General features: G+C 41.9%; 4 protein-coding genes, 3 non-coding genes and 1 pseudogene across 9 annotated transcripts; 6 read left to right on the forward strand and 2 right to left on the reverse strand.

Annotated features, from left to right (window-relative positions):
• The first annotated feature begins 9772 nt into the window (after positions 1-9772).
• ADCY6 (adenylate cyclase 6) lies at positions 9773-29853 on the forward strand. 3 transcript variants are annotated; one of them, XM_063075012.1, is made up of 22 exons: positions 9773-9847; positions 14258-15116; positions 18684-18833; positions 19197-19318; positions 19412-19523; positions 19694-19821; positions 20329-20487; positions 20566-20707; positions 20827-20955; positions 21217-21242; positions 21471-21618; positions 21879-21976; positions 22155-22242; positions 22415-22531; positions 22812-22970; positions 23268-23446; positions 24329-24364; positions 24448-24577; positions 24895-25158; positions 25957-26161; positions 26986-27110; positions 27332-29853. In XM_063075012.1, exons 2-22 carry the CDS (start codon positions 14259-14261, stop codon positions 27455-27457), a joined length of 3501 nt encoding a protein of 1166 aa, XP_062931082.1. In that variant the 5' UTR covers positions 9773-9847; position 14258; the 3' UTR covers positions 27458-29853. The 3 variants fall into 3 exon arrangements, with proteins under 3 accessions (XP_062931082.1, XP_062931084.1, XP_062931083.1); XM_063075014.1 differs by having other exon boundaries at positions 20383-20487; XM_063075013.1 differs by having other exon boundaries at positions 19200-19318.
• A 525-nt stretch (positions 29854-30378) lies between these two features.
• SPMIP11 (sperm microtubule inner protein 11) lies at positions 30379-56294 on the reverse strand. The gene is made up of 4 exons (XM_063115595.1): positions 56216-56294; positions 32923-33045; positions 30987-31131; positions 30379-30427 (listed from the first exon to the last, which is right to left on the reverse strand). Exons 1-4 carry the CDS (start codon positions 56292-56294, stop codon positions 30379-30381), a joined length of 396 nt encoding a protein of 131 aa, XP_062971665.1.
• A 6623-nt stretch (positions 56295-62917) lies between these two features.
• CCNT1 (cyclin T1) lies at positions 62918-81645 on the forward strand. Its single transcript, XM_063075194.1, has 9 exons — positions 62918-63186; positions 64930-65011; positions 70541-70669; positions 72972-73032; positions 75250-75312; positions 76627-76672; positions 77788-77951; positions 78117-78187; positions 79746-81645. Exons 1-9 carry the CDS (start codon positions 63026-63028, stop codon positions 81147-81149), a joined length of 2181 nt encoding a protein of 726 aa, XP_062931264.1. The 5' UTR covers positions 62918-63025; the 3' UTR covers positions 81150-81645.
• Positions 81646-91621: 9976 nt separating this feature from the next.
• On the forward strand, positions 91622-115780 carry KANSL2 (KAT8 regulatory NSL complex subunit 2). Its single transcript, XM_063076021.1, has 9 exons — positions 91622-92032; positions 92825-93003; positions 93358-93472; positions 98921-99088; positions 99693-99855; positions 100628-100724; positions 104328-104581; positions 112745-112864; positions 113659-115780. The coding sequence occupies exons 1-9, from the start codon at positions 91782-91784 to the stop codon at positions 113788-113790; spliced, it is 1479 nt and encodes a 492-aa protein (XP_062932091.1). The 5' UTR covers positions 91622-91781; the 3' UTR covers positions 113791-115780.
• Positions 100818-100954, forward strand: LOC134361401 (small nucleolar RNA SNORA2/SNORA34 family). The gene has a single exon (XR_010021427.1). It is a non-coding gene; the product is annotated as a small nucleolar RNA SNORA2/SNORA34 family (small nucleolar RNA).
• On the forward strand, positions 111807-111921 carry LOC134361403 (small nucleolar RNA SNORA2/SNORA34 family). Its single transcript, XR_010021429.1, has one exon. It is a non-coding gene; the product is annotated as a small nucleolar RNA SNORA2/SNORA34 family (small nucleolar RNA).
• On the forward strand, positions 113299-113436 carry LOC134361402 (small nucleolar RNA SNORA2/SNORA34 family). The gene has a single exon (XR_010021428.1). It is a non-coding gene; the product is annotated as a small nucleolar RNA SNORA2/SNORA34 family (small nucleolar RNA).
• Positions 115781-135175: 19395 nt separating the features above from the next.
• LOC134391713 (large ribosomal subunit protein eL34-like) lies at positions 135176-137072 on the reverse strand (annotated as a pseudogene).
• Between the last annotated feature and the right edge of the window lie 5684 nt (positions 137073-142756).

The raw sequence follows: 142756 nt of genomic DNA on the forward strand, positions 1-142756 counted from the left end.
CAAATTGCACGCCAATCAGCTCCCCCCCAAGCCCCATGCGGTATGCTAAATAGGGATTGTATTTTAAACCAATCAGCTTTCCCTTAAAGCCCTATATATATGTGTGTGTGCCGCCTAATAAAACGAGCTCTCTCCGGTGGAGTGGATCGTCAACTGGTGTCGACTCGTCCTTTTCATTCAAAACAAACAAACAAACAAACAAACAAAAACCCTCGCCTTTCAACCACGGTATGATCCAGCAATCCCCCTACTGGGAATTATATCCAAATGACATGAAATCAGTATGTTGAAGAGATAGCTGCACTCCCATGTTCACTGCAGCATTGTTCACAACATCCAAGATATGGAATCAACCTGTGTCATTCAACAGATGAATAGATAAAGAAAATGTGGTACATATACACCATGGAATACTATTCAGCCTTAAAAAAGAATGATATCCTAGGGCCAGCCCATGGCTCACTCGGGAGAGTGTGGTGCTGATAACACCAAGGCTGCGGGTTCGAATCCTATATAGGGATGGCCAGTTCACTCACTGGCTAAGCATGGTGCTGACAACACCAAGCTAAGGGTTAAGATCCCCTTACCGGTCATCTTTTGGAAAAAAAAAAAAAAAAAAGAATGATATCCTGTCACTTGCAACAACATGGGTGAACCTGGAGGACATTATGTTAAATAAAATGAGCCAGGCAAAGAAAGACAAATATCTCATGATCTTACTTACAATACAAATCCAAAAAAGTTGAACTTGTAGAAACAGAGAGTAGAATGGTGGCTACCAGGAGTTGGGAAGTGAGAGGACTGGGGAGATGTTGGTCAAAGGATACAAAATTTCAGTTAGACAGGGGAAAAAGTTCAAGAGATCTGTTGTACAACATGGTTGCTATAGTTAATATTAATGCACAAGGGTACTTCATGGAGAGATTCGTATTATCTTTTAACTCTACTTTCTACAGATTTTTTGAAGTACCCTCATATTGTATTCTTGAAAATTGCTAAGAGAGTAGATTTTAAATGTTCCTATCACACAAAAAATAAGTGTGTTAATTAGTTCGATTTAGCCATTCCACAATGTATACATATTTCAAAACATGTTGTGCACAATAAATACATATACTTTTTGTCAGTTAATATAAATACATATGTTAAAATTAGAAAAAAAATTCTTTCTTTCTTTTTTTTTTTTTAAAAGATGACCAGTAAGGGGATCTTAACCCTTGATTTGGTGTTTTCATCACCACGCTCTCCCATGTGAGTGAACCGGTCATTCCTATATAGGATCCGAACCCATGGCCTTGGTGTTATCAGTACCACACTCTCCCGAGTGAGCCACGGGCTGGCCCTAGAAAAAAATTTCTCACAGCACCAGAATAATATTATCCCTCCTAACACAATTAAAATAATTCCATCTACTGTCCAGTACATCTTCTAGTTTCCCCATTTCTTTTTTTTTTTTTTTTGTCATTTTTGTGACCGGCCGCACCGCGCTCAGCCAGTGAGCGCACCAGCCATCCTTATATAGGATCCGAACCCGCAGTGGGAGCACTCGTGCGCTCCCAGCGCCGCACTCTCCTGAGTGCGCCACGGAGTCGGCCCTAGTTTCCCCATTTCTAAGAGGTTAATTTTGGTGGGTTTGGGTTAGGGAGGGACTTAGAAAGCACTAAAGAAGGAAGTGGGAATTTTTAAAAATTTTAATTTATTTTAATTGACATATTGTACATATTTATGGGATGCAATCTGATGTTTTGATACGTATATATGTTGCATAATGATTAGGTCAGGGTAGTTTGATGTATCCCTCACCTCATGCATTTATCATTTCTTTGTGGTGAGAACATTCAAAAGCCTCTCCTCTGGCTATTACGTAATATGCAAAAGTTAACTGTTAACCATAGTCACCCTACTGTGCAATAGAACACCAGGACTTATTCCTCCTATCTAATTATAATTTTGTACCCATTGGCCAACCTCTCCCTGTTTTCCCTTCCTCCCTGCTTCCCTCCCTGCTCTCTGGTAACCAGTGTTCTACTTTCTGCCTCTATAATGTCAACTTTTTTTTAGATGCCACTGAAAAATGAGTGAGATCATGTGGTATTTGTCTTTCTGTGCCTGGCTTACTTTATTTAACATAATGTCCTCCAGGTCCATCCATTGTTGCCACAAATGACAGGATTTCATTCTTCTTTAAAGCCGAATAGTATTCCATCGTGTATATATACAACACTTTTTTAACCCATTCATCTGTTGATGGACACTTAGGTTGGTTCCATATCTTGGCTACTGTAAATAGTGCTGCAATAAACACGGGAGTGCAGACATACTGATTTCCCTTCCTTTGGGTATATACCTAGTGGGAATTTGAACAGGGCCTTTGATGGTGACTAACAGCTACCTTGTTGCAACAGGCAGACCCCAAGATGGCCACAAATGATCCCCATCTCCTGGCATTCATGCCCTTGCATAATCCCTCCCTTGAGTGTGGCCTAGTGACTTGCTTCTAATCCATACAACACAGTGAAAGTGATGGGGTGGCACTTCTGCAATTAGGCTACAAGAGACTGTGATTTCTGTTTGCCAACAGACTCTCTCCTTGCTGGCTTTGATGAAGACAGACTGCCATGTTGGAGAGGCCCATGTGGCAAGAAGTTAAAGCTCTCAGACCAACATTCTGCAGAGAACTGAATCCTGTCAACAGCCACATGAACTTGGAATTGTATACTTCCTCATTCCAGCCAAGGATGAGGCTGAAGCCCCACCAAACACCTGGCTTGTAGCTTTGTGAGACCCTGAAGCAGAGCACCCTGCTAAGCCATGCCCAGACTCCTGATTGATAGAAACTATGAAATAATAAATCTGTGTTGTGTTAAGCTGCTAAATTTGTGGCAATTTGTTGCATAGCCATGGAGAACTAACACACTCATTTAACAAAACAGCCTTGAGTATGGAAATCATGGTTATCATCCTCTTTTTTTTTTTTTAAAGATGACTAGTAAGAGGATCTCAACCCTTGACTTGGTGTTGTCAGCACCACACTCTCCCAAGTGAGCCACGGGACGGCCTTTATCATCCCTTTTTACTAAGGAGGAAACTAAGGCTCAGAGCATATTGATCAGCTGTCCAAGGTACCACTCATCTTGGTTGCAGAAACAGAAACAGACTCCAACTAATGGGAGCAGCAAAGACATTACTGGAAAGGTAGTGACTAACTTGTTCATAGAATTGATGGAGAGGCCAAGAGTACCAGGCTTAAATAACAGTCAGGAACAAAGGGTAATTAGGCAGCAGGAATGACAGGAGAGTCTTTGGGGGCTCCTGCCAATGCTGCTGACAGCAGGATGAATTCTGCTCTGCCCCCCTAGCTTCTTCACACCACCAGCTCCAGACTCGGAGCTTTTGGTGGGAGTGACCAATCATCTGAGCCTGGGTCAGCTACGCATGTGTTGGAGACTGGAATCAGCTCACAGCAGGTGTTCAAAAATGGTTTATTCAACTCAAACAAAAGAGGAATCTGGCATGGTGTATAGAATAGATGAAGGGCTAGCTTATGACTTGAAGGCTCAGAAACTGGTTTGGCCCTTTGCCTCAGTGACATTCCCAACCCCTCCCAGGATTTCTGGAATTTCCTTTACTGCCCCAATGAGCTTGTGAGCTAGAGAAGTTGTACACGGAGTATTGAAAAGCAGGGAGACTGATTATGGGCCAGAGTACCAGGAATATGCCAGCAGAGGGCACATGAGACTCAGAAATTTACGAAGGCAGGCGTGGGAATTGGTGCTGCAGAATGGGGTGGTGGAGAAGTCTGGTTTGAGTAGGGGCCTGGCAGGCTGAGCTCTGGGCACCCAGAGAAGGAAAAGCAGTGGTGTGGGCCCCAAGAGGTTTCCCTTGTCCTAGTGGCCTTGGCTGCACCCTCTTCTTACTCTGGGAGCTTTGTCTCCCCTGGTCTTTGCTCTGAGATCTTGAGAGGACTTTGGACTCCTCTTTTTATGGCATCAATTCTCCAACTGTAAACACTCCCCCCACCCCATCAATCCCAGCTCAGCACTAGAGTAGAGTGCAGGGGTGGGGGTAGGGGTGGGGTGAGGGGGTGTGTCTGTGGCCCTGTAAATGGGGCAGGGTTGGGATGGGCAGTAGCTTCCCCAACCTGGAACTTCCAATGGCAGTAGGGCAAGATGAGGTGAAGTGTGTCTTCTCCTCTGGACAGTAACTTCCAGTGCCTAGCACTGTGCCTGGCACACAGGGCTTTATACATATTTGTCGACTGTTGATAATTATTTGATACGGATAAACCATGCAGTGGGAACCAAGGCAGGACATTAGGGTACTCCAACTCCAAAACATTTGCTGAATCCCTCCACTTCTCAACAGCCCACTATTACCATCCTTGTCTAAGCTACTGTTCTTTTCACCAGGACCACTAAACAGCTTCCTAAGTGGTTTCCCTTGCATCCCTTGATCCTGCTATTTATTCCCCACCTCACAGATAGCATGATCTTTTAAAACCATAAATCAGATCATGCCACTTCCGAGCTTAACACTTTTCAAAGCCTTCTTATTACACTTTGAATGAAATCCAAACTCTACCCCAGCCTAAGAGCTTCTATACTAGCTAAGGCATGCCTCCCTCTCTGACCTCATCTTATCTTTCTTTCTTCTTCTAACACACTGGCTTCAGCCTTTCTTTCTGTTTTTTTTTTTTTTTCTTTCTGTTTTTTGAGCACAGTGAGCTTGCAATTGCCTTAGGGCTTTTGCATTAGCTGTTCCTTTTGCCTGGAATGCTCCTTACACAGATTCTTTGCATGGCTGACTCCTTGTCATTCAGGTCTCCGTGTAAAAGTCACTTCCTGGGCTGGCCTGTTAGTGGATGCCCATACCAGCCACCTGCCAAAAAAAAAAAAAAAAAAAAAGCAAAAAACAAAAAAGTCACTTTCTCAGAGAGACCTCTCCTGACAAGCCAACCTAGGTTTCTCCCCCAGTCACCTCCAATCCATCCCTGGTTCTGATTGTCATCATAGCACTTATCATTATTATCAACTGTATTCCTATCTATTCATTTGTTTCTTATCTCCTCCCAGTAGAAGGCAAACTCCATGAGCTCCTATCTGCTAAGTTCAATTACTGTATCACTAGCACCTATTTTTTTCTGGGGGCGGGGGCTGGCTGATACAGGGATCTGAACCCATGACCTTGGTGTTATAAGGCTGCACTCTAACCAACTGAACTAACTGGCCAACCTGCCCTAGCACCTATTAATAGAACAGTGCCTAACACATAGTAGACACTCAATGAATATTTGTGGAATAAATGAATAATGGTGGGGATTAAGGGGATGAGGAAGGGATGTTTGTATCTCTCTGGAGTTAACAGTCAATCACGCCATTTCCATGGGTGGTGGTGGTTGTGGGGCTGGAGTTGGCCAAGGACTACTCCAATGCTGGGACCTAAAGGAAGTTGTGAGTCACTGGAGTGGTGGTGGTAGCAGCAATCATGTCAGGGTGGTGAAACAGACAGGGTATGTTTGGTGGATTGAATGAATGTGGGTTTTTACATATCTTTCTTACTTTTAGAAAATAAAATGTGCAGAAATCTGATCTTTAAGACAGAAAGGAGTCCTTGTTTTGTAAAAGGGAGTAGGCAGAAGCTAGGTTAGCTGTTACCCAAACAACCCAGGGAAGGCTCAGGGGACTCAAGCCTATCCGTTTGTTACATTACAGGGTGTTTTCAACACTGTATATTTATTGAGTGTTGTCTAGGTACACTTACGGCTGTATGGAACTTGCATTTACATATAATAGATTCTCCATGTAGGAATTTCCTCTTCCTGAAAATGAGAGGCTGCAAATACATCTCTCTTGTGACTGTGGTCTGTATTATAAAAACCAAAAAGATTACTGAGTCCAACCTAGACTTGGAGAAATACAGACAGTGTTTGCTGACTGCCTCTCTGTCTTTTTTTTCTTCTCTTTGTCAGGGTTAAAACCTAATTCATCCCTGATTTGCTCCCGGGATAAGGAGGTCCTTTCTGAATATTTTACTTAATGCAATGATTCTCGCACTAGGCTCAGCAAGGCTGGTGTTCCACAAGCTGGATCAATGTGCTCTGTCATAAAAATTGAAAAATAACCATCTTATCCCAGTTCAAAGAAAGAAAAATTGACAGAATTTTCTCCATTTTAAAGTTTTTCTGTATGTTTTTCTAAAACTTTTGATGTCTGCTAGTCTAGACCTTATTAGATCTGCTGTAGCACAAAATTATGTATTGAATTATTTTAATATAAATATTTCATCATGTTCTGCTGAGGGTACCATTTCTTCGAGGGGCTCAGAGTAAGTCCGAAAACTTCTTAGAGACTCCATGTTTCCTACCAAGCTAATCCCCTGCAAATTCTTTTAAACAGCCTTGGTACATTTCAGAGATAGATAATTTGACTGAAACATGTTTGGAACAGGCAATCTTCTATCATGGAAGGCGTTGGTGGAAGGCCCAGACCCTAACGTGCTGGTCTGAGGATTCCCTGGCCCTTTGCGGTTGGTCAATGGCAAGAATTCTCATACTTTTTGGGTCATGAAAGCTGGTCTGAGGATTCCCTGGCCCTTTGCGGTTGGTCAATGGCAAGAATTCTCATACTTTTTGGGTCATGAAAGCTAGAGGTCAAAGGTCCACTGCCCCTAGCTCTCAATGTGCTCCCCATAGCCAAATGGGATCAAAGCCCACCCTCCAGCAGAAGAATGTGCTTTTAAGGAAACATCTGGGAAGGACTGGCACAATTCATGTCTGTGAGACATCATCACAGAAAGGCAGGGTGGAAAGAGCAATGAATTGGAGTCAATGGCTATGAGCTCTGGTCCTACTTCTGGCACCAATCAGCTAGCTGTGTGACTGGTTAAGTCACCTCACATCACAGGGGCTTGGTTTCCCTTACTCTGTGTGGCACAGTGGTTACAAACACAGACTCTGAAGTCAGACTGCCAGTCTTCATCATCTGGATCTACCACTTACTTACTGACCTTGGAGAAATTATCGAGCCTCCTTGTGCCTTATTTTTTCCATCTCCAAGGTGGGAGTGATAATAATAGCATCATGAAGTTGTTACAAGGATTAAATGAGTCATTTCACGTCAAGGGATTAGAAGAATGCACATAGTAAATGCTATGTAAATGTTGGCTATTATAATTACTAAAACTATAGCAGCTAAATTTGATCACCTTTAAGACCCCTTCATGCTCTAATATCCTATAAATTTAGAAATTCAATACTTGAGCATTTCCTATGTGCCTAGCACTAGCTTGTGTTTCCTACTTATGAAATAAGGGACTAGAATAATTTTTAAGGCCCTAACGTTCCACAGTGCTAGAAACAGACTTGATGGTGGGAACCAAAGAAAGGTGCTGATGGTGGCCCTGCCCTCCAGGAACTGACTATGGAATTCAGGAGGCCTGAATAACACACCAGTCATCCACTAGAGTACAGGTGGCCAGTGTGACATGATGTGCCTAGAAAGGACTCCTGCCATATTTCTCCAGCTTACTTGGTTGGGGTCCAATTTTTTTTTTTCCCATTCTAAAACAAAACAGAGGACAAAGTGTTCCATTCCAAAATATAAACTTTCAGCGCTGGCCCGTGGCAAACTTGGGAGAGTGTGGTGCTGATAACACCAAGGCCACGGGTTCGGATCCCTATATAGGGATGGCCAGTTAGCTCACTTGGAGAGCATGGGGCTGACAACAGGCTGACAACACCAAGTCAAGGGTTAAGATACCCTTACCAGTCATCTTTAAAAAAAACAAAATATAAACTTTCATTATATAACGGCACACATTTCTTTATCTTAGTTGTCTTTTGCATTTCACCCACATGGCCCATACACACATTTTTCTGAGAGGTAAATGGTAGATACCTGATTGGAGTGGAAATTTTCTTTCTTTTTTTTTTTGTGGCTGGCTGGTGTGGGGATCCGAACCCTTGACCTTGGTGTTATAACACACTGTGCTCTAACCAGCTGAGCTAACCAGCCAGCCTTCAGTGGAAATTATGATAGTGGTAGAACACTGGCTACTTGAAGGCAAAGAGGTCGCAAAGGTCAAATTACTGGCCAGGCCTGCACAACTGAGAATCATACATGGCAGAATAAACTTTCCCTTTCCAATTTTCATTTCCCATTTTCAAACATTAAAACCAACATTTCTCTGATTCTGAAAATCCTGTAAGAAAGACAAAGTAGATGGTTTTATCCCGGTTTTATAGATGAGGCTCCAAGAGAATAAGTGATTTACCCAAGGTACGTAATCTGCAGTTATATATGGCTGATAAGTGATGGGAACTGGTTTTCCTAACTCTTCCCCTCTCTTTCTTGCTTCAAGCTCTGTTCTGGGTTTAGGAATCCCAGTGAGGATTTGGAGGGGTAAAGGCTGGGCCTTGAAGGACAAGAATGTGGGGAGGGCTGGGTCTGAGGAGGAAGCAGCTGCAGATATCTAGGTTGTGGGACCTTGGTGGGGAAGGGGCTGTCTGGGCTGAACTGGAAGGAGGAGCTACGGGTTTGGTTGAGGGAACGGAGAGGGGGTCCTCAAAGAGAAGCCAGGCAGGCTGCCTTCTTCCCAGCTCTGGAGGAAGGGCACTCCCTCTAAAGTCAGACTCACCTACCTCCTGGGAATTAGCCTTCTTCTTTCTGGTTCCACCAGTCATACTAACCCTCAAAGGGTTAAAGCAGCTTTCACATGATTTTTCCATCTCCCAGGTAACTTGGGCAGCCGCTTAGTGCGGGGAAATAAATAAAAGTCCCAAACAATTTCTAGTTCGTGCACCTAGCAATGCAACTACCCCCACCCCGCAGCAGAGAAGCACAACCCTTTGAGTAAAAGACGTCCGGGGAAGGAACTCTACAAGTTGGCAGGTGCGGGGGAGGGGCTCCCGGAGAGAGTGGGGCCGGAGGGCAGGTGGACCATGCCCCTTCCCTCGCTCCCCGTTCTGGGCTCTGGGTGCAGCAGGTTCGCGTCGGGGCCGATACCCCAGAGGGCTGGGGGAAGAGGAGCGAAGTGGTGTGCGAGCAAGCAGGCCACACACACCTGGCGCCTAGTGGAATGAAATCTTAATTAATTATTAAACTGAGTTCCCGCAGGAGGGAGCGAGGCCGCGGCAGGCAGGGCGGGAATGGCAGGGTGGGGGCTGGGGCAGGGAGCTAGGGAGGGGCGAGGAGTGGGCGCTGGGCGCCGGCTCAGCCCCCCGGGGCTCGGGCAGGAAAGAAGCCGACCCTCGGGGGGGCGGGGAGGGGCAGGGACGACTCGCAGAGGGAGGGGGGTTTTGCTGGCGTGCTTGGGGACCCCTGGGGTTAGGGCGGAAGGGGAGTGCTGGAGGCTGCTGCACTGGGGAGGAGGGAAGGGGGTGCGGGCCGCACGCCACCCCCCCCAGGGTCTTGATCCCAGAACAGTAGCCGCTTGTTTTCCCAAGACTGGGGGAGGAAGCGGCCGGAGGAGAGGAGGGGGCGCGCGGAGGGAGGGGTCCCGTTCTTTGCTCTCCTCCACCCCTATCCCGTACCCAGCTCCTCGTCGGGGGAGAGGGCCACACTGCCCCCGCTTCTGGGGAGGGGGATGGGGTGCCCAGACAAAAGGAGCTTGTGCCTTTAAGGCGGGGAGTCCGGGAGCTGGCGGGGAGGGGACTTCTGGATCCGGGGTAGAGGGCGGCTGCGCTGGACAACAAGGGAGGGGGCGAGGGCTGGACGGACGGCTGGACGGCGGGCGGGACGGCCGGGACGCGCGGGCACGGAGAAGGACCGCGGGACGGCCGGCCGGCCGGCCGGAACCCGCGGGGGCGGCGGGGCGGGGGCCCGAGGGAGGCGCCGACCCCGGCCGGCAGGTGAGACCGCAGGAGCAGTGCTGGGGGAGCGGCTGCTCCTGGCACCCGGGTCTCGGTGGGGCTGGGACGCTGCGGCGCGGCTCCCGACGAGAGTTTTTTGGTGGGGGCACCGAAACCTGGGATGGGTGGTCTCGACAGTGGGCGGGGGGAAGCCTAAGGCAGGCGGGGTTGGCAAAGGGAAGCCATGGAGGAGATGGGGGGATCCAGGAGTCCCAGGGCCGGGGCTCAAGGCTCGCCACCCTTACCCTGCCGCATGCTTCCCTGCCTCCACTCAGGCGAGTTCCCGGCTTTCCTCTGGGAGGGGGGAAGGCATGTACGGAGGAGGGGCTGTCCTGAAGCTTTTGCTGCGGGGCTGTGGGGTGAAGCTCCGAGTTTGGGGCAGAGTGGGATTGGATTGTAGTTAGGGGAGAGAGAGGCAGCCTGGGCAGAGGGGGGATGCCCTCTGTCTTACGGAGTCCCCTGCCTCCCCTCACCCCAGACCTTTAGAATGAAAGGGGTGGTGTCAGCCCCCACTGCAGGGTGGGCAGGGGAAGCAGACTTTGTTCAGAGCAGGCTCCGGGTGGTGACCACCCGAAAAGCTAGAGATAGAATCATGCGGTGGAAGACTCTTTCCCCCATGTCCTCCCCTTGCCAGAGTACCCCTGTGAGCTGGAGGAACCTGGTGGGGGGTTTATGGTTGGGGGTGGATTGGGAGCTCTCTTTAGGAAGACTGAGAGCTGGGGAATGGAGGAGAAGGTGGCAGGCGCTGAACCTACAGATACAGGCCCCAGGAAGGCCCTGAATTGAGGTTGACGTCCCAGCATGGTGGGTGGTGCTGGCACTGTCCGCCCCGCCTGGGCAGCGCCTTCTGCCATGAACTTTCTAAAGTCGTTTTAAAACCCCTGGAGCCTGCTTTTGCCAAGGAGGGCAGGGGCAGATGGGCCCTGGGGATGAGATGAATGGGAGGTGGCCAGGAAGAGGGTATGGCGAAGCAGTGGCCAGAGGGCTGTGCCTTGGCCTGCTCCAAATGCTGGTCTCAGGCTGAAGGATCGGGGTTTGGGAGGGACTTGAGGTCTGGGAGGCACTGGGCCTTGGACTGCTTGGCTGAAAGGGACATGGTTCCGGTTGTGGGAGTGGGTGGTGCCTGGAGCAGCAGATCTGTGAGAAAGCAAAGGGACCAGGACTCAGGGGAGGAGGAGGTTGGAGGCACATGGCTCAGGAGCCTTCCTCTGGGGAAGAGGGAGGTGGTTTGCACTCCCAGGGTTCATAGTGATGGGTTCCTGGACAAGGAGGGCTGGGAGACCATATAGAGAAATTTTGTGGCTTGGAACAGTTCTGTCCCCTATTCCCTGCCATACCAGCCTGGCATGGGGTGCCAGGAGTGCTGGAAGCCTGGGGAGTTCTCTAGGATGGGCAGTGCCTGGAGTGAAGCCCAGGGTGGGATGGTTGCAGTCGGTTGGACAATTACAGAGCTCTGAAGCTATCCCCTTGGAGAGTCAGAGTGTTCTTGGGAGGGTCATGCATTCCCCTGGACAGTGTCTGCCCCTTCCTCTGTGGGTGTGAGCCAGATGCTAGGATGTGCTTCCAGGAGGCTGGGAACATGGTCAGAAACAGGTCCTTTGGGAACAGAGTTCTTGGCCAGTGGTGGTACGGGGGTTGGGAGATGAGATAAGAACAGGGCAAGGGACTGGCGAATGGGAGAAGACTGTAACAAAATGTCATGGTGGCGGGGTAGGAAACCTGTTCGCTCTGGGCTCTGTCCCCATCAGCTCTGGGGACTGAAAGCCAAGGACACAGGGACTGATAGAACTGGGTGTCTGACTGGCTGGAGAGATGCGTGTTCTTGCTCATTACTTTCTGGTCTTTCCATCTCTTGGACGCTGGCAGAGGTTTGGGTTCAAAGTGTTGTAGGATGGGGAGAAGAAGTAATATTTATCAAGTGTGTACTACGTGACAGGTATTATTAGGTTCTCTTCTCAGGACCATTATTATTCCCATTTTAGAGATGAAGAAACTGAAACAGGAAGGTTAAATAATTTGTCCCAGGCCGTGCAGCTAGCAAATAATCACACTAAGGTTTGAAACCTGGTCTCATGCCAAAGATATGTTTCTAATAAAGTATTTGGAAGAGCCAGGCTTACTTTGGTGACCTTTTCCAAATGCCAGCCTGACCAAAAGCCTTGTATTCGTGATCTATCCTTCCAGAGGGTGCTGTTGGTGATGTCAACAGGTTGAAGGGCATGCTGCTCTGTGAGATGTATAAGGGTTGCCAACAACTTGGTTGAAGGTGGCCCAGGGATGGGGGTTTCAGGGTATGCAGAGAAGTTCCCAGCCTGCCTTCTGCTTTGTGGGCCCCAGACTGACTGCTTAGAGTGTTGCTCATCTAGCTTGAGCGACTGATTCTGTGGCCACCTGCGGCAAGTGCTGGGTACTGTCCTCTCCCCTCTCGTCCCCTAGTGAGTACATATGTCAGTGCTGCTAACTCTGCAGGTTCAAGTAAAAGGGTCCCCTCAGGGTGCCCTGTGGGCATGGGGGAGTGTGGCGCTGGTGGAGACACAGCTATCCGTGGATGACAGTGCTTCTGTCCTCATCTTCTGACCTGGGCTCAGCCAGGAGACACGTTAAAGGTATTGTTATGGAGCTCTCCCACCCCAGTTCAAGACACTTCCCTCCAGGAAACCTGGAATCTGAGACTGATTCGGTCACCCATGATCTCTGTAACTTGGGCCAGTCATATAAACCTGCTGTGGACCTCAGTTTTTGTTTTTCTTGTCAAATCTATCCTGTGCCTCAGGTGGCCACAGGACCAACTTCCCAGGGTTTTGGTGAAGATCAGATGGAATTAGGCATGTGAGTATACCTTGAAACATTTAAAGCACAGAGAAAATGTGTGGGAGTATAATTCATTCATCCATACAAACAGCCATTCATCTACTCAGTGAACGTTTATTTAGATCCTACTAAGTGTTGTGGATACAGCAGTGAGCAAAACAGGCCAGAATCCTTGCCTTCATGGAGTTGACATTCCAGTAGGAGAGAGAGACTGAACAAATACAAATATATAGAATGGAAGTTGTTGATAAGAATAGTGGAGAAAAATGAAGCATAAAGCTGGGAAGAGAGATAGGGAGCCTCAGGAAAGGGGGCTGCTATTTCAACAAAGTGGTTAAACAAAGCCTCACTGATAAGGGGACATTTGGGTTGTGACCTGGAGGAGCTTTTGTTTCAGACAGGGAATGGCAAGCAACAAGGTCCCGGGCTGACCTATGCTTGGTGTGTTGGGAAACAGGCCAAATGACTAGGGTACAGTGAGGAAGATGAAGAATCAGGATTATGATTTTTTTTTTAAGGAATATCATTGTTAGCTGTTATTGCACATTAGCTGCTCCATACCAATGTCCTTGAGCTTGCTTTCTATCATGAGTCCCTGCTATGAGCCGGGCCCAGTACTTGGCTCTGGGGATGAAGTGCTGAGCAAAATAGGTATAATCCCTACCCTCGCAAAGCTTATAGTCAGAGGGGCAGAGACACACGCTAAACAAGAAATGACTTTACAATTGCAGTAAGTGCTGTGGAGAAAATGTACAGAGGGTAAAATCAGACCAGACAGTCTGGGTGGGGGAGCTGCGAAATCTTCCCTGAGGAAGTTACATTTTAAGCTGTGACCTGAGAGAGAAGTTGAATTTAGCGTGGTGAGGTGTGTATTTTGTGTGTGTGTGTGTGTGTGTTTGTAAGTGTGATGAGGAAGGATGTGGGAAGAGATTCCCTTTTGTGCAGAGGTCACCCATTGGCAGCTCATAGACAGAACTCATTTCACAGATGTGATTTATGTGGCTTGCGTTGTTGAAAAGTGTGAATTAGTTGCCAACATTTAAAAATCAGGAGATATTGATCGCATTCAAATCCAGATTTTTGGGATTAGCTTTAGCTTCTGTTGAAAACTCAGAAGATCAGTACCCACTGGGACACCAGTGGCAACGGCCCATTGGTGTGGGTGATGCTTGTCTCCATGCTCAGGATGTAGACTCTGTTTCTCCTCTTTCTCCTGAACTGTGAGCTGCTTCACCCATTGACATGGGTACTTGAGTTTATGACCACCAAGAAATCAGGGCCTTTTAGGGAAGGGGTAAAATTTTAAATGTACTGGCATTGGGTTTAGACAGATCTGGCTTAGAATCTTGGTTCTTGTGCTTACGTGGCTGCTCCATTTTGCACAAGTTTCTTCACTTCCCTATGTCTTGGTTTCCTCACCTGTTCAATGTGGATACCATTGCCTACCTCAGTAATTTTATGAGGCTGATGTATATGAAGTGCTTCGCTTGGCAGTAGGAAGTGCCCAGGTAATGAGCTACTAGTGGTGGCAGTGACCGTGACGGTGGCAGTGACCGTGACGGTGGTAGTAATACCATCTCATTCCTTTCCTCCTAGCAGCATGTCGTGGTTTAGTGGCCTCCTGGTTCCCAAAGTGGATGAACGGAAAACAGCTTGGGGTGAACGCAATGGGCAGAAACGTCCGCGCCGGGGGACTCGGGCCGGTGGCTTCTGCACGCCCCGTTATATGAGCTGCCTCCAGGATGCGGAGCCACCCAGCCCTACCCCTGCAGCTCGCCCTCGGTGCCCCTGGCAGGATGAGGCCTTCATCCGGAGGGGTGGCCCAGGCAAGGGTCCGGAGCTGGGGCTGCGGGCAGTAGCCCTGGGCTTTGAGGACACTGAAGTGACAGCAGCAGTTGGGACAGCTGAGGTTGCACCTGCGGTGGCACCCAGGGGCCGGCGATCCTGCTGGCGCCGTGTGGCGCAGGTGTTCCAGTCGAAGCAGTTCCGCTCGGCCAAGCTGGAGCGCCTGTACCAGCGGTACTTCTTCCAGATGAACCAGAGCAGCCTCACGTTGCTGATGGCGGTGCTCGTGCTGCTGACAGCTGTGCTGCTGGCCTTCCATGCCGCGCCCACACGCCCTCATCCAGCCTACGTGGCTCTGCTGGCCTGTGCCGCCGCCCTCTTTGTGGCGCTCATGGTGGTGTGTAACCGACACAGCTTCCGCCAGGACTCCATGTGGGTGGTGAGCTATGTGGTGCTGGGCATCCTAGCAGCTGTGCAGGTTGGGGGCGCCCTGGCGGCCAACCCGCACAGCCCTTCTGCAGGCCTGTGGTGCCCCGTGTTCTTTGTCTACATCACCTACACGCTCCTCCCTATCCGCATGCGGGCTGCCGTCCTCAGTGGCCTGGGCCTTTCCACCCTGCATTTGATCTTGGCCTGGCAGCTCAACCGTGGTGACACCTTCCTGTGGAAGCAGGTGAGTGGTCAGGGAGGTAGGTGTGGAGGGCACCAGGCGGGAATGAGATGCGGGGGGGCTTGGTAAGGAAGGCCAGTGAGCTGTGAGTGGAGATGGGGTACGGGGATGTCTGGCTATATCTGAGAGAAGGGGCAAGAGATGGAAGGCAGGTTTTGGGGGTTGGCTTCCATTTGGAATCCTGGGCAGAGGGCACTGCTCAGGGGAGGGAGGGCCCCAGGACCCAAGCCTGTACTCTGTCACCAGGAGCCGCAGTCTTAGCTCTTTGGACCTGCTGAAATAGTACAGCCTATGGAGATGTAACGCAGGGCTGGAGGTAGGCGGGATGGTGTTTAGCCCCCGTTCTGGGGCAGGGCTGAGAAGGCAGAGCAGGTGGGATCCAGGCCTTGGCACCCCTGTTCTCAAGTTGACACCTGAAACTTAGGCCTTGGTGCCACCCCTGAAGAACAGCTCTAGGTGGTGATCTAGAGGGACTGAGCAGGTTTTGGGTGGAGTTGGCATTGGAGGAATCACCTCCCCTGGACCAAGGGCACATCTGAGAGGACAGAGAAGGTGAAGAGCTGGATCAGTTCTCTCCTGGGCTGGGAGTGGTTTGAATGGGGTTGGAATACTGAAGAGAGGAGTGTTAGTGTCTGATCTCGTCCCTCCTTCCCCACGCTGGGCACCGGGGGCCTGGCAGCACTGCCTTGAATTCTCTGCCTGCCCATGAATTGCTGCCTCTGGATTCTGCATGTGTGTGAGGCTCGACAGTGTGGTGCTGAGTGAGAAACAGGGTTGGGCTGTAGGCAGACCTGGCTGTCCAGGAGGCTGCCTTCTTCTCTGTGCATTGCAGACAACTCACTTCACCTGCCCCAGCCTTAGTTTCCCAGTCTATAAAACTGGGATAAAAATGGTATCTACCTCATGATGTTGCAGTTAGGGCCCCACCCTTTCCCAGAGGGGAGCAGAACTGACAAGGCAGTGTTCTCACGTGGGGGCAGCGAGGTGTGAGAGTGCTGTAGAGGATGGTACCCAGTAAAGGGGCTTTTAGGGAGTCCCTTTCAGAGAGACCTGCCATTTCATGTCATCCCCCTGCCCAGGGTGTCTTCCCTGGCTGGTCTTTCAGGGGCCCGCTGTTGGCATCCTGATCTAGAGTGCTCTCCTCTGTCTTGCTCAGGGTTTCAGGGACCAGTTTCTGCCTTGCCATGGGCTTGTAGCCTATAGCCCACCCTTACCCCACCCACAGAGAGGAAGTTGCCTGGGGCTCCCAGGGTGTGAAGCTGGGTGCTCTGGCGTGATGCCTTTCCCTGTCCAACTTGTGCTCTGGAACAGAGTGTACCTTTTTAAAAGTAACTTTATAGCCCGTTTGTTTGTGGAGCATGTGCCCCCAGGGCACTGTCAGACCTTTTAAAGGGCCAGGTCCTTCTGCCCTTGCTGGCCCCCAGCTTCTCTTCTAGGTTGGCTATCAAGCTGGGCTTTGGGGCTGGACTGCATTCCCTGGGAAGGAGCTTAGAGGTGGTGCTTCCCTTCCCCCTTCCTCTCTGGCCTGCCAGGGGGTGGGTGGGCATCTCTTCCCTGCCCTTAGTTGGCATCGTGCCCAGAGCCAGGCCTGATGCCTGACTGGGGATGCATAGCCCCAGGGAGGCCAGAACTGTGCTGGCCTGCTGCCTCCCCAAGGGTGCCTGGCAACAGCTCACCTGGTGGGTCTCAGCAGGCACATTCTTGGGGCCATGGAGAAAGTTGCTGCTACCCCTGTGCCAGTCCATAGGGCCAGAGCTGCCCATACAACCTCCTGTGAGTTGAGAAAAATTCCCTGTACCCATTTGGGCCCATGGGTTTCTGGATGGGATGGGGGCTTGTGGCCTCCTTTCAACCCCTTCCCAGATCCAGCCCTACTCATACTCACAGGAAGGAGCCTTCATCTTCCTCTGACCCACTCATCAGACACATGGAGCAGTTTCACCCAGTGACCCAGACCTAGCCTGGAGTCTCCTACACCCTGGTATCCATTTTTTCTCACAGTGGGATAGGGGTGTTTGTACAGAGTTATTTCAGTCTCTGATCCCCCTTCCCCTTCCCTCCACCATGACTCATATTTTCCTCTTGGGCTCCTGGGGCCAGGAAGGGAAGTTGCCTGGTTTGCCCCTCCCTTTCTTTCTCCCCCACTGGGGGCTATTCTTAGAAACCCCCAAGGGAGATAGTGTGCCCCTTCTTCACCCCTGCTGCTTGGAGGGGGAGCTCGGCCTAGTCGGTCCTGGGCCAGTGAGCTGGACTGGAAAGGGAAGTTGGAGGCCAGTCCTAGAGGGTCAGAGCTAGAAATGGCTGGGGGTCAGCCAGACCTGCCATTCAGTTTTACCTAAGAGAAAACGGAGGTCCCAAAGATTAAGTGAACTGCCCAACTTTGCAGGACTAGTTCTGGTTCAGGGCAGAGCCCAGAACTCTTGGCTTTCAGTTGGTGCTCTTTCCCTCCCTTCTCCCCCAGATCAGAGCCTTGCCATCCAACTTGGGTGGAGCCAAAAGTGCCAGGTTAACCCCTGACTTTCCAGAAACACTGAGGCTGGCTTCCTTTAGACTTGCTCTCCAGCCACTACTACTGATGATGATTGGGGGCTGTACATCCCTAGGGTCGGGGTCCTAGGCATAGGGCCTGGCAGGGTCAAGTGTCAGGGGGGTTATAGCTTGGAGGTGGCCAGGCATGGTGGCACCGCATCCCCAGTTAGGGAAGGTTCTTTGTATCAGTAGAATTGTTGACTCCCAAACCTAGGCTCCAAGACTGGGCCTCAGGAGCTTGAGTCAGTGGTTTACGTGGGAATCTTGTAAACCTGGCATGCTCTAGACGGTAAGATTAGGACACAGGCTTTGGAGTCTGACTGTCCTGTACTCAAGGCCCACTCCAGTCACTAACACCTGTGTGATCTTGGCCAAGTTTCTTAGCTTCTCTGTGCATAGTCCCTCATCTTTAAAATGGGATGTTGTTACCTATTTCATGGAGTTGTAAGAAATACATTAGCTAATGTATAGAAGACACCTATAGAATCCTGGCACATTGTGGGCGTCCAGCAAACTAGCTACAGAAATAATAGTGGTAATTACTAAGTATGTAAGGGCAGGGAGGGACTTTAGAGATCTTCTCATTCCTCCTCTTTGGGTCATAGATATGCAGACAGGCCCAGAGAGATGAGGTGACTCGTCCTGGGTCACTCAGGAGGGTGTAGTCAGGTCTCCTGGGTCCTGTCCTGTAAGGAGAACCACATACAGAAAGAGCAGCATTTGTCTTTTGTTTGGGGCGTTTGTGGGGCAGGAGATCATAGGGTGCTGGGGCTGGGCCCCATGACCTACCTGGTCCTAGTTGGTGCTTCTCCTCCCAGAAACTGTGAAAGGATCTCATTTCTAGTCATGGAGCGATTTGGGCATAATGCTGGGATCTGGGGTCCTGTGGGGAATGGGAGAGATTTATTGTAGGGGTGGGGACAGACAGGTGCAGGACCCTTCCCAAAGGTGCATGTCCACAGGGAGTCTAGCAGGTTGCGCACATGTTTGTGGGAGTGGGGTGGGTGTAGTCACCTGTCTGCCTCTGCCACCCTCCTGCAGCTTGGTGCCAACATGCTGCTGTTCCTCTGCACCAATGTCATTGGCATCTGCACACACTATCCTGCTGAGGTGTCTCAGCGACAGGCCTTTCAGGAGACCCGCGGTTACATCCAGGCCCGGTTGCACCTGCAGCATGAGAATCGGCAGCAGGTGGGGGCTGCTTTTCTGACCAGGGCCTTCCCCTACCTCACCTCAAAATAACTTGCAGATTGGATTCACTGCTTTATCCAACTCTGTGGAACACAGTGTGAATGGTTTCCCTGCATTGCGCACCACAGAGGCCCTGTAACGCTAGGGTTCTGTCCTGTCTGGGTGTAGGAGGGAGTAGACAGGAGTACATCTGGGAGATTGAATGGGGGGTGGTCAGAGAGGGCTTCGATGGGGCTATAGTCCCAAACGGAAGCTCAGGTCTCCAGAGAGGTCTGGGAGGGCTCTGGGCATATGGAGGGACCAGGAGGGATTGAAATGTGAGGCTAAGAGGATAGTGGTGCCCTGTTGGAACCATTGGTCTAGGAGCGGTTGCTGCTGTCCGTGTTGCCCCAGCATGTTGCCATGGAGATGAAGGAAGACATCAACACAAAAAAAGAAGACATGATGTTCCACAAGATCTACATCCAGAAGCATGACAATGTCAGGTGGGGTGGGAGTGGGAGGATGCCAAGATGGGTGGGGAGTCTGAGAGTCTTTGGGGGTTACATGGTTCCTCCGTCCTCTGCTGTTGTCCACAGCATCCTGTTTGCAGACATTGAGGGCTTCACCAGCCTGGCATCCCAATGTACCGCACAGGAGCTGGTCATGACCCTGAATGAGCTCTTTGCCCGGTTTGACAAGCTGGCTGCGGTGAGGGTGCTGGGACTCGGGGGCGGTACCAATCATGGTGAGAGTACAGCTTTGCTGGTGGCAGTTGGGGGCACAGGGGCAGGTGGAGTCTGCAGTGAGGGTCGTGGGTCAGCAGGCTGAGTGGGCAAGAGAGTAAAGGTGACCCTTTGCTCCAACTCTTCTTCCTTCAGGAAAATCACTGCCTGAGGATCAAGATCTTAGGAGACTGTTACTACTGTGTGTCAGGGCTGCCGGAGGCCCGGGCAGACCATGCCCACTGCTGTGTGGAGATGGGGGTGGACATGATTGAGGCCATCTCGTAAGCAGTGCCCCATCCCCAGGCTTCCTGGAACTGTGGGTGCCCCAGACTGCTCCTCCTCTTTGATGTATCCTCAGGAATTTTCCTCAGTCTTTGAGATCTTTTCTCGTCTTTGAGATCTGTCTATCACTGGGGAGGGGAATGGTTCTTTCTCCAACCTGCAAAAAGACCCATGTGTACCTTAGACTCCAGCCAGCCTGGATGGGGTGGGGGTAGCCGGGGTGGTGGGGGATTTGGGCTGGAGAGAATGCCAGTTGAGCAGGCCAGAGTTGAGCACAGTGATTCCTTCTCCTCCTAGCTGGTTCCACAAGATACTGCTGGGTCCCTGCTGGTGGACACAGTTCTCAAACTGTTGTTCTTGAGCCTCATGCAGCCCTCTGCCCATTGTGTTCCTGTCCCCTGCATCCGGGTTTGTCCTTGCCCACTGGGCTCCAAGGGGAGCCAAGGCCTGGGCTCTGGGCTGGGGGAGCTGATGCTAGGAGCTGATCTGGAGCTGCATCCTCCCAGGCTGGTGCGTGAGGTGACAGGTGTGAATGTGAACATGCGCGTGGGCATCCACAGCGGGCGTGTGCACTGTGGTGTTCTGGGCCTGCGGAAGTGGCAATTCGATGTGTGGTCCAACGACGTGACCCTGGCCAACCACATGGAGGCAGGGGGCCGGGCCGGGTGAGTGGAGGAGTCCAGGCGGTGGGGCATGGGAGCAAGATGGGAGAGCCAGGGTCTCATCTTCATGGCCCCTCACAGCCGTATCCACATCACTCGGGCCACGCTGCAGTACCTGAATGGGGACTATGAGGTGGAGCCAGGCCGTGGTGGCGAGCGCAATGCATATCTCAAGGAACAGCACATCGAGACCTTCCTCATCCTGGGCGCCAGCCAGAAACGGGTCAGGGCCAGGGCAGGGCTGTGGGGAGGGGCAGGCAGGAAGAGGGACAAATAAAGAGGGAGCAGACAAAGGCTTTTTCGGGCCCCTCTTCTGAGCCTGTCCCCATGCTGCCTGCACAGAAAGAGGAGAAGGCCATGCTGGCCAAGCTGCAGCGGACACGGGCTAACTCCATGGAAGGGCTGGTGCCACGCTGGGTGCCTGACCGTGCCTTCTCCCGTACCAAGGACTCCAAGGCTTTCCGTCAGATGGTGAGGGACCCTCAGCACTAGGACCTGGGGCTTCACTTTCTTGTCTCCCTCAATGCTCTGTGTCCCTCTCCTCTGCTCTGGCTGCCACTTCTACATATGCTTTCTGGTATTGGGGGCAGGAGAGACAATTTCAACCCGGGGCCCCAGATCCCGCAAAGTATATGGTGGGGATACCCTCAGCACAGTGTTGGGATGGGGGAAGAGACTGCAGAGGTGAAGGTGGTCCGCCCTTTAGCTTACTCCCACACTTTCTTTCTTCAGGGTATTGATGATTCCAGCAAAGACAAGTAAGTCAGGTTATTGAAGAGAGGGAAGGGAGGGAGGAGGCACTTGCACCCTGGGATAGGACTGTGGGGAGCTGAGATCCCCCTCTCTCCAGGACCTGAGATGTGTTGTGTGGGAGCAGGAGCCATACACAGGCTCATACCCCCTCCCTTGGGTGCTGCCCTTCCCCTCTCATTGCCTCTCACTGGCAATGCTCATGCACCTGGTGAAGCCATATTCCCTGCCCTCAGCCGGGGCGCCCAAGATGCCCTGAACCCTGAGGATGAGGTAGATGAGTTCCTGGGCCGTGCCATTGATGCCCGCAGCATCGATCAGCTGCGCAAGGACCATGTGCGCCGGTTCCTGCTCACCTTCCAGAGAGAGGATCTTGAGAAGAAGGTTTGAGGGATACAAGGGCAGAAGGACAAGAGCTGGGTAGAGGGGTAGGTCCAGGCAGTGAAGGCTGAGCACAGGTGAGGGAGCAAGAGAAGAGTTTGGGGGATGGGGAGGGGACCACAGAGTAGGGTGGAGATTGATATCAATTGGGCCAGCTGCTTCTCCTCCCCCTTGGGGCCCCTGGTAGTTCTGTGCCCTGCCCTTGCTGTCCCTGCCTCCGCCAGGGTAGGGCCCAGCGCCCAGCTCAGCCTCCTCTTCCTCAGTACTCGCGGAAGGTGGATCGCCGCTTTGGAGCCTATGTCGCCTGTGCCCTGTTGGTCTTCTGCTTCATCTGCTTCATCCAGCTCCTCGTCTTCCCACAGTGAGAGCCCTGCCCCTCCTCACTTGGCTTCTCTCTCCTCCACCACTTGACAGAAACTTCCTAAACACCCACACAAGCTCACAGTCCGTGGAGCATGCACCCCTGCCTGTTCTGGGGGGTGAGACATGGATGCCCAGATCTTCTAGAGCAACATTTCCTTGTCCCTGTTCTGCCCTAGCTCAACCCTGATGCTTGGGATCTATGCCAGTATCTTCCTGCTGTTGCTGATCACTGTGCTGATCTGTGCCCTGTACTCCTGTGGTTCTGTATGTAGGGGTCTTCCTGGGCTGTTGGGGGGGCAGGCTGGGCTAAGGGCAGGGAGGGGTTACACAAGAGAAAGGGAGGAGAAGGCCATGTCGCTCCTGCTGGGCCCATCCCTGGTTGGCCTTCCTCCTTGGCTGACATGGCCTCCAATGCTCATTCTCTTGCTGCCTTCAGCTGTTTCCTAAGGCCCTGCAGCGTCTGTCCCGCAGCATTGTCCGCTCACGGGCACACAGCACTGCGGTTGGCATCTTTTCGGTCCTGCTTGTGTTTACCTCTGCCATTGCCAACATGGTAAGGGGCCAGTTGGAATTCTCCCACTTCTGCTCTGTGCCAAGCACTGCTCTGGGCACTGGGGGTGCAGAGAGGAATAGCCACATTTTCTGTGCCCAGGGAGCCTACTGTCCCAGAGGAGGGGGAGGCTAACTCCAGTTCTCCCTCATGGTTCTCCCTACATCTTGTCATCCCTGAGTGAGAATGTTGGCCCCTGGGGTGTAATACACCTGGACATGGCCCTTGTAACCCTTCCCCTCCTTGGTTACCTTGATATAACCCCCACCCCCACCCTTTGCAGTTTACCTGTAACCACACCCCCATACGGACCTGTGCAGCCCGGATGCTCAATTTAACACCCTCCGACATCACCGCCTGCCACCTGCAGCAGCTCAATTACTCTCTGGGCCTGGATTCTCCCCTGTGTGAGGGCACCGCACCCATCTGCAGCTTCCCTGAGGTGTCCGAGCAGTGTTCAGGTGGGGGGTGGGGGGGCATGTCCTGGCACAGTTATTAGCCCCTCTGTGCCAGGCCTGGTGATGGGCCCTGGGGATCGAGGAACTCACCAGTGTCCCCAACTCTAGGAGCAGTCGGGCCCTGGTGTGGTGTAGGGGCTGGGCACGGACAGTGAAGGATGTTGGGGTTTGAGGGATGTAGATGGGAGGTTAGGTCAGGCAGGAGAGCACAGGCCTCTTCCTGCCCTGGGGTGCCATGGCCTCTGCCTTCACCCAACACTACTTCTGCCATTGCCCCTCAGTATTTCGTCGGAAACATGTTGCTGAGTCTCTTGGCCAGCTCTGTCTTCCTACATATCAGCAGCATCGGGAAGTTGGCCATGATCTTTGTCTTGGGGCTCATCTATTTGGTGCTGCTTCTGCTGGGTCCCCCAGCCACCATCTTTGACAACTATGATCTACTGCTTGGCGTTCATGGCTTGTGAGTTTATCGTCAGCCCCTTTAATACCCCAGGAACCTCCTTGACCCTGTTGGGTCACTGGGAGACTCTTCTGGTGCCCAAGCCCCTTGTGCCCTTGGAATGCCATGACTCATCTGTGTGGGAAAAGGAAGAGATGGAGGAGCTCCCATCATGGGACCCCAAATAGTTACCCCAGTGAAATCCCAGTCCTGAGAAATCCCTGTGACTTTAGGCTAGACATTAAAAAAAATCCCTCTCGCATTTGCACAGTGCTTTCATACCCACTGTCTTAACCACCTATGGGTCATATGCTTGACCTCAGAATCTTGGCTAGGAACCAAAACTTTGACTCCTATTTGAGGGCTCTGCCTGAGACACTATACAGGCTTTGCCTCTGCAAAATCCCACGTATTGTGATATATGGCCATAGCTTGTTGTGGTAGAAAAAGCCTCTGGAGTCTGGTGGGTTTGAATTCCTGCTCTGACGCTCCTTAACTATGTGACTTTGGACAGGTGAGTTAACTTTTCTGCTCTTCAATTTCCTCATCTGTAAAATGACAGTACCACCTAAATCACAGGGTAGTTGTAAAGATAATAGTAACTAACCCTTACTGAAGGCTTACTGCTTCCAGGCACTGTATCAATAAGCCTTTTACCAGCATTATTTAGATCTGACCCCTGTTTTACTGATGAGGAAACAGAGTTAAGCAACTTGTCCCAGGTCACATAGCTGGTAAGTAAAGGAGCCACTAAGAGTAGAGGTAATTAATATAAGTAAAAGTCCTGGTCCAATGCCTGTCTTAGGGTTTGTGCTCAGTAAATGCAGTCTGTCTCCCTTTCCATGCTCCTGCTCAGCAACTCAGGAAGCACTGATGACTTTGTCTCTTGTATCTTCTTGCCAGGGCTTCCTCCAATGAAACGTTTGATGGGCTGGACTGGTAAGTGAGGGCTCTGGGGCAGCAAATGGTAGGGCTGCCAAATGCCTCCTTCAGACACCCAGCATGTCTCCACTTACCCTCAGCCCAGCTGCAGGGAGGGTGGCACTTAAATATATGACTCCTGTGATTCTGCTGGTATTTGCGCTGGCGCTGTATCTGCATGCCCAGCAGGTGGAGTCGACTGCCCGCCTGGACTTCCTCTGGAAACTGCAGGTGACTGGTGGGCCTTTGGGGGAGGGGGAGGAACCTAGGGGCAGAGCGTGGGCCAAGCCAAAATGCATCTCCTGCTAGCTGGCTGAGGCTCAGGCCACCCTAGGCCACCCTGGCTCCACGTCTTCTCTATGCCCATCCCCTATCCCCTGCCCCATCCTGTACCTGCCCTGTTCACCCCTTTGCCTGTTCTTTAGGCCTCATCTGTCCGTGCCTTTCTTCCTCCACGTGATTCCCTCAGATGCCCATCTCCAGGCCTTGGCCACTACACCCAGCCCTTGTGAATGCTGGGCAATAGGTGATGGGTATGGTGTCCACAGGCAACAGGAGAGAAGGAAGAGATGGAGGAGCTCCAGGCATACAACCGGCGGCTGCTGCATAACATTCTGCCCAAGGATGTGGCTGCCCACTTCCTGGCCCGGGAACGCCGCAATGATGAGCTCTACTATCAGTCATGTGAGTGTGTGGCTGTTATGTTTGCCTCCATTGCCAACTTCTCTGAGTTCTATGTGGAGCTAGAGGCAAACAATGAGGGCGTCGAGTGCCTGCGGCTGCTCAACGAGATCATCGCTGACTTTGATGAGGTACTTGTCCAGTCAGCTGGTGCTGGCAGACACTGGGAGGACTTGGGGGGCTCGGGGCATGGAGAGAACTGTGGATGAGAAGGCCAGGATTGGGGTGGGGTGGTATTGGGAGGAGGAAAGGAGATTTGATGGGATCCAGAGATGTCAGAGGTGGTAGGGGTAAGGGTAGGTACAGTGGAGGCAGGGAAAGTAACCCATGCAGGTGTCAGAGGCAGCAAGGATGTCAGCCCCGGTGGGGCAGGGTCATCATTGTTGGGGATGAGGACATGAATATCTGTGTGGGGACAGGATAGATACCAGGTGGATGTCACTGAAGAAGGCAGCAGTCTGTGGATAGGGACCAAGCAAGCAACGTGGTCAACTGAATAGAGAAAATGGAAGCAAAATGTGAGGAAGTATTCAGAGTATCCAGGTCAGGAATGGGCCATCCACTGTTCTGGAGGGAAGTCACTTCCTCACTCTGGGACTCATTTTCCCAAAAGGCGAGGGCTGGAATGATTAAGTACTTAATAGCCCTCTGTGGTTCTGTGAATGAGTTATTGAAGTTGACCTTCTGAAGCTGTATGCCCAAGTCCTGGCCTGGGGTCCTGGACTGCCTATTTTCCAGATGGCTGTCTGTTTTCCAGATCCTCAGTCCTGCACCTGGCAGCAGCTGGAAGGCATTCATTTACTAAAAGAAGGGGAGCTCCTGAGACAGGGAAGTGGGGGAGGGAGCCAAGGCATAGTAAGCAATGAGTGTTGGGGCAGGGCTGGGTCTGGCCTCTTTGTCTTGACAACCAGGTCCCCTGTGTTGTCCAGATCATCAGCGAGGAGCGGTTCCGGCAGCTGGAGAAGATCAAGACAATTGGTAGCACCTACATGGCTGCCTCTGGGCTGAATGCCAGCACCTATGATCAGGTGGGCCGCTCCCACATCACTGCCCTGGCTGACTACGCCATGCGGCTCATGGAGCAGATGAAGCACATCAATGAGCACTCCTTCAACAATTTCCAGATGAAGATTGGTGAGAGGGCCTGGTTGCTTGGCAGGTGTTCCAGGACCATTTCTGGGTGAAGCTGAGGGTACAGGCTGGGGTGGGATCACACAGTCCCCATCATGGATCTTGCTGGTTTTCCTTCCCTCCCACCTTCCGTATCAAGTCTGACACAAAGAACAGAGAGCATTTACTGTGGACCTTCTATGTGCTAGACACTGTCCTAGCCATTTTTGAGCACATTTTAATCCTGTTATTCCCTTTTATAGATAAAGAGACTGACTCAGAGAGATTAAATAACTCGCCCAAGGTCAAACAACTAGTAAGTGGCTAAGCTGGGATTCTAAACCAGGTTTATATAAACTCCAATACCTAAGTCCTTATCTATGGCCAGTCTGACCAGAGGCACTTCCTCTCAGATGAACTGGTGGATGGGAGTGGTTAATAGCATGGGTTTTGGAGTCAGACTGTCTGGTTTGAATTCTGGCTGCTCCATCTACTGGCTTACTTAGTAAGTCACCTAACTTCTTTAAGCTTCAGTTACCTTATCTGTAAAATGGGAATAATAGTACTTTCCTTTCAGAAGTGTTGAGAGGATGAAACAATGTGAAATGCTTACAGAGTGGTTGGCATAGAACAAGCGCTTGTTAGATTAGCTTCTGTTATAGCATAGCTGTCTTGGCTCAGGGAAGCTCCTCAGCTGATGTGCCCAGATCTTCCATCTTTTACAACCAGGAGACCTGTCCCTTTTCCACTTTTTTCTCTGGGTCCTTCTAAAGGTGCCAGGAGGTGAGATGACTCCCTAGGCTGACACTGGAGCATCCACTAGTCTTTTTCTCTTCTCCCCATCTCAGGGCTGAACATGGGCCCAGTCGTGGCAGGCGTCATTGGGGCTCGGAAGCCACAGTATGACATCTGGGGGAACACAGTGAATGTCTCTAGCCGTATGGACAGCACAGGGGTCCCTGACCGAATCCAGGTGAGGGGGATGTGAGCAGAGGCTGGGAGGTGTGTGGGTCCTATGGGCTTCCACAGGTTTCTCTCTGCAGTCTGCTAGGACAGGGGTAGGGTGGCAGTGTTCTGTGGTTGGTGGGACGGGGATTGGGGAAGGGGAGCTAGCTTGACTAAAGAATCCCTGGGCCCCTGCAAATGCAACAGGAAGGATTCCAGGCTAAGCAGACTCCCCTCCCACTCCCCCAGGTGACCACGGACCTGTACCAGGTTCTAGCTGCCAAGGGCTACCAGCTGGAGTGTCGAGGGGTGGTCAAGGTGAAGGGCAAGGGGGAGATGACCACCTACTTCCTCAATGGGGGCCCCAGCAGTTAGCAGGGCCCAGCTACAAATTCAGCTAAAGGGATCAAGGTGGGCATTGAGTGGACTATGTGCCCGCTGGGTGGAGCTGTGGCAGGGGGCGCTGAGCCTCCAGACCCTGCTGACCACAAAAGGGAACACTCCAGCAGGCTGTGCTTGGACCATGCTTGTCTGCCTTCAGGCTGGTGAATGACGGGATACCAAGAGGATTATGCAAGTGACTTTCTTTTTTAATTGGGGTAGGGCTGTTCCATCTCCTTTCTTCCAGCTTTTGGGAGCAGCAGGGGGGCAGCAGCAGAGGCAGGGGGAGCCCTTCTGCCTGAGAGATTAAAATGGCAGCTTGCCATGCCTACTCTTTCCCTGTCTGTCTAGGCAACATGCTCAGGGCTGGGCCCTTCCTTTCCCTCTTTTTCCTGGGAATATTTTGTATAAAGACTGGGGGCAGGCATGAAGAGTGCCTATTCCATGCTTGCCTTTGCTATGCCTGCATCCGCAGCACTGGTCGTGGGCACCCCCTGCCCTGGTCAGGTCTCCCTCTTAGGCACAGGGCAGAGGAGAGAGACACTCTGGAACCCAGCTCTGTCTACATTTCAGGGGAATATTTCCATTTGCCAAATCTTAGTCCCATTATCTGTCCCCAAAGGGGAACAAAGGGACCTCTGACAGCTCAGATCTAGCCCCAGTTCCTGAACGCTCCAGGGAAAGGGGTGTCTGGCCTCATTGGTACTGTGAAAATGCCCAGCCAGAGAGCAAGCACGTGTGTGGGGATGTCAGAAGTTCAGGAGCTGGAAGTTCACCTGCAGGAGCCAAAGAGAGCAGGCCCACCTGGGAGGGGGGTGGTGCCAGATTCCAATCTGAGGGCCCCAATGTGGTCAGGATCAGGTCACTCTGCCCCAGCACTCTCTTGCTGTTTGCTGGCAAGGGGCATGCAACATCTCTACCCCTTCTGTTGCCAAATAGAAAAGGATCAGGGCATAGAGGAAGATGACCCTGATCTCAAACCTGTCCTCCCAAGCCTCTGGCACTTGGGAGGGCCTGTGTGTTTGTGTAACCGTGTGCATGTTGGTCTTTGTGTGCATATCTGTTTTCCAGGTCTGTGTATGTCCTTGTGCTGCTGATCCTCAGCTCTCCACCCCGGGTTGCTTCTCTCCTGTGGGCCTCTGTCTCCTGGGAATAAGGCAGGGTTTCCTATTTCAAGGGATGTAGAGAGATACCCAGGTTGCACAGGAGTGGGATGGGGTGTGGTAGCAAAGGAAGGGTGGCCATGGGGAGAGGAGTCCTTTTTGTGCCAAATCCGTAAGTGCCATTTGGGGGCCAAGTGTGCAGCATGACTGTCTCCCTGCCTAGGGCAGGGACCCAAGCGCCTGCTTGAGGCCCAGTGCCCCATACACTTGAACCCACTGAGGTTTGGTAGGCAGAGGTTCAAGAATTTCCTGGGTTCCCCAGCTTGTGTACTGGGATGTGGTATGCTTTGGGACTTGGGGTAGCATTGGGTCTCTCTGAGGACCCAGGTACTAGTACTAGGGGATGGGGCAGGGGGACCTTAAATCTGGCTTTCCCCCGCCCTCAGTCTGAGTTTAGCGTGTTCCTAGCTCCCCCAATCCCTGTCGAGCCTGCAAGTGCTGGCAGAAGGATTAGGAGGTTGGATTCTAGAGTCTGTTCCTATCTTTGCCTTCCTTCTATCCCTTCCCCTGCAACCTTCTTGAATCTGGCCTGAATTAGTTGGTGCCTTGGTTTCTCTGTCTGTACCTATTTAAGCCAGAGGCATTAATCTGAATTTTGCTTGAAGATCACTTTGTCTTGGAAGTGACTAGAGAGGCAAAGGAGAAAGTATCCCTAGAGTTGCTGGGTTTGGGGAATGAAAGGGGCAGGTAGTACTCTTGCCCTTCCTCATGCCCCTTCTGATGCCAACTCCCTGCAGAGGCCTAGTTTCTGGCTCAGTACTGCCTGCCTTGGGGGATCTTCAAGCATCAAACAAATGGGTCATCAGGCACTTCATTAGCCAAGGTAGAAGGAGGGGAAAAGACTAGTTGGTCCAGAGAGGAAATCAACTCCCTTTGCCCCAGCCATATTTCTGGTTAGGAAGGGACTGCTTGGTGGCCATGGGGTGGGGTGAGGATGAAAGTAGATCACAGTAGGAAGACCTCAGCCTTGGGTGACTTATCTCTGCTTCTTGCCAGGTGGGAGGGGCCTGTCCACATGCTGGCTCCCTGTACCACAGTGCCAGCCACGCTCTTCCCCTGGGCTACCACTGCCCTTTCCTCACCAGTTGGTGGGGGAGCCAGGGGATAGGCCATGGGCTTTGGTTTTATAATGTAACCACTGTGGGAGGGGGGGAGTGTGGTGTACCATGTATTTCAGTGAAATATTTAATATATTTAAATATCAATAAAATCAAACTCTTTGTAAAATCCCTGTTCTCTGCAGTTGTTCTGGGCCCTGGGTTGGGTCAGAAGTGGCAGAACCTGGTGCAGGGCACTATGGGCCTCTCTCTCTGGTCAGAGGGCTTCCTGTGGCTTTCTCCCTCCAAAAGTGAAGCTGCAGCGTCTTCAGAGAACATGACTACTCTGGGCACTTCAGCATCATGTGGAACGGTGTATGTCTTCCCAGATTTGTTACTCTTACCCCTGCCATGCATGAGGTCATGACCTCTGCAGTTGTCTTTCCAGGACCTTGGCCCCTCTCAAACCTCTCCCATCAAGGTCTGTCTTCTTCAGGAATCTGTCACATACCTGCTCTCCCAGGAATCTGGGCATTGGAATAACCCTCCTCCCCAACTTCAGTACACACAAGTGACTTTTAGTCCAATCTGTTTACTCTGCTTTCTTGATCCCCTCCGCCCATCAGTCAGACATCTGGGCTGCAACACTTCCCTCTTTCCCCTTCTTTGCATTCCCTTTCACAGTCCATCTTGCCCTTCTGTAACCACATCCTCCTCAATATAGACTGAAGTTTCTGTCATTGAGAATAGAATGATCCATAAACCTGAAAATGAGAGAGAGGGTCTCAAATTCAGCCAGGCCAGGCCAGAGCGGGGGTATTCTTAAAAATAGCCTCCAAGACTACCTCAGGGCAGAAGGGGCAGGGGAAGTGATGAAGAAGCAGGGCTGTCAATGGGGTGGTGGTTGGAGGCGGGGGGAAGGCAGCAGTGAAGAGAGTGGAAATATCCCTGGGCTCCCACTAGAATGCTATACACACTCATCTTGTGCCTGCTCAGAAGTCATAATTGTGGGCCGGCCTGTGGCTCACTCGGGAGAGTGTGGTGCTGATAACACCAAGGCCATGGGTTCAGATCCCCTTACCGGTCATCTTTTTAAAAAAAAAGTCATAATTGCAAGGTGAAACACAAAGACATAGACAACAAATCTCTAACTCTTTTGAATGCCACCACTGCCCAGATTCTGGGGCTAGCTTTCCCTGGTGGAACCCAAACCTCTCCTTCTATTCCCTAACTCTGAGCAGAGATGAAATAGTCTCTAAGGATTTAAGTGAGGAGAGAGAGTACTTCCCTTGGTCTTCACACCCTAACCCCGCCTAGCCTAACCTGGTCATTGGGCTTTTGATGAGACAGTGGCGTGGGCTCTGGATCCATGGTGTGGTTTCCTCTGGATGCACTCGGGGATCAGGGGATCGCCAGAAGCTGAAATTCTGAGCATCAGTCAAGGGGACTCTGAAGACCTGATTGGGGACTGAATGGGTTGGGAGAATGACAGGTAATCAGATTTCTTCAAGTTCTCTGCTTACTTTTCTGCCTCAGGGCAGCAAAAGCCCAGCCCAGCAACTGGACCTGACCAGGTACTGAGAGGTCCTGAGAATGTGGTCACCACACCCTGTTTCACTTCCGGATTCCAGCTTCTCACACCCTTCATGGTCAGATGAATCCGTCTTGGTTCTTCCTGCTGCTAGTAAAACCATCCCCAAGAAAGCTTTCCCCAAGTGCTAAGATGGTGGAAAACAAGTGGTCAACCCACTTGGGAAATATACAAGATGGGGTTCAATGATTCATAATTTTTCTTTTTTTCTGGGCTTAATCATCCTCATTCCCTTCCCTCCTCTGTGAAAAAATACCTTTCTTTGCTCACTCTGGGTAATTCTCAGAAACTTAAAATGATACCACCTCATGTTTAGATACTGCTAATAGATGTCATTCATCAAGTACCTGTCATGTTCTAGACGTTGTATTAGGTGTTTTTAAAAATTTTGAAATAATATCAGACTTACCTAGATGCTTTTAAAAATAACCATATTTTCACTATTTATTTGGTAAAACCTAATTCTGTATAAAATTTGTAAATTCTTAAAACTTAGAATTATAGCCTAATATTCTTGTTTGCTATATAGTCTTTATAATTATTTTTAAAAAATTCCTAATGATTGAGTAGATGCTACATTTTTGACGTGGTTTTTTTCCCTACTAATTAATAATAAGCTTTAAAAAAGTTTTGCTATTTGAAATAACTTAGCTACCCCTCTTTGTGAATATACCTATTTTGATTTCTGGAAGTATTTTAGTTTTTTAAATTAAACTTTAATTTTGAGATAATTATAGATTCACATAGTTAGAAATAATACAGGGAGATCCTGTGTGCCCTTTACCTATTCCTCCCCAATGGTAACATCTTGCAAAACTACAACACTCTACCACACCAAGATATTAACATGTCGATAAAGACTTCATCACCACCTGGATCCTGGAATTTCTGCTTTATGGCCATACACATCCCCTTTGGTAATCAATTATCTGTCATCCATTTCTAAAATTTTGTTATTTTAAGAATGTTATATAAATGGTATCATACACTATGTGATCTTTTTGGGATTGGCTTCCTTTACATACCATAATTCCCTGGAGATACCTACAAGTTATTTTATGTTATTGCATGTATCAGGAGTTTGTCCTAGATGATTTTTAAATGTACATTTTTTTCTAACTTTCACAACAGTGCTAAAGAGTATTATTCCCATTTTCAGATGGTTCAGAGAGGTTAAATGGTTATAGGAACTTGCCCAAGGTCACACAACTTGTTTGGAATTTAAACTCAGTTTAATCAAATTCCAAAGCTGGTGCTCGGTCTACCACTTCTCACAGGGATAGTGCATGTTAACACACAAAGTACTTCCCTAAATTGTGTCATTTTTGCTGTGATCCTCACAACAGTTCTGTAAGATTGGTAGAGCAATAGAGCAGGCATTCTCTCTCTCGCTCTCTAAACAAATGAGTCAGCAGGTTAATAAAGGATAAGTGATTTACCCCAAAAGAGGCAGAACTAAGACTCAAACCTGGATCTTCTTCATCCAAGTCTGATTCAATTTTTATTTTAGCATGCTCAACCCACCATTCAAGTTTACTCTCTTCCTCCTCTTCTCAGTCTCTCTTCCTGTCTCCCCCCCCCCAGCCTTATAACCATGCCCCATCACACCCCAGCCATTCTTTAGGAACTCTTCATCCCCTAACATGGTGCCTACTCCAAGATACTTACATGTCTTCAACAACACCTTCCTTACAGCTTCGTGGTACTTTGTGTGGCTATTCTGGTGCACAGAATAATTCCCATCTTCTGAGGTAATGGGGGGAAGCCTAGTGGGCACTGGTTCCTTCTGGTCTGAAATGAAAGCAGACTTATTCTGAGTACTTGGCAAATGGGGCTATTTGATTCTCTGATTCCCTGGTCTCCATGCCAACCAGGCACATGGCAGGGATCTCTCCTAGCTATGCACATCCGATTCTCAGGAGTCAAATCGCCATGCCTGTGAGAGAAGAGAGGGAGGGAGAAGCCAGTGATCCCAAGACCTCCCTTGCCACTTTTTTGCTTATCCCTGACTCCTGGGTTTTGAGTGGACTCCTGCCGGAATCAGGATATTGGACATATACTTAGGATTAGCACAGGGGGAAAAGGCCCCTTATCTAGGAGGACACTCCTTTCCTGGGATTGGCATATCTGTAGAACTTCAAATGGCCTAACAGGGGAAGTTATGTTTGAGCTAAGTCTTAGAAGATAAGAAGTTCATGGGCTATGGTAGAATAAGGAAAAGCATTCCAGGCAGCAGAATGGCAAGTATATCAGAAGCATTAGAGAGGCATTAGAGAGCTTTCTATTGATTTGGAGCCCACAGTGCTGTGTGAAGCGGAGAGGGGCAAGGGATGGGGCTGGAAAGGTAGTGTAGTATAGTGTGGCCACCAAGCACTCATTATGATTGGGAATCACCTCTTATGAAGCAAAACCTGTATCTCCCTATAGAGTCTGATATACCAGATCTTCCTTACCCAGCCTCTCTTGCAGCAAGGGCATGGAGAAAAAGTTTTGGCTAGACCAATCAAATGCATCTGCTCCAGATTTTAAATCAAAGTTGAGGTTGCAAGGAAGCAGTGGCCATATAATGTCTTTTGCTAGTGATGCGAAGTGGCAGCAATGAAGCTGCATGTTGTTTCCAGCAGCAGCATCCAGGACCCAGCATCCTTGGCACCAGCAGTGCCCACCATAGCATTGAATACAGTAGTGTCTGTACCAGAGCAGGTCTAAGGCATGATTCTGAGAACTGTTTCTGGTTACTGTCTACCACTTGGTTCTCCATTCCTCCTGCAGCTTTTATGTGCTTCCCAATATTCTTTTAATACATTCATGTTTTGCTTAAATAGGCTAGATTTGGCTTGCATCTCAGAATCCTGAACAAGAGTGGATGGGTTTGGGAAAAATTTAAGAAGCAGAAGAGCATGAATTGGTGAGGGGGTGAGAAAAAGAGAGCTGTCTAGGGTGGCTGAAAAATTTCTATCTCTTGGCTGTTCCATCCATTCTGTCACCCAACCCAAAAAGGGATTAGGCTCCTTGCCCTATCGACTTCAGCAAGTCTCAGATGCAGAGTGAAATCCAGCTCCGCATCTGCTGTTTTCAGTGCCTCTGTTCTGTTTTCATGGAGCAGCAGCTCTGTCACACTCCCTCTTTCTTGGTTACTGATGCTTGTCAGGAACTGGATCAGAGTTTGCCACTCTCTTTGGAAACTGTTAAGGATCGCTGACTCATTTCTGGTGGAGAGTGGAGATGCCACTTCTGGAGTTCTTTCTCAGTTCCTGCTTTTCCCCCTTCTTCCTGGCTTGGCCCTACTCATTCGTCATTTCTGTCCCTCCTCTCTTTCTTTTGCCCTCCAATTGAAATCTTTAACATTCTCTATCTGAAATAATGATACCACCAGAGTGGGGCACAGTTTGAATCCTTTCCTTGTACAGTTGAGAACTTGGAGAGGTGCCAGTACTGAAGCCGTGGTTAAAGTATAGAGATCTGGGGCTAGCCAGTTAGCTCACTTGATTAGAGTGTGGTGCTGATAACATGGAGGTCATGGGTTCAGATCCCCTTATTGGCCAGCCTCCAAAAATAAAAATACAGAGATCTGGAAGCCTGTACTGATCCAGGGGGCTATTCTGTACCTAATCACAGATTGTAGCAATTAAGGGCCATGTCCTGGAAGCGGTGTCATTTGAGCTTTGTTGTTTGACTTTGGGAAAGGTGGGAGTGGCAGAACGTTTATGGATAAATAGACGTAGACTAAGGAAAAAGAACAAGAGCATATTCCTAATGAGCAGTGGGACCTGGACTGAGAGTAATTATTGGTCTGAGCTCAGGTGACAGTGGGAGCTCTTTATCTGGTCCTGAGACTTCAGACTGATTGTCCTTAAGGGTACAACCAGATGATATTCTCTGTTATCTCAAAGTGTCCAAGTAGCAGGCTCCCAGCTTCCAATATGGATAGTGACTGTGTGCTTGGAGGTGTGTTGGACAGTATCACCCACTTGGATGCCTTCCTCCCGAATCAAGAACCAATTGGTATACACCTTGCCTCCTTTTTTGGGCACACTGGGAGATATTCTTGGTAACCCATAGCTTCCCCAAGCCGCCAAGATTTGGAAGGCACCTGGGGTGAAGGGTGGAATGGGGTTGGTAAGAATCATGCCACAGCTACTGTGAAAGGGCATGTTCTGGTACAGGGATGCAATGAGCTCTTTATAAGTAAATTCCGCTGTGCAAGATAGATGAGCCAATCATTTTGTTGGTAGGTGGTACAACAAAGGTTCTTCACCCACCCAGTTAATTCCATGTTCTGAATGGTCTTTGTTGGTAAATAGATATGAAGTACCCTGAATAGCTTCTTCTAGAACTGGGCCATAAATTGGGGGTTGCCATAAAACCACATTTAATGCTTTGAATAGACTATGAAGGACATCGTGGGTGGTATAAAAGGACTTGGATGGATCTTTCACCAATCCAAATTAATGGCACAGATTTCTCACTGCTACTGGCTTCCCTGTGACCCAGGGGTGGTCATGGAATCTTAGTTATTCATTACTTTGCCATTGCCTCTGTTTGTTGGAACTGGGGCTGATTTGCCACAATGTTTTCAGGTTAAAGAATTTTTAGAATGGGTCTACCCCAGTGGCTCTCAGAAGTGTGACTTCTAGGTTAGGGTATTTGGTTCCAGATGCTTGGAACATAGTGATGATAATATCAAGCACACATTACTTGCAGTTGTCTTGGAGTTGGTTTTGCTGCAAGCAGAGTAACTACAATCAGAGTAATACTACCCTCACTAGAAATTCATACATGAGAAAAATTCATTGAGAAAAAATTCATTGCGAAATTCATTGTGAGAAAATGTTATGGTATTGTACATAAAAAATGACTCCTGTCTAAGAGGTCATATCAAATATTGGGCATTAATCCCTTGAAGTCAGCTGGAGCATTAAGATATATTGAAACTGGCCTGATTGGATGGTAGTGGGATATCAGAACTTATCAATACTAGTGTCACTAAAGTTGGTATACAACCCCTCACTGCTAAATTTGACTGGCTTAAAAAAAAAAAAAAGAAAAAAAGAAATTGGCTAAAATGTGTTTGAAAATTTTCTTCCCTGATACAAGGAAATTGTCAGCGCTTTGGGAGGAAGTGGACAGAAGCATGAGCCCAGGGAACCAGACCAATTTCCAGGGCACATTTTCCATATGAAGGCAGTTCCTTTGCCTCCATGTCTAAAAATATCTTCCTCTAAGTGGTGTACTTGTTCAGGTTTCTGAATACAGGGGAAGTAGATGGGCACAAGACAACACTGAGATTTAGTGCTGGTTGCAGACTGTAGATGCAAAGTGGAGTATGTGGATTTTCTAGCGACAATAAAAATAGTTAATACTTAGTAAATATGCTTGGCACAACTCTATGAGGTAGGTACTATTATTATTTTACAAAGAGGAAACAGAAGCACAGAGAAGTTTAGTAATTTGCCCAAGGTCAGGTAACTAGCATGTGGCAGAGACATGAGTTTAACCCAGGTAGTTTGTCTCCAGAACCCATGCTCTCAACCACCACATGTTCTTAACCTAATCAGGGCTTCCAGGAAAGACCAAGGACTAAGGGTAAACATGGACTGATAAAACCAGCCCTATGATGGGGTCCCCTGTGTAAGGTCAGTGGTGGTTAAGGGTGTCTGCTCATCTAGAGAAGCCTTGAGTTGGGTGGCGAACATGACATCATTGCCTGTTTCCCTGAGCTCTACTGAAATGTGGAATATCATTTCCTATGGTCAGCACTGGAGGAGCAGAGAGCACTGGAATTCGGTGGGTCACTTTGCCAGTGGACCAGTCATAGTGGGGTAGACCAGTGGGGAAAGGCTGAAACCCTGTGGAGAAAGTGGCTTGTCTGCTGCAGTACAAATACAATCACCTAGCTTGGAGGTGGGCCCACTCCCTAGGCTTTGACAGAGTAAAGGTATGAGTAGCATGAGTATCTTCCCCCTCCAGTTTTCATATGGATAAATGATAGTGGTCTGTAGCAGTTACAAGATAGTCTGGGTTGTTTCCAAGATACACTTCTATAACGTCAGTAGGTATATCCATTTGGACAGGCAGAGGGGGTCTGAGGCTCTGGCCAGTTCATTCTTGACTGAATTGTGCTGTTTACGCTCGTTTGAAAATCCAGAACTACAGTGCCCTCTGCTGGAGTCTAAAAATGGCGTCTCTCTTGTCTCCTAACAGATGGGTCATCAAACAGGCAGCTCAGAGAGGCCAGCAAATCTAGGAAACTGAGAGGAGGACATTCCAGACAGGGTTGGGAAGATCATCTATGTGTCTTCTGACAGGATCCAGAAAATGAGAACATAAGTGAGATGTGTTCAGCTTTTACTGAAGACTTGAGGTCTAGCCTATCTTTGAGGAAATTCATTTGGAACTGGAAGTGACAGCAACTCTGAGGACTCATTAGTGAGTTCCTCTGGGAAGGGGAATGACAAGGGCAACACTGAAGGAAGCTGGAGTGAAGCCTTTTGGATGTGCAGAGCTTGGGGGTCAGTGTGTGTCTATGGCTAGATGGCTGCCACTGAAGAGTATGGCAGGGAGAGGTCATTTGTCTCAATTGTCTCAAGAAAAGAACAAGCATAATCTCTCCCTACCACCCACCCCCACTGATTTGCCTCTGAGATTCCTGTCAGCAGGCAATGACCTGAGTGCCTGGACCTGTGTTATGGCTATATCCAGCCTGACCTAGGGTTTTCATATAACAAGGCAAGAGAGCTATCTCAGCAAAGGGCCAGATTAGAGAAATCAAGACCAAGACACTCCTGGACTAAGAGGAGTGTCTAGGTATGAAGCTAAGAGTAGACAGGTGAGCAGGGTCCAAAACAGGTGGTGAGACAGATTCAGCAAAGGAAAGGACAGAAATAGAGCCATGCTCACCTGGGCAGGACAGAAGGGAAAGCTTAGGCAATCAAAAGACTAGGGCATAAGGTGAACAAACTCTGGAAGCTGGGCTGAACCTGTAGGAGCAACCAGTATTAGGATTGCAAAGGGAAGTCTGGGAGACAGGAATTTACCAACTGGCAGACATGAGAGTTCTGGTCACTGGTTAGGGGTGCTCTTCTGTGGGCAACTATAGTTGACTAGGCTCTTTCAAGGCCTAGATGAAATATTCTTTGAAGCCAGCCAGCATTTTTTACTCCTCAAGGAATCTTATGGTTAAAAATATTGCTTTCCAGGTATCCTATCTTGGCAAGTATGTCTTGAGTAGTGGACAAAGATATTCCACTCATAGGGACTATATTCCATATGTAAATAGTTAACTTTCATGTGGTTTATAATTTTTCCTCCAATCATCTGTTGTACAATTTTATGTCCAACATAGGTTGTAGGTGCATTACATACATTATTTCATTTAATCTTCACAACAAATCAAAGGCAGATATAATCATCTCCATTTATAGGTGAGGAAACAGGCACTGTGAATAGTGTGAGTTAGGCTTCTGAATCTGAACAACTTTAGGTACCTGATAAAACTGAGTTTCAGAAGTCGAGAATAGACCAAAGTATGCTCCCCACACCCCACTTTCCTCTTTGGTTTTTCTACCTTGGTTCTTTATCAGGAGGGAAGGAAGGAGACAGGGACTGGCAGAATGTTTGATTACATGTGCTGACTCACCTCTGTGAGTTTTCACTGTGACTACAATAAGGAAAGCTTGAGTGGGCCCTTTTTGAGTTGAGTGTTAATACACTTACACCTACTAGGAGGAAAAAAACCTATGCTTCTTCAAAGAAAAAGTGAATGACTTAAAAATATGATAGTAAAAGTGTTAAGAATGAAAAGTGTGGCTATTAATAGGTTCATTTTTATAGTTGCTGTTAAAGGCCTAGCTGAGGAGCCAGGTGGGAATGAGCATGGAGAACAGGCTGAAGTGCTAGAGCAGGTGGACTGCAGAGTCGAGCCACTTGAGTGAATGTATTAACAAGGTGAAATCGCCAGAAAATTGGGCCCAGGGAATCATTCTCGAAACAAGGATGGGTTACAAAGAAGAGTCCTTCAAGATCGTTTAGCTTGTGGAACTAAGGGTGTGTAAAGAGTCAAGAACTGTGGGTTCCTTGAATTAATGGACATAGAAATTGGGGTGAGAAAGACTGGAGTAAGGAAGATGGATGTGGGCTTGCTAGAAGCCATTGAGAATGCTGTATTTTATCCATACGTTCCCTGTCTCCCTTGTGAATTTCCCAAACCAGTTTTTTAAAAAAAAATTTTTCTGCACTGGCTAGTATGAGGATCTGAACCCTTGACCTTTGCGTTACAAGGTGGAGCTCTGTCCAACTTAGCCAAACCAGTTCTCAAGTAATAGAAAGGTATGAGGCATGTTCCCCATTATGGTGGTCCACAGGCTCAAACTCTTCCCAGCTGACCACAGCAACCTCAGCAGCACCAGGATTCAGAACCATCTGAGCCCTGTTCCACTTTTCTGCCGTTATGTTAAGATGAGAAATAAGAGCTTAATATGTAATTTAGAAATATATATGTTTCTGGTACTGGATAAGCAGTTTTAGTGGAGTGGTGGAGCAAGAGGCTGGTTAGTGTGGGCTCAAGAGAATGGCAGGAGAAGAATCAGAGACAGCAAGAGCAGACAACTCTTTTGAGGAATTTTGCTCTATAGAGGATAGGGAAATAGGGAATGTGGGGTTTTAAAATGGAAGAAAGAAATTATAGCATGTACGTACGCAGAAAGGAACGATCAGAAGTGGAAAAATTAATGCAAGAGAGCGAGAATTATAGTGGTGTCCTTGAGTAGGCAAAAAGATATAGGATCTGAAGCACAAGTGGAAGGGTTCATTTCAATAGTTGCATGGACCATTCATTCATATTAAGAGGAGATACATAGGCAGAGTTGCAGGTAGATGGATAGAAGTAGTTTGTGAGAACTTACAGAAATTATCTTCCGATTGCTTCTGTTTTCCCTGTGAAATAGAAGACAAGTCATTATATGAGAATGAAGGTGTGGGAGGAGGTGTTGGAGGTTTGAAGAAAGAGAAGGTATGAAAAGACCTCCAGGAGAGTGGGAAGGGCAGGGAACAAGGAAGTATAGTCTCAATTCTAGGCAGCCACAAAGGCCCACTTAAGTTTGGTGATGATGAATTTAAGTGAGGCCAATCAGTACAATTGTTTTTCTCTGGAATGTGAGTATAAACTTCTCTTTCCAGGAGTTTCAGTATAATCAGGAGTGGTAGTGGGGAGAAGAGGGTGGAGAAAGAAATGAGGGCAATAGCTTGAGGGGACAGTGTGGTCAAGGAAGTTTTTCTTTTTGTTGGCCCAGATGGAAGAGATAATAATAACACATTTAGACACTGATCAAAGTGATTTGGGAAGAGGAAAAAACTGAGGGAGAGGTGATCATTTTAGTAGCAAAACCCTGGAGTAGGTAAAAAGGAATGGAATCCAGTACACCAGTGGAGTCAGTTCATTGTACCAGAGGGAAGGTACAGAATGTTAGATGTGATGATGAAAAGTCTCTTCTGATTGTTTCTAGTTTCTCAAATAAGGAGCAAGAAAGTTATCAGCTCAGAGTGAGGATAGGAGAGAAGTTTTAGAGATTCAAGGAGGGATGTGAAATAGTTGCCTTGAGGAGTGGGAGAGTGACCAGGGAAATATAATAGGATTGTCAGGCAGCCCTGGGTGCCCACTTGAGGTCTGTGGTTATGGCACTAATCACTCTAGAAAGCCTAAACATCCTAGAGGAAAGCCAAGTACACTTACCTTTGTCTCAACAGGTTTCCCTGGAGCTCAACACTTTTCGTGGCCTTATAACGAGCTCCCAGAGGTCAGCCAGAGCTTGGCCAGAACCAAGAGCTCTGAGCTCCAGAGCTTGGCCTTGTGGCCAAGCTTCAGCTCTGGGGCAGTGCAAATGGCTTCAAGGAAATACGAGGACTAGACCATAATTATTATTGAACAGAATGTTCAGGTGGAAGATTAAATGATATGGCTGAAGCCAAACTTAGCAGAGGGTAGCCAAGTGGCCTGAATTGCGTTAAGGGCAGTGTCATCAGAAATACTGTTCTATGGTTTCTTTTGTTATAAGGTCATGGATGATGGGCAGAGTACATAGATATGTTAGGGTTTTCACAGTTAAAAAGGAGTGTCAGAAGTGGGAGATGAGTTTCAGGCTTATGACTGGGATGCTTTGAAAGCAGTCTGTCAAAATGGGAGGTGGAGGTGCCCTGCTACAGTTTTGACATTGAACTGTTCATAGATTTTGAAATCTGCTCTTATAAAGATGAAGCTCTAGCCTGAGCTCTACACACAGCTAGCCATTCTCATTCTTCAGGGTGTTGCTCAAACAATACCTTCTTGATTACTCTATCTAAAGTGGTCCTCTCCAAGTTGTGCTTCATCATGGGATCTACAAACTCAATTGTCTATAATGGCCAGGTAGATGTTTATGAGTAAAGCACGCTGAGTAAGAAACCTATCTCATCTGAAGGGGTACTGCTACTTTATTCTGTCTGTTGTCATTTAGGGGCACAATTTAGGGCCAGCGTAGCCAGATCTAAATTTTTAAGAGAAGTCAGAAATGTAGGTTTTACATAAACGCTCTTGATTTTTAAACGTTGGTCCAAATTTTAAAAAAACACTGTGTAGACTGAACATGTCATCAGGCTACATCTGGCAGTTTATGACATCTTTTCTATTTCATTGCCACTTTTCTTCGCAACATTCATTACTTTTTTATTTATTTACTTATTTATTGTCACTGTTGTATTTCCAGTGCCTAACACCATGCCTGGCACAATCAGTTCCCAATAAAATATATGATGTAGGATGAGAGGGAGAGCCTGGATTGGTGTCTTACTTAGGAGCTTTTTATATATTCTGAATATTATTGTATACATGAACTATACATATATGTGTGTGTATATGTGTGTATATATGTGCATGTGTATATATACACACACATCTACACATACATCTATATATGGCAAATAAAATTTTCTGAGTCTCCTGACTTTTAGATTTATGATGTCTTTTGATACACAATTAAAATTTTTTTTTCTTTTTTTAAAGATGACCAGTAAGGGGATCTTAATCCTTGACTTGGTGTTGTCAGCACCACGCTCTCCCAAGTGAGCTAACCAGCCATCCTTACATAGGGATCCGAACTGTGGCCTTGGTGTTATCAGCACCACACTCTCCCAAGTGAGCCACGGGCTGGCCCTAAAATTTTTTTATTTAGTAAAAATTGCCAACGTCTTTTAGGCTTCTGGGCTTAATGTCCTATGAGGAAAGTTTTCCAAAAACCACCGTAAGATTGTACAAATATTCTATGTTTTCTTCTAATATATCTATAGTTTTGTTTTATATGTTCAGCTCTCTAACTCATCTGGAATTTTTTGTGTGTATGATGTGAGGTGGGAAGTCTTTATTATGCTAGGAAACATCCTTTTATTCATAATTTACAAAGGATTTTGTTTGTTTGTTTGTTTGTTTGTGACTGGTAAGGGGATCGCAACCCTTGGCTTGGTGTCGCCCGCACCGAGCTCAGCCAGTGAGTGCACCGGCCATTCCTATATAGGATCCAAATCCGCGGCGGGAGCGCCGGTGCGCTCCCAAGCGCTGCACTCTCCCGAGTGCGCACGGGGCCGGCCCTACAAAGGATTTTAAAAAAATATCGAATGTCTTTTTAGTTTATAGTGAGAGGTTGTATCTATGTATGAGTATATATATATATATATATATCTTTTTCATTTGACATATAGGTATGATGTATTATATTAATCTACTCCCTAATATTAAATCACCACTGTATTCCTGGGACAAAACTATACTTTGTGGTAGATAACTACCTTTAATATATTCTTGAATTTGATCTGCTAGTGGGATTTGTCCATTTATATACATTAGTCTATGGCATCCTCTTTTGTACTATAGTCTTATTATTTTTATGTTATCAATTTTGTTTTTTGAAAATCAATCATATTCACTGTTTTCTGTGCTTTTAAGAATGGATTCTGTGTCTTAAAAGTTTGAAAAACTGTCCCATCAAAACTGTCTGGGCTCAGGGGTGGCTTGTTAGCTCAGTTGTTTAGAGTTCAGCCTTATTAACACCAAGGTTGTAGGTATGGATCCCCATACTGGCCAGCTGCCAAAAAAAAAAAAATTGTCTAGGCTCAGAGACTTTCTCATGCAACTGTTCAACAGTTAAAATTAATAAATAATTAATTATTTCATGATTATTGATTTAATAAATATTTATTCTTTATTTTATTTATTTTTGCAGCTGGTGGGTGCAGGGATCCAAAATCTTGACCTTGGTGTTTTAACACCATGCTCTAACCAACTGAGCTAGCCAGCCAGCCTCTATACTTCTTTATTTTAAATCTGTTTTGTAATCCAAACATTTACAAAAGTTTTTAATTTTGATGAAGTCCAATTTATCCCTTTTTCCTTCTGTCACTTGTGCTTTTGGTGTCATACATAACCCAAGTTCACAAAAATTTATTCCTATGTTTTCTTCTAAGAGTTTTAAAATTTTAGTTTTATGTTTATGATCCATCTTGAGTTAATTTTTGTAAATAGTGTAAGGCAGAGGTCCAATTTCCTTCTTTTGCATGTGAATATTCAGCTTTTCCAGCACTATCTGTTGAAAAGACTATTCTTTCCTTGTTGAATTGTCTTGGCACTCTCATCGAAAATCAATTGGTCATAAATGTAAATGTTTATTTCTGGACTCTCAATTCTATTCTATTGGTATATATGTCATTACTTATACCAGTACCACATTGTCTTGATTACTGTAGCTTTGTAGGAGATTCATAATTGGGAAGTGTGAGTACTCCAGCTTTGTTCAAGATGGCTTTGGCTATTGTGGGTCCCTTTCCATCTGAATTTTAAGATAACCTGTCAATTTTTGCCAGATACCATTATCTTTGGGTGATAATTCACCACAAGGAATTCTAAAAGTCTAAATTATGTCTGGAAAGGGAATTGACATTTATCCTTCTCCTGCACCCTAGCTCATATATTGAATTTGGCAAACATTCAGCAGCCTCCAACTTGGGCCAGGACAAGGTCATTTAAATTTTTATTAGTAATTATGATGCCCTCGTTTCTTGACACATTTTAGAACAAAATATGAACAGCTCAGAATTAAATACAGTAGAAGCTCTTCTAAAGAAGCTCCATTAATAGGCTTGCTAAATTAACTTATGTTCTACATTTCTTCTGAAAACATTAAAAGATGCCTCAACAACACTCCTGTTGCAGCTGAGAGCTATTTCTAGCATACCTGCATAATTCTCCCACAAGGTGAACTGCATGCTTACCAAGAGTCAGCTGTGATTCCCCAATTTATGCTGGTTTTGCTTCATGACTGCGATTTTGTAATTTAATGAAATATTATTTAAACTAATGTGTGGGAAAAAAAGAGCAGTGGTTTCTATAAAAATTAAGTTGAATGTTTTGGAAAAACTCAGTAAAGATGGGTCACTTAAAAAATTGCTGTAAACTATGACTTAAAATAGATTGGGGTTAGAAAATTACCATTTTGCAAGTATCACAAAAATAACTGATTCACACAGAACCGTCAATGGATGCTAAGTCTAGTGGCTGAAAGTTTGATGAAGAATAGTTACATTTTTTCGAAGTATCTTTCTAGAAATTATTAATTACAAAAAGAAAATGGTAACTTGACAGGAGAGAAAACTGGCAAACACCACCTTAAGTAGTCAAAGTTAACATCACCAGTAACAGGACAAAATGACATCATGAGCCTCCTGATATGATATACTGAGGACATAATGTTGCTTATTCCTGTCAAAAATATTTAAACTGTACCTAATCATGAGAAACATCAGACAAACCCAAATTAAGAAATATTCTACAAAATGTCTTGCCTGTACAATTACAAAAATGTCAATGTTATAAAACAAAGAAAGACAGAGAAACTGCACCAGATTAAAGGAGACTAAAGAGACATGCTCACTGAATGCACTGCTTGATCCTTAATTAGATTCTGGATGGAAAAATTTTGCTATAAAGACATTAATGGGACAATTGGCAAAACTGTAATATGGATTAGAGATAATTATGTAATACTGTTATATCAATGTTACAATTTTCTGTGTTTGATACCTGTACTGTGGGTTGATGTTCTCAGGAAATACAAACTGAAATATATGGAGGTAAAGGGACATAATATGAGCAACTTATTCTCAAGTAGCTGAGAAAAAAATAGACATTAGATAGATAGATGGCTACAAAGCAAAAAGGAGAGAGTAGCAAAATATTCACAATTGGTTAATTTGGGTTAAGAGTGTAGAGAGTTTGTTTGGATTAGTCTTACAAGTTTTCTGTAATTTTGAAATTGCATCATCAAAAAAAGTTTTAGAAAATGGTTGACTGACTATATGAATTTATTTCCTTTCCCTCCCAAATTTGCTAAAATGACATCATCATTGTCACTGTCATCATCATCCCAATGGCATCAAGAGCAAAGAGAGGGAGCAAGGATACTATAGCAGATGAAATATTTTAGTTGAAATATCTTTTAGAAAATGGAAAGTGGATAGGCGGGTGGCAACTAACCTAAGAGAGTAGAGAAGGTTTTACCTAAGTTTCTATAGTGAGGATACATCTAGAATTGAACTAATTCATCTGAAAGGCTCAAAACTTAGAATGTAATAGGTATCACAGGAGGTAGGAGTAAGGAACATGCCAAGAATAGGAAAGTGGTCACTGAACAATTGCAGATAGATCTACCATACGACCCAGCTATCCCACTGTTGGGAATATACCCAGAGGAATGGAAATCATCAAGTCGAAGGTATACCTGTTCCCCAATGTTCATCGCAGCACTCTTTACAATAGCCAAGAGTTGGAACCAGCCCAAATGTCCATCATCAGATGAGTGGATACGGAAAATGTGGTACATCTACACAATGGAATACTACTCAGCTATAAAACGAATGAAATACAAGCTAAAAAACAAACGAAATACTGCCATTTGCAACAACATGGATGGACCTTGAGAGAATTATATTAAGTGAAACAAGTCAGGCACAGAAAGAGAAATACCACATGTTCTCACTTATTGGTGGGAGCTAAAAATTAATATATAATTCACACACACACACACACACACAAAAAAAAAACCTGGGGGGCGGGGAGAAGATATAACAACCACAATTACTTGAAGTTGATACGACAAGCAAACAGAAAGGACATTGTTGGGGGGGAGGGGGGAGGGGGAAGGGAGGGAGGTTTTGGTGATGGGGAGCAATAATCAGCCACAATGTACATCGACAAAATAAAATTAAAAAAAAAAAAAAAAAAAGGAAAGTGGTCACTGAAACTTTGTCTACAGAGCGTCTGGCACAACCAGGCAAACCACCCTGTCCTAACAAGGAAAGGAAAGATTTCTCTAGAGGAACTAAACCTAGGAGGCACTGCACCCCCGGATAGGATTCACTGTGAGGGCAGGATTGAAGGTCTGGTGAATAAGTGGAAAATCAAGATCCTCAAAAGAGAGACTTTCAATATGCCCTTCTCCTGTCATGGTCCCAGTTTGTTCACAGACAGGCATATAACCAATCCCCAGAGAAATAATTACAGGATTCTTCCCTGGAGAAATTGTAGATATCCAAAGGAAAGCTTCTAGTGAAGCCCACAATGGACAATTCCCCCATATGCTTCCAGTCAACTTTTTTATTCCTCACTCTTAAATCAGAACAGAGGTCCAAGGATCACCAGTTACTTGAGGACAGTAATCAATAAGAAAAACAGAGACCAAAATAAATTCATAGAAAAAAGGGCTCAGAGGAAACACAGCTAATGCAGGGAACAGAAAAGAACTTCAAATAAAGTATAATATCCATAGGGAAAATACGAAAAAGGAAAACCAGAGGATCAAAAATGACCCTTGGAAATTAAAATAACCAAAATAAAATATTCTGATATAAAAGTATGGTAGTTTTCACATATGTCCACAAATTCTTTGATATTCCTCCCTTCAAGAAGTGGAGCTTAATTCCCCTTCTCTTGGGTATGGGCTGGATTTAGTGACTCTCCTCTAACAAACAGAAAAGGTGGAAGTGATGGTCACTTTTGAGACTAGGTGATAAAAAGGCATTTTGGCTTCCTTTCTTCTCTCTCTCTTTCTCTCATCACCTGCTCTGAGGAGTTAGCTGCTGTATAAAAATACTCAAGCAGCTTATGAAAAGGCCCATGTGGTGAAAAACTGAGGTGTCTTGTCAATAGCCAGAGAGGAACTGAGGCCTCTGGTCATCTTGGAAATGGATCCCCAGCCCTACTCCATCTCCAGCCACTATATGACTGCAGCACTTGATGACATCCTGTCTGTAACCACGTGAGAAACCCTGAGCCAGAACCATCTAGCTAAGCTGCTCCTGGACTCCTGACTCACAGAAACTGTGAGGTAATAAACGTTTGTTGTTTTAAGCCTCTATGTGTTAGGGTAATTAGTTACACAGCAATAGATGATTAACACAGAAGGCTGGAAGATAAAATTGAGGAAGGCTCCCAAAGAGTAAATAATAATAAAAAAGGAAAAATATAGAGAAAGATTAATAAGTCAGAAGATCAATTCAGGAGGTTTTATAGCTGCCAAATAGGAGTTCAAAAAAGAGAAGAGAGGAAATAGGGAATAAACAATAAAAAAAATTTCTCAGAAATGAAGAGCACAAATGTCTAGAATGAAAGAGCTCATGTAATGTCCATCACAATGAATGAAAAAAGACTACTGCAAGTTCCGGTATTATGAAATTTCAGAATACTAGGGAACAAAAAGAAAATTAAAAACTTCCAGAAAGATATAAAGAAACTAGCTACATACAAAGGAATCTAATTTGAAGCTAGAGGACAATAAAGACATACATTCAGAATTCTGAGAAAATGATTTTCAATCTAGAATTTCGTATCTGGAAAAACTGTCAATCAAGTGTAAGGATGGAAAAAACCCATTCTGAACTCATAAATATACCTTCTTAGAATACTTAGAAAGTGACTCAAAGATATATTCCAGGAAAGGGAGGGAGAAAACCAAGAAAGAACATGGGATCTAGGAAACAAGGAATACAGTCTTGGAGAGAGGCTGAAGCAAGTCCCAGGACAGCAGGGATATGCAACAGGCTTAGACAGTAAACAGTCCAGACTAGAGTAGGAGAGAGGCAGTTTGGGAAAAAATGGAACGGACAGATTATTTTGAGTGATTGGAAAAAAATATCAATGGGTATTTCACAGACCTGTTGAAGTACTGGGGAAAAAAGTAACAATAGGTACACACAGAACCCAGCAAATGAAAAGATGGTGTCAAGTCGTAATTCTAGGGACAAACAAAAAATTTATCATAAATTAAGTGGCTAAAAAAATCCATTTATAATCTCACAGTTCTGAAGGTCAGAAGTCTGGACAGGCTTGACTGGATTTACTGCTTAGAGTATCACAAGGCTGAAATCAAGGTGTTGGCTGGGCTGAGGTCTCATCTGGAAGCTGTAGGGAAGACTCCACTTCCAGGTTCCTTCAGGTTGTCAGCAGAATTCAGTTCCTTGTGGTTATAAAACTGAGGCCTTGCTGACTTTCAGCCATGAACCATGCTCAGCTCCTAAAGGCCACCTGTATTCCTTGGCATGAGGCTTCCACATCTTCAAAGCCAGCAGTGATGTGTCAAGTACCACTTATGCCTCCAATCTCTGAATCCCTCTTTTGCTGGAGAAACCTTTTGGTTGGAGAAAACTCTTTGCTTTTAAAGAGCTTGAGTGATTAGATTAGGCCCACCCAGATAATCTCCCTTGTTCCATATAACTTAACAATCGCCAGAGTGTTATCTCACCTTATTTGGAGTTTCTCTTTTTTTTTTTTAAAGATCCGGTAAGGGGATCTCAACCCTTGACTTGGTGTTGTCAGCACTAGGCTCTCCGAAGTGAGCTAACCGGCCATTCCTATATAGGGATCTGAACCCGTGGCCTTGGTGTTATCAGCAGCACACTCTCCCAAGTGAGCCACGGGCTGGCCCTCTTATTTGGAGATTCTACCCACACTCAAAGGGGAAGGGATTATACATGGGTGAGGTTTATTGAGGGTTATTCTTAGACTTCTGCCTACCTAAACCTAAAAATGTGATATAGCTATACTGGAAAATTAGGGTGGGGGATGGGAAGTGTGTGGTGTAAGAAGGCTAAATTCTCAGCTGTCATAACAGGAAGGCAATATATAAAACCAAAAATGAGATTTTTCACATCCTTGGTTAACTTTATTCCTAAGTATTTTATTTTTTTGGTGGCTATTGTAAATGGGCTAGCTTTCTTGATTTCTCTTTCTGCATGTTCGCTGGTGGAGTATAGGAATGCTACTGATTTTTGTGTGTTGATTTTGTATCCTGCAACTTTGCTGAAATCATTTATCAACTCCAAGAGTTTTTTTGTAGAGGCTTTAGGCTGTTTGATATATAGGATCATGTCATCTGCAAACAGGGACAGTTTGACTTCATCTTTTCCAATCTGTATGCCCTTTATTTCCTTCTCTTCTCTGATTGCTCTGGCTAGTACTTCCAACACTATGTTGAATAGGAGTGGTGAGAGTGGGCATCTTTGTCTAGTTCATGTTCTTAATGGAAAAGCTTTCAGTTTTTCCCCATTCAGGATGATATTGGCAGTGGGTTTATCATATATGGCTTTAATTATGTTGGGATACTTTCTGTCTATACCTAACTTGTAGAGAATATTTATCATGAACGAATGTTGAATTTTGTCAAATGCTTTTTCAGCATCTATAGAGATGATCATATGGACTATGTCTTTGTTTTATTGATGTGGTGTATCATATTTCTTGATTTGCATATGTTGAACCAACCTTGCATTCCTGGGATGAATCCTATTTGATCATGGTGTATAATTTTGTGTATGTGTTGTTGTGTTCTGTTAGCTAATATTTTATTGAGGATTTTTGCATCTATATTCATCAAGGATATTGGCCTGTAGTTTTTGTTGTTGTTGTTCTTGTATCTTTGTCTGGTTTTGGTATCAGGGTGATGTTTGCTTAATAGAATCTCTACATAGAATCTCTACAATGAGATGTTTGCTTTATAGAATCTCTACAATGAGAACTACAAACCACTGTTGAGAGAAATTAAAGTGGACACAAGAAGATGGAAAGATATCCCATGCTCTCAGATGTGAGGAATTAAAATTGTGAAAATGTCCATACTACCCAAAGTGATCTACAAATTCAATGCAATCCCCATCAAAATTCCAATGACATTTTTCTCTGAAATGGAAAAAACTATCCTTTCATTTATATGGAATAACAAAAGATCATGAATAGCCAAAGCAATTCTGAGCAAAAAAAAAAAAAAAAAAAAAGCTAGAAGCATAGCACCACCTGACTTTAAACTATACTACAAAGCGATAATAACCAAAACAGAATGGTAGTAGCACACAAACAGACACATGGATCAATGGAATAGAATAGAGAATCCAGAAATCAACCCATATGTCTACAGCCATCTGATATTTGACAAAGGCACCAAGTCTACACACTGGGGAAGAGACTGCCTATTCAGCAAATGGTGCTGGGAAAACTGGATATCCACATGCAGGAGAATGAAACTAGACTCATACCTCTCACCGTATACCAGAATCAACTCAAAATGGATTAAAGAACTAAATATACACCCTGAAACAATAAAATTCCTTAAAGAAAACATAGGGGAAACACTCCAGGAAGCAGTATTGGGCACAGACTTCATGAATACGACCCCAAAGCACAGGCAACCAAAAGAAAAATAAACAAATGGGATTATATCAAACTAAAAAGCTTCTGCAGTGCAAAAGAAACAATTAACTGAGTTAAAAGACAACCAACAGAGTGGGAGAAAATATCTGCAAAATATGCATCTGACAAAGGATTAATATCCGGAATATACAAGGAACTCAAACAACCTTACAGCAAAAAAACAAGTAACCCAATTAAAAAATGGGCAAAGGAGCTGAACAGGCATTTCTCAAAGGAAGATATACAAATGGCCAACAGACACATGAAAAAATGCTCAACATCACTCAGCATTCAGGAAATGCAAAGCAAAACCAAACTGAGATACCATCTCACTCCAGTTAGGATGGCTAATATCCAAAAGACTGAGAATGATAAATGCTGGCAATTTGCGGAGAAAAAGGAACCTTCCTATACTGTTGGTGGGACTGCAAAATGGTGCAGCCTTTATGGAAAATAGTTTGGATGTTCCTCAAACAATTACAGATAGATCTACCATATGACCCAGCTATTCCACTGCTGGGAATATACCCAGAGGAATGGAAATCATCATTCATGTCAAAGAGATACCTGTACTCCAATGTTTATTGCAGCACTATTTACAATAGCCAAGAATTGGAACCAGCCCAAATGTCCATCATCAGATGAGTGGATACAGAAAATGTGGCATATCTACATAATGGAATTCTACTCTGCTACAAAAAAGAATGAAATATTACCATTCGCAGCAACATGGATGGACTTAGAAAAAATTATATTAAGTGAAATAAGTCATGCACAGAAAGAGAAGTACCACATGTTCTCACTTATTTGTGGGAGCTAAAAATAAATAAATAAATACACAAATGTGGGGGTGCGGGGAAGAAGACACAACAATCACAATTCCTTGAACTTGTTAAGACAAGTGAACAGATAAGATGTTCATGGGTGGGAGTGGAGAGAGGAAGGGGGGAGGGAGGAATCGGTAAAAGGACACGAAAATAAACTACATTGTATATTGATAAAATAAAAAAATTGACTTTACCAAAAGAAAACAAAAAACCAAAAACAGATAAATCAATATATATTATATAAACAGTTTCTTTAGAAGTAGCAAAGTAATTACCAAAAGAAACAACTAAAATAGTTGAAAATGATTGCACCTGGAGAGTGGAGATGAGAAGGCTGGGACAGGGGATTCTTATTTTTCATTAAGAGCCTTTTAGCACGGGCTGAGCCCGTGGCGCACTGGGGAGAGTGCGGCGCTGGGAGCACGGCGACGCTCCCACGGCGGGTTTGGATCCTATATAGGAATGGCCGGTGCACTCACTGGCTGAGTGCCGGTCACAACAAAGACCAAAAAAAAAAAGAGTCTTTTAGCACTATTCTTTATATGTAATATTACTTTAAAAAAGAATTTTAAAAGACCTTTAAATATTTTTGTTGTATTATACATGGGGAAGATAACTATAAAAGATTTGGGGAAAATCATAAAAAAATTGCTTTAAAAGTGTGACTCCACTTTAAATAAACTAAACTGGAAATTGTAGATGATACACTGAGGGGGTAAAAAGAGCAAGGCACTCATCAATAGACACATTTTCAAAGAAAAGAAATTTCTTTGGCATGCTATCAAAAAAGTTGGTAAATAGGGTCAGCCCGTGGCTCACTTGGGAGAGTATGGTGCTGATAACACCAAGGCCATGGGTTCGAATCCCTATATAGGGATGGCTGGTTAGCTCACTTGGGAGAGCATGGTGCTGACAAGACCAAGTCAAGGGTTAAGATCCCCTTACCGGTCATCTTTAAAAAAAAAAAGAAAAGTTGGTAAATGAATCTACATTTACACATATTAACTGAAAATAAAATGTGTAAATATGTGTCTTTTCTTGATCCCCCAATTTACAATTTTATCTTTTAAAAAATTAACTGACCAACTATTAATTTGTGATGAGAGATTCTACTGTAATTACATTCAGCTTTCAACATGTACTTATTAATTGATCCAAGCTTGCTAGTTTGATGCTTAGTGGCAGGTATATACCAGGGATTTGTAGTTGGTGGTTAGTTTACAGATGCTGAACTGGTGAGCGACAACACAGGATCAGCTGGGCCACATTCAATTCAAGATGGCACATGTAAGGATGGGCTCGGTGATAACTGGTTGCCATTGTCAAATGGTGATTTCACTAAATTCTTGTTTCAGAAGTGAAACTCCCTAGTTTTCTTTGGAGTAATAATATGTTTGGATGTACTCCTAGCATTGAGTTTTCAATAATAACTCCAGGAAAGTTTGAGTTTTAAGTAGAGAAAACAAATCAAACCATTGTTTTGATATCTGAATATAGTAGTTGGACCACAAAATTATGATTCTCTGAAGTGTGTGCATATGTATATGTATTTGAGAGAGAGAGAGAGAGAGAGAGAGAGAGAGAGAATGAGAGATCAGACTCTTTCTTTTGCTTGCAGAACACTACTCTGAAGTTGTAGAATGTTGTTAACTCTCTAAGGAAATTGCCCAGGGGCTATGGGAGAAGCTTGCAAGGTTTTGACTCCATGTAGGAGTTCCCAAGTCAGCAGAGCAAAGTCACCATTCAGCTGAGTGAATAGTGGGCTCCTGGCAATCTCAACAACCACTTGTTAGGGAACAGCGAATAACTTTATACTAAAGCCCACCTGACATTTGAACTCAGGGTTTGGGGGTTAATAGAATTTCCCAGAAAGGCTGACCACCAATCATCTGTACAGTGGCCTGCTCACAGGAAATGTGAGCTGTCTCATTTGTCCCCATATATAACAGTGTCTAAAAGCACAGGCACAGATGTCAGACAATTTGGAATCAAATTTTGGCTCCATTGCTGTGACCCTGGGTAACTACAGTTAAACTCTTTGAGCTTCAGTTTCCTTATTGGTAAAAGGGAATAGTAATACTTACCTCACAGGAATGTTGAAAGGATTAAATGAAATAAAGCATGTAGAGTATTTAGTACAGTGCCTGGCACACAGTACATACATCATAAATAGTTGTTAATTATTAAGTGCTTGAGCCAACAAAATCATGGATTAACCAGAAATTAGTAAGTGAAAATCCTCTGTCCATGTTTTGAGAGGGTAACTGGAGGTGTAAAATTGGGGGTGGGAGGAAATGAGCAGGGAGTAGGGGTGGCAAATTTGATGTCCAGGCTTCCCTCTAAGCTCATATTCCAGGCCACCAGTTTGGCCAAGCCTCCTGCCTCTGCTTGGATGAGAATGAGAAAACTTGGGCAACCATATGACATCAGGATACTTCCCTATCATCCCATAAAGGACTCTGGTTTTTATAAAGTGAAGTCTTCCTCTTTGCCTAGCCTACAAAGAAATTAATTAGAAATAAGACCCAGGCCTCTTTGGATTGTTGACCAGTGTTTCAGTTGTTAACTGGGTAGGAAAACCCCAGGCTGGGTGCTAAGTTCCTTCATGGTGAGGGAGTCCCATCTAGTAGGGGCAGGTAGGATTGGAGTAGCCAGGAGAGGCTTACTCTTGGCCTGGAGCAAGGGAAATTTGTGGTTTTCTTGAAGGGTGTGTTTTTCTGAGAAAGGGTAGGAACAACTCCTCTTTATTTGGAGACAAGAATAGCCCTGTGGCATAACGCTGGGACTCAACTGGAGTGGGGTAAGGGGAGAGGGCTGGTATAAGGCTACTAAGGGATTTCTAGGGTGCACCAGGGGGACCGTTTGCATAAAACTTACCTGGAAGCTGGATAGTAAAACAAAGCTTCTTGAATGATATTAGAAAGAGGACAGAGAACGCTTAGTGGAAGTCTATATAAGATTGTCCTTCAACTATACATACATACATATATATATAAATATTTTTTTTAACAGCTGGCCAGTACAAGCATCTGAACCCATGACCCTTGGTATCACAAGGCTGCACTTTATTTATTTATTTATTTATTTGTCTTTTTTGTGACCCGCCGCACGGTGCTCAGCCAGTGAGCGCACCGGCCATCCCTATATAGGATCTGAACCCGCGGCTGGAGTGCTGTAGCACTCCCAGTGCCGGACTCGCCCGAGTGCGCCACGGGGTCGGCCCACAAGGCTGCACTTTAAACAAGTGAGCCAACCTGTCAGCCCTGTCCTTCACAATCTTAACACTGTTCTTTCTACTTTCCCAAGTCACCTCTTTCCCCACCCCAATACAACTTTTGCTTCAGTACCCACCTACACTTAATTTCCTTCATACATGTTCTCCATTCTACCTGGAATGCCCTTTATCCTCCATTTCTATTTATTTAAACAATTCTTCTTTTAAGACCTAAATAATTTGTCATATCTCTGGGGAAGCCTCTTGTAACTTCCTGTCTTATAGTCATCCAAAATCATTTATCCATTCATTCACCCTACAAATATTTATTAAACCTGTATTATGCTTGAGGCATGGATGTAAATATAACACAGATCTAATATTTACTAACTGCCTACTAAAAATTCTTCAACGGCTCCTTATAAAGTTAAAATGCTTAGCATGGTGAACAGCATCCTCGATTAAATGGCCCCTACTTGGTTTCAAGGTCTACCTCCCAGTACCTCTCCACTTCACTTTTCATCTGTACCTAGGTATGTGGAATTCATTTAAAATGGCTCTCTCTCTCTCTTAATAGGTCTCTGTTCCTTTGTGCTATATTCCCTCCTTCTTTACTTGGTGAACTCCAATTATCCTTTAACACTCAGTTCTGGAAGCATGTCCTGTGCGAAGTCTTCTCTACAGGATCCTCCCATTCTTATTCCAAATCCAATAGTATCAGACACTTACCCTTTTGTGGTTTGATAACATTCCACATTTAACTTAACTATATACTATATTGCAATTTTTTTGTTTGCATACTTATTTTCCTGTGCTATGAAGTCAGCCACTTCATAGCAGAGGCCTTATTTTACTTATCTTTGTAACTCTGGCCACCAACGTAAAGCCTGGCCACAACGTAAAGCCTTAATAAATGTTGGCTAAATGAGGAAATTAATGCATAAGAATACATTTATTTGGCTGAACAAATTGTGTGTCTTAATAAGAATATTAAATGACAGGACAGTGAAGCTGAATGGATACTGTTCCTATTTCATAATTTTAACTAGTGTAACTGTTGGTCTTGGAGAATAGATCTCTAACCCCAGGTAGGAAAAGAAATGGCTAGCAAGTGGCTAGGAAAAGAAGTGGCCCTTATGATCCTGTATTCTATATTCCCCTTACTTTTTTCTTCAGCTGTGTCCTTTTTTTTGTTCCGAAAGGAATTTTGATATCCCAATAGACATAAGTTGAAGAAGGCCATCTCAGCTCCTCCCTGTCCTCTTCTGGAATGTCCAGGATGGAGCACTAGGCTCTGTTTAGTAACCATGGTAGTGTCCTGAAGAATTACCATGACTAATAGTCCCTTTGTCTAATGAGGCACAGGATTTATGGGTTTCACAGTGGAGCTGTAGTGAGAGTGGGGTAAATAACTTCAGGAAAATGGAGAAACCAAGTGTCAGTACATCTTTTCTTGATCTAGTCTTATACTGAAAGCTTCAGAAGACAGTGAATAGAAAGAGCACTGATGTGGGCTCAAATCTTAGCTTTGCTATATTCTAGGTGTCTGATTTTGAGACTGACTAACCTACATTTTTAATTTTAAAAAATGGCAATGATGATATCTATCTCATAGTTATGAGAACTGAATGAGATAATACAAGCAAATTTTCTTAGCATTGTGTTTAGTACATAATGGAAACTTAACGAATGGTATTTAAGTCTAAACATGGTAATTCCAATAGGTTTTTAAGTTATTTCAGCAGCAGTGTGCCAGTTCATACTGACTTCGGAGAGCTTGTTAAATTTTCATTAATTTTGTGAGCTGGTTGCTAAACAAACTATTATTAAACATTAAATTATCCAAACTTACAATTGAATAAGTTATATTAAAATAAACGTAGTAAATACTAAAATCTCATCTCTTAATTATTTTACTACAATCTATGATTATGAGTTTATTTACTTCTATTGTATTTGGATATTCCACTGTTTTGTGATTCTTTTTTCTCTTTGCTTTTCACTTTGGGAAGTTTCTGTTGACATATTTTCAATCTCACTGATTCTTTCTTTAGTCATGTCCAGTCTACTGATGAGCCCACTAAAGTCATTTTTCACTTCTGGTTTTGATTTCTAGCATTTCCTTTTAATTCTTTCTTAAGAGTTTTCATCTCTCTACTTACATTATCCATCTGTTCTTACATGTTGTCCAGTTTTTCCATAAGATTCCTTAGCATATTAATCATAGTTATTTTAGATTTTTAGCCTGATAATTCCAATATGTCTGATTCTGATGCTTGCTTTCTCTCTTTAGACTGTTTTTGCTTTTTACCTGCCTTGTAATTTTTTTGTTGAAAGTTGGACATGATGTAAAACTCAGGTTTTATGTTTATATGACTAGGAGTTAGGCTGTGTTTACTGTTTGCTATAGCTATAGGTGTCAGAGGCTAAAATTTCCTCTGATGTCCTTGTTTTTGTCTTTGTGTTTCTTTAGAGATTCCTTCTTAAATAGAGTCTGAGCCTTGCAGTTCTTTCAGTTGTAATCCTGTTATAATACAGGAGCCATACAAATGTGGTGGTAAGATGGGGAGGAACACTCTATAATTCTACTATTATGTCTCAGGCTTTTATTGAGTTGTGTCCCTGGCTGTGACCTTCACAAGTGTCTCGTCTTTTTTCCCCCCTTAGGTGAAACAGGAAGGCTAGAGGAGACTGCAGTTGGGTATTTCCCTTCAGTCACACTGGTTAGGCTCTGGTAAAACCCAAGTCAGTTAGACTCTGTTAAATAGTTTCTCTTGAGAGCAGGCCTTTGTTAAGGAGAATAGAATACTTTGGCTGTATTTCAAAATGGTTCCTTTTTCCTTTTCCTGCTGGAAGCATGAAGGGATTTTTCTTCGGACTTCACAGTGAGAACCTGACAAGAATCCTGGAGGCAAAACCACAAAAACGTAAGAGACCTCTTAAGGATAGGCCCTAAGAGTTCCTTAAAATCTCTCAAGCCAGTCCATGTTCAGTCTCCAGCAATTAGTCAATTGCCCTATTTAAGTATTCCTACCAGTTGCTAGTTCCAATAGTAGTTTTTGCTTCCAGTGAGTTATGATTCTCTGTTCCACCTGTTCTGATTCCACCTGTTTCTCCAGTATTGGGGGTGCAGGTTTGGCCTGTCACCTCAATTCTATGATGGATCTAAGAAGGTTTGTTAAAGTTCAGTTTGTTCAGCTTTTTTCTTGTCATGAGGATGGGAGTAATAACTTCCAAGCTCTTTATATGTCAGACTGAAAACTGGAAATCCCTATCTATTACACCTGTCTGGAGGAAATACTATGTGATAGTGTTTGTATCTTTTCCTAATTTCATGATCAGTGATGTCACATTGATAGCCTGAAATCAGCCATGGTGGGAGAATTTACACCACAGAAATTGACAAATGTTACAAACAAAGCTTGATTTATTCAGGGTGGTCTGAAGGTAATGAATTATCTCAATTGATTGTTCATAGTTACAGATTGAACTCCTTGTTCTACTCTTTCCCCCCTTCTCACTACTTAATGGACTAGTCTAAAAAGTTTTTAAAAAATAAATAAATAAAGGTTGATTTATTCATTTCGTTGATTGTCTCAACTTAAGAAAGTGATAGGATCCCTGTGTTGGCCAGCCATTAAAAAAAAAAAAAGCGATAGGGAAAATGTTAACAATGCAGACTAAGTTTTAAAGTGTATCATGTTGGGCTGGCTGGTTAGCTTAGTTGGTTAGAGAGTGGTGTTATAATACCAAGGTCAAGGGTTCAGATCCCCGTACCAGCCAGCTGTCAAAAAAAGAATGTTGAGAAATAAAAGCATATTTTGTTTACAGCCATTACATTGTCAATAGCATAAAAAGCCTGAAAAAAGGGCCGGCCCGTGGCTCACTCAGGAGAGTGCGGTGCTCATAACACCAAGGCCGTGGGTTCGGATCCTGTATAGGGATGGCCGGTTAGCTCACTGGCTGAGTGTGGTGCTGACAACACCAAGCCAAGGGTTAAGATCCCCTTACTGGTACAAAAACAAAAACAAAAAAAACCTGAAAAATTCTTTTGGTATTCAAAAACTATTATCCAATTCAGCCAAGATGTTGCTCAAGTTTCAGCATAAATCTCATTATTTCACTTTCATCTTATTAATACAAATGAAAATATCAACCAATGTTCAAAACTATATTTGTTTGTCAAATGCTCCTGACTCAAGAGGTTGGCAAAACTCAAAGAAAGCATTCTGTGAGAATCAGATAGCTATAGGAAATTTACAATAAAGAAGATTGTGTAAGTCATCCCTTGGTATCCCTGGGGGACTGGTTCCAGGACCTCCGCAGATACTGAAATCAGCAGATACTCAAGTCCCTGATATAAAATGGCATAGTATTTGCATATAACATATGCACATCCTCCTGTATACTTTAAATTATCTTATAAATTATAAAACACCTCATACAATGTAAATGCTAAGTAAATAGTTGCTATACTATACTGTTTAGGGAATAATGACAAGAAAAAGTCTGTACATGTTCAGTATAGACAATTTTTTTTGAATATTTTAGATCCATGGTTGGTTGAATGCATGGATGTGGAACCCACAGATATGAATTTTATTTTTAACAAATTTTATTATTTATTTTATTTTAATAAATATTTTATTTTAAATAAAATTTTAATAAATTTTTAATAAATTGTGTGGTGTTATACATCCTTTGTATCAGTAAATTTTACAATGAACTTAATTACATATATTTACATAAGCAATGTTTTTCTGAATACCTGGTTATTAATATGTTACCAGTACATACACACCAAGGCTGATTTCTTTCTTTTTTTTTTTTTTTAAAAGATGACCAGTAAGGGGATCTTAATCCTTGACTTGGTGTTGTCAGCACCATGCTCTCCCAAGTGAACTAACCAGCCATCCCTATACAGGGATCCGAACCCTTGGCCTTGGTGTTATCAGTACCACACTCTCTCAAGTGAGCCACGGGCCAGCCCCACCAAGGCTGATTTCAAGCTATCAATGTGACACCAATGAATGTGGAGTTAGGGAGCAAGGCAAATAGAACATTGTCTTTTCATATTTTAATATGGAAACTACATGAATGTTGAGAAACTATTATAACAGTAGAAATGGTAATGTTTGACATGGTTAAAATATGATATTCATAGCCACAGTGCAAAACAAAATGAAACCATAAAATATGGTATAGTCCTATTCTCAGAACAAGATTAGTCTAGTGACTAGGGAGAGGAGCCCCAGAGGTGTCATTTACAGAAAATGGAGTCCTATTTACATTTTTAAAAAAATAAAAAAGGAAAATTCCTCTGGCTTAAGTTTTTGTCAATTGTTCTTTAAAGGCAATGTATTTGGGGCTTGCTGGTTTGCTCAGTTGGTTAGAGTGCAGCCTTATAACACCAAGTTCACAGGTTCGGATCCCCCCACTGACCAGCTGCCAAAAATAAAACAAAAACAACAGCAATAAAAAGGGAATGTATCTGATGGTTAACATTACCTTGACAATAAACATGTATTGAAAACCTACTATGTGCCAGATATTCTCTCAGGATGAAGAAATGACATTCAAGATCACAGCTAGTTAAAAGAATAGTGGGGATTTTGAGGACATTACACTAAGTAAAATAAGCCAGTCACAAAAAGACAAATACTGTATGATTCTGCTTACATGAGGTATCTAAAGTTGTCAAAGTCAAATAAAAAGGAAGTAGAATGATAACTGCCAGGGGCTGGAAGGAGGGGGAAACAGGGAACTGTTCAATGGGTATAGTTTTCGTTTTGCAAGATGAAAAAGTTCTAGAGATCTGTTGCACAACGAAGTGAATATAGCTAACCTTACTGACCTGTACACTTAAAAACGGTTAAGATGGCCGGGGATTAAAAAAAAAGGAATAGCTGAATTTGAATCCAGGCCTGACTCAAAAACTCATATATTTAGCAATTATGTTATCACTGTTTCCTACTTTCAAATAATTACATCTTATGTCAAAGAATGTTTCTTTTTTCTGGTTTACAAAGGTGCCCCTCTTCTGTATGTTAGGGTAGCAAGCCACGATTAGCAGCTGCATTGCCTGAAGCCTGACAGATACCAGAACTTTTTCCTGGAAGAGTGGTATACTCAGCCAAGACAGCAAATTCAATATGGAGTCATCAATCCAAGAGATTAAGTGGAGAACCAATCAATCCAAGAGATTAAGTGGAGAACCAAACACATGTCTGAAATTAGGCAAGAGGAATATGGGAGAAATAATTTTGACTGTTTAAGACAATATACATGACTAGATAAATGAAAAAGTGCTTATTCTATTAAAAGAAAAAAGTCTGTGATGGAAGAAGTTTGATTTCATAAGGTCTTTTACATTATAACCTGAAGTAAATCATTTAAATCTTCCTGAACCTCAATTTCTCCAGGGTAAAACAGAGCTAATACTAATTGTAGGCAGTATATGGCAGAAGAGGGCCTGAAATGGAAGGAAACACTTCTGAGAATGAATTAGAATCAAACATAGTAAGAGCAGGCATGTCTAGACATAACAAACCCCAAAATATTATAAAAGCAAGACAAAGGATTCTAATATTGTACAGATATATCTAAAGTTATCCAAATTTAATCAAAGTAAATTGAGTGTGGTTCCAGAAAAGGAGGAATACAGTTTGCTAGAATAGAAAGAACAATGGAATTAGACTCGATTTTTAAATCTACACTTATTAACTGTGTAGTGAAGGGCAAACTACTTGATCTCCCTGAGCCTCAGTTTCTGTATTATAGGGTGTTGTAAGCATTTATTTGACAAAGATTTATTGATTATTCACCAGTGCCAAAGCTGTATTAAGTAGAGCTAGGGATACAAAAATGAAGGTATTGTCCTTGCCCTCAATTACAATAAACCGTGATGAATACTAGGATAACAACAAGACTTACTGAATGTTTTCTAAGTACCAGGTACTACTGTAAACGATTTTAACTCGTTAAATCTTCATTTACTCCCTTTCACAACCTAAAACGGTAGGTCTTATATTATTTACATTTTATCGAAGAGCACAGAGAGGTTAAGTATCTTGACCAGGATCAAACAGCTATCAGACGTTGGAGTTGGGACACATCTTGACAGAGGACAGGAACTTAAAAATGTATGCACGTGAGGGGTGGTGATGGAAGCTTTCCACACTGAAAGGGAAGTTTTAGGTTCACCCATTCATAAGTAGAGATTAAAACATTGTTACTCTTAGAATTGTGCCGATGAAATTAAAGCATCATATTTAAGAATCAGTATTGTGCCTGGGACATGTAAGTACTAAATTAATGCTGTTCATTTCATTTTATTCCTTTAAGTCGGATCACTGTGGCGAAACGCAGGAATGTTTTCGCGGCTTTGGCTACATTTTGTAAAGCAGCTTTTCAAATGGGTTGTAGTATTCTACATTACGACAGGGCCACCCACTTTGATTACTGTTTTCAGGTTTTGACAGTTTCACCTATTTTCTCTGTCAAGGTCTCCATCTGTCCTATTTTATATCGCCACCTTTGCCTCAAACGAAGTTCTCCGAAGAGCCGCACAGCGGCGCGCGGGTGGGTGCCTAGCCTCACTGCAACTGTTGCTCCCCGCCTAGCCCAGGGCGCGAACAGAGCCCAGCTCTCGCGGGAAGAGACGTGGTTTGAACGAGAAGTTCTAACTCCACCCTACCTCCCAACGGTCACATGACTGGCGCCTGCATCCTCGCCTCAAGGTCTTTCCTGGTCGCGTACTGGCTGTAAACTCGGCTACAGGGTGTCGCGAGGTCCATTCCGGAAGTAGGCCCTTTGACTTTTACTTCCTCTGCGGAAGCGTGTCACAACCTGGTCGTCGACTCTTAACGAAGTTCGTCACGTCGCAGTAGCCCCCGCACAGCGGATGTGCGTCGCCGCTTAGGTGACGCTGGGAAGTGCTTGCAACCTCCGCCGCTGCCTTCTGGTTGAAGCAGTATGGAGGGAGAGAGGAAGAACAACAACAAACGGTGGTATTTTACTCGAGAACAGCTGGAAAATAGCCCATCCCGTCGTTTTGGTCTGGACCCAGATAAAGAACTTTCGAATCGCCAGCAGGCGGCCAAGCTGCTCCAGGACATGGGGCAACGTCTTAACGTGTATCCTTGCGGCCTAGGCCTTCGGCTTTGGAGTCGGTCCCGCCATGCTCTGGTGCCCAGGCCTCAGGCTCTGTCAGGGACGGAAGTGGGTTAGAAGGTGGGCAGGAGCTGGATGTCTAGGTAGGAAAGCCCACGATGGGGCGGGCTGAAACAGTGTTCGCGCGAGGGAAGCGAGGCGGAGTTAATTTCCCGCTTCTTGAGCCATGCCACCAACCTTGCTGGGAATTCGTATCCTTCCCGGCTTTGTGTTCTAACCAGCCCTTAGTAGCCTCTCTTCAGTGTTTTCTGACTTGCTCTGGTGACTTTGAGATTCTACTTTTCTGCTATGCCGTAGGGGTCTGGTAGAGATGTCACTGTTGACGGCTGACTCCCAAACTCAGTTTGTAAAGAGTTTGGAGAAATTCAGTACCTGAAGGTCTTGTGAAGGATGGCCTAGAATTAATGCTCCAGCTATGGTTTAATATCCTTTCCTTTCACTAACTGTTTAAGTAACTTGTTAAATTCTCGGTCTTCTCAGCTGTAAAATGGGATGATACCGTTTGCATTTATTTGGTTTTCTGCCCAGCACAATGCTTGGAATTCAGACGTTCACATAATAGCTATCGTTAGGGTTTTAACGAGTTTCAGAGGAAGGAAGGATGTCAGTTTAGGTTTGAAGGAATGTTGAGTCTGCGGATCTAATGTTTTAAATCATTTACAAAATATTGGGTTCTTAAATTACTCAGAGTGATGGTGTGCATTCGTTTTCTTCATATTTCAAAGATGAGTTAGTTTAGTGAACTTTTCCCACCTATTTTTGTTACAAAATATGTTCATTTTATGACGGAGGAAACTAATACAGTTTTAAAGTTCTGTCCACTCTGCATATGAATAGTTTTTCTTGGGTGCAGCTTCCATTTATGCATCTTCCACTTAAATGTGTTGCTGACTGTAGTATTTTTTGTATTTTAAGGTGCTCATCTCAAAATAGATGTTCTTTTTATTGCCAGTTTGTTTCCTATTGATATACAGTTTGTTTCTAAAGCTTCCAGTCAGTACGGAAGGACTTAATACTTTTTGTTTGAAATTCGGTTTCAGTGTATCATTAAAACCCTTACTTTTTGTATGTGTGTTAGGTTATTGCCGTCATGGGACTCCATCACCTCTGTACCTCACTTTGTCTGCTGAGGTCTTTAGAAGTATGGCATTTTTTTCTTTTCAGTGAATGAATATCAAATCATTTCAAAGTGTTTCTGGTCCCAGGGATCACCATGTGAGAAGGGTTGCTTGCCAGAGAGAAGTGGAACTGAAAAGTTAGTTGCTGGAGGTTAGAAGATGAGGGAGATGGTGGAGACAAACCCAGGAGCCAGATCAGGGAGGGCCTTGTAAATCACGTTAAAAAGGTATCCTGAGCTAATGGAGTGCCATTGCGGAATATTCAGAATGCAAGTGACAGAAAGATTTAAGATCTTACACAGTTTTGTTTATATTCCGTCTTAATCCACACATCCTCAAAAGTTTGTTTATTCATTCAGTAAATTTATTTTAATATCTGTTATGTGTGAGGCATTATGCTGAGTGCTGGTTGGCGATAATTTGGTGAAAGAAGACAGACCTGCTCTTTGATTTGGAGAGGTAAGTATGATTTTCATTTAGGGGCATCTACTGTGCTTGGCCATTTGGTCTTTTCAGGAAGACATAGAGTTTATATTTTTGAGAATTATATTGCCTGCCTGTTCTTGGACCTTAACTTGAACACATTAGGTCACAATTGACTATCAACACTGCTATAGTATACATGCATCGATTCTACATGATTCAGTCCTTTACACAGTTCCATCGAAATGTAAGTATGATTTTTTTATATAGTGTAATCCTTTTGTGATTGATTGCAAGTATCTATTTCTTTGTGGTTGGTCTCTGAACTGGGATTTGAACTTTAGAATTTAGGATTGATCTCTTTCATTGTCACACTGCTGTTCTGAATCCACCTTTCCAGTTTTCCTGTGAAGTGTTTAATTTTCTAGTAGGTTTAGTATATTCTTAGAGAAGGTGGCTTATCTAATAAAGAAATAAACTATCGAACACTTAAAGCTAATATTTTTGGGTTGGAGGAGCAGCATTAAATGGGAAATTATGCTTAATTTAAGCTTAACTTTCAAAGTGGCAAATAATAATAATGTCCCAGGAAAACAAGTGAATGTAAGTTATTTAGGTTTTCCAAAAGCCTTCGATAAAATTCCGATCAATGACTGGTTGGAGGGGAAGGTATGTTATGTAATAATGAGTGGGGAAATGGCTTTTAAGAACAGAACAAAGAAAATAATAGTAATAGATTTTTTTTTTCTGGACAGAATTGTAAATAGTGCTATTTTCAGTTTTGCTACCTGAAATGGTCCTATTAACATTATTGTAATTGACTTGGAAGTGAATACATAGTGATATCCAGGTTGCAGGTAAGACTGTATTTGTTTAATAAAATCCCAAGGTAATAGGGATAAATTTGATGAACGCTTTACAAGAATTTGTGAGTCAAATATTTCATTTTTTTTTTAGAAAAGGTTATGCTTTTGAGGGAACTTGTTTTAGACTTATCCTTAGGATGATGGTTTTGAGCTTTTTGGGTGTGTGTGCTGTTGGAAGAGAATCTGTGAAGCTAGATATAGCTCCTGTAGTGTAAGAAATTGATGGAGTAAGTATTGGAAGTAACTGCACAAGAAACCCTTTGGATTTGTGGACTAAGTATTTCTGATTTATGCCAATTTTCCAGTTAGCTTAGTTTTCTTCTGTTATTAGCCCCCATATCTCCAGCCATACCCCCAGCCATACCCTACCTCTGATTGCAAGGAGTATACCCTTCTTTTTTTTAAACATATCCCTCACCCAGGAAGAGCACACCCTTCTTATTAAGGGAGAGATAAGCATATTAATATTTAATGAGGCTATCTGATAGCACCAGAATAGAAGGTAGTGGATAAAGAATGAAAATTTGAAGAGGAAATCCATAGCTGTCTTGCCTATTCTGAAGGTTTTCTATAATTCTTTCCTTTTACTATGATAAAGATTTGAAATCAGGGCTGGCTGGTTAGCTCAGTTGGTTGGAGCATAGTGTTGATAACAACACATCAAGGGATCTGTACCAGCCAACTCTCAAAAAAAAAAAAAAAAGAGTAAACTTGTTGAATGAATGAGTGGTCTAGTAATTATCCAATAAAGAGATATGCTTTTGGATGTCATGACCTTTTCCAAAATCCAGTGATTAATTTGGGGTTGTTGATCTTCTTTAGAGGATTGATTTTAGGCACATTCTGGAATAACAGATTAAAAATGTCACCCTTTAAATATGTTAAAAGTTTAGCTGTGATGGAATCCAAATTAAAATTTGAGGGTACTTAGTACTTTGTTGTGGCATTGATACGTTATATATCCTGTCAAGCCCTCATGCATTTTTTCATGTTTTTTTTTCCTTCTTATTACAAAGGTAATAAATTCCCATGGTAAAAATAGAAACAATACAAAAATATATAAAGTAGAAAGTGAAAGCTCTTCTGTAATCTCACCTTTCAGAGGTAACCATTGATAAATGTTTGGCATATAGTGTCTTAGACATATTTGTGTACATATACTAGTGTCTATTAAAAAAATCATGTCTTGCTATACTACTGTTGTGCAACTTGCCTTTATCACTTAATGGTATATATTGGACATCTTTTCATATTGGTTTCTTATTATTTTAAATGGCCACGTAGTATTTGTGTAGTTACGGTTATTTAACCAGCTCCCTATTTGTGGATATTTGGGTTGTTTCTAGTTTATTATACTATAAATAATGTTACATGGAATAGTCTTGTACTTATATAGTGCACTTATATGAACATTTTAATATAAATTCCTATAGGTGGAATTGCTTTGCTCAAGGGTATGCATATGTAAAATTTTTGTTGTGTCAATTTGCCCTATTAGAAAAATTATACCTTTGGCTGGCCAGTTAGCTCATCTGGTTAGAGTGTGGTGCCGATATACTAAGGTTCAGGGTTTGGGCCCTGTACTGGCCAACTGCCAAAAAAAAATAAATAAATAAAAGCATAATAATAATATTATACCAAGTATACATTATTTCCAGCACTATAGGAGAGGGTCCTTTTCTTTGCACTCTAATAACAAATATTCATTATTTCAAGAAAATATTTATTGAGTTCTAACTACTTGTCAAGTGCTAGGGATATATTGATGAACAACATAGATGGGGTCCTAAATTATTTTCTTAATTTACATTTCTTCAGTTAGTGAAGCTGAGCTTCTTTTGCTCTTTGATCGTTGTTCTTCTCATGAAATTGAAGAATTGAGACTTTTGGTTCTCTTTGCCCCTTTTTAAACTCTGATTATCTTATTTATATGAGCTCTTAGAGCTGTTGTCAGGTGTTGTAAATATTTTTCTTGTGTTATTGTTTCTCCTTGTTTACAGGGTTTTGGAGCCTAGAACTCTTGCTCTTTTTTTTTGTTTGTTGGAAGTTTTTTATTGAGGTATAACATAAGTAAAGCATAAAAATCTGAAGCATGCAAATCGATTAATGTTTGCATTATTATATATATGTGACAATCACTCAGATCAAGATACAATACTCTACCTTGCCTTTTAATTGAAAATTTTATTTCTTTAGTAGACATGGTTAAATGACTGGTTTATTTCTTTTCAGTTAAGTTCTGGAATTGTGTTTACTCTCATTTTGAGAGAAATTCAGCTTCATTAATTGAATTTCTAGAAATTCAGCTTCATTAATTGAATTTCTATATGTACTGTCTTAAATATTTTCAAGTGGGGGAATATAAAAGTAGTGGTGGACTATTTGTGGTGTGTGTTTATGTGTTTATGGTGTACATTATATTTTTCAAAATACAGATCCTGTATTTAATGCCTCACAAATTTGAGTAGGTGTATTTTACTCTCATTTGTTGACTCTCAAGAGGTCAAGCTTAGTGGTTAAAAGTATGGCCTGTGAAATCAAACATCTAGATTTGGAACCTTGCTACAGTGCTTCCTAACTGCGTGGCTTTGGGCAAGTTACCATAGGCCTCAGGTTTCTCATCTTTATGGAGACATTAATAGTCCCTATCTCAGAGAGTAGTTAATAGGATTTAAATGAATTAATTTACTAAGTGCCTGCACATAGCAGTCAATAAATATTAGCTGACATTATTATTGTTCTTTTAAAATGGAGAAAATTTTATATATATATATTTTGGTAGCTGGCTGGTACAAATTTTATGCCCTTAACTGGTTATAAGAATTCCTCTTAGAGAAACTTTGCCTTTGAAGGGAAAATGCTTTGATAAGCAAGTTTGAAAAGTGATTCCATGAGGGGCATTGAGTGAGGAGCATTGAGTATTTATATGGTTGAGTGCACAAAAATGAAATTGAAATTTATCTTTTGCAGTCTTTCATTTAATGATATTTTATCTTGCTTTGTTACCCATTGCTTGTATACCATATTTTAGTTAGCTCCTTTCATATTTTTTAGTTCCTGGAAGGCAAAGTTGTATAGGCTTAAAATCTTAGTGTTGTCTTTGACTTGTCCTTTTCTCTTTCCCCTTTGTCCAATCAGTTATAAAGTCTTATTAATTTTTATAGTGTTACTATTTTTTCTGTCCCTATAATTTTTTTTATTACCATAAAATTAAAATGAAGGAGAAAATGAAGGTTTCCTTATAACCCACTTTTTAGAGATAATCCTGTTAACATTTTGGAGTATAGCCCATTTTAATTTTTTTCTCTGTATATACATACATACGTATATTTAGTGCAGGCCTATTAATTTTCCAAAGTGATGCTTGTGCTTTTTTCTTTCTCTACTGCTAGTGCCTACTCTAAACTTTATTCCTGGGCTGGATAGTTAGCTTAGTTGGTTAGAGCGCAGCCCCATGGGTTGGGTCCTCTTATCGGCCAGCTGGAAAAAACAAACAGAAAAACCTTTTGTTTCCTAATGCCTGATTATTAAATTTTTTTCATTTTTAAAAATTAACTTTTAGTGTATCCCATCTTTTCCTCCTTCTAGATTAATTTACCACGAGATTAATCTTTCTAATATTTCTTAAACTACATTTTTTCTAAAATCTTTAGTGTTGCTCTTGTTAAAAATCTTTAGTGTCCACAAAAAAAAAAAAAGGGCTGGCTGGTTAGTTCTATTGGTTAGAACATGGTGCTGATAACACCAAGGTCCAGGGTTCGATCCCTGTACTGGTTAGCCACCAAAAACAAAACAAATGAACCAGATCTTTAGTGTCCTGCATCCCATCATCCATTTCATATAACTGCTCAGTTTAATGTTTAAAATGTGCTTCATGCCCAGATCCCCACACCTTAAAGTATATTCTAAGCCATTTTATATAAGGGACGTGAGCATCAGAGATTTTGGTATACATGGGGATCCTAGAACCAATCCCCTGCAGATATCGAGAGACATCTATGTTAGAATGTTTGTCAGCTCTAGTCATTAAAGTGAAATATATATTTAAATTCTGAAAAATTACTTATTGTATTTCTTTGACTCCTTGTGAATTCTAGCTCTTGTTATTGTAATCTTTGATTCATTGGAATATTCTTAAGATTCAAGAAAAGTTCAATTTCCTGAGGTTTCCCACATCACTAGGCTACATTTGTGTCATATTGCTCCAATGTTTTGTATTGTTTAGTGTCTGTTGTTTACTTGTGTACTGACTTGAATTTTTTTCCCCCAAATGCCTTTTATGTATAATACTTGAGTGTAATACCATGCTTTGTATTTTTTGAAATACTATTTGATATATATATATAAATAACTGAGATGTAATTTACATATAATAAAGTTCATTGTTTTAGAATGTACAATTTACTGGATTTTAGTATATTCACAAAATTGCACAACCATCACTACTGTCCAATTCCAGAATGTTTACGTCACTCCAGAAACTCCTCACACATTAGCAATCACTCCCATTCCCCTCTCCCAGCAGTCCCTGGCAACCACTAACTTACTTTCTCTCTCTGTGGGTTTGCCTATTCTGGACATTTCAATTTAGTTCTTAACAAAAAAATATATAGGGCGATTTGATACAAACTTAATAAAGAATCTTGTTTTAAATAGAAAACTATCTGTTTATTTCTCATAGCTTCTCTCATAGATAGGTTTTAATCAGAGTTTGTTGAAGGATTGGTGTTTGCAAGCAGACATGGATTAATGAGTAGGAGAGAGAAAGATAAAAGTAGGTGAAAGAGCATAAACGAGGTGATGAAGTTGAAGCAAACACCTTGATTTGTTTGAGGCTTAGGTACACTTAAGATCTACCTTGATTTATAAATAAATAAATAACAAATATTATTTATTTTCTCTCCATCCAGTCTGTGGCTCCAGCAGCCTTGTTTCTAGCAGCTAAAGTAGAGGAGCAACCAAAAAAATTGGAACATGTCATCAAAGTAGCACATACTTGTCTCCATCCACAGGAGTCACTTCCTGATACTAGGAGTGAGGTAGGAGATTACACATCTGGTTTTTTTTTTAAAATTTATTTTAATCTTTATTTTGTAACTGATTTACTGAAGTTTGAATGAGGGCTATTAAAGGAAACTTTTAGTGTTTGTTTTTTCCTTAACAAAAAAGTCATATAAATTTTATGGCAAAAGTTAATTGTATTCATTGTTTTAAAATTGGGAAATGCAGAAAAACAAAGAAGGTATATTACCTACATTTATTTTGGACCACTGAAGCACAGATATATATATGAACCCCTACTATCTTTAGCTTCTTTTCTATAAAATTGGATAGCTATGTGAGCATGTATTTTGTTTTTTTCCCTCACTTTATCCCAAATATTTTCCCATCTTATTGTCTACTTTTAAAAAATATCTAGATACTATTTTATCATATACATGTATATATATATATTTTTAAACGATTGTCCATTAAGAAGTGTACATAATTTCCAGCTTTTTAAAACGACTATAAATGTTATGAAGAACATTCTTATAGATGAATTTTTATTATGCATCTTTAAGAAAATGAGTCTTCACTAGTTCTTTTTTTTTTTTAAGAAATTATAAAAGTTATACATACTTGTTATGAAAGAATCCAAACACTTAAGGAACATTTAAAGTTAGAGTTAATCTCCCCTTCTCCTAGGAGGAGACTGCTGATTAAAGTTAGGTATATCTTCTTCCAGACCGTTATATGCATGTACACATACGTTTTGGTTTTCTTGTATCCTTCCTTGACTTTCTTTAAACAAGGGAAACTACTGGTTTTAGAAGTCAATGATTGGGGAGTGAGGAGTTTAGAGGTCTGACATTTGTAAGTATTGGAGAAAAATTATGAATTTCTGCTCTGTATTATTTATGTCTCACAGTGGATACATGAGTCATCCTTTATCAAATAGTTAAATGGAATTGTGTGTTCTGATCACATCGGAGAGAGGTTTTTAGTTATTTTTATTTTTGTTTTTATCAGTAGTCCTTTCTAATTATGTTTTGCATAGCAATGTCTTGACCTCCTTCATTTTTCTGTTGGGGCCACACTGGTAGCTCTTGTTGAAAAGGGTGATTTCTCTGAACTTTTATTTAGGTTAGAGACTAGTAAATGCCATTGGTCCATAGAATTGAGTCAAGAAAATAAAACAAAGAGAAAATAATCCCTACTTTTTTTCCTTCTCCAAAGCGTATTTACATAACTTCTCACATGGGTCTCCAGTCCTTGTGAGGAAATTAGGGAAAGATATTTTCTCCACTGTATGTAAAGGAGAACTAACATAGTTTAAGTCCTTGTCAGACTTAATTCAAATCATAAAGTCAAGTGAAAAGTTAACTACAATATAGGTCTCTTAACTCCTGAGCCAGGTCTCATTCTCTCAGAGTTCTAGAACACAGCTGTCCAATACAAATACAGTGGGAGCCACATGTGTAATTTAAATTTTTCTTTTCATTAAACTTCATTAAAAATCCTCATTTTAGGGCTGACCTGTTAGCTTACTTGGTTAGAGCCTGGTGCTGATAATACCAAGGTCAAGGGTTCGGGATCCCTGTACTATCCACCCACTCCTCATTTTGAAAAAAAGGAAATTAATTGTAATATATTTTATTTAACCCAGTATATATAATATATTATCATTTTAGCATATAATCAATATTAAAAAGTTATCAGTGAGGTATTTCTCATTCTTTTTTTTAGCTAAGTCTTCAAAATCCAGTTTGTATTTTGTAGTTATACACAATTCAGTTTAGACTAGCTGCATTTCAAGTGCTTAATAGCTACATGTGGTTAGTGGCTATAATTGGCTGCCATAAATTTGGAAGAATTTTTTTGTTTATTCCCTTTTCCTTTGAACTTTTCTATTAATTTTTAGAAATCTAGGATTACTCCCAAAGGGAAGGTTTAACAGGAGTCAAATGTTTGATATCAGTTAAATAGTACTATAGGAAAGTTCTGCAACTGTATTTTGATGATGTTGAAAAAAGATGTATTTTAACTTTCTTGTGTCTAAATCACATGAACTTTGAAACCTAAAGTATCTGTCAGTCAAAATAAACCGGGTCTCTGGTGCTTTTTCTGTAGCCATGTATAAATGAAGTGTTTTCTCTCAGTGTACCTTTTTTTTTTTTTTTAAAAGGAAAATCTGTACTGAATGAGATAAGGGATAAGGATTGCATTTCAGTTCCTACCATACCTACTAATCCCACTCGTCTTTTACTGTTTTGGTTTTCCTGGGAGGGGTTGTTAGAGTTGTTTACACTTTATATATTGTGTCTTTTTTGGGAATAATTTATCTTATCTTACCTGTAGGCTTACCTGCAGCAAGTACAAGATTTGGTGATTTTAGAAAGCATAATTTTACAGACTTTGGGTAAGTTTATTTTCTTTAAAACATTAAAAGAAAATTATGTAATCATTTTATTTTAAAATTTGCAAAAGAGATTGGTTAAACTCAAGGTCCAGGGTTTGTTCCCAGTACTGACCAGCTGTCCACCCCGCCCAATTTGTGAAATAGGAAACAGGAAGAAAATCCCTTGGGAAGGTTTTTGCAAAGTGGCCATCTGTTTCCAGATTACAGAGATTGCGGGGCTTAGAGTTTAACTAAGGCCTGTCCCATAGAGAGAATGTAGGTGCAACTGACCTTTGAAACAGCAGTAAGTGTTTTTTTGTTTTGTTTTTCCATTCTAGGGTTCATGATTTGCTTTTTAAGGTTTGGCAGTCTTTAACCTGATAAAGAATGGCAAAAACTATCTAAAGAACCCTTTTTCTTCCATGGATTTTTACGGTGTATTTGTCTTTGTATTTAGATAACAGCATTTGTTTTTAAAATTGGTAACCAGTGTTTACAGAACAGCAGTGAAAGTGGAGGAACTCAAGCTATTACAGTTGCGTGGGCAACTCTGATGGTGTTCTGTTATTATCTATTATTTTCATTGGACAGGCTGACTTTAAAAGCTGAGCAAATATGGAAATAACGATTTTCTTTTCTTGTTCTTTTGGGTTTTCACTTTTCTCTTAGTAGGGTAGGATTTCATGAATTGTGTTTAAAAGTTATTGGTACAGCTGTATTTTTTTGTGCATACGAGGGTGGAAAGATTTGTATTATCTTTTAATTTTATTTTTCCACAAACTTTTTGAAGTACCTTCATATATACACATGATGAGTTCTTCGAAGTTTATCTCCGAAGTTAATTCTGCTAGTTAACTTTTTATTTTAAATAAATTATCTCTAAGATAATCAATCATATTTCAGGGGACAATGATATTTTTCTGATGGAATAAATGTTTATTAATATTTTAATGTGGAAACCAATAAGATCAAATTTACAGAAACCAATTATCCTTTTAGAATAATTTACATCATGGGATGGCTGGTTAGCTCAATTGGTTAGAGTGTGGTGCTGATAATACCAACGTCCAGGGCTCGATCCCTCTACTGGCCAGCCACCAAAAAAGTTTTTTTTTTTTTTTTTTTACATCATGTAAATTTCTCAATAAAACTTCTTATATCTAGAAAATTTTAGTTAAATACTCAGAAAGGCAATTTACTCAAAGACAGTTTTTAAAGACTCACTGATCCTCCTTAATGAATTTTAGTAAAGACTGTCTGATGTTGAATAAAATGGTCAGTACCTATTGTAACTGAGATGATGAAAAAAGTAATAAAACCAAGATAAGAGAGTGTACTGCAGGAGCCCCAGATCTGAGAGGGAACTTGCGTAGTGTTTTCCTATTACAAAGAACTCACCCAGGCCAATAGGTAGAGACATTGGTTTATTAGACTTAAGGCAGTTGCTGGTGGTGGCTGGCCAGCTGGAAGTCCACACCACCACTGGGGTATATACAACAGTTATATAGTGAACAGATCAAAGCAGAGGTGTAAATCATTTGCATGCTTATGTGCCCCTCACACAGCTCATGCAGCTCAAAGTGCACAGGCGATCACACTGAGTAGATAAGTCAGTCCACTTGCTACTTTCCTCTGCCAGAGCATTTTTACACCAGCACGCCCCGTTTACCTAGGGTCCTTGCTTCCTCCAGTCTTCCGTTTGTCTTAAAGGGGACGTTTGTCTTAAAGGAGACATGCCTTTCCTTGGGTAACTACCTTGGCCAGGGGTAGTTTCCTAGTGGGGAGGGAGAACTTTGGTATGCATGGGGAACTTTGGTATGCACGCGGAGGGTGAATAGGTCTAGGCCTATGTCCAGCATTTACCCTACAGAGAGGAATAGTTTTTAAAATGTTTTTTCAAGGTTAAGCTTTAGAAGGTAGTCACCACTTGAGCGACTGCTTCTTCCAACCTTATAATATGTTCTGTTGTCCCTAAAAAAGAGTTTTGTGTTTAGAGGATCTGGGTTTTCTTCAGTGGACTTGAGATTTTAGTGGTAGCCTCTAGGTCAAATAAAAGCAACTTTGGAGATAATGCATCTTAGAGAAGAGGATGCTACTTACTTTGTGTGACTCTTAGCCTCTGAACAGCAATTTTGGGAGACGGAAATGAAGGAGGCCTTTAATGATGACTCAGATAAAGGAAGTATAAAATCTCTTGAGTATCTTTAGCTTTTTAACCAGCTCCTTTTTTCTTTTAAGGCTTTGAACTAACAATTGATCACCCACATACACATGTGGTGAAGTGCACTCAACTCGTTCGAGGTAAGAGATCCCAACTTTAGATGACGGTCAAATTTGCTTTGGCCAAAAGTTAAATTGAAGGGCCTACTTGGCTTAAATCAAAATTAGTGGTTCTGACTTGGAGTTTATCTATTAGGTTCTTATAATTAATGTTTTTAGATGATCTCAAATTAAAGAGAGTTAACCTCTTGAGGATATTAGTCTAAGCTGGTGGCAGATTTTGAAAAGTCACCAAGTCATAAGTATCTAATATCAGTTTTAAGGAAGTCTTGGGAGTGGGTGATCTTATTTTAATTCCAGGGTTTGCTAAAGGCCACCCAGAGGATCATATACAATTTATTTGAACTTATTTCCATGATTGACTCCTAAAGCTTGGCAGGACTTTTCTTTTTATTCTAATTTAATTATAGTAGCTATATTTGAATGAAACTCAGTTCCTCTTATTTAGTTTAAATAGTAGTATCAAGACTGTCTGGATACCATTGTGCACTTAAGTGCCTTTTATAGTTTTGTAGACCTGTTAATTGGCCTTATTTTACATTTTATTAACGTGTATTTGATGTAAAAATTCCCAGTTTTCCCAAGTTCTTTATATTTGAGAGCATTAAAATGTCTACATTAAACAAGAATAAGGTTAACCAGAGATCAATATGTGTTAATATTGAAAAGACTGAGTTCTAAGAAAGATAAAAATTTGCTTTGTTACCCAGAGCAGTTTTTTTTTTTTTTTTTTGAAGGAAGGAGGAATGTGGTTTTTTTTTTTTCATTGTAATATATTAAATAATTTATGTTATTTGATGATTTGGGGATTAAATTACAGGCTACTAAATTAAAAAAATTTTTTTTTAAATAAGCAAATGTCACTTTTCTCAAATATATCTAAGTCTTCTAGATTCTGATCTTGCCTCCATATCATCTCAGTTCATTCCCTAGCTTAGTGTTTCTCAGTGAACCTTTGCATCAGACTCTGGGTTACTTGTTAAAAATGTTTAATATGCCCTTCTCCAAACATACTGAATCAAACTCTAGGGAGCAGGCCTGGGAATTACATTTTAAACAAGTATCCTGGATACCTGGTGTGTAGAATAAAGCTTGAGTTCCTAGGTCTGGAAGCAGCATAAATATTAATATTAACATTAAAAATTGTTAATCTGTCTCCTTTGGTAGAATATAAACATCAGGTGGTCTGGGACCCTGTCTGTCTCATTTACCACTGTATTTCCAGTACTTTGCAAATATTAAATGCTCACTAAATATCTCTTGAAAATGAATGGAACTAATAGTTTTTTTTTTCTCTCCCCCACCCCATTTTGTTTTGTTTTGTTTTGTTTTTAGCAAGCAAGGACTTAGCACAGACTTCTTACTTCATGGCAACCAACAGGTTTATATTTTAATTTTTTTCCTTATGTTTTTGGGATAGGACTTTACTTGGGTTGGAATTATTACCTTTTAGGGAATATATAGAACCACTTAGTAAACTAGAACCCAAAGACACATGCATGGGGAAATGACCTTTGATATAGTGTGTTATAGACAATTCTCTGGTGAATGTTGATTTTTCTTCGCAGTTTTCATGTTGTACCTTAAATTTCCATGGTGCTTATTAATTTGCCAAGCTGATGAAATTATTTAGTACTGATTCTTTGATGGCCTACTCCATTCTGCATGTGTTACTTTGCCTTAAAATATCCAAGAGCACTGTTCTGAAAGTTCAGATAAACTTAGGGCTCATTGTAGTGACCAAAAGTCTAATTTGGAGGATTCTGCGATAATTATGATATTTTAAGACTCCTTTCCTTCCCCTACTCCCAAACAAATGGGCACTTACATGTGTAAAGAGTTGCAATACCTTTTCTTTCTTCTTCCCTTTTTAAAAAAATTAATTATTAGTAGATAACTTGTATTACCAAATGACTTTTTTGCTCTCATCTCTTATTTGTTGGAAACCAAAGATACCCCTAATAATTGTCAGGGCTACAATTCATTTTTATAACCTGAAATGAGAAATTTTAAAAATAAACCATCAATCAAGCATATTCACACTTGAGAGAATGATTGTCTTTTTATTAATGTTAAATAGACCAGAACTGTGATTGGCAAGTGACGACATAATTTCAGGATATTTCTTTAAGGTGTGAGCTTATTCTTAGGATAATAGGTAGTGAACACTGATTTCTGGGCTTGGATACTTGTCCAGAAGTCAATGTTATAAAAAACTGAGTATCTAGCCTTTTTTGTTTGTTTTTTGTTTTTGGGTCACTGGTCAGTGTGTGGATTGAATGATAAGTAGTCAAAAAATTTAAAAATGTTATCTGAGCAGGTGAGTTAATGGAAAATCATTATAATGAGTGCTGGGTCAGAGCACTGGATATTTCTTGCCCTTCTTACTCTCCTGTGTCTTTTTGAACTTTTTTTTTTTAAATAATGGAGAGTTTTAGCTTTGGGTTGAGAATTGAGAGCTCATGACACTCTCTGTTTCCTTCCCTCTGATGTCAGCCTGCATTTGACCACATTTAGCCTGCAGTACACACCTCCTGTGGTGGCCTGTGTCTGCATTCATCTGGCTTGCAAGTGGTCCAACTGGGAGATCCCAGTCTCAACTGACGGGAAGCACTGGTGGGAGTATGTTGATGCCACTGTGACCTTGGAACTTTTAGATGGTAAGTTTTAGAGTAAGGGACCTTGAAAAGCATTCTCTCTTGTTCTGTCACATATCTGGCCAAAGGTGACTTGATTCAAATGAAAATAGTGAGTTAGTTGAGGTTATTCTTGTTTCGTTACTTCTGTCTCTCTGAATCTTTCTTGAATGTGCTCTTTATTTGTAGAATTGACACATGAATTTCTACAGATTCTGGAGAAAACTCCCAACAGGCTCAAACGCATTTGGAATTGGAGGGTAAGAATTACTGCTGTCAGTCTCTGGAACAAAACCAATTTCTTCTTTTGTCTACAGTAGTGGGTATACTAGAATTGGATATGTACCATAGGCTTGGGATTTCCCTTTTTATAGTTGCATAATAATTATGACTTCAACTTCGTAGCTTGGATACTGGCCCAGAAGTTAATGGCTGTAGGTGATAGCAAGATTTGCTTTGTGTGTACAACTTCTATGATATGGTCAGTTGGTCAGCAGCATTGGTTGAGTATTTTCTGTGTGGAGACTGTTAGGGAAAAAAACATGGCTTCTCTGAGTCAGAGTACTGACTTTTGATAAAGTCAAGATATAGAATTACAGGGTTTACAGGGTTAGAGCTGATGTTATAATTTTGTCTTTGACATTATCTACTTTTGAAATGGATTTTAGAATTCTGTTTTTATATAGATGGATGTTTAAAGTTGTATTTCAAATATTTTTCAAAATCTTTTTTTTTTTATTGCAAGATAATTTATTATACATATTTGTGGGGTACAAAGTTGACTATTAGTAGTTGTATACAATCAAATCACAATAGTTAGCTTGTTCACATTATAATATGTATGCATTCTTTGTGTCTGTTAACCGATTTCTCATTAATTTCCCATTAATCCTCCTTTCTGTCCCCCTGCTTCTACCTCTAGTAACCACAGTTCTGTTCTCTCCTTTTTAAAAGTTCAATGTATTAGTTTGTTTATTTTTTTAGCTCTCACTTATGAGTGAGGACGTGATATTTATTTCTGCACCTGGGTTGTTTCACTTTGCATAATTTTCTCTAGTGGGATTTTGTTTGTTTGTTTTTTGGCAGCTGGCCAGTACCTTGATATTGGTGCTAGAAGGTGGCATTCTAACCAACTGAGCTAACTGGACAGCCCAAACCATTAAACCATTCCTTTTTTTTTTTTTTTTTTTTTGGCAATGGCTGGTTTGGGGAACCAAACGCATGACCTTGATGTTACAGGGCTGTTGTCTAACCAGCTGAGCTTAACCGGCTAGCCCTTCAACGTCTTACTTATGAATAATCATTCCTTTTTTCCCCCGGTGACAGACAGAAAGTTTTCTTAAAAACATTTCCCTCATTTCTCATAAATCCAGACTGATAAGCTTAATTTCATTCTCCTAAGTTGAGTGAATTGTGGAAAATGAGTTTGCCTGTTAGAAGCCTTGGGTTAGAAGTAGGCTTGAGACCACATAGTTCATCTTTTAATTTCGTATAGAATCTTACCAAAGTTTTTAGAATTTATGCACTAACTACAATCATAAGCAGTCATAAAAAGGCACAGATGTTCATGAATGGTTTTTAAATAAGCACAAATTCTTTTTTGGTTGACGTTGCATTGTGACATGAGTATAGATTACTGTGACTCTTGATTGACAGTTCCTCCTGATGGCAGTATTTATTGGACCTCATGTTAGGGCACCCTTTTGCTTGCGGCCTATTCAAAACATCCAGTGTTGCACAAATACAATCTGCGCCTCTTAGTGTTTTTCCATTTAATAAATTATCTGATGCGAAGAGTTGTTATTTGCTCCATTCTAGGCATGCCAGCCTGCCAAGAAAACAAAAGCAGATGACCGAGGAGCGGATGAAAATACTTCAGAGCAGACAATCCTCAATATGATTTCTCAGAGCTCTTCAGACACAACCATTGCAGGTTTAATGAGCATGTCAACTTCTACCACAAGTGCGGTGCCTTCCCTTCCAATCTCTGAAGGGTCATCCAGCAAATTAAACAGTGGGGAGATGTTGCAGGGCGAGCGTTGGCTGTCCTCTCAACCTCCTTTTAAACTAGAACCTGCTCAGGGTCATCGGACTAGTGAGAATTTAGCACTTACAGGAGTTGATCATTCCTTGCAACAGGATGGTTCAAATGCATTTATTTCCCAGAAACAGAGTAGTAAGAGTGTGCCATCAGCTAAAGTGTCGCTGAAAGAATATCGTGCAAAGCATGCAGAAGAGTTGGCTGCCCAGAAGAGGCAATTGGAGAACATGGAGGCCAATGTTAAGTCACAGTATGCATATGCCGCCCAGAATCTCCTGTCTCACCATGATAGCCATTCTTCAGTGATTCTGAAAATGCCCATAGAGGGCTCAGAAAACCCTGAGCGGCCTTTTCTGGAAAAGGCTGACAAAACAGTTCTCAAAATGAGAATCCCAGTGGCAGGTGGAGATAAAGCTGCCTCTTCAAAACAGGAGGAGATAAAAATGCGCATTAAAGTTCATGCCACAGCTGACAAGCACAATTCTGTAGATGACAGTGTCTTAAAGAGCCGAGAGCACAAAGAAAAGCACAAGACTCACCCATCTAATCATCATCATCATCATAATCACCACTCTCACAAGCACTCTCACTTACAGCTTCCTGCTGGTACAGGGAACAAACGTCCAGGTGATCCAAAACATAGTAGCCAGACAAACACCTTAGTACACAAAACCTATAGCTTGTCTAGTTCTTTCTCCTCTTCAAGTTCTACTCGTAAAAGAGGCCCCCCTGAAGAGACTGGAGGGGCAGTGTTTGATCATCCAGCCAAGATTGCCAAGAGTACTAAATCCGCTTCCATAAATTTCTCCTTCCCTCCTCTTCCTACAGTGGCCCAGTTGCCTGGGCATAGCTCAGACACAAGTGGACTTCCCTTTTCACAGCCCAGCTGTAAAACTCGAGTTCCTCATATGAAACTGGATAAAGGCCCCACTGGGGCCAATGGTCACAATACAACCCAGACAATAGACTATCAAGATACTGTGAATATGCTTCACTCCCTGCTCAGTGCCCAGGGTGTTCAGCCAACTCAGCCCCCAGCATTTGAATTTGTTCATTCTTATGGTGAATATCTGAATCCACGGGCTGGTGGAATCTCTTCCAGATCTGGCAATACAGACAAACCCCGGCCACCACCTCTACCATCAGAACCTCCTCCACCACTTCCACCCCTTCCTAAGTAAAGACAAAAAAAAAAAAAAAAAAAGAAGAGAAAGGAAACATACTTTTTTTTTTTTTTTTTTTTGACTACTGATTCTGGACTATGAAAATTACTTCCCTTATGAAATATGTCACCCTTCTTGAACTAGGGAATAAATTGATATTGCAACATAGGTGGGAGGGTGATAGAGGGCCTTGGTTATTATATCTGCTGCCTCATACATTTAACTATTTTACTATAGTTTTTACTGATATTGGAGAGGTGGGATGTGTTTAAGCTGTGAAGGATTAAGAACACTTTCTCTGTGCTTAGCCTCTCCACCTCATAATTGGGTTGATTGGAATTAATGATCTTCCCTCTTCTTGCCAGAACTGAAACATGGAGGGTTTGTTTTATTACACAATTGTGGTGTTTAATATATCAGAAGAGAGGAAGTATTTAAATGTCAGAATCTTTTAAGAGACTTTAAAAGAAATAATTTAAAGAAAGTAAGTTATCTGTTTAGTTTTTTTATATGGTCGGGGAGGGGATAGGGATTTTTGCTGTGTGTATGAGATACATAGCAATGACTCCTGAGGGTGGGATTGGAGGGTGGGAATGTGTGCAGGGTGGGTGGGAGGGTAGGCATTTGGCCAAGAGTTCTGAAATCGGCTCAGGCCACTTGAAGTGTCACGACCTTTAAGTGTGTGTGTGGGTATGTGTGTTTTTAAGAGTGTGTGTTTAAAAATCATGTTTTAGCTTCCCCTCCCTGTCACTTACCATTTTCACTTCCCAACAGAGAAATGGTTGGCCTTGAAAACATAAAGGAAGGAAGAGGCATATATTTGACATGGTATTTTCCCCTTTCTTTATGTTGTAATTGAGTAGTAGCCCTCTTATTGCCATTTTGGGCAAGTGCAGCCAGTGGCCTGACTCTTAACTCTTATGCAATCTTTCTTTTTACCCCTTTTTTTGTTTTGATGCAAGACAGAGGTGGGATTGAGGAAGAAGGATTGGAGAGCAAGGCCAGCTTCTGCTCTGCAGAATTGGGTGTGTCATTTTTTCAAGTTGGGCTTTGGGAAAATGTTCAAATGAGAGCAGCCCAGGGTCTCTGATGGGAAGGGGGATGTGCTGTATATATCCCACCTGTGAAAGCCCAGACCATATGTAAGAATAGTTCTGGGAGAAGCCGAAGCCATGGAACTAGAGGATATTAAGAACAATGAAATTGTGATTTGGAATTTTTAGGACCTTGTACTCATTTTAAATTACCTTATGAACTTAAAACTCACTTTTTATCTGTATTTCTGAAGGGAAACAGCTGCATCCTCAAGGTTTTGCAGCCTATATGACTTCAGAGATTGGAGCTTGTGAATTTAACATTGGTGCCATGAGAGTGAGAAAGCCTAGCCAACAAATACTGTTTAGATTGTTCATCGTTGGTGGCTTTAGATTCTAGACAGAGATCTTTAAGGAGATTTCTGAGAGTCCTTTAAAAAAAACAGGTCAGGAATCCTGTTGTTATGGGGGCTTGATTATCCCTGGTAGTTGGAGTAAACATTTTTGATGAGGAAAGAAATCTTTCAAGAAATCATGGCTAGAAGAATTCTAAGCCAAGCTGTCTAACTGAAATTGCCACCTAGACACAGATCATTTGATGTGATATTCGTTGGACTTCGTGGCACTTTTTGCTGTGAAAAAGATGGTGCAATTTGGGTTTGTCTTCTTGTTTTTAATGCAGCATCCTTCATGCCAAATAGTCTTTAAGGAGAAGAATTCTTTTAATTGGAAATCAGAGGGAGACAGGAGTTGTACATGTGCTGCTGCTTGCCAGAAATAGGTTGGGGAGAAAACAGGTAGTTGGAATTGATGATGTACGGCCTCAATATAGAAAGGATTGGTAGGAAAGAGTAAACCTTAACAAGGTGAATTGGTGTCCTATATCTGCATATATAAACTGTCATATATGAATCTGCAATTGCAGTGTAAAATAAGGAGTGCTCTGCCAACCTGTAAACCAGTAATACTTCTTGACTTGGAATGTCACTTCACTTTTATAGATGACAGTTTCCTCTTTTTTTTTGATATTTTCTGTGTTGTGTCAGATAATTGGTTGTGTTTACTGATTTTAGGCTTTCTATTTGTTTGGATTTTGTTTGGTGGCATCTGCTTTCCTTCCTGACCTCCCAAAGGGGAATATGCCATTTAGTTTGCATTTGTATTTTTGTGGGATTGATGATCACTGATTTGATTGTGAAAATGTCTTTTCCAGCTTTTAATTATTCTCATCAAATGTCACATATTTTCTAATCACATGCACTCCCTCACCACAGAGGCACATATCCACTTGGCCTTATAGCTGTTCTCCATGGCAGTACTGTAGTTAAGTTCCTTAGAACTTTATCAGGAATGAACTAGAAAACCGTACTTACTGGGGTCTATGAGCTGCTTTATGCTATGTAGTCTGGCCTTTGCATTGTAGAGCACTGCTGATGTAGGTCAGATTAGAGACCTTTCTATATTAATGCCTCCTGGTACTGTTTTAAGATACCTACAGTGTCTGCTTTTACATCTGTGCGGATGTCGTGAACCTCCTTATGGGCTCTGCATGAAGTTGCTGGTTTGGGTTAGCAGATGTGCCTGTCAGCTAGCATGCATATTGTCCAAATTCCATAAACTTAATAAGGTTTCAAGGGTTGTGTGATTCCTAAGCTCTGTGTCTTTCCTACCCTCATACCTTCAAAAGGTGAGAAATGGTATTTATACGTCCAAAGTGAGTCTAGTAAACATAGCTTTTTGTTTCTTTTAATGTAGACTGTCAAGGATACTTAATGGTGGCAAGCAGGCCTGGAGCCTCAAATTCTGTAAATCTCATTCTTAAAACTTTGATTCTCATGTTGGCAAAAACAAATAACCTGTGGATTGTCCTTAGGGCTTTTAATCAGACACCTGTGCTGCTGTTAGCTAACCTCTAGTGAAGCATTAATCTAAAGCCAAATTGTTCTTCTGAAGTATCAGTTATGCTTTTTGGGTTTAGAAAATACTTAGGTGTTAGTCTAGTCTTCCCACTCCTGAATCAATATGTTTTCATATCTGAGACCCTCAGCTTTTTAAAAATGATTTTTAGTGTTTTGCGTGTATCCTACATTCTGTATTGGCTTCACTAGGTTGGTAGAAAAAATTTTAATTGCCAGTTACAAACAGCAGTGGCTTAGGATATAGAAATAAAATCATGGTAACATCACTGCTGGGTTTCCTTAAGCCTCTACCTAATTATTCATATTGAAAATGCATACCCCTCATATCTTGCTTCTGGAAGGCAATTAGAGGGGCCCTGTCTATCCCATTATGGTTGGATTTTAAACATATCTGTATTTCCCTTATTTTGGGGACTGATTAGTTTTTTTTAAAAGATTTTTCTTTTGTTAATGAGTTATTTTGATATTAATGCTAGGAAAAGGGAGAATCTAGAACATCTTGAAGTTGAAATACAAATATTCTCTTGGTTTGGGAGAATTTAAACAGTCTATGCAACCCATCAGGTGGTGAGAAATAGTCTTCTATAGTTCCACTAAACTTGCAGTGACTTTGATGCCTCCCCAAATTTCTTGCATTGCTGCTTGTTAACACCCAGCTTTTAACTGAGTGTTTGCTCCTGATAGTTTAGGAAATTTTTAATGTTGCACCACACTGTCAAGTTTTATTTTGTTTTTTTAATCCCTCTGTGGATGAGAGTTTTGAAACAAGCGTGGTACTGTAATCCTACCTGATAAGAGAGTTCTGGAACGAGAATTATTTTTTAAGTGGGAGAGCTCTCCATTTTAATGTTTCTAAAGTTTTAAATATGAACTTGGAAAAGGGAGGGAAAGAAAAAGTATGTTTACTAAAAAGCAGTGTCTCCTCTTCTCGTTTATGAGTGTGTATTCATGGTTGAATGAAAAGACTCTTAGGTTTTATGTTGCCATGTTAAGCATGAGAGGGATGCTTGACAGCATGCTAATTGAAGCCAGAGCAAGTAGGTCTCCATTAGGTAATCAGGAACTCTTCAGGTGAAAGCTGAGGAACTGACTGATTAGTCATTGGTTACAAAGTGTTGGCTGGCTTAAGCACCCAAAGAAAAGAATGCAGCAGCCTAACTTAGTGTTAACCTAGGTTTCTGAATTTGAAGCTGACCTTTTTCCAACCCTACTTCACACACCCAAAACTGTTCATTTTCTTCAGACCAAAGAGCAAAAAGGAAGAAGAAAAACAAAACAAAAAAACACATACCAATCTATGTCACTCAGGTACAATTTTGTGGTGAGATTTTTGTTTGTTTTCTTTGTAATGCTCTTAAGAGTCCTGTCTCAGTACATTATTCTGCCGTTGCCTCTGTCTTCCTTGAGGCACCTCTGTTCTGGATGCTACCCCTGGGATCTCTACTGCTGTTATGTAAATGATAGGATGTAAGTGACCATTGTAGTAAGGGCTCTTTGTAAAAAATTCAAAATTTTAAATTTAAAAAAGGATGTTGTATACATTTTATAGTCTGGCTATCAGTTTGATAACTTGCTGTCAGGTATGTTTCTCAATCTGTATTTATCCATCGCATCAATAAATGTTAATGATAAAACACTCATCTGATTGTTATTTATGTGTACTGTCTTCAAATAGTCCTTAGTCTTTAACTGTCATTTTACTGATAGGGTTATAGTTTTGCTTCAGTTTTGATAGTAATATGTTCCTTCTTATTGTGCAAGATCCTGTGGGAATAGAGTTCATTGGAAAGACCTAAGATTTGGTCATCACAGTGAACCTGGAAGTATAAAGTATGTTGCAGTCAGAGGGAAAAAATACTCTATATTGTGTGAATACCAGCAGAGTAACTTGTACACAATAAATTATAGCTCTAACAGATGATAGCAACATGTATCACATATCTAGCAAGCACTATCAACATGATTCATAATTGTATGAATCAATTTTTGTTCTTTGAAAAACCTGAAATGTTAGTATAGATGTAGTAATACATTTGGAAGAAAATATGCTTTGAAGAAAAATAACATTCTTGATGGTGCCTGGAAAAATTGATAGTGAATGCTCATCCTCATCGTGGGACATAATAAAACCACCTACACAAGGTAAATTTTGTAAATCGCACTTAAAGGGAAAGAACTTTTATGCTAAAGTACTCTAAACTTATAACACAAAGTTATATAGCAGCAGCTATAGTTTAAAGCTTTAAAAGAAAAAAGAATGAGATACACTTGAAAAAAAGTCACGAGTTCTGTTCATTCCTTCTTTCATTTTCAAAAATAAGGTAACTTAAAATTGTTGTTTGCTTTGCCTTTCCCGAAATTTTTGTGCAAGTTGCTGACAGTTTAGGAATTTGGATCTGGTTTGTCATCCTTGGGAATTGATGAGGTATAAATCAATTTAGAGTTTTGTATAGCAGGAGCCCCAATTATGTTTGTTAAGCTAATTGTTACACAGCTAGGCTTCATCTTATGAACAATGTCTACATCACATCCTGGTCTCCTGGACACTTTGAGAGCTAAATAAGATTGGCTTGATCTCTACCATTCAACATTCTGTAGAAAATTTGAAGCCCTTTCGAAGACTTACGTGGATTCTCTTAGAGGCTTGTATTCACAGTAATCTCTGGGTCTTGGGGCCTACTTTTGCTGAATTTATTTAGTTTATGGGTTGTTACATTGTCCTACTTGTTCTGTTTTTGTTAATGTGGAATCTCAACCTGTTCATTTCACATAACACAACCAACAGATAATCAAAAAAGTGCTGAGAAGTTAAAATTGAATACTAAGATATACCTTTTCTGAAAAGTACTTTCAGGCACTCCCCTGCCTTTCATTTATTCCTTTACAAAATAATATCTACTAAGTGCTGTTATGTACTGTTTACTGATGGGAATATGGCAGTAAACAAGCATGCTGTCTTCAAAGAATTTACAAATCAGTAAAACAGTATGTTAGATGGTGATGAGTACTTTGGGAATGTAAAGCAGGGAAAGGGGGATAGGGATTGTGTGTGTGTGCAGGTAAGCAAGGATTTTGCAATTGGAAAAAAAGTGGCTAGGCAAGGGCTCATGAGGTTACATTTTATTAAGCACCTGAAGGAGGTGAGAAAGCAAGCCATGGGACTAGCTGGGATAAGATCACTCCAGGGTCATTCTAGGAAACATCTGAAACATCAGAAGTTCTGAGATGAGAACATGCTGGTGTGTTTGAGAAGTAGCAAGGAGTCCAGTGTAGCTGGTATGAAAATAGAGGGCAGGGGTGCAGTAGTGGCATTTGAGGTTAGAAAGGCAATAGAAAGCCAGATACTGCAGGGCATTGTAGGCATGGTAAAGATCTGAGTGAATGGGACAGACACCACTGGGAAGTTTTGAGCAGAGAAGTTACATCCAACTTAGGTTTTAAAATGTTCGTTTGGGCTGCCATCTTGAAAGTAGATTTTAAGAGTCAAGGGGGCTCTCAACAATTTAGGTTAAGGGATGAAGGTGGCTTGGGCAGGTTGGAAATAATGAAGGTAATGGCAAGTGGTGATATATCTCGAAGGTGGAGCCACTAGGATATGCTATAAGGTGGAAGAGAAAGAAGTCAAGGATGACTCCCAGTGTTTGGTCTGACCAACCGGAAGGATAGAGTTATCACATACTGAGATAGGAATGACTATGGGAGGAGCAAGAGGTTGTTTTTAACATTAAATTTGAAATGCCAATTAGGCATCCAAGTGGAGATGTCTACTGGACAGATGGATATAGAGTCTGAAGTTCAAAGGAGGGGTCCAGGCTGGAGATGTTCATTTGGGAGTCATCAGCTTATAAATGGGATGATACAGAGTAAGATAACCAAGGGAGTGTTAGAAGAAAAGAGAAGTGTCCAGGAAGTGCTCAGAACTTGGAGGAAATGAAAAAGAAGAAGAGTCAAAGAGATTCTGGGATTCTGAGACTGTGAGGTAGGAGGAAACTAGGAAGAGTACGGATATCTAGAAAGTGTTTTTAGGAGGGACAGGCCAAGATGTCAGATGTCGCATAATGATCTTGTAAGATGAGGGAAAACTTCGCTGGAATTAGCAAGGTCTGAAAACTTCATTGAAATTAGCAAGTGAAGGCCGGCCCGTGGCTCACTCGGTAGAGTGCGGTGCTGATAACACCAAGGCCATGGGTTCGGATCCTATATAGGGATGGCCGGTTTGCTCACTGGCTGAGCGTGGTGCTGACAACACCAAGCCAAGGGTTGAGATCCCCTTACCGGTCATCTTTTAAAAAAAAAAAAAAAAAAATTAGCAAGTGAAGGTCATTGATAAAACTTGACCAGCAATTTAGCATTGGGGGGAACCTATCTGGAAAGGGTTCAAGAGAGAATGGGAGAAGCTGGAGACAGCATGTTGCAACAGCTCTTCTGAGTTTTGTTATAAAGAGGAGTAGGTAGACAAATGGGGCAGTAGCTGGAGGAAGAGGTAAGATCAATATTTTTGCTGTTTTTTTTTTTTTTTTTTTTTTTTTAAAAGATGACCGGTAAAGGGATCTCAACACTTGGCTTGGTGTCGTCAGCACCACGCTCAGCTAGTGAGCCAACTAGTTGGCCATCCCTATATAGGATCCGAACCTGCGGCCTTGGTGTTATCAGCACCACACTCTCCCGAGTGAGCCACAGGCCGGCCCAGATTTTTGCTGTTTTTAAGATGAGAGAAATTGCGGCTTGTGTGTACACTGATGGGAAAGATCCAGTAGATGTAGGAGAGGAGGGAGCCTTCCTGGAGTAATGTCCTTGAGCAGATAAAATGGTATCTAGTGTGCAAGTGGAGGATTTTGCCTCCGATAGGAGCAAGGTCAGTTAAGTCACAATAGACAGAAGGCAGAGAATACTGGCAGAATTACAGTCTTGGGTTGATATGGTGAGAGCTTGTGAAAGTTCTCTTCTGACACAAAGATTTCTTTCTTTCTTTTTATAAAAACTAACCCAGCTGCCCTTGTAGCACCAGCTTGCATTGTTAGCCCTTTTTCTTCTGTCCTTTTTCTCACCTTTCTCTAGGATTAGCCTTCAAAACCCCAAATTCTCAAAAATTCTCTTTCCTTCAAGAATTTATCTTCCAAACCCCTATTTACAGCCTCAGGTCCATTTTAACCTCTTTAATAGCTAACAAAGTGTTCAGTGAATTAAAACTTTGTTAAACAGTACTGAGAATTTGCCAATATCTTGACTCTTTAATATCTGCTCCCTTCCTCTCCGCCCTAGAAGAGGTTCTTTTTTTTTTGGTGGCTGCCTGGTATGGGGATCTGAACCTTTGACCTTGGTATTACACCGTGGTCTAACCAACTGAGCTAACCAGCCAGTCCAAAAGTGGTTCTAAATAGTAATTTTTTGTCTGTCTTGGACTTAGCAGAAGGTTTTTTTTCTCCAACTAAGACCTTCAGTAGCCCCTCTAAGTCTTTGTTGCATCCCTATCTATTCCCATGTCTATTCACATTGGTCACTTATAGTAGTTTTAATATTCCTTTTTGATATCACCATATTTGGTTGCAGATTCTAATTCTCCAATTTTCTGTAATGTGACTGCCTAGTTAGTTTTGAGTTAATAGGGTGTTTATAATAAAATGTCTTCTTTGTACCCCTTCTGAGGGTTGGAATGTTTGCTTATGTATATAAATTATTGTTGCTATTAATATTATGTTTGCATTGCATCCACAGTCCCAAACTGTTTTAGAATGTTCACTCCAAGAGAGCAGGTTTATCTTGTTCTCTTTTGTGGTTCCCAGTGCCTAACTCTTAGGTGCTCAATACATGTTTGTTGAACAAATGAATTTCAGGAAAGGGCCTTCTGCCCTAGTCTCTGGAAACAGTATATGCTGTCTCTCCCCTCCCTTTTTGTTCTAGTCAATTCTTGCCCCTAAACAAACTGCTTTTCTTTTCTTTTTTGACTGCTGGCCAGTATGGGGATCTGAACCTTTGACCTTGGTGTTACTAGCACCAGGCTCTAACCAAGTGAGCTAGCTGGCTAGTTCCAGACTGCCTTTCTTGAGGGCTGTAGATTCTCTGTGCTCATCTTCACAGTGAATCATGTGCACCTGCTCATTGGTCATGGATAGAATATCTTACTTAAATGAAAGTGACAGTAAATAAGGGAGGTTGGGGTGCAAAAAACTTTTTGAAGGGCTATGGGGAAAAAGCATTAGATTATTTCTACAAGAGAAGTGGAGATGACAGAAGAAAGATTCTTAGAACTAAAAATTCTTAAATGATGAGAAAATTGGTATTGTGTCTGTCTTTTCTCTAATACCTGCATTATTTAGCATGGAATTGTAGAAAACTGTAGAGAATCAGAACACATAGTTTATGAGAAGCAGGGCCTAAACCAGAACTCGTATGTCTTTTTTCTCGGTCCAATGTTCTTTACCATATGGGAGGCAATAAGGGATAAAGGATGAGGGTTGGGTTCGAATTTGCCTCTCTCACCCATCTACTAGCAAAGGGCCCTTTCTGTTCCTTGGTCATTTTATCTGTAAAATGGAGATGATAATAATAACCTCTACCTCTTAGGGTTGCTCTGAAAAATGAATTTATATATGTAATTCCCCAACTCATAATAGACACCCAAAACATGTTGAAGGGAGCCGTACAACAAATGTTCAGTAAATGTATTGAACTACTTACAAAAGAAAACTAAAGACTTCATGTGTGAACAGTAAGTCAAATGTACAGTGATCCTTCAGCCTCTTCCGATTTTATACCCACTGTGTAGGCCTGGTGAGGTAGCAGCAGCTACCTCTGTCTATCCGAACCCAGACAGAGATGCCCAAAGCGACCAAACAAGCCACAGTGTCAGGTGGAAGACCCTCTGTGGCTAGCGACTACCCCCGGCTCACTCTCCCCGGGGCGGAGTTGCTGACAGACAGCTCAACTTGGCCATTCGAGCCGCGTATTTTCTCAGTGCTCCGCCCTCCCAGACATGATAGGTAGCGGGCCTCGGCCAATGGCAACACACCGCCGTGGAGCAGTAGCCAATCAGCGGTTAGGATTCCGGAAAGGCGGAGGGCCGAGTTAGGAGCTGCTGGCGCTGCCAGAGGACAGCTAGTGGCGCTGTACAGCGCGGCGGCAGAGGTAAGATGGCGGCGTTGCTTGCTCTTCGCCCTTGCAGTTAGGCTGCTGCTTCGCCACTTCTCTCGGCTCACAGCTGCTATTTCGCCTCAAGCAGCGTCAGAGTCGCTCTTGTTCTTTTAGGCTCCCAGGAGCCAGGTTCTCCGGTACCTGGAGCCTTAGGACAAAATGGCGCTTGCACGGGCCGCCGAGGCCGGGCAGGGCCCCGCCATGAGCTCTGAGGCGGGCCTGGACAAAAGCGGCGTGCCCGGAGGCGGGGGCGGGGCGCGGTGCTGCGGCGTGGCCGGCGCGTGGGGCCGGCGCCGGTTCTTCCCTTAGTGCTGCAGCGTTGCGAGTCCTGGCGATACCTTCAAGGTGGTGGGGGGCCGGGTGGGAGAAGTTAAGGGGAGGCAAAATTCCAAGTGCGTGGGGAGACTTGGGGGATGGCGGCGGGGAGATAGGGAGTGTACGATGCGAGGCCGACTCTGCTTGTCCTTTGGAAACTGCCCGAGCGGTGTGTCCGGATATTGTGGGGCAGGAATTTTCGCGAAGGGTGAGGGCTTTTTGATCTTTCGTGTGACCCTACAGGTTTTGGTATGAACAGGATTCGGATTCACGTCTTGCCAACCAATCGGGGGAGGATCACCCCAGTGCCTAGGTCTCAGGAGCTCCTATCTTGTTCGTTCACTCATCGCCCATGCTCTCAACCTCGTCTGGAGGGGCAAGAGTTTTGTCTTAAGCATATCCTTGAAGACAAGAATGCACCGTTCAAGCAGTGTAGTTATATATCGACGAAGAATGGAAAAAGATGTCCCAGTGCTGCTCCAAAGCCAGAGAAGAAAGATGGGTATAGATATATATGTCGTTTGTATTTTTAGTCTTAAAATGAGAGGGGGATGTGATATGATATGGGCTTGGGTATAGCTGCTGAGTTTTAGGTCACTTGCTTGTAAAATTGGGGTTATGAATATATCCTTGGAAAATTAAAAAACCATTAAAACGGTGAAAACTGAAGGCTATCTGAGTTGGGTCACTTAGTTCATCTTTTTAGATCTTTTCCCTTATCTGTAAAATGAAGGGATATTTGAAATTATTCTTAATGCTGGAGTGCTTGGCTCTTCATGAACTTTGTTAATATGCAGATTTGTGTATGTGTATATTCTTCTGTTAGAGGCTTCACAGATTTCAACAAATACGCAAAGATATATGCAAAAACGTGACTTGACAGTTTTGTTTGACTTGAAAATTTGCATATATTTTCTAGTTTTAAAATTGTGTCCCATATCTTATTACCTATAGTGGATTGATGATAAAATGTAGAGTTGCCTTCCAGAATCAAAATTGAAAGATGAAGGTATCTCTTGATTTGTTAAGAGGTGATGTCCACATTGTAATGTAAAGTTGTCATGTTTTGTTTGATGGATACAGCAGTGGATTTTGCTACCTGCATTTCTCTTTAATAACACCAAATGACTTGACCTTGGGCCAGTTAAATTCCTCTGACTCACTGGCCTTTTTAGAAATGAATGTAATACTCATTTTAATTCCCTAAAAAAATGATCTAAAGATTGGTGACTATGAAAATCATAGAACCCTTTCAAGAAGAGACCTCTAAAATATTAATATTTTGTCTCTTCAGGGTGTCCTTCTGTGCTGAACATGCCCGTAGGAATGCCCTGGCACTTCATGCTCAAATGAAGAAGACCAACTCAGGGCCTATGGGTGAAACACTCTTGTGCCAGCTGAGCTCATATGCTAAGACAGAGCTAGGATCACAGACTCCAGAAAGTAGCCGCAGTGAAGCCAGCCGAATATTGGGTAAGGATCTTCTCTCCTAGAATGAAAACCAAGGAAGAAGGTTAAGAAAACTTATATTAGTTTAGCACAGTGCCTTAAGCATATTGGGCAGTATTATTTATTTGTTGGGAATTTGATGATAATTCCAGGATTGCTGTGGTGGTCACCAGTTCTTTTGAATTTGAAGTAGTGTTTGCTTAGGTTTACTCTATTGAGTTGATGACCTTTTAAGTGTTTTTATTTGCCCGTGTGTTTGTACTAAATCTGTTTTTTTTTTTTTTAATTTTAAAGATTTGGGTTGATATGTTAAGTAACTTAATTTTGTGTGGTGAAGTTACAGAGGGAGTCTTTAATGGCTGCTCTCCCTTTCCTCAGATGAAGACAGCTGGAGTGATGGGGAGCAGGAACCTATTACTGTGGATCAGACATGGAGAGGTGACCCTGACAGCGAAGCTGATAGCATAGACAGTGATCAAGAAGATCCACTAAAGTAAGTTGTAACTCCACATAAGACCTTTGAATATTTTATATAGTTAGTATATGGAATGTTCTGCATATGCTGTTAATAGATTAATAACCTAGGAGGGTTGAAGATAGTTGTTTGTGAGCAATAACAGCTTTAATAAAGTGTCATGGTTCATCATCTTGCTTCAAGGAAGAATATAATTCTTTTTTGAAAGTCTAGTCATTTGGTGAAATTTTTGAAAATCAAACTGTGCCCATGAGAAATGGTAGGGGAGAAAATAGGAAATTTCGGATCAGTTGAACAATTTGTCTCTGTGGGTCAGATTTCTCACTTGTCATCAACCCCTGTGCATCAAATTCAAATTTAATTTTTTAGTGGTTTTATTTTTGAGAAAATTTTCATTTCATTTTGCTTCTCCCAAGGGATGGATGTTTATTTCAATATACACTGCAGCCTATTATTGTGCTTCGAACCTGCCAGCCATTGACTTCTTGAAGCAGTGTAATTCGTTATCTGTGTCTCCTGAACGTTCCTTATATTACTATACCTTATGGTAGATGGTACAGCACCAATGCAAAGAGGGCTGTTTGTGGAAATGGGTTCACCGCAATTGCCAATTGTCATGTCTCTTTTTGAAAGGAATCTTTTTTGCAAAATCCAACCTTTCATTGAAAATGTGGCTTCATCTTCTACTCTTATGGTCTGTGGAAATCACAGAAAGTGGCTACTGCTGTTATTGGAATTTTGGCTCATACCATGGTTGATATCTACAATTTCTGTTGCGAAGTATGTGATGATTTTGAACTGCATCTGAGACAGTTTGAGTCCTATTGGAACAAGTGTAAAACAAAGTGCAAGACCACAGGAGGAGTTTGCCATGATACACTGCAGTCATATTTGACTGAATTTACATGGTGCAGTTGATTTGGAAATAATTCTTTCAATTCCCTTTTACTGCATATATCATAATAATTTCTTCTGAACTAATATGATATTTCGATTTTTGGTATTAGTATGTTTTAGTACAAATATCCAGGAACAAATTCTTTTTTTTTTTTTTTTTTTTTTTTTTTGTCTTTTTCGTGACTGGCGCCACGGGCTCGGCCCCAGGAACAAATTCTTCCATTGAATATATCTCAGAGATATGTTGTTCAATCGATGGGAAAGTTTTTGGATAGGCATGTAGGAAGTGGGTTGAGAAATGCTCAGACCAGTTAGTGAAGAGAAAGTGAATGTGAATAGGTGCTTGGCCTAAACCAATAATAATGAGGTGAATAATGAGGAGGTGATTGTACTTGAATAACTATTTTGTGAAATTCCATATTTATGTTTCTTTTCTAAGTCTTTTTTTTTTTTTTTTTTTTTGACATATAATAATTGTGCATCTCTATGGGGTACAGTGTGATGTTTCAGTACATGGTGTAATAATCAAGTCAGGGTAATTAGTATATCACCTCAGACATTTATCATTTCTTTGTGGATTTTTTTTAAGAAAAATGAAAAGGTGTTCAAGAGTTTGCTTTGGTTTCATGCCTAAGGAAGAGAATTCAGTTTAGAAACCCAGAAGTGAGTAATCATCCTAATTACGTATATCTTACTAAGTTTTTGCTCTTCACTTGACCTGTGATCACCTTAGAAGTTGTAGAAACATAAAAAATTGCCATTCCAAAGTCTCATATTTCTAGATCTCATGCTTTGGGTTTAGTTTTTCTTATTTTTTTTTTTTCTTTCTGACTTGTGTCTCTTAACACTTCCTAGTGACAGTTGAGGTATAAGTAATATAGATAGTGGGAGGAGGGGTAATGAATTTCTAGACTTAACTGTTAGAATAGCATTTTCTTCATTACCTTGGATTCTGCAGTTTATAAGAAGTCATTTAGGGTTACATTTTCTGAGTAGACTATTTTCGCTCATTTATATTGAGTAATCTCAGTGTAGTTGATTATTCAGGAAGTACTAGTTTAGAAGGTTCACCTAAGTAGTTTATTTTTTTGGGTGGCTGGCCGGTATGTGGATCTGCATCTAAGTTTAAAAAGGGAATGTTTGTTTTCTAACAGGATTCTCTCACAGTAATAACTTATATGAAACATATTCTTTTTTTTTTTTTCCTTCCATTGTGGTTCTAGATGGCCAAACTCGCTGCTTTGAAGAGATGTATGCTCTGTAGGGTCACAAAGTGAGTGTCCTTTGGTGTGGTAAACACTCAGCTTTGAAGGTCCAGAAATTTGAGTTTGTCGGTAGTCATCTAGAGTGGATCAGTCTCTAGGGGACACTTTTCATGCTAATTTAACTTAAAGAACTGCTATGTAAAGCAGACTACCAGTTAATTTTATGAGAAATATAAATGCTACAAGGATTAGGCAACTGATATCAGTCTCTCCTAGGAAAAAACATATTCAGAAGGGAAAATAAAGCCCCAAATGTGCTCAACTATTAGGCAATTAAATATAAGGCTTTCCTTAATTTTCCCAATGAGATTAGTCAAAAAAAAATTAGGCACTCTAAATATATGCATTGAGGGCTGGCCCATGGCTCACTTGGGAGAGCGTGGTTCTAACAACACCAAGTCAAGGTTTCAGATCTCCTTACCAGTCATCTTTAAAAACAAAACAAAACAAAACAAAACAAAACAACAAAAAAATATATATATATGCTCATTGTTAGGGATGTAAATAGAGTTGTTAAATGTCTCCTAATATTTAATTAATGTGGTTATATATTACTCTCTTGTTATATTTAATAATACAGTAGTATAATAGTATGTTCATTTAATGAAATTCTGTTCATTAAGAATTTACATCTTTCATGCCAGTGTCTTTGTCATCACTTGGACCTCTTTTTGAATCATCTAACAGTTTTTTTTTTTTTTTAAAAGATGACCAGTAAGGGGATCTTAACCCTTGACTTGGTGTTGTCAGCACCACACTCAGCCAGCGAGCGAACCGGCCATCCGTATATAGGATCCGAACCTGTGGCCTTGGTGTTATCAGCACCGCACTCTCCCGAGTGAGCCACAGGCCGGCCCGAATCATCTAACAGTTTAACAGCACCTGTCTTCACTTACTTGTTGCAGAAAGGACATTTTTTATATTTTTTATGTCACTAGAGACTTTATCCTAACTAGAATTATTATTGGCATAGTTTTTTCTTTTTTAACCCCTTGTAGTATGTGATTTCCCTCAAAGTAACCGTTTACTTAATTGCTTTGTAAAAAATAATTTTTAAAAGCCTATTTACAAAAACATCTGACACTTGTGAAGTTTTAGCCTAAGGTAGTTTTGTTAAATCTTTGTTTCCCTTTTTTTTTTTCTTTTTTTTGGGTGGCTGGCCAGTAAGGGGATCTGAACCCTTGACCTTGGTGAAACACTGCCACACTCTAACCAGTTGGGCTAACTGGCCAGCCCTCATTTCCCTTTTAAAAAATAAGTTTTACCATATGACCTCTGTGAGTATCCAAAACTTGTTTTGGTAAAGGTCATTATAGATTATTGAATCTTCATTATTGTTTTCAAAATAAAGAAATTTGGGAGAATGCCCTTTAATAAGAGACACTATTTAGTGTAATATAAGGTGATTCACTCTTTTTGAACATGAATTCTAATGAAAACCTTGAGTTTTACTTGTGCATATCAGAATAAGGGAAGTTAGTATGTTTAGAAATGACCAGAAATAACCCATTTGTTACATGATCTTGGCATTCATATTTTTTAGCCAGGATGCCCACCTACCCGCCTTGGAAATGATTTCTAGTAAATTCTTTTTTTTTTTTTTTTTTTAAAGGTGACTGGTAAGGGGATCTTAACCCTTGCCTCGGTGTTGTCAGCACCATGCTCACACAGTGAGCTAACCCACCATCCCTATATGGGATCCGAACCTGTGGCCTTGGTGTTATCAGCACCACACTCTCCCGAGTGAGCCACGGGCTGGCCCGATTTCTAGTAAATTCTAATTGTAGTTCCAGTCCCTGGACCATTCATTGTCTCTTCTGACTGGGTGCAATGAAATTAATTTCATTTTTAAAGATTTGATATTAGGTTAAGGCATCAGTGTTTTATGATTGCAGACCTGGCCCATCTTCATGAAGATGTAACTCAGTCATCTTGTTTAGACAGTATGTATTTTTAAAACTTTTTCACATTTTCCAATAGTCTTTTAGATTTTGTCATTTCTGTAATTTGCTAGTTTTATTAATCATGTTTTTATTTTTCTTAATTTCTCTTCACTTATTTTTGGTTCAGAGTACTTTGTAGTTAAGTACTTTTCTTATACATATAGGTAGTATTAGCTCCTGTTTATATTTATGAAAAATTTTTGGCAGAGATTACTTGCTTTCAGTCCTAAAGTTAATTTTATTTATTCTGTGTATTTCATTGCCTCAACAGCTAATTTTTTAAAGAAAATATAATTTTTGGATTTAAAATTAGTTTAGATTTATAATTTGTGTGTATTGTCCTTCAAGTAAAGAAAATAATCTTTTTGGAGATTAATAATCTTTTGGGGGCAGACACAGGGATCTGAACCCGTGACCTTGGTGGTAAAAGGCTAAGTAAGCTCTAACCAACTGAGCTAACCAGCCAGCTCCAGAAAATAATTTTTACTCGGTCAAAATATGAAACTTAATATCACGTTAAGGTATATATATCTAGCTTGCTTTCTGTTTATATAATGATCAGACAAGACAAAGGGGGCCTAAAATCTTTTAAATTTGAAGGTAATCTCTTAATTTTGAATTGCTTAAACCAGAGGCAGTAGAGCATCTTCAACTCATTAATTTCTAGTGTAACTTTTTGAAGCTCTGTTAATTTATAATTGGCAGCAAAGCTTAATAAAGTTGATGTGGATCCTTGCCAGATCTTTGGCAATTAAGAGTTTGACCAGGGTACTTAAGTTTGACAATATTGTCAAGAAAATGAGTTGAGGACAGTGTATATAGCCCATTGTGACCAGTGTTTGAGGGCCTGTATAAACTCCAATATAGGAGTATACTTTTTAAAAAATTAGAAGTTGTAATACTTTGATGTTGGTATCTTTTGTGCTTTAATTAAGATATATTAAGATTCATGTTACTAAATTGAATACCAGCTGTACTGATTGGTAAGTGATTTTTCCATATTAAATCATTAAATGGAATAAGATTATAGATAAATAAAGATTTAGAATGTTTGATACCACTCCTTTTTAAATATAATGCAGATAACTGGGAAAAATAATGAAACATCTCCTCTCCCCCATTTTGTGAGATCATACATTAGTACATGTTCTTGTGCATTTTCTTTTTTGTTGCTTTTTAATAACAACTTGAATGGTAAAATGCTCTGTGAACACATGCCTGTTTAATAAAGTGATTGTCTCAGCACTGACTGCTTTTTAAATAACAAACTAATTCTAACTTCTCTACCCTTTTCTTCTTTAAAGCTTGGGTTTTATTATCATGTTTTCTTATGCTTTGGTGAATTCTCTTTTTTATTCCAGACATGCTGGTGTGTATACAGCAGAAGAAGTGGCCCTGATTATGCGTGAGAAGCTGATTCGTTTGCAGTCTTTGTACATTGATCAGTTTAAACGACTTCAACATCTGCTTAAGGAGAAGAAGCGCCGGTATTTACATAATCGCAAAGCGGAACATGAAGCTTTAGGCAAGTTTTATGCCTGTTCCAACAAGCTATCATGGATTCAACATGTGAATTTGGTAGTAATTAGATTTACTTGTCTGTGTCTGGAGTGTGAGACAGTTGCTTTTTAAAAAATTTTCTTTCTGGCCGGCCCGTGGCTCACTTGGGAGAGTGTGGTGCTGAGAACACCAAGGCCCCGGGTTCGGATCCCATATACGGATGGCCGGTTCGCTCACTGGCTGAGCGTGGTGCTCACAACACCAAGTCAAGGGTTAAGATCCCCTTACCGGTCATCTTTTAAAAAAAAAAAAAAAAAAAAAAAAAATTTCTTTCTTTCTGGCCCGTGGCCACTACCAGGATCTGAACCCTTTGACCTTGGTGTTATTAACACTTTGCTCTAACTGACTAAGCTAACCTGCCAGCCCTTCTTTTGAAACTGCCTATCTCACAGCAGTAGATTTCCTTGTTTACTTCTTGTTAATTTGGAGAAGTGTCATTAATGGGTTCTTTGGCAAATAACCAATTTGGAGAAGTGTCCTTAATGGGTTCTTTGGCAAATAACCAATTTGGAGAAGTGTCCTTAATGGGTTCTTTGGCAAATAACATCTTGATTCTTGTAACTCTCCAGGTAGTAGTCTCCTGACTGGCCCAGAGGGACTTTTGGCCAAAGAACGAGAGAACTTAAAGCGATTAAAATGTCTCCGTCGATACCGCCAGCGCTATGGAGTGGAAGCCTTATTACACAGGCAGCTGAAGGAACGCAGAATGCTGGCCACAGATGGTGCCGCCCAACAGGTAATTTGTGTATATACCTCAAGTGTATGTGCATTCACTTTATTTTCAAAGTTGGGGTAATTGTCAAAACACTATATCCAGTCCTGGCTCTGAAATATAATTTAATGGGCTTCTGTTGTAGTGAAAGTACTTAACCTGGAATTCAGGAGATGTGGGTTCTAGTCTCAGTCCTCTGCTGAACAGCTCTGTGCCTGAACAGACAGCTTAACTTCTCTGGGCCTCAGTATTCTCATATGCAAATTGAGGGGTTGGGATAGATTTCTAAGTTCTTTGGTTCAGATGTTCAGTTCAGAAATAGGCATAGGTTAAGTCTAAGTTGCTTGGGAATCTTGTTTTAAAAGATGGGAAGATAGGTAGAATAGGAGCAATTCAATGTCAGGAAATAGATTTGATAGGAAGAAGAGTTAAATGATCATTCTTAAATTTGTTTCTCAAACCCACCCTTGGTCTGTGCTTCAGTAAGAGTAATTTCATTTTTATCTATTTTATTTGTTGAGGCTTAAGTTTACAATTAAACCATGAGGCTATATCATACTTTTATAGTATGGAGAGAGGTGTGTTTGGGATTAGGGTTGGCTCATTTTTAATACATAAGGTTTTACATGCTTTTTCTTTTCCTTAATATTGGTGAATCAGTTTGTTAAATGTTTAATTTTCTAGCCTTTAAGGATATGCTTTAAAAAAAAAAAAAATATATATATATATATATAATTAAGCACTCTCATCATAATTGGTTGTATGTGGGTCTGTTTATCGGTTTTCTTCATTTTAGGCCCATACCACTCGTTCCAGTCAGAGGTGCTTGGCCTTTGTGGATGATGTTCGTTGTTCCAATCAGTCTCTTCCAATGACCAGACACTGCCTTACCCGTATCTTTTTATTCTGCATGTTTGGGCTCTGATTTGTTAACTAGATGAGTGCCAGTGGGAATCTCTGGGCTAGTTGAAGTTTTTTGTTTTCCTTTGGCCCTGAATCAAGACCAGCAGTTTGCTGAAGCTGTTGGTTTCAAGCAGGAGCCTAAAGAAATGTCTTTCTATGGTCTGTTGGCCATTTCAGAACTTTGGAAATGTAATGGTCAATTCATTAGAAAGAAACATCTGAGTCATTGGTTTTAGATGTGGGCCAATATTTATATATAATCTTAGTATTGGGAATCTAAAATATCTATAAAATATTTATATTTATCTCTAGAGCACTGATTAACTTGTTTGTTAGAATTATAATGCCTTTAAGTCTAATTATTACCAAAATTATTGTAGGTTTTCTACACAAAACAGAAGGATGATTCTGTACTGTGAACTTCCTCTTTGTATTAACATTTTGCATGTCAGGGGCCTAGCTTGTATATTTTAAACTTCATTCAAATCAGAGACTGTTTCCAAAAATGGGATGCTTTTTTCCCCTCCTTTTAATTAATTTGCCTTTGAACCATCTTTTACCATTAGGCTTGAACTTTTAGTTTTTATTGGACTGTGAAAGTGCCTCTTTATTGTGGACATTGAGAAAATTACTTTTCACAGTAAAAGCACTTGTTAATTAAATATGATGATCTTTTTATGAAAGACATACATTTTGCTGTATTTCATTTGCCTGGCAAGAGATACCAGATATTTGGAAATTAAAATGTATTTTCTTTAATAGGAAGAGGAGGAGGAAGAGGAGGACCTTCTTAGTCTTTTGACAGAAAAGCTGATTTTTTTCTGTTCTGTTCAATTTTTTTTACCAATTTATTAATTATTACACGTCTGATGAAGGATTACTGTCCTTAATATGTAAAATGCTTGTTCAGAGTAATTAAAAACTCACGATATAAATGCTTAAAACATAATTGGGCAAAGGCTATCTGGACAGATTTAAAAGAAGATAGAAGTGGCTGATAGTTGAAAAGTGTTTATCTTCATTATAAATAGGAAATAAAACAAGGAAATTTAAAATCTATAAATTTGCTATTTGTACATATACTTCTATTTTAAAGTAAATTTTAAAATTATGCAATTTGTTCTTTTAATGACTGAGAATGAATTTCATATGTAGGTGAGGGTATGGTAAAACAGTCACTTCTAAACATTGCCAGTGGGAGTATAAATTGTTAAAAATCTTTTTGGAAAGCAATTTGAAAATACTCATGTTCTTTGATATGGTAGTTTTCATCTCTGGGAATTTATTTTAAGGAGACAATCAAATGCAGATCAATATTCTTCCAACCGGAGACATCCTTACATTTTTTAGAAATGGGGAATAGGGAAGTAAATTATGGCATGATGTAATATGGAATATTTTCAGGCATTAAACACATTTAACTAAATTTATGAAATATAGGAAGATGATAGTGACAGAAATAGGATATGGAATCCTGTAGAGTATGTTTTAACTGCATGGAACTAAATACTGGGAGGGAGTGTAACAGAGATGTGATTTTTTTTTTTTTCACTGTTTCTTCATACTTTTAAGGTGAACTGGAATTACTTTTATGAGGGAAAAAAACCAGTTTACAGATATTAAGGACTATTTTAGACATTTTTTATAATACTGTACTCAAGTAGTTTATTAGAATATAAATACAGGTATTTTAAAAAGCAAAGTTGAAAACGAAGTGTATTTGAAAAGAGAGGAAGTATTTTTTTTTCCTTTTCTGCTCTTTTTCTTTCCACTCCATAGTTGCCTGTCACTTACCCTTCCTTAAGTCCTTACCCCAGAGAAAGATGCGACTGCCATTGGTGACCTGTTAACTCTTTACTCTGGTCTAATGGAGACAGCACTGGACTGAAAGTGAAGGACCCAGACTGTAGTTGTAGGTCAACCATTCCCCCCCCCCCTTTTTTTTTTTTGTCTTTGTTGTCCCCATCTGAAAGAAAAGCGGGTGGAGGAGGATGGGGGAAGGGGTTTTCTGTGGTATTGTGGTATTAGATAAATAAGAAACTTTTGTGAAGGGCATTTGGATTCCATCAAAAAAGTTGATTGAAATATTTAATTTAATGGATTAACATTTTAAATGATAAATAAGATTGGGCTTCTGAAGTACATTAGATATTGCTTACATTTTCTTAAGCACATAGAGAGTGCAAATCTCATTGTTCCCATTAGAGTCATATGTTTATTCATTTGATTATTCAGTAAATATTTGTTTATATTGTACTATCTACTATTCCTTTAGAGTAGTGGTTCCCAACTGGGGGCCATTTTGTCCTCCACTTGGCAGTGTGTGGAGATATTTTTGGTTGTCATATTCAGGGATAGGTTGGAGGTGCTACTGACAGCTAGTGGGAAGAGGTCAGTCATGCTCCTAACCATCCTACATCCAACAAAGAATTACCTGGCCCATGATGTCCATAGTGCCACAGTTGTGACACTGCTTTAGAGTTTAGCTATTTCCAAGTATGGTTTGAAAGATACAGCTTTATTCAAGAAGGTTTATTTGCTTTAAAAAATTATAATGTTCATTAGATTTTTTAATTTTTAAAAATTATCTTAAAATTTTTGGGATAAGAATTACCCACAGTTCCATAATCTTGGTATAATCAGTTTATAAGAAAGTTTATTTTTTGGTTAAAAATCAGTCCAAGTTTAAAATAACATTTACTCTGGGGAAAATAAAGATGTAATTAAGATTTTAAGAAATGGTAACACTTGCATAAAATGTATTTTGTAGAGTAACTTGACCTTGAATTTTATTTTATCTAATCATTTCAATTTTGATTCATCCTACAGACCTGCTTTGCCAACTTGGAAATATACCCCTTTTCTGTTTAGTAGAAGTTGTTATAAAGTGCTCCTGGAGTGCTTCTTTTCTATGGGCCTTCATAAGCAAAATTATCTTCTTCCTTTTCTTTAGGATCATAACAGGACTCCCCTTTATTACCACCCCTGCAAAAAAAGAGAAAGGCATGGAAATTTATTTTTATTTTCTGTCAGGATATAATACCTAGTGACTATTACTAGAGCTTTTATTTCCCCAATCCTGTGCTGCTTTAAACACATTTATCATGTAATCATCTTTGGAAACAAGATCCAAGAAGTTTTTGTAAACTGCCAGTCTTCTTAACAGAGCAGAAACCACATTGGTATCTCTTGACTATTGGGAGAGGTTGATAGTGGCTTCTGCAAACTATTTGCATTTGCCAAGACATGTTTCTTCTGAAGACGTGTATGCTCCTAGGAGTGTTATTGCTACTTGCTTAGCACTGTCATATGGAAGAATAGGATTAATGTCTCTAGTTTAAATGACCAGAATCCTGAAAAAGGAGGTTTAGGACTAATTTTAAATTACAGGTAGAGCTAGAATTAGATGCTAGAAAATGACACATCTTGAGAAATAATTTTAAAAATTGCTAACTGCATTTGGTTTTCTTTATTAAATGTAGCTGTAATTATCTTGTGTGGTTCAGACCTTGAATTTTACGTGGTAGTCAATTCTATTGTATTTTGTACCTCCGATAGAGCCTTTTTATTTCCCTTGACCATTTTTTCTACAGATATTTGTCAGGATACGAATCAGGTTCTCTTCAAATGCTGCCAGGGGTCTGAAGAGGTACCCTGCAACAAACCAGTTCCTGTAAGCCTCTCTGAGGATCCCTGCTGCCCACTGCACTTCCAGTTGCCTCCTCAGATGTATAAACCCGAGCAGGTACTGTCTGTGCCAGACGATCTGGAAGCCGGCCCCATGGATCTGTACTTGAGTGCTGCTGAGCTTCAGCCCACTGAGAGTTTACCTCTGGAGTTCAGTGATGTAAGTTAGAGAAGCTCTGCTCTGGTTGGCACTTGAGACAAGGTCTTATTTTTTAATGATGAGAATAGATTAGTCTTTTGTGGTCAGGAGAGTTGATGAAGTTTTTGAAGTGATGTATGGCTGTACTTATATGTTAGTATATTCATTTAGAGACTTGTGAGAGACTTCTGCTGTACCTTATTTTTTTCCCAGGCTTTTTTTCATACATTTTTGAGAGAGAATTCGCACAGCATAAATTCCACCCTTTGAAAGTGTATGATTCACTGATTTTTTTTTTTTGACAGCTGCCTAGTATGGGGATCTGAACCCTTGACCCTGGTGTTATTAGCATCATGCTCTAACCAAGTGAGCTAACTGGCCAGGCCAGTGATTTTTAATGTATTCACAAAGTTATACAGTCATCACCACTATCTAATTTCAGAATGTTTTCATCATCCCGAAAAGAAACCCGATACCTGGTAGCAGTCACTGTTAATTCTCCTGTCCCCACAGCCCCTGGCAACCACTCATCTACTTTCTGTCTGTAAATTTGCCTATTCAGGATATTTCATATAAATGTAATCATGTATGTGGTCTTTTGTGTCTGGCTTCTTTCACTTGACATAATGTTTTCAAGGTTCATCCATGTTGTAGTGTGTATCAATACCTCATTCCTTTTTGTGGCTAAATTAATATTCCATTGTATGGGCATAACACGTTTTTTTAATCTGTCAGTTGATGGACATTTGAGCTGTTTCTAATTTTTGGCCTTCAAGGAATACTCTTATGAACATTCATGTACAGGTTTTGGGGTGGACATATTTTCAGTTCTACAGTTTTCTCTGCTTGTATACTTAGGAGTAGACTTATTTTTTTAAACCACTAATTTTATTTAGACAAAAAGCAAAATTCTTGTATTCTGTCACCTGTCCGTATTGAACTTCTAAAACCACTTTACAAGTTTAAATTCACAGAAGTATTTCTTTTTCTGAGGGAAGTGATAAGGGAAATTGTAAAGGGAAGTTGGAAAGGCAAGATGATGGTTGGATTTGGTGTAGCCTAGAGATTTGGTACCCATCCACAAGGTGAGTGATTCACTGGAATCTTTAATGAATTCTCATTTCTGTAGAAATTAACTCTTGACAGTGTAAACTTGTGTTTTGCCCTGTATAGTAAAGGTTTTCATTTTCAGATTGTGTCCCCCAAGAAATGACTACACTTGGCTGTCACTTCTGTTTTCATTTTTGATGTGTTCTTACAGATTCTGTTGTGAACTTATTAGAACAACAGTGATCTCCCCAAGTATTTGCTCTTACAGCTTTCTAAGTATACATTCTACCTTTTTCAACTTGTTCTTCAATTGGTCCCAGCCTCATAAATTCATCTCTGATTTTATTTGTTTTTCTAATTAACACTAAGCTACTTTAAAAAAAAAATTTTTTTAAAAAATAAGATGACTAGTAAGGGGATCTTAACCCTTGACTTGGTGTTGTCAGTAGCACGGTCTCCCAAGTGAGCGAACCAGCCATCCCTATATAGGGATCTGAACCCATGGCCTTGGTGCTATCAGCACCACACTCCCAAGTGAGCCACAGGCCAGCCCTAGCACTAAGCTACTTTAGAGAGCATTTGGCATTTCATCTCTATCTCAGTACTTTTGCTTAATCTTTAGTCTTTTGAAAAAGGTCTTTCTTATTTTTTCTGAAGATAAATTTACTAAATCTTATATCAAAGTTGTCTTATATCTAACCATGACATGTTAGATGTAAATGGAAAGTTCAATATAGGTTGCAGGATTGTTTGCTTAAGTGTAGAAGCAAGGTTTGGGTGACCTCAAGGGTCTCTCTCACTAAGAAAGATATACCAGTACACAGTAAGTTCTGAAAAGTGGTATTGAGAATTGAAAGAAAGTGAGCTGAGATGCCGGGTGTACCGTTCAAGCTTTATTAAAGGAAAAGAATCTGCCGAGCTGTGCTCAAAGTGGCAGGCAGCCTGGGGCTGCCTTCAAAATGGAAGACAGCACCAGGTGTGGGGGTGGTAGAGCTTATGTAGTGTGCCAAGGGCTGGCTGATACCATCAAGGGAGGGTCATTATGCTAATGTGGAAACTATGCAACCAGGGTAGAGAACTGTGCCCTTGCAGAAGCAAAAGGAGGCTTCTCGTAAAGGGAAGCAGGGAGGGGTTTGGTGCTGGAGTGGAAGACAAGGCTGGCGGCTATTTTGTGCTTATTGTGTGCACAATGGAGCCGGTCACGTCCAAAATCCATCAAGAATAAACTGATTCCAATTATTTTTCCATAATTTCTCCCTTTTTAAAAACTGATTATATACAGTCTACAGGCTTATCAAACTTTTGATTTTTATTACTTCATTTATAAAAAAATATATAATTTTTATTATAATCTAAATTATAACTGCTTTTTAAAAAGTTTCTGTCATAGATTGAGGTTATGTTGAAAAGAGTAAATGAATAGGTAACCCTAGACTGATGAGGACAGATTTTTTCCACTTCTTCATTTTGTATTTGAAGAAAACCCAGAGAGGTGTGCTATTTTTTAAACTTAGTAACATGAGTAGCTTTATAAGGCCTAATCACCTAATAAGCACTGTATAACTAAATATTTATGTACATTTGTACACACTAGTATGTAGTCTATATGTATACATGCTAGATTATCAATTTTAATTTTATCTAATAATTTTCCTAGAGCCATTTCTGTTTTGACCTTTTTGCTTTTCTTCTTTCACCTGTTTTTGACCATGTGGTATATATGAGGTAAAATATAATTAAAAAATGATATGAATCTTTCCATGAACTTTTTGAAGACCCCCTCGCATAGTTTTCCACTTTTGCCATACTAGTTTTAGATGGTATTTTCTTTCTCAAACCTTTGAGAATCTTGATTTAAGAAAATATGACTGTTCCAGTATGTTCAATGATTGTATTACGTGTTTGCTCTTTGGAGAATGTTTAAACACTAAAAGTTATCATAGGCTATTTCCTGAAATGTAAGGAATCTTAATTTTTTTTTTTTGGCTACTGGTGGGTCTGGGGATCCAAACCCTTGACATTAGTGTTCTAACACTGGGCTCTAACCAACTGAGCTAAGTGACCAGTCTTAAGGAATCTTAATTTAGAAAAATATTTAAAAATAAATTGTCAAATCTGTTAATCTTTGTTTGTGGCTTGAATTTTTCAAAGAATGTATGAGAAGTAGTTTTTTTTTCTTTTTTGGTTTTGAGGTTAATTTTTTTAAATTTATTTTTTTATTGAATCAATATGTATTATACATATTTTTGAGGTTCAGCATTGAGTTATGTTGATCAAATCAATATTACTTTCATATATATTGTTACAAATTGTAATTATTCTTATGCCAATCTCTCCCTATCTATACTCTCTCTCTCCCCCCTCCCTCCTCTAATTACCCTTGATTTCTTCTCTCCTTCTGAAAGAATAATGGTTAGTTTGTTGATTTGTTGCCTAGATCTAATGCTGAGAGGTGTGATCAGGTCCCCCAATATTATAGAGCAGATGCTGCTTCTGACACTCTGAAATGGCTTTGTGGAGAGAGACATCCTCTTCTTTATCTCTGCTGGTGACTCTCCTTGTGTCAGTGCACTCCAGTGGTTGGTGGACCATCTGTGGGGTGGTTGTGGCGTCTAGCTGCTTTCGAGGCAGCCATGGTTACTTTGGTGGCTGTGGTGGGCCACCCACATAGAGGTGATGTTTTTGGCATGCTCCTTGGTGCTGGCAGTGTGCTTGGTTGTGGGAGGGAGTGTCCAGTCCCTGGCTCCATGTCCTGGGCCCCCAGATGGGCCCTAAGGTGCTGGCGTAGTGTACCTGGTTGTGGGAGTGGGTTCCGGTCCTCTTCTCCATACCTTGGGTCCCTGGGCGGGTTCCAAGGTGCTGGTGCCATATACCTGGTTGGGAGGGAGGTCGGGTCCCTTTTTCCATACCTCGGGTCCCTCGGCAGGCCCCAAGGCGCTGGCATGGGGTGCCTGGTTTTGTGTGTGGGGGGGTCCAGTACCCTTCTCCATGCCTTGGGTCCCCAGCCAGGCCCCAAGGTGCTGGTGCGGTGTACCTGGTTGTGGGAGGGGGGTCTGGTCCCCTTCTCCATGCCTCAGGTCCATGGGCAGGCCCGGAGGCACTGGCGCAGTGTGCCTGGTTGTGGGAAGGGGTTACAGTCCCTGAGTCCATGCCCTGGGCCCCCGGACGGGGCCACAAGGCGCTGGTGGTTTGCCTGGTTTTGGGCGGGGGGCGGTGCATCTGGTCCCTGACTCTATGCCTTGGTTCCCCGGGTGGGCCCTGAGGTGCTGGTGTGGTGTGCCTGAATGTGGGAGGTCCGGTCCCCGGTTCCAAACCTCCAGTTCCCAGGCAGGCCCCAAGTTGCTGGTGGTGTGCCTGGGCCAGACCTAATTTTCTGTCCTTTGCTTACTTCTCAAATGGGGGAGCTTCCTGTGGGAACCAGTACTTGAGCTTTGTGGTTGAGCTAAATTGCTGGTTTGCTGTTGTTTGCGTAGGGAAGGCTTTTTGTGCAGCTCAGGGTTTAATGGTCGACCTTATAGGTACTTTGGCTCTCCAGAGACCCGGTGGATCTGGGTTGTGTAGAAACTCTGATCTGGGCCTGAGTTTTTCCGTCAAACTGCACCCCATGCAATTCTGCATTCCTGACAAGTCTCCTCTGAGTGGTCCTGTGCCGATTGGGGGGGGGATTGGCTGTCCTTGCTGTGTACCATTCTCTCGGTGGGCCCGTCTGCCCCACTGCCTGTGCTCCAAACACTTCCCATGGTACGGGCCCTGCACTGGTCCCTTGCGATGACTCACCGGCCTCTGAATGGCTCCCCTTTTTTCAGTTGTTCTGGCTCCTCGCTCCTGCGTGGGTCCACGGGAACCCTATTAGTGGTCTTGCTGTCTGGGGGCCGCCAAGGCTCTCTTCCCTTCTGCCGCCTCCAAGTAACTCCATCTGAAGGGCACAGCTATGGCTTCTGCCAGCTCCTGCTCCGTGTGCTCCTCAGCTCCAGCATTAAAGTGGCTGTGGCCCGAAATGCTCAGCAGTTTTTTCTTTCATCGTTGTTTCTCCCGCCTTCATGAACTCCGTGGGTCTCTTTTCCTCTTCCCCTGAGCTCCAGCGTCCCCAGCTTGGCTGTTGTTACATTTTTATAGTTTTAAATTGATTGATTTGTGGGAGAGAGTGATGCTGGGAACCGTCTATTCCGCCATCTTGACCAGAACTCCTTGCAGTTAATTTTTACAAGATTATAATTAGTTGCATTTTTTTGGAAAGCACCTCCTTTGATTTAACAACCCCTTACCCTGACACATATATTCACTTATGCCTGCATAACACAAGTGTCTAAGGCTGGGAAGTCCAAGAGCATGACTCTGGCATCTGGCAAGGGCTTTCTTGCCATGACATTCTTTGGTGGAAGGGCCAAGAAGTAGTTTTTTTGTTTTTGTTTTTTTAGCTGCTGGCCGGTACAGTAGTTCAAACCCTTGAACCTGGTGTTATAACACTATGCACTAACCAACTAAGTAACTGGCCAGTGCAGTAATCTTATTTTTGAGGATCCAGTGGGTTTTTAAAATGGACTTTTGTTGTTCAGTTATTTGTAGTTGATCATCTGTTATGTTCATATTAATGCACTTTTTGATAATAAACTACATAGGTTATTAAAAAGTACAGTTTTATTCTTAATCTTTGGGGGTAAAAATTCTCCATAAAATGTTGAAACAAAATCCAGTTTTAGAAATTCGTTTTTTTTTTTTTTTTTTGTGGCTGGTTTGTATGGGCATCTGAACTCTTGACCTTGGTGTTATAACACCGTGCTGTAACCAACTGAGCTAACTGGCTAGCCCTAGAAATTCATTTTTGTCCTTCTGTAAATTCTGGATATATTTATCAGTATAAAATTTTGCTAGAAAAATAACGATTTCTGAATTATATGAATTTCACAAGCAGTCTTAACTCATTACCTACATTTTGCCTAAGTTTTTGTTTTTATAACTTGTAAATGATAACCTATGGTAACTTTTCTTGTGGGAAGATCAGGTGTCAGATGTTAATATGGGTAAAAACGCACTCCTTTTGTTCTGGATATTACATTGCCTGTTTTCTGTGCTTTGGATCCAAGAAGGGTTGGCAAGTAGCAACTTAATCCGTTAATCCTGTTATTTTGAGCTTTCTTTTTTTTTTTTTCCTTTTTTTTTTTTTGTGGCTTGCTGGTACTGGGATCTGAACTGCTCCCCCCTACTCTCCGCCCCACCATGGTTTTTGAGGTTAGAAGAAATCATGGATTCTGTCTTTATATCCTGATACTTCAGTCTCTAGACATTCCTGTAATATAGGCATTTTTGCTGATCCTTTCTTCTCCTTTTTTAGGTTCCTTTTCCTAGTTTTTTTTTTTTTTTTTTTTAACCGGTAAGGGGATCGGAACCCTTGGCTTGGTGTTGTCTGCACCATGTTCAGCCAGTGAGCACACTGGCCATCCCTATATAGGACCCAAACTCGTGGCCTTGGCGCTACCAGCACTGCACTCTACCGAGTGAGCCACGGTGCTGGCCGCTTTTCCAAGTTTTAATTCTTGTAAAAGACAACACTGTATATGTGAGAAAAGCCTTTTCTGTATCTATTTTCTTTTGAAAACATTTCCATTCCATTGTTATCTTGATATTTGTATCCCTTTGGCTTCACTGCTTAAATGGTTTCCTTTACATATCAAGCTCATTATTTACATAGTAATTGTGGGTTGTAAAAGAATTGCAGAAAACAGAGCCTTACTAGTATGAGAACAATGTGGTTTCTGTGGATGGTACAGAAGTTTCCAGTACATCTGAAATGGATGTTAGGTAAAGCGACTGTCTCCTTTTCCCTATGTATCTACTTAAATTGAGTAGTTTTAAGTTTAGTAGATTCTTTAGTTTTTTTTCCTTACCTTAATTATTGTGAAGATGTGATTCTATTGATGATTAGCACACCAAAAGGAAAAGATTGCAAATTCTTAAAGTCATTATTGTTTTTGGTGGCTGGCCAGTTCAGACATCTTAAATTTATTTAAAAGCATATAGCTAAACTTCTAACGAAGCTAGATTATTAGAAATGTAGAGCCTCTGTAAAGTGGACTGTGCACAGGGAAGCACAAACCCTTGGATATTTTGAACTTTTGGGAAGAGTTTAGCACTAGACTCTTAGAAGGCTGTGGCAGGCAAGTTAGTATGACATATTATTTGAGATTTTGCAGTGCCACAGGCCCTGAATCAAGACTGGTGGTTTGTTGTAGCTGTTGGTTTCAAGTAGGAGCCAAGAGTGGTGTCTTCCAGTATTGCAGTGGGAATGGCCAGTTCAGTTGGAAGAAACATAGTCTGGAATATGTCATTGCTTTTTTTACAGAGTTGTTGAACTATGTTAGGTTTAAGAATCAGGACTTTACTGTGTGAGGATAGGGACTTAACGAAAATAATATCTTCTAGCTATGCAAAGGAACTTTAAGTTTTCTGTCTTTATTTCTTCCCCCCGCCTCCCTCTCTGTCTCTTACATGCTTGCTTTGTGGCTATTGGGATTAAATATTCTCATTCTCCAATGTTTTTAAGCAGTATTTAATTTTAATTTACATTTATACTGCCTGCTCATCTTAGATTCATCACTGGTGATCTGAGATGTTGACTACAGTTAGCCTCAGAGGTAATACACTTTTTTTTAATAAATATTTTTTATTGTGATAAAATGTATGCGACAATTTCCTTCTTTTAACCCATTTTAAGTGTACAATTTAGTGATATTAAGAACATTTGCAGTGTTGTGCAACCATCATCAAAAGTTCTAGAACTTTTCCATCAGCCCCAACAAAAACTCTGTATCCATTAAACAGTAATTTTCCCCTCCCCCTTTCCCTCAGCCCCTGATACCCACTATTCTACTTTCTGTCTCTATGAACTTAGGAGTTTGCTTTTTTAGCCACCATATTGGTCTGTTATTTATATTCGGCAGCAAGAAAACATTCTCTGTACTTTTAGATCTTGTCTTGTTCATTGGATATTCTAGTAAAATCTTTTTTTTTGATTAAAGGTAGGCAAGGGGTGTTGGAGGGACTGGAGAATTGCTTTGAGGTGTGCTGAAAAATATGCCAGCTTTAGCTTATTGGTTCCCCTGGTATTATTGATAGGCTTTTCTCTTTCCTTCCTAGGACTTGGATGTCGTGGGTGATGGTATGCAGTGCCCTCCTTCACCTTTGCTTTTTGATCCTTCTCTAACCCTTGAAGATCATTCAATCAAAGAAATTGCTGAAGGCCCAGTGGATATCTTGGCAAGTGAAGAACAATCCCAGCCAGGCTTTCCTCATGTAGTGACCCAGCCAGGCAGAGAGTTCGCTGATGGCTAGCATGTACTCTAGGGAGTGGGGTGTCATCACAAGTAGAGTATAAAGATGCCTCAAATGGTTTTTGCTCAGTGAATACCACTTAAAGAAGGTACTTTTAAAAAACTTACTTTTCTGCTCTTGAAGGCCCTTGTTGCTCCAGTTCTTCAGATGGGCCCTTAAAACACCTAATGGCCCCTGATCCCCATATCCCAGAGTAGGGTATAAATTTATATAAATAAAAGGCTGAGGCAAAGAATCTAGGTAAGTTATACCTTTTAAGAGAGAATTCAGCACTGGAATTGTTCTCACTGTAGAGTGAGAATCAGTAATGTGATCCTTATTCTATAATGTGACTTCTTAATGCCTTGGGTGGCATACCTGTGGCCCTAACTGAAGACCAGCAGTTACACTATAGCTGTTGGTTTCAAGCAGAGGCCTTATAGGACTGTCTTCTTATGGTCTGTTGGCTGTTCTGGAACCTCAGTAGAGAACAGCTATTTCATTTGAAAGAAACAATCCACTGCTCTTCCTCCCATTGAAAGAGCCTCAGGAATGCTACAGATAATGACTTCTGACTCTAAGGGATGTGGATAGCTAAGTATGGGGAAGAGCAACTGCCCAGAGTTACTTCATTTCTGTTGTTCTTGTTGCATAGTACTGTACGTGGGCAAAGATGAGTCATATTCATGCTTCAGACTATAATGCATGAATTTCTAACCACCGTATCTTTTATTTAACAGGGCCAGATGCAGATGGCTGGAGATGGTTGCAGATCCCAAGGATCTCGAAGTTCTGATAAAGCCTCTGCACCATTGCCTCAAAGTGGATTGGCTACTGCAAATGGGAAGCCAGAACCCACTTCTATCAGTTGATAGTGTGTTTTGGGAACCATATGACTTTGGTGAATTTGAATTTCCATTCTTCAAACAAGTATTTCTGACATCTCTCACTAAACAGGGGCAACCTGGACTACCTTGTTATTTTTTCCAGATTATTGAGTGCTATAGTCCAACATAAAACCAAATTTTGGGGGAATGGAGCAATAGTGTCCTAAAGTCCTGGGTTTCTTCCCACTGTGGGCAAGGAAGAGATAGGAAATCTCTGTCAGAGCTTCTGGGATTGAGTGAATATTTGGGGCTGTCTAAGGGGAAAGATATCCTTGTAATGGGATTTCCCATCACGGACAGGAATCCACATAGGTCGGACAGGAGTCTATGTAGGTCTTTAGGAGGGAGCTGTGTCTGAATGGTGCCCTTGAGATTTTGATGGCCCCAGTGTCTGGTTATCTCTATGTAAAATCCTGCATTTTAGCCTTTCCTCACATCCACTTAATTGGGTAATCTGAACCCCTTTCCCCAGTGAACTCTGACTTTTATCCTCTGAGAAAGTAGCTAACAGGACTGGGCCTTAACCATCCATCTTGCTTCGAACCTATGTAAATTTTGGTGGTGGCTCTCTTATGTAAAATGTGGTAAAAATTTATTGTATATAGTTTCTATTAACTGTTAAAGAAAATGTTATGAAAACATAAAACAGTCACCTAAATTGAATGCATGTTTTGTTTGTATTTGGGAGTATTGTCTTTTTTTTCTGGGTTTTAGGGATCTGTTTCTGATGGGAAAGGGAAAACGGGAGAGAGATATTTTCATCCTGGGAAGTAAATTTTCAGTAGCTCGTTTTGGTTTAAAGGATAAGGTAATAACCTGGAAGAAGTAAATGAAAAGAGATGGGGCTTCTTATTAAAGCCAACCAATTCCAAATATCTTCTTTCCAGTTTCCACTCTTTGTGTCCCCTACCTCCACTCATTTCTTTCTCACAGTGCCTGGTTGTCATCTCAAAATTTTGTAGGGCTAGGGATATACATAAAACATCAAGAGAAACGGCCTGATGCTGGCTTACCGAGATAGGCATAGGCATTATCAAGGTCATTTTGATGTTGAATTTTAGAGTAGGGTTAAAATAAATGATTAGTTAAGGTTAAGGATTTACCTCTTACTATGGTGCATTATGACAAGGAGGCAAAAGATTACTTTTTGTGAGAACTGAACTGAGTAGCACAGAAGGGTTTATCCAGTTACACCATCATCTTGACTTTAAGTATTTATATCCAGAAACTGGTTGAAAGTAACTCATAGAAGGCCCATCAAATGAACTCCTGAGAAGATTGCCTTTAAGGTCTTCCAGTGATACTCTTCAGTTTCTTGTTCCCACTGCTTTTTTGATTCCTTTGTCTATTACTTTTTACATTTTAGCCACAGAGACAAACATTACTTTACATACAGCCGTGAGCGAGAACGTGACTGCTCCTGCAGCAGGATTGGAGATTAGATATTCCCTTCCTATTGTTTTAAAACAAAATGTGATCTGTAGACCACTAGCATGCAGATCATCTATGGTGATTGTTAAAAAGTAAATTAACAGGCTCCTGAGCACTTTCTGGGAGATGGAGGCCAGGGAATCTGTACTTTTGGCACCCCAGAAATTCTGATAGCCATTTAAGTGCAAACCCAGCTGTGGTGAATTTTGGAAAGGTGACATATAGCTACCATTCTCCTTCAAGGTCCTGGTTCTCATTAGGCACAGGGAAAACAGGAGGATTGGGTAGGAAGATCCTCAGACTGTACCATATCACTGAGAACAAGTGATACGATATCCACCCGGCTGACAGCCAGTAAGGAAACGAAACCTCAGTTCTATACTGCATGGGACTTAATTTGCCAACTCTGGAATGAGTAGGAAGCAGACTCACCTAGAATCTCCAGAAAGAAATGCAACCTTCCCATACCTTGATTTAGCCTGGCGAAATCTGTACCAGGATTCTGACCTATAGAACTGTAAGATAATAAACTTATGTTGCTTGATGCTGCTTTGTTTGTGGTTAATTGGTTGTGACAGCAACAGTAAATTAAATGCAGCACCCAAGTGGATTACCTGGGTTCTTACTGCTATTGTATGAAAAAAGCCCTACTTCCTTCTGGTGATCAATTATGCTGCCAAGATAGTGGCTCCTTTCCTTCTAATTCCTGTGCAAAAAGTTTAAAGTGCCTGGGTGGCAGCTGTAGCTTGTAGTTCAACTGAATCCCTGCTGTGTCCCCTGGCAAGAGTGCATCTCTTCTTCAAGACCAGAATGTTTAGCCTTGCAGAGCCTAAAGTTATGGGGTTGGGGATACCCAGGTGGGTCACTAGGAGTAATGATAAGTAGGGCCAGTTCCACCGCTTGGTCCTGGACCCACTTATTCTTCCCAAGGGAACAGCATGTTATAGAGATCTCTGACGAGTGCATATACTACATCTTGAAGAATGGCACCCATCCTTGTAAAGTACTTCTTCCAAGTTGATGTTTCAACTGTATTTTCAATAGGTTGTTACCGGGCTCTGAAGCCAACTGCTTCTGGATGGAGGGGCAGTGTGTACTATGACCAATGGATCCCTCCTTTTGCTGTGTTGTGTGGAATTTCATACCTGTGGTATTGGCTAAGGGCCTGTGGGCAGGAAAGGCAAAACCTGGACCCAAAATAGGTATTCCTGTGAAGATGTGCTTGCTTTTCGAGGATGTAAGGGCCCTGATGTAGTCTACTTACTGTGAAGATACTGGTTGGTGTCTTTGAAAAATAGTACTGTATCAGGGGCTCTGTTGATGTCTCTTGTGGGCTGGTTTAGACATTTGGAGGGGGCAGGAGATCATTGGTAAGTACGAGTCCACGTGAGCTTAGTCTCCGTCTCTGTCACTGTACTTCATCTATGTGCCTATCCTAGTTTTGTACTGGCTGATGATGAAGGCTGGTTAACATCAACTGACCTTTTCAATGGAGGATGCTTTCTGGTAGGCATTTAACATTCATGCACATTCCTGTATGTCATTTTGTCCACCTTGTTCAGTGCCTTTTCAATGGAGGATGTGTTCTGGTAGGTATTAACATTCATGTATATTCCTGTGTATCTAGTCACAAGTCTCTACCTCACCTTCTTTGTGTATGATCTTCCATTCCTTTTTTTTCCATGTCCTGACCAGCCAGCCAGGCCATTGGTCACTGCCAAGGAATCTGCCAGCCTTGGCTTTTCTTCTCCTCTAGATGTTCTTGCAGTTACCCCACTTCAGTAAGCTGAGGGAAGGACCCCCATTGTGATGTGGGGCCATGATGATAATTCAGGTTTCAGCATATCAGTGAATTCAGACCCTATGTCCAATAGTCCTTGACTTTTTTTTTTGCGACCGGCACTCAGCCAGTGAGTGCGCCGGCCATTCCTATATAGGATCCGAACCCGCGGCAGGAGCATCGCCGCCCTCCCAGCGCCGCACTCTCCCAAGTGCGCCACGGGCTCGGCCCCCAATAGTCCTTGAAATGACTGATTATTCCCCTTTCCTCAGTGTATAGTCACCCAAATGTGGAAGGATTGAGTGACTCCTTACTAAAGGACTTGCCATAGTGGTGCAGGCTACTCCTTCCAGGGGAGCTGGCTGTTTCTTCAGTCATTGGGTTCTGGATCTGAAAGTTGACTCAGGTGTGGGAACTGAGCAAGGAGTTGTAACTTTTTGTTAGGGTGACCATTAGTCTCCTGTCCCTCCATTGTTTTCTTCTGATTATAAATGTTATAATCAGAAGAAAACATCTGATTGGTTACCCATTTAGTTTGACCCCAGGAGTTTTATGTTCTATTAACCATCTCCATAACTCTGCTGGTGTTGACAGTAATTGTGGTTGCTTGACTTTTGGCAGTTAAGTGCTGCCCACCTGGCTTCTATTACTCAGGAGCCCCTCATTCTCATGGCTGTTACCAAGTTTAGACTGGGACTGCAAAGACCATCGTTGAGCTTTTTAGTGATATTGGTGTCCCTCTCACCAGTGTGTTCCTGATGGCCTTGGTGAATGAGTGTCCTCTGGGCTCTCCCATGGAACGTGAAACTGGTGGTTCTTCTGCTCTCGCATAATAGACCCGTTCTGGCATGGCCCCATTCCCTGCACCTTTTGATTCCTTCCTTTGCCTTCTGCCAGGGCAACCCAGGGATTTCCACTTTGCTGAGTGTTGGCCATCACTTGTTCCAGGTTTCTAAGAGGCCTCCTAGCAGTGAGTTTGCCCCATTTCCAGGGGTACTCGCCAGGGTGTTAAATCCTATGTACTAAGAAAGTGCTTCCAAGTCAATGACTTTTTACTTATCCAGTTTTATGTTCTGGTCCTCTTGATCAAGTATCCTGAAAATCCAGTTCCAGGGCTATTCCCCTGGTTCCTACCAGTACATCCCATCTAGTTCTTACAGTTCTTCTGGGGTACAATCTTTTTCCCTCTTATCAGGCCCAGTGCATTTCGAGCTGGGTTATGCTGGGATTTAACCCTAGTTATTGGCCTTGCAGTCAAGAAATGAGGTGAAGGCAGCTTTTGGGGGAGGGAAAGAACACGTTTTGTGGGGGGAACTCGTTTTAGTGTCTTCCTTAGAAGACTAGGAATAGAAAAGAAATTTGTTAACCTGATAATATCTACAAAAAAACCTTCAGCAAGTTTTTAGAAGTTTCTCTTTGAAATCAGGGTTAAGGGAAGTTTGCTCTCTGTCACAACTTCAGTATTGTTCTGGAAGTCCTAGCCACAAATCATTCTTTCTCCTCTCTTTCTGAGACTCCAATTAAATCTGTGCTAAATCTCTATTTACACTTCCTCCCTGTATTTTGAAGCAAATCCCAGATACCATTTCTTCTGTAAATATTTTGGTATGTATCCCTAAAAGATTCCAGACTTATCATACTTAAAAAAATAAGCAATAGTTTCTTTAATATCAAGTATTAGGTCAGTCTTCCTGTTTGTGTGTGTGTGTGTGTGTATGTGAGTGTATGTATATATATGTCAGTTATCTGAATCAGAATCCATATAAAATTCACACAATATGATTAATTGGTAATGTCTTATTTCTTCTGATCTATTACTCTTTTTTCCTTTTAATTTTGTTTGCAATGAAAGAAAATAGTCCCGTAGAATTTTCAGTCTGGATTCAGCTGATTGCGTCTCCATAGTGTAGTTTAACATGTTGTTCTGTCATCAGTATTTCCTGCAAATTGGCAGTTGGGCTCAGAGGCTTGATCAGATTCAGATTCGTTTTTTGAGAAATCTACTTCATACGTGGTATAGTCTTTTTCCATCAGGAGGCACATAATGTCTAGTTGTCTCTCTTTTTGTGATGGTAGCAGCCATTTGATGCTCACTGCTGAGATCTCTTGATTCATTAGGAATCGTAAAATGGTGATATTCTAAATTTATTATTTCTCGTTCATCTATTATCTGGGAAACTTCAATGAAGAGAAATTTCTCCTTATCTATTATTTGGTTATCCAGTGGTATAGTTTGTATAGAAAAGACAGGATAAATGCTTGTCTTAGGCCGTTTGGACTGCTGTCATAAAATACCATAAACCGAGTAGCTTATAAACAACAGAAATTTACTTCTCACAGTTTTGAAGCCTGGGAAGTCCAGACTCAAGGCATTAGTAGATTCAGTGTCTGGTGAGGACCTGCTTTCTTATAGGTGGCAACTTCTTCCTCTGTCCCGACATGGTGGAAGAAGCTAGCTAGCTCTCTGGGGTCGCTTTTTAAAATCCCATTTGTGAGGGCTTTGCCTAATCACCTCCCCAAAGCCCCCACCTCTTTTTTTTTTTTTTTGCGGATGGCCGGTATGGGATCAGAACCTGTGATCCTGGTGTTGTAAGTCTGTGCTATGCCCCACCTCTTAATACCGTCACCTTGGGGTTATGATTTCAACATAGGAATTGGGAGGGGGGTACACAAATATTCAGACCATAGAAATGCTTAATTATTCTTTATTTACTGTATTTAAAAATAATGAGTTGGTTCATTAGCAACCTTCAAAAGTAATCAGAGTTTTAAAAATTAGGAACTTATGGATCTAAGTGTATGTGTCTATTATAGTTAAAATCCTTATTAATACTTAAATTGTCTTATCTTTGGCCAGGGGGATGTTCCCTAAATTGGCTTCTGAGTCCCTTTGATGTGACCTCAGTAGTCTTTGCTGATTTCTTTGCTATTTATTTGCCAAGGTATTTTAGGCTTCATTTCCTGCTATAAACCCGGAATCACTCATTTATTCTACAAGAAGCCCTGATTCCTTTTTTAACAGGAAATTGTGTTTCACATTCTGAGTACTAGGAATGCCCATTGCTACTGGAATGGTCGTTGTTTCCAGGTTTTTTTCAGTGAACAGAGATAGATATATCTCATGATTTCATTATGACACTTCAAGTTCAGTATTAGAGGATTTTAAATTATCCTCTTCATCCTCTTCTATCTTAATGTCTGAACATCTTCGTTTTTGTTTTTGTTTTTCCCATGCTCACGGTTTCCATTCTCAATGATACTGAGGATGATAGAATTAGAATATAACCTAATTGCTCATTTGCTTTATTATACCTTGTAAAAACAACAGTTTCAGATTAACAATATCAACACTATCACCAGAATATGATTATTGAAAAAAGGAAACAGTTTTTGCAGATCTTTTGTCCTTACAGTAGAACCTGCTAGGGATATTGAGTAAAACTACCATATTTTAAAGTCACTTAGGAATCATCCTTCTCTGTGTGGTTATCAAATGAATAAACACTTAAGTATATTTATTTTACTTTATTTTATATTTTTAAGGATTGCTTAAAAATTATTTTATAATTATATAAAATGTTACATGGTTCCAAAGTCTAAATTATAAAACAAAGCATATTCAAAGAAGTCTCTTACGCCCCTGATCTGCTTTTATTTTATTTTTTTACTTTTTTTGACATCTGGCCAGCATGGGGATCTGAACCCGTCACCTTGGCATTATAAGCCTATGCTCTAACTAACTGAGCAAGCCTCTGATCTGCTTTTAGATCACAGAAGTCTAACTTCTATCCCTTGTCTTTCTATTCTGTCCCTCACCTTGTAAATAACTACATAAATAAATTTTATGATTTATTTTTCTATTTTAAAAAATATAAACATATACATTTGCACTATCTCTTATACATTGGGCTTAGTGACAATCTGTACTCCTTTATTTTAGAATGCTCATTCCCTTACCTTTCCCTAGTTCACAGGTCAGTTCTATGGTATTCTTCTGATTTGTTGCTGATGAGCATGGAGAAAATTCCCACATGTCAATACGTGAAGTGGAAGGTCTTAGGATGCCCAGAGATTACAAGAAATAGGTAGGGAAATGACTTTGGCAAGCTACTCAGTATGAGGTGTAAGGTTACAATGTCAGGCTTACTCGTAGTCTGTTTCTACCCCTGAATGTCATGGTGATAGGAAAAGGGTTGAAATGGTGTAATGGAGGCCGGCCCGTGGCTCACTTGGGAGAGTGTGGTGCTGGTAACACCAAGGCCACGGGTTCGGATCCTATATAGGGATGGCTGGTTGGCTCACTGGCTGAGCGTGGTGCTGACAACACCAAGCCAAGGGTTGAGATCCCCTTACTGGTCATCTTTATATAGGGGAAAAAAAAATGGTGTAATGGGAATGGGATTTTATGCAACCAATGTGGGTTTGTTAAAAAAATGCGCACTTTGGACCATGTCCTGTTTTTAATGGTGTCCAACAGCTATTACACAGTATAATATCCTTAGATTTTGTGAGCCAGAATGGTCTATTACCTGCATTACCCTAGGACTTCAGCAGATTATACTGTGGTTATCAAAAATAAACACAAACCAAAACAAAACAAAATGTTAATATCTTAAATAAATGTTTCAGTGAAACTCAGCCTGGGACTATTTTATATATTTTAACCGTGTATTTTGTACAAGTCTTGATGGAGTACCTCATTTTGCTTCCACATTACTACCTAAATTGTATTTATCCCATTCATGACTTATTTTTTTTTCTTCACACTTTTTATTCACTTCCTGCTCATTTGCCTTGAATTTGAGCATTTACTGATAAACAAATGAATGTGACCCAAATAAATTTACTGAGCTAGTAATGTTCTAGATATTGTGCTAGGCTCTTGAGGTACTCAGATGGATGGACTGCCCCGGCCTTTGTGCTTATAGGCTAGTGTGAGAGGGGATTGGTTCCCATCTTTTCACACATCCCTGTTTCAGAGTTCTGAGTCTTCTTAAATCCCAAGCTATACCTTTTTTTCCACCAGCTCCACTTGATGGCATTGTAGGGTTACCCAGTCCCCCCCTTCACCCCACACTCAACACAATTTTTCTCTTGTCCTGAGAAACAAAGGGTGCCTTGACCACTCTGACCTGGCCAGCTGCATGTTTTGCCCTGCAGGCTTGAACCCAAGCTGGGGCCTTGAACATTACCAGACACTGATAAAGATATTTAGATTGTTGCCCAAAATACTGAAAAAAACTAGCATTGGCACTGAGCCAAATTTCTTAAGTCCTCATATAAACTCCATCCCCCTACCCCAATGTTGCAGACATACCTAAGGCAAGAACATCCTTTGTCTTTCTGTCTGCCCTGAGAATGTCCTGCAGCCCCCTCTGTACGTAAGTTCCCCTAATAAATGCTTTGGACTCATCACCATAGTGCTTAGTGCTTCTTTCTTTGGAATTCCAACTGGCCTCATCTCAGGATGGTTTGGGGCACTCATGGAAACTCCCCTTCCACCCCTTTTGGGGCAACTCCAGCCACCCATTCAGTCGGGAAAAAACAGCAACTTTTCCTCCCCTGATGTCTGCTCCCTGGTGTCAGGGACTTCCTTGGAGGCAAGTACTAGAATGGCCAGCACAAATTCTGTAGTGTGGTGCACTCGGCTATTCTTCCTGGAGAATAGGTGCTGCTGCTGGCGCCACATTCACACTGAGACTGTGCTTCTCATAGCCTGCTCCAGCCGGTGATTGAGTGTGGTAGAGAAACTTAGGCAAGCCCATTCCTGGAAGATGCTGGATTCCTCTGATGAATGACTTTGGCTCATGGACTCCCCGTGGACATAAACAGACAATGTATAGAATTGTGCTGCACCCTAGGATGCTTGCACCCAACCTTCTCTCCTTCCCTCTCCCCTTTACAAGGTCAGGCATGCATTGCAGTTTGGTGGTTCTTCCAGTCTTTGCTAGATCTTTCCCCATTTTCCCTCATGTGTTTCCTCTGATGTATCTCTGGAACATCTAATCTCATCTTGGCATCTGATTCTTGGAGGAGCTGGTATTTCAAAATGTCATCTCCAAGAAGCCTTTCCAGCTTCTTGACCTCTGCCTACTCCAATCCAGACAGATTATTTTTTCCCTCTGCATTTTAGCACTGAATACCTATTTGAATGCTTTTTAGTCATACACTTCAGATTCTGTCTCCTTGTTTAATGAAAATTGTTGATTCACTGTGAGGGCCTTGGTCTTATCCTGTAGGTAATGAATTCCTGGCAGCTATGCATATAGCAAATGCTCATAAATATTTGTTGAATCAAATTTTTAGCACTAGCTGGTTGTCATTGTCTTTTCAGCTGCAGAAAAAGTGCTGGACACAAAGCTGAAGCATGGTACAAGAGTTTATTTTACTACAGTCTGGCGAAAGTTCTGCCTGGCCCAAGTTCTCACAGGGCAAAATGGCTGCAGTGACTAGTATGACCACAAGAGGGCACTAGGGACACAGTGTGCTCATCTTTTCACTATGGAAAGGATGTCTAAAGGTTGGGGGAATCTGCCCAAGCTCAGGGAGAGTGGGGGAAAGATGAGAAGAAGGGGGAAGAAGTGAGGTGAGAGTGAAAAAGAGAGAAGAGAGGGAAAAGAGGAGAAGCAAGGTGGAAGGGTAGAGGAGGAAGAGAACCCATGATAGATAAGGCACTGTAACGGGTGGGGGTTACCCCTAACCTAGCCCTGTTGGGCCCCAGTAACATGCTGAAGGAGGAAAAGTGACACAAAAAAGGCCTGGGGAGTATCCTAATCTTTGATCGCGTATCTTTTTCCCAAGAATCTATTTTCTATCTTGTCCCATCCCCCAGTCCCTATTCATTTATAAATGACCCCCCACCCACTGCAAGAGGTACCTGGAGTGTCTAAATCTGCCTGAGAAAGCATCATGAAGTGCAGAGTCTCAAGCTGCCTGTAGCTGACACAGACTCTGAAGCAGCCCTTTGTTCTGGGCTCTCCCGGTTGACATACACTCGGCTCCCATTCTCCAGAAGATGGGCTGTTTAGCAGAATCTCAGTGATGGAGTTTTGAGCTGCTCGAAGCAGCATCCCAAGGTTCCTGACACCAGATCAAACTTCAACACATTTCTCTATCCATTTCTTACCAAGTCTACATCATCCTAATCTGTGACACCAAATCATTTCTCACCTAAAAGACTACAATACCTCTCAATTATATCCTTATAGCCAGACCTGTGCCCCCCGTTTCCCCCCGTCACCACCTATTTTTCACACTGCTGCCAGAGTGATCTTTGGAAAATGCAGATCTTATTATATTACTCCTTTACTTAAAAACCCTTCAGTATCTTCCCCTTGGACTTAGGATAAAGATCAAACTCCTTGCTATGGACTACAATGGCCACATGATCTGTCTCCGGCCCACCTCTCCAGGCTCATCTCTCATGACTTGCTTCTGTTCTACAAATGTGGCTCTCTTTTGCTTCACAGCTTTTGCACACGCCTTCTTTCTGCCTGGAGTGTTTCCTCCAACTTCTCTTCAACTGTCTCATTCCTGGTTAACTCCTACTTATCTTGTAGGTCTCATCTAAAAATTTAGTTTTTCAGGGAGGGCTCCCCTGACCCCTGGCATGGGTTCTGTATGTTGTGTGTCTTCATAGCACCCTTAGAATTGTAATGTATGAGTATTGGTAAAATTATTTACTATGGTTTGAATGTGTCCCTCAAAAAGGATGTGTTGGAAACTTATTCCTCAATGCAACAGTGTTGGGAGGTGTTTAGGTCATGAGGGCTCCCCTCTCATGAATGAATTAATGCTGACTATAGAAGGGCTTAAGGCCGCGAGTTAGATCTTTGTCTGTCTGTCTGTCTGTCTCTCTCTGTCTTGTGTGCACATGCTCTTATGCCCCCTGTCCTTCCACCATGGAATGATGCAGCAAGAAGTTCCACATGAGATGTAACCCTTCAATTTTAGACTTTCCAGTGTTCCAATGTCCAGAACTGTAAGAAATAAATGTCTGTTCTCTATGAATTACCCAGTCTCAGGTATTCTGTCACAGCAGCACAAAATGGGCTAAGACATTATTTGTTTAATGTTTGTCTCCCATTCCAGACTCTAAAATTGTAATAATAATAGGGGACTGTTTTGGTTTTACTCACTGCTGTATCCCTACCCCTGTGTAGTGCTTACATGTATTTTCCATTGAATAATTATTCATAGAAAAACTGAATAAAAGTGTTTGGTGCTGGCACCATGATCAGACTGGGGGAAGGAAGAGTCACAACTTGGGTGAGAGCGCCGAATCCTAACCACTAGACCACCAGGGAACTTAAGAGTCACAACTTGGTACCCCACTTAACAGCAGAAATGTGGGTGGAGGAGAGTGTTCTCATTTCTGAAGGGGCTCAGCCAGGGTTGGGGTGGGCTTACTGTGAAATGTAAAGCAGGGGGTGGGAGAACCTACTGTTATAAGAATGCCTTCCTGCCTGTGGCTGACCCTTTGTCATAGCTATTTAGGACTGCTTTCTGCTTGTTCCACTTGTTATTCTGCCCTCATCCAAAAAGTGTAGAGTATATCTCCTCCTGTTAAGTTCTCTTTCCCAGAATTAATTGGACACCTAAACTTCATATCCTTTGGGATTTGTTATAGACCATGGATTGCCAGAACTGGAAAAACTACTGTTGCTGCTACTATTACTTGTACGAACTCCGTCAGCTCACATTTACTTAGTGCTTCCATGTGCCAGACATGTTATACAATCATCAGGCATGTTATATCATCATCTCCAGTTTGTAGATGAGGAAGCCATGGCATAAATGATTAAATATTTTTCCCAAGGAATTTTGTGTAAAATCTAGTCCAACCCTCTTACGTAAAAAGTGAGGAAACCAAGGCCCAGTGTGTGTTAATGACTTACCCAGTAACACCAAGTGTCACCAAGTTCTAGGGCTGCCATAACAAAGTGCCACAAACTGGGAGGCTTAAAACAACAGAAACTTATTGTCTTACAGTTCTGTAGGCTAGATGTCTGAAATTAAAGTGTTGGCAGGGCTGTCCTCCATCCGAAACATGTAGGGAAGAATCCTTTCTTGCCTCTTCCTAGCTTCTTGTGGTTTGCTGGCTGTTTTTGGCGATCCTTGGCTTGCAGTTTCATAATTCCAATCTATGTCTTCATCACCACATGGTGTTCTCTCTGTGGGTCTCTGTCTTCACATGATTATCTTGTAAGGACACCAGTCATATTGGATTAGGAGTCTACCATTCTTCAGTATGACCTCATCTTAACTAATTACATCTGTAATGACCCTATTTACAAATAAGGTCATATTCTGAAGTACTGGGAGGTAGGACTTCAACATATCATTCTTTGGGGGACATAATTCAACCATAATACCAAGTAATTAGTGGCAGAGCTGGCATGAGAGTCCACACAGACCCATTAGTAAGATCACTTTACATGGCGCCCCTAAATGAGTCCATATTCTTGTACTGTGCTTATTCCACACACACTGGATATAACTAAATTTTAGTTGAACCTCTTTCCTTTTAGGTAGAATGCAATTTTGAGATTTACTTCTTATTGTCCTGTTCATGGTTGACCTTTATTAGTTTTATTTTCTTAATAGCTTTATTAAGGCATAACTTACATACAATAAACCATACATATCTAGAGTGTATAATCTGATATATTTTCACATAAGTATGCACCCATGAAACCATTACCAAAGTAAAGAGAGTAAACATATCCATCACTCTGAAAACTTTCCTGGAGCCCCTGCATAATCCCTCCCTCCTGTTCTTCCTGTTCCCTTTGCAAAGCAACCACTGATCTGCTTTCTGTCACTGTAGATTAGTTTGCATTTTCTGGAGTTTTATATAAATGGAATTATACAGTATGTATTCTTTTTTTTCTGGTGTCTCAGTCTGTTTGTGCTGCTATAATAAAACACCTTAGACTGGAGAGTTCATGATTAAGGCATCGGCAGGTTTGGTGTCTAGTGAAGCTTGCTCTCTGCTTCCAAGATGAGGCCTTGTTGCTGTGTTCTCACATGGCAGAAGAGATGGAAGCCTCAGGCCTCTTTTTAATTCTTTTATAAGGGCACCAATCCATTCAAGAGGGCGGAACACCCACTACTTAATCACATCTCCAAAAGGCCCCACCTCTTAATACTATCACATTGGATATTAGGTTCCAACATATGAATTTTGGAGGAACATGTACATTCAAACCATAGCATCTGGCTTTTTCACTCAGCATAATTATTTTGATATCAGCCATGTTGTTCTGTGTATCAATAATTTGTTCCTCTTTCTTGCTGCGTAATATTCCATTGCATGGATGTATCACAATTTGTTTATTCATTCATGTGTTGATGGGCATTTGGCTTATTTCCACGTTTTGGCTATTACAAATAAAGCTGTAATGAACACTTGTGTACCTGTCTTTGTATGGACATATATTCCCTTTCTTCTAGTTTTAGCCATTCTAATGGGTGTGTGGTGATATTTCATTGTGCTTTTAATTAGGTTTTCCGTAATGATTAATAATGTTGAGCATCTTTTCATCAGTTTATTTGCCATCCATTGATCTTCTTTGGTGAAGTATCTGTTCAAAGCTGTCCTACTCTTGACCTTAGTTGTCAGAGAGGCAGTCTGTACCTACGATGTCCAAACCTTTCTTTTTCTCCCTTTGAGTTGTGAGGTCAATGTCACTCAAATAAGGATTTCTAAAGATATGAATAACACACCCAATATTCTTTTCTAGAGAAAAGAAAGCTTATTGGTTTTGAATAAAATCATACAGTAAAAGATCAAAGCATTGTTTGTGTGGCATGGGCTTTTCCCTTCCAGGGAACTCTGCTGCCTCAGCCGGGGGCCACTCTCTGCTCTGGGGTCTCCTCTGCTATTTACTCCTTTGAGTGTGGCAAAAAAAAAAAGAAAAAAGGAAAGTCATGTTTGTAGGATAATATGTTTTACGAGATTCAGAAGCTCTGAGGCAAACTGCTTCAAAGTCCAACTTATTTTATTTTATTGTTTATTTATTTATTTATTTTTGGCGACTGGCTGTATGGGGATCTGAACACTTGACCTTGGTGTTATCAGCACGATGCTCTATCAAAGTCCAATTTATATCCGGATTTTGAGATGACAAAGTCAACTGTTACCTTCTCTTGCTGCTTTCTGTTTTTTTTTTTTTTCTTTTTGATGAGCAGCAGAGTTCATGCCTGGTTAGAATCATAGATGTGTATCTGTTCCTTGCTGATCTAATAATATGGAGAGCTCTGAGATAACAAAAGCAGCCACATGGATAGCCAGTTAAATCAGCACCATTTACTGAAAATATCAGCCTTTCCCCACTGCAGGGTAGTGGCACCTTTGTCCTATCAGGTGACTGTATTTGTGAAAGTCATCATTCTGTTTCACTGATTTATTGGACTGCTTTTGCACCAATATCACGCAATCTTAATTACTGTAGCTTTTTAATAGGTCTTGAAATCTGGTAGTGTGAATTGTCCAGTTTTGTTTTTCTTTACATTTTCTTTACATTGCCTCAGCTATTTCTATAATTGATTTTTTTTTTTTTTTTAAAAAGATGACCGGTAAGGGGATCTCAACCCTTGGCTTGGTGTTGTCAGCACCACGCTCAGCCAGTGAGCCAACCAGCCATCCCTATATGGGATCTGAACCCGTGGCCTTGGTGTTATCAGCACCACACTTTCCCGAGTGAGCCACGGGCCGGCCCTCTTTAGTTGATTTTTTTTTTTTTTTTAAAAAGATGACCGTTAAGGGGATCTTAACCCTTGACTTGGTGTTGTCAGCACCACGCTCACCCAGTGAGCAACCGGCCATCCCTATATGGGATCCGAACCCATGGCTTTGGTGTTATCAGCACCACACTCTCCCGAGTGAGCCACGGGCCGGCCCTTTAGTTGATTTTTAAAGGATTAAAAAGAACAATGTTGCACTTCTAGGGGTGAATGGAAACACCCTGCACTCAAAGCTCTGTCAAAAGAAGTGCCCTAAAGTGTCCCAAAGAAAAAAAAATTAACTTTTATTTCATAAATATAGACTAAAAATCTACAAAAAATATGCATACACTCTCAACGTTGATGGTTTTATGTAGGGAGAGGAAAGGGGCTACGTTACATTTTGATTAAGGACCCATTTATATTAGTTACTGGTTGAATTATTCTGGGTTGGGAATTTAGATTCCCTCCCTTGGATTGTAATGGGACAAAGGACAGGGCTCTCATCTAAATCCCCTTTCTGGGCAACTAACTACGAACTAAAGGCTCAGTAAACACATTTTAACTAAATGTAATGCAAATCCACCAAGGGCGGCACAGAATCTGTATCCTCAAGATAAAGAATCTTGCTAGTAGTCTAAGTGTGGATAGGGTTTGTGGTGCAGAGAAACGAGGACTGCTCCGAGAAGTTCAAGTGGGGAAGACTATTAGTCAGTTTCTTTCCTGTGTGATAGACCACCCCCAAAACTCAGTGGCTTACGACAGCATTTATTTTTCTTGCTCCTGGGTCTGGTGGATTGCTTGTAGAATGGAGTGGGGAGGAAACTCTACATTAGGAGCCAGGGTTTGGGTTGAGATCAGATCTGTTCCACATGTTTCATTCAGGGGTGAGAGTAGGTGGAGGATGCAGCTCTCTCCTGGTGCATGCTCTCTTCTGGCAATCACAGGAGCACAAGAGGCCTAATAACACCATGCAAGCACATTTTAGTCTCTGCTTCTGTGACATCTGCTAACATTCCATTGGCCAAAGCAAGTCACATGGCCAATCTCAACCTCAGTGTGATGAGGAAACGTACTCTGTCCACTGTAGTGCCCTGGAAGATCACATGACAGAGGGAGGGATAAGGAATTTGGAATTATGATTCATTCTACCCCAGGAAGGGACAGGGTTCTTGGATAGTTGTGAGAGTCCACCTGGCTGCCTCCTAGAATGTAGAGGTGCAGAGAGCTTCTTGCAGATGAATTAGTCCTAATATGGAGCTGTGTAATATTAGCGCTAGAGTACAAGCTGACCTCTCTTTATTTCCTCTTCACTTTACTGTTCTTTCACTCCTTCCTTCTCTTGCCTGGAAATCCTCAACTGGAACTTAGTCATGATGATGCGAGCTAGGCAAGGAAAGTATTGGAGTCAGCAGTTGAAGCAGCAGCAGCAGCAGCAACAGCAGCGGGAATGATGACATCCATTCAAAGAGCTAGCTACCTGGAAGGTGACAGCTGCAGGAGCAGCAAGGCAGTGATAGTGCCAATCAGGGAATGAGACCTTGGTGTTCTGCTTTCTGTAACAAACGTGGTGTGGCAAGGATCAAATAAAATCTAGTCTACGAAAGTGCTTTGTAAACTGTTTAAAGATAGTGTATCAGGAGGTTAATTGAGAAGCTCTTTTCGTCTTAATTTTAGCTGAGGCCTCAAGACAACAGTCGACACATTTCAAAGTGAACCTCAAGGCCACATATGATTATGAAAGGATATTGTGGAAATCTGTTTTTGCATCCTTAGTTGATCTTCTACTGTCAGCCTATAAGAGATGTTGGAGAGGTCAAGAAAAGAGCTGGAGAGAGGAGGGGAGGATTGCTTGGACAGAGTTGGCATGCTTTCAGTACCTGAGAGTGAACAGAATTTTTTTTTATTAGCATATATATCATTACAAATTGTACTTATTCTTTATGCCCCTTGTCCAATCTCTCCCCATCCCTCTCCCCCCCGCCAACTCTGATAACCCTAGATTTCTTCTCTCTGTCTGAAAGTGTAATGGTTACTCTGCTGATTTGTTGCCTAGATGATCTGTCCAGTGCTGAGCAGGTGTGTTCAGGTCCCCCACTATTATCATAGAGCAGATGCTTCTTCTGTCACTCTGGAATGGGCTTTGTGGGGAGTGACAATCCTCTTCTTTTCTTTGGTCTCTGCTGGTGACTCTCCTTGTGTCAATGCACTCAAGTGGCTGGTGGGCCATCTGCATTGTGGTTGTGGTGTCTGGCCGCTTTTGTGGCAGCCGTAGTTATTGTGGTGGCTGTTGTGGGCCACCCACATGAAACACATGGAAGTGGTGTTTTTGGCATGCTCCTTGCCTGTTTGTAGGAGGAGGGGTTGGTCCCGGCTCCATCTTTTTTTACATTCTAAGATGTTGTTGTGGAGCAGTTGGGTGGGAGGGGGAAAGGGGAAGTGGGAATGAAATAGGGTGGGAGGAGGAAGGAGAGGGGAAGGAGGTTGAGGCCTATGGCACCTCCCTCATTCCTGCAGGGAAGACCAGAGGGTTTCCAGTGGTGACTTGGTCATTGCTGGGCTGAATGCAGATGTCAGGGTTGTGTGGCTAAAGCCCTCGGCCGCCCACTGCCCTGGCTTGGGAGACCAGGGGGCTTCCAGCAGTGGTTTGGTGGTCATCACTGGGTGGTTGCAGATGTTGGGAGTGTGTGGCTGAAGCTCTTGGCCCCCAACTACCCTGGCTCAGGAGCCTGGAGTGTTTCCTGTGGCAGCTTGGTGGTCATCTCTGAGCTGGTTGTGGGTGTCGGGGGGGCATGGCTGAGGCCCTTGGCCCCCCATCTCCCTGGCTTGGGAGCCCGGGACACTTCCTGCAGTGGCTTGGTGGTCATTGCTGGGCTGGGTGTGGGTGTTGAGAGGCATGGCCGAGGCCCCCAACCTCCCCCACTCCTTGGCTTGGGGTCCCAGGGGGCTTCTGTTTCTTCTAAGTTTTATAGGTGTTCTTTGGTGAAGTGAGACCTTTACTAGTAAATATCAAACTTTGTCTTTGGTCTGTGGTTATTTCATTTTTTCATTCAGTTCTGCATTGGATTATTCGCTGTTTCCACTACTTAACTCTGCCCTGGAACTAATTTGTTGTCCTTTGCTTACTTCTAAAATGGGGGAACTTCCTGTGGGGACCATCACTTGAGCCCTGCGGTTGAGCTAAATCCCTGCTTTGCTGCTAATTCCCTGGGGAAGGATTTTTGTGCAGCTCAGGTTATAATGGTTGACTTTGTAGGAACTTCCGGGTCTCATGAGATCTGGTACACCTGAGTTATGTGGAAAAACTGATCTGGACCTGAGTCTTTTCAGCAAACTGCACCCTGTGCAATTCTATATTCCTGACCAGTCTACTGGGCCTGTGCTGATTGGAGAGCAGATCAGCTGTCCTTGCTGTGCCCCAGTGTTCCCCTGGTGGCCTGTCTCCCTCATTGCCCACACTCCAAACACTTCCCATGGGACGGGCCATGCACTAGTCCCTTGCGATGACTCACCAGCCTCTGAGTGGCTCCTTGCTCCTATGTGGGTCCATGGGAACCCTGTTAGTGGTCTTGCTGGCCTGAGGGCCACCAAGGCCCTCTTCTCCCCTGCCACCTCCAAGCAACTTCAAAGGAAGGGCATAGCAGAGGCTTTTTCCAGCTCTTGCTCCATGTGCTCACCAGCTCTAGCCTTGAAGTGGCTGGGATTTGAAATGGTTGGAACGATCCTTTCTTTCTCTCATTGTGGCTTCTCCTGCCTTCTTGTAATCCATAGATCTCTCCTCCTCTTCCCCTGAGCTCTAGTGGCCCCAGCTTGGCTGTCATTGCTTTTTAGTAGTTGTGAATTGGTTGATTTGTGGGAGAGAGTGATGCTGGGGACTGTCTGTTCTGCCATCTTGACTGGAAGTCCTGAACAGAAATGTTATGGTACTCACCTGAGTTTTTATCCATAGGCAGGAGAACTGCCTCACAGAATAAATTAAATGGGATGGTGAGACACAAAAATACTGTTACATGATTATATTCCATGAGTCATACTTGCTCACTGAAATATTTACATTATAGGAATGTAAGTGATTATAGTGTAACTTACTTTATTAAGAGATGTATTAATTTCTGTGGCAGAAACTGCTAGTTGTCCACCAAAATCCATTCTACTTTTGTCTTGGTAATAGTACTGTGGTTGGGCACATAATTACTTAGCTATGGACTACACTTCCCAGGCCCTTTTGCACCTAGCAGAGGTGTTTGATTAAGTTCTTACCTTTGAAGTATAAATGGAAATGACAGGCGCCTCTTGCAGGCCTTAAAACATCATGAGTGTGTTTCTCCATACTTATTCCTCTTCCTGCAAACTGCAGCATGGGTGTGTTTTCAATCCAGTTTTGTCCATGTAGCTGAGGACAATACCCTAGGACAGTGCTTTTCAGATTTTATGGTGTATAAGCATTACCTGGAGAGCTCATTAAAACAGAGATTGAGATAAGTACACAATAGGTTTGCAGTGGGCCCAAGAATTTGCATTTCTGTCAAGCTCCCAGGTGATGCTGCTGCTGGTTCATGAACCACACTTTGAGTAGCACTGCTGTAGAGGATGGTAGAGACGCAAGATGGAAAGAACCTGGGTTTCTGAATGTCTTTGTGGAGTGAAGGAAACTATCTACCCATCCTGGACTTTTTTTTTTTTTTTTTTGCTGGCTGGTACAGGGATTGAACCTCAGACCTGTTATCAGCACCACACTCTGAGCAACTTTTATTTTTGGTGGCTGGCCAGTAAGAGTATCTGAAACTTTGACCTTGTTATCAGCTCCCACACTCTACCGAGACTCTCTAGTGAGAGACAAATAAATGCCTACCACCATATTTTGGAGACTCTCTTACTGCAGCTTAGTCATCTACCTCAGCCCACATAATCATCCTGATATTCTGCCAATCTTTCCCCATCTCTAAATCAAATACCTCCTGCAATTTTCTTCTGTTTCATCTTAAACTCTCCTTCCTGGTGATGGAGAATAAGGTTAGCCACCTCCACTAAATGAATTTCATAAGAGCTGGCATCATGACAGCTGATATATTCAATTGTCCATTTTGGCCTAGACTGGATAACCCTCAAGAAGTTCTCAGGAAAGGATTTTCCTTAACCATCTTTCCAGAGGCAATATGGGAAATGTTAGTGGTGGGCTTGGAGAGAACAGAATTTCCAGCTGTTTATATCATGCACCATGTTTAAATCTCCATCATGACCCAACCCTTAAACATGCTACTTGAGACAGGTGAACTTGGGTAATTTTTATTTTGGAGGCAGAGATGGGGAAGATTCCGAGCTTCAAGAACCTTGAGGAATTGCCCTGTCTTCTGAGCCACCTTCTCGAAGAGCCATGTTCAAAGACAGTCTCACAGCTTATAGCTGGCCAGGTATTTGGACAAATCCTTGTCTTTGCAGTGTTTTACCCAGGCCACCTTAAGGATAGAGAAATAAAGCATAGATCAGAGGCTGGGGTAAGGGTCTGTAAGAGGGTCAGCTGCTGGAGTCCGTTTAAGCTGTGGGAGAGTTCTGGATGGGGAGGGCTTGCCTGTCCAGGACCCACGTGAGTGGGTGCTGCAGTAAGGCCTGGGATGGATGCAGCACAATGGTATTCTGCCTCATTTTCACTTCAGGAGAACAGTCTCAACCCACTCCCAAAGCCCAGGGCAAACCCACCAGCACAGATGCTGCTTACATCAGTAGCCCAGATTCTGTCTTGATCCATCCCTGGCAGAGTGGCTGGTCTCTGCCCTTCATGTTCCCCTTACCAGGCAGACATCCCATTAGGATCTTTCACAACTCTCTTGGCACAGAGAATGTCATCATCAATAAATTCTGAAAGGAAAAGTGGATGAGTGGTGAGGGAAAAAATCCCTTTTTCTGTTTTTAATAATTGATCATTTTTAAGGGGAATTCCCAGAGGAAACTCAGCCCTGAAATTTGGAAATCCTTTATATCTGTAGTGCCTTTCTGGGTTTACCTTCCATTTTTCTTGGGTTTTCTTGCCTGTGCTTAGCAACTGTTCTGAGTACTGGTCTTTACAGAAAGCATCCAGGATCTGATGGACTATGAAAAGCCTTTGTTTTCAGGAAACTACTTGGTGTCCAGAGTGATGTGTGTGGGTATGTGGAATGCTGCTGCGGTGGTGTGTGTACCAGAAACAGGAAACATGTCTAGAGGTGTGGGGACCCATGAATGAGAAGATAAAATGGTGGTTGGGAATCAGGGGACTTAATCAAGTGCCAGTGTGTTTTTCTTTACCCTTTTGGCAGGAGGATCTCTGTAGAATCCGGTTTCAGTGTGAGGACTGTTTAGGGTCATTTTATTTCCCCTTTTCAGGTTCTCCAGCACAGGCTGAGTGTCAGGTGTTAGCGAGAAGTGCATTCAGTTTTGCATCTATTTTACCTGCCCTCACTTCACCCAGCCCTTGGAGAGGTTACAGTCCTTACTGCTGCACATCACATTACAGGCATTTTCTGAGGAATACTTGTTGTCTTTGCACCACATGCTGTTTAGCTGGAAGATCCCATAGTCACTACTGCCATTTCCATTTTTTCCATTAAAGGCCTGGGTGTTGAAGTTACTCTCATACTGAGCCAAGCAGACCCCTGTGTCAGAGAGATCAAAAGGTATGGATAGAAAAGGCAAAGTGCTTCATGATGAGAGGTCACTCAGTAAGCCATGGGGAAGAGGAGACATAAGTTGTGCTGTACTAATGCTACCAGAAATGAAACTCCATGTTTAACACAGATGAAAAACTATAAGATTCTCAATGTCAGAGCTCATTTATAATCATTATTTACTCCCAGCCCTAAGGAATAACTAGCCCATGGTAAGTATACAATAACAATTTATTAAATAAACACATTTGGAATGCTCAGCAATCAATCAATCATCAATCAATCACAATCTGTTTCCCAGTCTCCCTTTCCAGCCTCGTCTTTCAGCCAAATATCCACTCTTGCTGAGTACATTCGCTTTTGCTCTATATCCCAAGGTACATGCAAGAGTAAAGGTGGGGAGGTGGTGGAGGAGAATCCTAGGAAGGAAGGAAGAAAAACCATCCTTGGGGTTGACAATAAAGACTAGGTTTGGCGTGGAGAAAAATGAAGAAAGATATTCAAGAGAAATTGAAATAGTTTCATGTCTTCTCATCAGTGAGACGGATGATTGAGATTCTCAATTTTCTTGCACTTTGTCAGCACCTCACCTTCCTTCTCACAATCCCCATTTAACTCCCTTGTGACACTAGTAGAACTACCCTTAAGACAAATTTAGCAGGTGTGGGTTATTTTTTTGTCAGTCAAAAGGGTAGGGGAGAAGGTGAGAAGCAGCACCTATTGTGCTCCAGAGACCTAGACTAAAAATGGTGCAGGTGAAAGCAAAGGTGATGGCAGCAGAAAAGGAATTAGTTAGGTGTGTAGTTAGTTAGGAAATATTCCAGGCTATGGGATGGGAAGGTAATTTTGAAGAGAAGCAGAAGAAAATCTATTATAGATGAGATAATCCCTGGTGGAGAGTGAGAGGAGAGCCAGTTAGGAATTACAGGGCAGACGGGCCAGAGAAAGGAGAGGAGTCAGGGGAGTGGGAGCAGCTCTGAATTAGCAGAGAACCTTGGCAGGAAAGGAAATCATGAAGTGAAAGGGGAGAGGTTTCTAGGTTGAGGAAGATGACCGGTTAGGGGATCTTAACCCTTGACTTGGTGTTGTCGGCACCACGCTCACCCAGTGAGCTAACCGGCCATCCCTATATGGGATCCGAACCTGTGGCCTTGGTGTTATCAGCACCACACTCTCCCAAGTGAGCCACAGGCCAGCCCGAGCACCCTTCTTTGCCTGTTGATTCAGAGGCACGAGGAACCCCAAGTGACCAGCCATCAGTCTCAACTTCTGGTTCAGTGGAATTGGTTTTTTTTCAACCTTTTGATTTTTTTTATTACTCAAAAAACCTTCATTTAAAAAAATCTAGCTTTCTGGCTCTGTGCTTGTGCCTTAAACACTTTCACAATGATTTCCTCCTCCTCAATAAGGACAGCATGATTGATCCTGTCATGGACATATTTATCACACATAGAATCACCCTGCTAACATGATTTTTTTGTTTTAGTCAACCTCATAAGAACTTTAGTTCTCATGGCGCAAACCTCTGGAACTCTGCCTGGACACATGCCGCATGCAGATTTTGGTGTTTTGCCAAACTTCTTGGTATAAAGGTGAAAGATTCTGTTACCAGGGGTTTGGAACAGCCTAGTTTTGTTAGAGGCTCTATTGTAGGAAAGCCTATGACAGCATGTCAGATACTGCACCATTCTGAGTGCCTCTGGATGCTGTCCCTAGAAGGGGAAAAAGCCAGTGGAATCATTGTCATGCTTCTTGGTGGAAGCATTCCTCACTTTGGGTTAAGATCTGTAGGCTAGCAGAGCATGAGATCAGGGGACAGGAAGCAAAAATTTTGCTAGTGGTTGACTAGGAGTAATAGTGAGTGGTGCCACTCCCATTTCTACCCCTTGATTCCCGGACCTATGAATCCTGGCTGTGAGAGAAACAGCATCATATACTGGACACTGATTCAGAACATATGCAGCCTTCTGGATATGTGTATTCTGAATCAGTGTCCAGTTGTTCTAGTCCTGCAGGGTATTGCCATCTAGGTGGTGCTGTAACTGAGTCTTGAAAGGCTATTTTACCATTCTATAAAACCAGCTTCTAAGTCTATCTATTCCAATTATGAATTCTGGAACTAGTGAAATAACCACAGAATGGTCTTGGAGACTGACTGGGCCCACTGTGAGATAAACCTAAGCTAAAACTCCATTAGTCACCTGACCTCTATAAGCCCTTACTGTGACTGGTTGGCCACAGAGATGTTTTGGGTCTTCTAGAATTAGTGTCAGTCCAGTAGTCCCAGAAAGTTCTGATTATTTCCTTTTCCCCAGTGAACAGTTTCCTTGGTAAAAAGCCATAGGTCTCTTGGGGGAAGGCTGAAAGAAAGATGAACAGGATACATTTTTATCAGTGTACCAGGGTCTTTCCTCAAGGGGACCCAGCCTGCGTTCATTCAAGGCATTCGAGGTCTATAAACTGGCTCAAATCTGAAGATAAACAAAATAGACACACCATTAGCTAGATTAACAAAAAAAAAAAAAAAAAAAAAGAGAGAGAAGACCCAAATAACAAAAATCAGAAATGAAAAGGGAGACATTACAACAGACAACAGAGAAATACAAAGAATCATTAGAGACTATTATTATTATTATTTTTTTTTCGTGACCGGCACTCAGCCAGTGAGTGCACCAGTCATTCTTATATAGGATCCGAACCCGCGGCGGGAGCGTTGCCGCGCTCCCAGCGCAGCACTCTACCAAGTGCGCCACGGGCTCGGCCCTCATTAGAGACTATTATAAACAACTGTATGACAACAAATTTGAAAATCTGGAAGATAAGGATAAGTTTCTAGACACATATAAATTACCAAGACCGAACCAAGAATAGATAGAAAACTGGAACAGACCAATAACAAGCAAGGGGATTGAAGCAGTAATTAGCAATCTTCCAGCAAAAAAAAAGCCAGGGTCCGGATGGCTTTACAGCTGACTTCTATCAAACTTTTAAAGAGGAGTTAATACCAATTCTCATGAAACTGTTCCAAACAATTGAAACAGACTCTACTCTCCCAAACTCATTCTATGAGGCCAAAATAACTCTGATACCAAAATCAGATTAAGACACAACAAAGAAGAAAATTACAGGGTAATATCCTTGATGAACTTAGATGCTAAAATCCTCAACAAAATATTAGCAATTAGAATACAGCAACATATTTAAAAAATTATACACTACGATCAAGTGGGATTCATCCCAGGGATGCAAGGATGGTTCAACATACAAAAGTCAATAAATGTGATACATCACATCAACAAGCTCAAGGACAAAGACCATACGATTATCTCAATAGATGCTGAAAAAGCATTTGACAAAATTCAACATTCCTTCATGATAAAGACTCTCAAAAAATTAGGTATAGAAGGAAAATATCTTAACACCATAAAAGCCATTTATGACAAGCCCACCACCAGTATTACTCTGAATGGGGAAAAATTAAAGGCCTTCCCCTTAAGGACAGGAAGAAGACAAGGATGTCCACTCTTACCACTTCTATTCAACATAGTGCTGGAGGTACTAGCTAGAGCAATCAGGCAAGAGAAAGAAATAAAGGGAATCCAGATTGGAGAAGATGAAGTCAAACTTTCCCTATTTGCAGATGACATGATACAATATACAGAAAAACCTAAAGACTCTATTAAAAAAACTCCTAGAGCTGGTTAATAACTTCAGTAATGTTGCAGGATACAAAATAAATGCCCAGGAATCAGTAGCATTTATATACTCAGATAATGGATTAACAGAAAGAGAAATAAAGAAAGTAAGCCCATTTACAATTGTCACCAAAAGAATATGGTATTTAGGGATCAATTTAACCAAGGAGGTTAAAGACCTCTAAAATGAGAATTACAAACCACTTCTGAAAGAAATTAAAGAAGACACAAAAAGATGGAAAGATATTCCATGCTTTTGGGTTGGAAGAATTAACATTGTGAAAATGTCTATACTACCCAAAGCGATCTACAGATTCAATGCAATCCCCATCAAAATACCAATGACATTCTTCACAGAAATGGAAAAAACAATCTTACCTTTCATATGGAAAAATAAAAGACCCTGAATAGCCAAAGCAATCCTGAGCAAAAAAAAAAAAACAAAACAAAAAAACCCCAAACCCCCCCCCCCAAATAACACAGCTGGAGGCATAACTCTGCCTGACTTCAAATTATACTACAAAGCTGTTGTAACCAAAACAGCATGGTACTGGTATAGAAATAGACATTCAGACAAGTGGAGTAGAATAGAGAACCCAGAAATCACTCCTCAGGCTTACAGCCATCTGATATTAGACAAAGGCAACAAAAATCCACTTTGGGGAAAAGATTGCCTCTTCAACAAGTAGTGCTGGGAAAACTGGATATCCATATGCAGAAGAATGAAACTAGATATGCATCTCTCACCATACACTAAAATCAACTCAAAATGGATTAAAGACCTAGGTATAAGACCCAAAACTGTAAAATTACTAAGGGGAAATATAGGTGAGACACTTCAGCAGTTAGGTCAGGGCACAGGCTTTATGAACATGGGCCCAAAAGCACAAGCAGCAAAAGAAAAAATAAACAAATGGGACTATATCAAACTAAAAAGTTTCCACACAGCAAAAGAAACAATTGACAGAGTAAAAGACAACCTACAGAGTGGGAAAAATTTTTTGCCAACTATGCATCCGACAAGGGACTAATATCCAGAATATACATAGAACTCAAGCAATTATACATTAAAAAAAAAAAAAAAGACCCAATTAAAAAATGGGCAAAGGAGCTGAATAGGCATTTTTCAAAGGAAGACATACAAATGGCCAACAGATACATGAAAAAATGCTCAACATCACTAGTCATCAGGGAAATGCAAATTAAAACCACATTGAGATACCACCACACTCCAGTTAGACTGGCTATGACCAAAAAGATGGTAAATAACAAATGCTGGCGAGGGTGTGGAGAGAAGGGAACACTACTGCACTGTTGGTGGGAATGTAAATTAGTACAACCACTTTGGAAAACAATTTGGAGATTTCTCAAACAACTACAGATAGATCTTCCGTATGATCCAGCAATCCCACTTCTGGGTATATATCCAGAGGAATGGAAGTCATCATGTCGAAGAGATACCTGCACTCCCATGTTTATTGCAGCTCTGTTTACAATAGCCAAGATATGGAACCAACCTAAATGTCCATTAATAGATTATTGGATAAGGAAACTGTGGTATATATACACTATGGAATATTACTCTGCCATAAAAAAGAATGAAATACTCCCATTTGCAACAACATGGATGAACCTGGAGAAACTTATTTTGAGTGAAACAAGCAAAGCACAGAGGGATAAATACCTCATGTGCTCACTCATATGTGGGAGCTAAGAGAGAAAGGAAGGCAGGAAAGAAAGACCACAGCAGTGCCGTGATCCAACAGAGGGAGGGAACATTCCTAGGGCTACAAATTGAAGTTGAGGGGAGAGGGGGAAGGGGAGGGAGATTGGGGGATAATTGGAAGGGGACAAAGGGTACAAAAGCAATTTCTGGTAATGGGTATGTTCCCAATATGAATCTGGCCCCCACATCATGGGCAGCAGTGGGGACAATCAGCTTTGTATCTCATGAACATTTGAAAAAAATAAAACTGGCTCAAATCTGAAAATTGAATCTGTGACTCTCTGTTTTTATGATTCAGATTAGACTTTTGTTCACTTGACCTAAAACTTTTCTGCTTATATAGATTAAGTAAGAATTTAGTAGGCTTCCTATCTATTTCACTTCTATGAACACCAAGCCATAGGTCTGCCTGAGTCAGGCTATTCTGACTGCTGCTTTAACTCTGCTGTCCATTACAGTAATCACAACCACCTTGCCTTTGGTGGTTGAGTCCTGCCACTTAGCCGCTGACATCTTGGGATCCAATTACTCGCATTGCATTTAGGTTTCCCAGTTCAGTGACTGCAGTCCCCACTATCAGGTCTGGCCTACAGAGAAGAGAGACCACAGAGCTCTTCAAGGATGACAAGGCTCTCCTTATAAATTTATTTCTTACTGTCATAGTGAAAAGGGTGTCTTCTGAATCATCCCAGTGTGGGTGAGTAGGTCTCAGATGACAAATGCACTCTAACATACCAATATCCCCAAGCCTTTGAATCCCTTCCTTTACATTAAACCAAAGCAGACCCAGCAGGTCTAACTCATTTACTGTGGGCTAACTTTTGGTCCATATTTCAGCCAACCAATCTAACAAACTGTTAAGAATCCTTCCTAACTCCCTAAGCTGCAACATTAAATGCAGAATCTCTCCTTAGCAAGCCCATATCAATAAATTTTGCCAGATTCAACTTCACATACCTTCTATCATTATGCCATACCTTTAATATCCATTCTTATACATGTTCACAGGATTTCTGACTATAAATTAGGAAATTCAAGTAGGTTTTTTGGAGTATAGCACACCTCCTCATGGGTCACGCTATAGGTCTAGAAACAAAGAGGAGTGATGGGGTTGAGTCCTGAGGAGAATCAGCATTGTCTCGCATGGCAACTGCCTCAGGGCAGGCCATGTTTATAGTTTATTCAGGGTGTGCAGGATTGATCTCCTCAGAAAGGGATAGAGGTTGCTATCACTAGGGCTGGAGAGACCTTTTCCTCTGGCAAAAAAGACTCATCAGAATTTAGAGGTACAATATCCCTAGTTTCATTAGGGTCTTCCCACACGCCCTCATTCAAACTTATCGAATCCTATTCTTTTCCAACAAATGTCCTCACTTTGACAGTAGATACCTATGAGGCTGGGAGTTCAACTTGAGTTGTAATTCAGCCACCTGAAGGATGAAATTCTGGGTTTAATTTTCAGCAACCTCAGCCCTGAGGCTGTAGAAGATACAGGTCACCTTCAGGGCACACATAACAACTTTCAAGTAAATTTATGCAGTGCTTGGGCTGGGAACTTGAGTCCCTGAGATCATCCTTTCCTTTATTTTTTAGCAGCTGGTGGGTTGGGGAATCTGAACCCTTGACCTTGGTGTTATAACATCATGCTCTAACCAACCAAGCTAACCAGCCAGCCAGATCATCCTTTTCTTTCACCACTTTGTCCAGAGACATTAGGAGCCACCAGCCAACCTTTTCATATTTGTTAGATTTCCAAAAATGTTTAACAATATCATAAACACAGTTATCCAGCTCTTTGCTTTTTATAAGTGGCTGATTAGGAGCATCCAATGGAGGTATTTTGTATACCTCTATTGCCAGATCATGGCAAGGACTACCAGTGCTCTCATTACTGCTAGAAATAGAGTCATCAGTGTCTTTCAATCTAATCAGATTAGAAAGCCAGTTCCAG

This window comes from Cynocephalus volans, chromosome 12 (assembly GCF_027409185.1).
Source record: "Cynocephalus volans isolate mCynVol1 chromosome 12, mCynVol1.pri, whole genome shotgun sequence".
Classification (NCBI taxonomy): Eukaryota; Metazoa; Chordata; class Mammalia; order Dermoptera; family Cynocephalidae; genus Cynocephalus; species Cynocephalus volans.

What these genes read in the sequence shown, in the direction of transcription:
- ADCY6 (XM_063075012.1), top strand. Translation starts at nt 14,259, where the DNA reads ATGTCGTGGTTTAGTGGCCTCCTGGTTCCCAAAGTGGATGAACGGAAA. An exon ending in CAGAAGCATGACAATGTCAG is followed by an intron (nt 19,319 to 19,411) that starts GTGGGGTGGGAG and finishes TGTTGTCCACAG; the next exon opens with CATCCTGTTTGCAGACATTG. An exon ending in CAGCTCCTCGTCTTCCCACA is followed by an intron (nt 21,977 to 22,154) that starts GTGAGAGCCCTG and finishes GTTCTGCCCTAG; the next exon opens with CTCAACCCTGATGCTTGGGA.
- SPMIP11 (XM_063115595.1), bottom strand. Translation starts at nt 56,294, where the DNA reads ATGGCCTTCTTCAACTTATGTCTATTGGGATATCAAAATTCCTTTCGG. An exon ending in GGACACAGCTGAAGAAAAAA is followed by an intron (nt 33,046 to 56,215) that starts GTAAGGGGAATA and finishes CTTTCATTTCAG; the next exon opens with ACCAGAAGGAACCAGTGCCC. An exon ending in ATCAAAAGCCCAATGACCAG is followed by an intron (nt 30,428 to 30,986) that starts GTTAGGCTAGGC and finishes TCTCATTTTCAG; the next exon opens with GTTTATGGATCATTCTATTC.
- CCNT1 (XM_063075194.1), top strand. Translation starts at nt 63,026, where the DNA reads ATGGAGGGAGAGAGGAAGAACAACAACAAACGGTGGTATTTTACTCGA. An exon ending in TTACACAGTTCCATCGAAAT is followed by an intron (nt 65,012 to 70,540) that starts GTAAGTATGATT and finishes CTCTCCATCCAG; the next exon opens with TCTGTGGCTCCAGCAGCCTT. An exon ending in GTGCACTCAACTCGTTCGAG is followed by an intron (nt 75,313 to 76,626) that starts GTAAGAGATCCC and finishes TTTTGTTTTTAG; the next exon opens with CAAGCAAGGACTTAGCACAG.
- KANSL2 (XM_063076021.1), top strand. Translation starts at nt 91,782, where the DNA reads ATGAACAGGATTCGGATTCACGTCTTGCCAACCAATCGGGGGAGGATC. An exon ending in AAGCCAGAGAAGAAAGATGG is followed by an intron (nt 92,033 to 92,824) that starts GTATAGATATAT and finishes TTGTCTCTTCAG; the next exon opens with GGTGTCCTTCTGTGCTGAAC. An exon ending in CAGATGGTGCCGCCCAACAG is followed by an intron (nt 99,856 to 100,627) that starts GTAATTTGTGTA and finishes TCTTCATTTTAG; the next exon opens with GCCCATACCACTCGTTCCAG.